Raw genomic sequence first — 116,770 nt, forward strand, 5'->3', positions numbered from 1 at the left:
AGCCACTGGCTGCTGCTTCACTCAAGGGTGGGGGAAGGGCTTTCAGATCCAGGGCTGGAAATGTAGTCTCTGTCCATGTTTTCTCTATTTCTTTGTACCTCACTGACCTGGGCCTTGAAATGTCCTCCCCTGTCCTCTGGGTCTTCAAACAGTGCGGGTATGTCTCACTGCTGTGAGAGATTTTAAAATCTATTTCCCTGGTGGGAGAGATTCTGTGCCTTTCCCACAGAGACTGAGTGAGGGGGAGGGGAGAGGATGGGTGGTCTGGGACAGAGGAGTCCTACCTCATATTTCTTCTCCTTTTTTCAATTTGGCATTTGCAGTGTCCTTCTCCAGTCTATGGCCCCCAGAGTTTCAAACAATTCAGAGTTGTCCTGTTTTTTTTCCATTGAATCTCTGGAGAGGAGTTTCCAGTAGCTGCTTACATTGCCATGTTAATGATGTCCAAGATGATAAATTTTATGTTAAGCCATTTATTTAACTAAAACTGGAGATTATCTAGTAGTCTAAATAACTCTTCTTATATATGAGGAAACTGAGGTTCCAGAAAAGCTAGATTGCACTAGATTTCTCATTGCTTTCTGCAGTAGTAGGGCACACACAAAATACAGGTGATCAGATTGTCTCTAGGGTCAAATGGAATTCCTATTTACTTTGGGAAAGTATTTGGTATCCAGTGTGGATTAACACCTTCCTAAACTTATCCGTATTTTCAGGGTTCAGCATTTTAATTTCAGGAAGCTTTAGAATTTGATGGTATTGGGCCAGGACGGAGCTGGATATTTTCCAGGTGGAATAACTGGTCATCTGCATTATAGCATTTTATCCTAACTTAAAATAACTCCTAGGTTGAATAGCTTCAAATAATATCAGAAATTCCTATTGACAAATACCAAGGAAAGTAGAGGGTGTTCAGGGCAGTGACTCAATTATCTGAGGATTTCACTGAGACTTGTGTTATTGAGGTCAGATTAATCTGGATTCAAGTCCTGAGCTCCATCTCTTATAGCTTTGTGATTTTAGGTAAGTTTGTCTAAGCTCTCTGAGGTATAGTTATCTCATCTACAAAGTTGGGATAATGGTATCTACCATGTGGAGTTGTCCAAGGGAGTAAATCTATCACCTATCCTGGGAGAAGAGGCTGTCAATAGTTGTTGCCCTTCCCCACAGTAAAGTCCCTGTTAGCAGTTTCCTCACTAGCCCAGCCACCATTGAAGATGTACCAAGGGACAATTTTAACCCTTTTCCTTGGCCTGATTCCCCACTTTCTAATCTTCATTTCCAATGAAAAGAATAGATTTTTGGCAAGTGAGAATGGCAGCATGGGGGTAGGGATGGGGAAGATTGCTTCTGAAGGCAAAAGTGGGAATATTCTCAAGGGGAGTAAAGAGGCCAATGCATCCTAGCAGTCCCATAGCAGGGCCTAGTCTGATGGCAAAGTTGCAGAGGAAGGCTTTGTGTTGTGTACAGAGAGGCTGTGTTTCCTGCCACAATCATGATTTCCATTTTCTATGAAAGAGCCTTCTGCAATCAAGGAATCTCCTGATTTAGGACCATGGAATATCATGACAATTAGCAATTAGAAGTCTTTCCCTATCTACCTCAAGATGATATAAACTTCTTTGATTTGGGTGTGATCCTCAGAAGCAGCCCAAATAATGGCCAAGACTGGTTGTGCTGGTTGGATGTATTATGTCCCCCAGAATGCCATTATCTTTGATGTAGTCTTGTGTGGGGAGGAAATGTATTGGTGTTGACTGGGTTGGAGACTTTTGATTGGATGTTTCCGTGGAGATGTGACCACTCAACTATGGGCAAGATCTTTCACTGGATAATTTCCATGGAAGTGTGGCCCTGCCCGTTCAGCATGGGCCTTGATTAGTTTACTGGGGCACTATATAAGCTCAGACAGAAGGAGTGAGCTTGCTACAGCCAAGAGGGACACTTTGAAGAATGCACAGAAGCTGAGGGAGTAGCTGCAGATGAGAGACAGTTTGAAGATGGCCATTGAAAGCAGACTCTTGCTCTGAAGAAGCTAAGAGAGGACAAACACCCCAAGAGCAACTAAGAGTGACATTTTTGAGGAACTGCAGCCTAGAGAGGAATGTCCTGGGGGAAAGCCATTTTGAAACCAGAACTTTGGAGCAGACGCCAGCCACGTGACTTTCCAGCTAACAGAGGTTTTCTGGACACCATTGGCCATCCTCCAGTGAAGGTAACCGATTGCTGATGTGTTACCTTGGACACTTTACAGCCTTAAGACTGTAACTTTGCAACCAAATAAACCCCCTTTATAAAAGCTGATCCATTCCTGGTGTTTTGCATTCTGGAAGCATTAGCAAACTGGAACAATGGCTTTCCTACTAAACTGTTGAGAAGTGGGCCCCAAGTTTAGTCAAATAACATTTAAATTCTTTCAGATGTAATAGTCACAGCCTCTATGAGTTATAATTGTCTGAAGCTGGTAAATTGGAGCAAACCTTTTTTTTTTTTAATGTAGAGGACAGTAATATACCACATCACTGTAACAGAATGAAGGGGAAAACCCACATGATCATCTCAATTGATACAGAAAAGACATTTGACAAATTCCAGCACTGCTTCTTTTGTTTGTTTATTTGTTTGCTTTGTTTTTTTTAAAATACATTTTATTACAAAATTAAAAAAACAAAATGTAACATCCTAAAAAACTCTAAATTTACTATTATACTAATTCCTAGGAGTTTGCTGTGCTATCATTCAAAGTCAAGAAATTAAAGAAACCATTAAATAGAAATATTCATCAGAAGCTTTGAAATCTATGATGCAGAAAAGGCATTTGACAAAATTCAACATCCTTTCCTGATGAAAACACTTCAAAGGATAGGAATAGAAGGGAACTTTTTCAATATGATAAAGGCAATATATGAAAAACCCACAGCTAACATCACACTCAATGGGGAGAGACTGAAAGCTTTTCCTCTAAGATCAGGAACAAGACAGGGATGCCCACTATCACCATTGCTATTCAACATTGTGCTGGAAGTTCTAGCTAGAGCAATTAGGCAAGAAAAGAAATAAAAGGCATCCAAATTGGAGAGGAAGAAGTAAAACTTTCACTATTTGCAGATGACATGATTCTATATGTAGGAAATCCAGAAAAATCTACAGCAAAGCTACTAGAACTAGTCAATGAATACAGCAAAGTAGCAGGCTACAAGATCAACACGCAAAAATCTGTAGTGTTCCTATACACAAGTAATGTGCAACAAGAGGAGGAAATCAAGAAAAAAATCCCATTTACAATAGCAAGCAAAAGAATCAAGTATTTAGGAATAAACTTAACCAAGGACACAGAAGACCTTTACATAAAAAACTATAAGAAACTGCTAAAAGAAATTGAACAAGACCTGAAAAAATGGAAGAACATACCATGTTCATGGATTGGAAGACTGAATATAGTTAAGATGGCAATTTTACCTAAACTGATTTACAGATTCAATGCAATACCAATTCAAATCCCAACAACTTACTTTACAGAAATAGAAAAACCAATAACTAAATTTATTTGGAAGGGTAAGGTGCCCCGAATAGCCAAAAATGTCTTGAGAAAGAGGAATGAAGTGGGAGGTCTCACACTACCTGACTTTGAAGCATATTACAAAGCTACAGTGCTCAAAACATCATGGTACTGGCATAAGGACAGATATACCGATCAATGGAATCGAATTGAGTGTTCAGAAGTAGACCCTTACATCTATGGACAACTGATCTTTGATAAGGCAGTGAAGCCGAAGCAACTGGGAAAGAGCAGCCTGTTCAATAAATGGTGTTTGGAGAACTGGATATCCATTTCTAAAAGAATGAAAGAGGATGTCCATCTCACACCTTATACGAAAATTAACTCAAAGTGGATCAAAGACCTAAACATTAGCACCAAGACCATAAAACTCTTAGAAGAAAATGTAGGGCAATATCTTAAAGATCTTGTGAAAGGAGGTGGTTTCTTAGACCTCACACCCAAGGCACAAGCAACCAAAGAACAAATAGACAAATGGGATCTCCTCAAAATTAAACACTTTTGTACATCAGAGGACTTTGTCAGAAAAGTAAAAAGGCAACTGACACAATGGGAGAGGATATTTGGAAACCACATATCAGATAAGGGTTTAATATCCCAAATATATAAAGGAATCCTGCATCTCAATAACAGAAAGACAAACAATCCAATTTAAAAATGGGCAAAAGACATGAACAGACATTTTTCTGAAGAGGAAATACAAATGGCTCAAAAGCATATGAAAAAATGCTCAACTTCACTGGCTATTAAGGACATGCAAATCAAAACCACAATGAGATATCATCTCACATTTACCAGAGTGGCCATTATCCAAAAAACAGAAAATGACAAGTGCTGGAGAGGATGTGGAGAAAGAGGCACACTTATTCATTGTTGGTGGGAATGTAGAATGGTGCAACCACTCTGGAAGACAGTACGGAGGTTCCTCAGGAAGCTAAATATAGATTTGCCATATGACCCAGCTATTCCATTGCTGGGTATATACTCAGAGGAACTGAAACTTAAGACACAAACAGACATTTGTAAACCAATGTTTATTGCAGCATTATTCACGATTGCCAAGAGATGGAAACAGCCCAAATGTCCATCAAAGGACGAGTGGATAAACAAACTGTGGTATATACACATGATGGAATATTATGCAGCTGTAAGACAGAACAAAGACATGGATCATGTAATAATGTGGATGAACCTTGAGGACATTATGTTGAGTGAAGTTAGCCAGAAACAAAAGGACAGATTCTGTATGGTCTCACTAATATGAACAGACATTAATGAACAAACTTTGGGAGTTAAAAGCTGACAACACAGGTGACCAGGAGATAGAAAGAGGGCAGAGATCAGCCATTTGATGCTGAAGGACTACAGAATGTTTAGGATTGATTGCATAGATCCAGAAATAGATAGCATAATACTGTGTGATGGTAGCACGGTATTGGAAGTACACTGAACAAAGATGTCTGTGAGTAAAACTGAAAGAGGGGGGATAGGAGAATGTATGACACCAGAGGTAAAGATAGATGATAAAGACTGGGACTGTATAACATGGCAAAAACTGGAGTGGCCAATGACTCCATTTTATATTAAAATGTTTTTGCATGTGGGAAAGCAAATGAATGTCAACCATGTAGAAATTTGAAAAAGGGATGGTATTCAGGAAAAAACATAATCAAAGCAAACTGAAGTCTATGGTCAACAGTAACATTGTAATATACCTCCATTAAATGTAACAAAGGCAATATGCCAATGCTAAATGTATATGAGAGGGGGATATAGGGGAGTGATATGGGATTCTTGGTAGTGGTGTTATTTGCTGTCCTTAGTAGTATATTGTATTGTATGACAGGTTATTTTTCTTTTTATCATTTTTTCTTATTGCTAAAAAAAAAACAATTTTTCTTGTAGTAATCAGTATGTTCAAGTGCTGATTGTGGTGATAAATGTACAACTTTATGATGATACTGTGAACAACTGATTGTACACTGTGGATAAATGAATGGTATGTGAACATAACTCTATAAAATTGTAGGAAAAAATATATATAGGAGTAAAAGTGTTGGAGAAAACATGGTGAGAGGGATGATGCCTCACCAATATGGACTAACTACAATGTGTAAACTCAGAATTGAATCTTAGAACATAGCCTAACGTGGACACAATAATTGTAATAGTCCCTAGATTGTAAGCTCTTACAGCAGTTAACTCTATCCCTGAATTGTAAGGCCTATCTCTAAACTTTGAGATGCTGATCCCCTAGCGTATAACCTGATTGGTCTCTGGAACAATGCATATCTCTGAGACACCTGAAAATCAGAGCTAGAGCTCGGCAGATATGAATGTCAGTATTAGTGCATACAGACACTGTCAAAAAAAAAAAAAAAAAAGGTGAAAAAGAGCCCAGACTTCAATTAGTGATATGAATGAAGCAGGTCTGGTTAAGACCAGGGCAAGCCAGGCCAAAGGGTAAAGGTTGAAACTGATTGTGTTTTAAAACTTCAACTTTCATATGAGACCAAGGGAATAGATATCTATTTGGTACAGGATCTAAATTTTCTAAACGGTACAACTCTACAGTCGATTTGTTCAAACACCACAATTGCATGGAACTTTGAATAGGAAGTGAGATACGGTAGGTTAGCATAGGCTGGAGTGAAATAGTGACACATCCTAGAGTAATTTGGGCAGATAATAAAAAATATATTTACAGCCTCCCCCTCCCCAGCCCCGAGGATCTGGGGGAAGGTGCGGATGTGTTGGACATCCTCACCTGGACTGGTGTTGATGTTGTCACAAACATTGGGACTGGCGGTTTGATGTGCTGAGCCCTCGAGCATGGGACTTGCCCTTATGAAGCTCATTACCACAAAGGAGAGTCTAAACTTGTATGTAATGGTGCCTAAGAGTCTCCCCCTGAGTACCTCTTTGTTGCTCAGATGTGGCCTTCTCTCTCTCTAACTGAGCCATCTCGACAGGTGAACTCGCTGCCCTCCCCCCTACGTGGGACCCAACATCCAGGAGTGTAAATCTCCCTGGCAACGCAGAGTATGACTCCCGGGGATGAATGTGGACCCAGCATCGTGGGACTGAGAGTATCTTCTTGACCAAAAGGGGGATGCAAAATGAGACGAAATAGTTTCAGTGGCTGAGAGATTTCAAATGGAATTAAGAGGTCACTCTGGTGGACATTCTTATGCACTATACAGATAACACCTCTTAGGCTTTAATGTATTGGAATAGCTAGAAGTAAATACCTGAAACTATCAAACTCCAATCCAGCAGTCTGGACTCCTGAAGAAAATTATATAATAATGTAGATTACAAGGGGTGACAGTGTGATTGTGAAGACCTTGTGGATCACACCCCCTTTATCTAGTGTATGGATGAGTGGAGGAATGGGGATAAAAACTAAAGGACAAATGGGGTGGGATGGGGGGATGATTTGGGTGTTCTTTTTTCACTTTTATTTTTTATTCTTGTTCTGGTTCTTTCTGATGTAAGGAAAATGTTCAGAGATAGATTGTGGTGATGAACGCATAACTATGTTATACTGTGGACAGTGGATTGTATATCATGGATGATTGTATGGTGTGTGAATGTATTTCAATAAAACTGAATTTAATTAAAAAAAATCTAACTGTATATAGTAGCCCCTCAAAAAGCTACAACCTGCAATTTTAAAAATGTATTTTTTCTACAAAGAATTTTATCAGCAATCTGTACAGTTTTTATACTGAAGCTAATATCGAGTTGCACTTCAATTCACATTCTTGGCAAAACAATTGCCTGAGCACACACCATGCACACTCCACACACATCATTACAGGATAGCCATTTATTCCTCATCTTCATCTTCTTCTTCCTCCTCCTCTGCCTCTTCATCTCCTGGTTAATTCTTCTTCTTCAAGCCTGTTGCCTACCAGGGCCCTTCTTTCCAGCTTCACTTTTGCCCTTGGCACAGCATGCAGCAATATCCTTCTCATATTTCTCCTTAAGCTTAGTTGCTTTATGTTCATGTGGTTGTTTACCTTTGGCTGACAGTTCATACCACATTTCACCTTTTTTTTTTACCCTCAATATCACTGATGGACAGGCCTGGGTGTTCACTTTTTTTTATTCAATTTTATTGAGACTGTTCACATACCACACAATCATCCAAAGTGCCCAATCAATTGCCCACAGTACCATCACAAAGCTGTGCATCCATCACAATTATTTTTTTCAATTTTTAGAACATTTTTATTACTCCAGAAAAGAAATAAAAAGAAAAAAGAAAACTCAAATTCTCCCATACCCCTAACACCCACCCCATTATTGATTCATAGTATTGGTATAGTACATTTGTGATTGTTGATGAAAGAATCTTAAAATACTACTAACTGTAGTACCTAGGTTGCAATAGGTATATTTTTTTCCATATATACCCCTAAATTATTAAATTCTAGTTATAGGGTCATACATTTATTCTGGTTCATGAAGGAGATTTCTAATATTTGTACAGTTAATCATGGACATTGTCCACAAGATTCACTGTTTCATAATTCTCATCTTTTAACATCCAACTTTCCGTGACATACGTGACTCGGAGCTTACCCTTTCCACCACATTCACACACAATAACGTGCTACCCTCACTTTTGTCCATTTCCAAACACCGAAGTTCAACCTAGTTAAACATTCTGCTCATAATAAGCACCCATTACCCATTCTTTAGCCTCATTCTATATTCTGGTAACCTGTATTTCATGTCTATGAGTTTACATATTATAATTCATTCATATAATGACATCCTGCAATATTTGTCATTTTGTGTCTGACTTATTTCATTCAATACAGCACCCTCAAGGTTTGTTCATCAACCCATTTTTTTAAAGATGATTTTGTTCACACATCATACATTCCATACTAAGTAAACAATTGATGGTTCCCTGTATAATCAATTATATATACATTCACCACTATCACCACTATCTATATAAGGACATCTCCATTTCTTCCACAACAGTAGGAAGAGTCAAAGAAGGCAGAGAGACAAAAGAAGAAGAAGAAAAAAAATGATAGCTCAAAAGCAACAAAAGGAAAGATAGAATTCAACTAAACTACAATAAAAGAGTCAGACAATATCACCAATGCCAAGAGTCCCATACCCCTCCCTTGTATCTCCCTCTTATAGGCATTTAGCTTTGGTATATTCCCTTTGTTACATTAAAGTAAGTATAATACAATGTTTCTGTTATTTTTTTCCCCAATACCACCCCATTTTTAACAACTTGCAAGGTTGACATTCATTTGTTCTCCCTCATGTAAAAACATATTTGTACCTTTTATCACAATCGTTGAGCACCCTAGGTTTCACTGAGTTATACAGTCCCTGTCTTCATCTTTCCTCTTTCCTTCTGGTGTCCCACATGTTCCTAACCTTCCTCTTTCAACCATATTCACAGTCATCTTTGTTTAGTGTACTTACATTATTGTGCTACCAACACCCAAAATTGTGTGCCAAACCTCTCAGTGCTGTCTTTTCCTATCTGTCTGTTGTGCTTCCTTTAGTATTTCCTGTAGAGCAGGCATCTTGCTCACAAACTCTCATTGTCTGTCTGTCAGAGAATATTCTAAACTCTACCTCATATTTGAAGGACAGTTTTGCTGGACATAGGATTCTTGGTTAGTGGTTTTTCTCTTTCAGTATCTTAAATGTATCATTCCACTTCCTTCTTGCCTCCCTGATTTCTACCGAGAAATCCACAAAGTCTTATCAAGCTTCCTTCATATGTGATGGATCACTTTTCTCTTGTTGCTTTCAGGATTCTGTCTTTGATGATTGATAATCTGATTATTAAGTGTCTTGGTGTAGGTCTATTCAGATCTATTCTGTTTGGAGTATGCTGTGCTTCTTGGATCTGTAATTTTATGTCTTTCATAAGAGATGGGAAATTTTCATTGATTATTTCCTTTATTATTGCTTCTGCCCCTTTTCCCTTCTCTTCTCCTTCTTGAACACCCATGACACATGCATTCATGCACTTCATGTTGTCATTCAATTCTGAGATTTGCTCATATTTTTCCATCCTTTTCCCTATCCGTTCTTTTGTGCGTAGGATTTCAGGTGTCTTATTCTCCAGTTACTGAATGTTTTCTTCTGCCTCTTGAAATCTGCTGTTGTATGTCTCCACTGTGTTTTTCATCTTTTGTATTGTGCCTTTCATTTCCATAGATTCTGCCAGTTGTTTTTTCAAACTTTTGATTTCTACCTTATGTTTGCCCAGTGTTTTCTTTATATCCTTCATCTCTTTTGCCATATCTTCCCTGAACTTGTTGACTTAGTTTTTGAATTGATTTATCATATCTATTTGAAAATCTTTAACTGATTATTTCATTAAAGTGAAACAACATCTCAACTGTATCTCAATTGCGGTGTTAAGTTTGTTCCTTTAACTGGGCATTATCTTTTTTTTCCTAGTGTAATTTGTAGTTTTCTGTTGTCTATGTGTCTGGTTTCCTTGGTTACTCTAATCAGATTTTCCCAGACCAGAATGGGTTTAGGTCACAGAATGGGGCTTTATTCAGTGTAAAGTTTCCCTGAGTGTGTGAGACTGACTTTCCTGTGAGGCCTCTAGCCACTTTGCTTTTCCTAACCTTCCCAGCAGGTGGCACCTGTTAGCCTGTCGCTCCTAACTGATGTAAAGATGTGTGGCCCCTTTAATTCTCAGCTTAGTTTTTTTCTGTTTTGACTGTTTTCCCCCAGTCCCTGGGGTCTGAGTTCTGAAGGGAGGGCAGGCACTAGAGCTGGGCCCCACTGCCTTCCTCTTAGGGAAGATAAACTGCTTAGGGAGTTATCTTCTGCATTTGAATTACTCCTTTGTCTCTCTGACTCTGTTAACTCCACCTGTCCGGGTCAGAGTGCTGTGAAATGAAAATGGCTGGGGCTTTCTCCACTGAGCCACACAGGTTGAGAGAGAGAAAAAAGGAAAGAAAGCCCCTTTTCAGAGCCAGTCCACAGACCCCCAATTTTGCCCATTGGTCAGAGAGAACACCCAGTCTTCTGGGTTCCCTTTCCTGGGGCACAGGCATTTTCTGGCTCTGTAAGGTCAGTTGTCTCTAAAAGCCTCTGTATTTTTTTTAATTAACTTTTTTTTCCATCAGCCCCACCTCCTCTCCACTGGGAGTGACCTCAGGGTACTTTGTTGCTTGTTAGGGGTTTGTCTATGTTTGTAGCTTGTATTCAGCAGTCCACATTTGTTAATTAAAACCCCAGTTGGAGCTTGGTTGCATTATATCTGGGAATTCTACTTTCTCCCACAGTGAGGTCTTGCGGCTCAGCCTGCCATAGGGTGAGGGGGCTCCCAGCAAAGTTCCACAGTTTTTACTTACAGTTTTTATGATGCAATCTCAGTCATTCCACCCAATCCAGATTGGTGTACAATGTGTGGACAGTCACAGTTGTTCCCCAGCATTTTTTCCAGATTATTTACTAGTTGTTCCTGGTTGTTCATTAGTTGCTCCAGGGGACTAACTAAATTCCACACATCTCTATGCCACCATATTGCCCCTCCCTAAAACTGGGTGTTCACTTTTTTTTTTAAGTTCAGTTTTATTGAGATATATTCACATACCATACAATCATCCATGGTATACAATCAACTGTTCACAGTACGATCATATAGTTATGCATTCATCACCACAATCTATTTCTGAACATTTTCCTTACATCAGAAAGAATCAAAACAAGAACAAAAAACAAAAGCAAAAAAAGAACTGGGTGTTCACTTTTGATCTTTGGGTGGTGTTCAGAGCAAAACAGGAAGAAGGCAGATGGTGGCCTTCTAGGGGCATTGGGATCTTTTTTCTTTCCTTTTTTTATCACATTTGGGGGGAACATAAATTTTTCATCTCCCTGTCATGATGAGCTTGTTCACTTTTGGCCATATCCTCAAATTGGGACTTTTTCTTGGCCAACACTGTCTTCAATCTCTCAGAACATTTCTTGGAGAATTTGGTGAAGCTGACAGAAGAATCTGGGTGCTCTTTCTTGTGCCCTTCCAAGCAGGACTGCATGAAGAAGGCATACAAGAACATTTTGCCTTTCAGCTTGTTGGGGTCTCCTTTACCCATGGTGACAGGATGGCACCTACCTGGCGTGAACCATGGAACTTTGCCTCAGACTCTCAGAGAGTGGACAGATGTCACTAAGAAGTGTCCTTCCAAGGGCTCCAGAGTGAACTCCAGTACTGTTTCCTGATAAAAACACCAAAGAAACTAGGAATAGAAGGAAACTTTCTGATCATGATAAAAGGTATATATAAAAATACCATAGCTAACATCATACTTAATGGTGAAGGACTGAAAGTTTTCCTTCTAAGATCAGAAACAAGACAAAGATGCCTACTGTTGCCACTGTTATTCAACAATGTACTGGGTATTCTGGCCAGAGCAATTAGGCAAAAAAAGAATTAAAGGCACCCACATTGTAAGAAAAGAAGTAAAACTTTCCCTATTTACAGATGACATGATCCTATATATAGGAAATCCTGAAAAAGCCACAACAAAGCTGCTACAGCAAATAAATGAATTCAGCTAAGTGGTGGAGTACAAGGCCAACACCCCAAATCAGTAGTGCTTCTATAGACAAGCAATGAACAATCTGAAGAGGAAATCAAGAAAAAATTCCTTTCACAATAGCAACTAAAAGAATCAAATATCTAGGAATAAATCTAACAAAGAATATAAAGGACTTATATACAGAAAACTACAAAACATTGCTAAAGGAATTAAAAAAAACAACCTAAAGAAGTAGGACAATTTGTGTTCATGGATTGGAAGACTAAAAATATGGTTAAGACATCAATTCTATCCAAAATGCTTTACAGATTCAGACAATCCCAATCAAAATTCCAGCAACATTCTTTGCTGAAATGGAAAATCCTATCATCAAATGTATATGGAAGGTGAGGGGTCCTGAATAGCCAAAATCATCTTGAAAAAGAAGAATGAAGTTGGAAGATTCACACTTCCCAGTCTTAAAACTTAACATAAAGCTACAGTAATCAAAATCGCATGGTACTGGCATAAGAACAGACACATAAACAAATGGAATTGAACTGAAAGCTCAGAAATCAACCCTTGCATTTATGGCCAACTGATTTTGGACAAGGGGGCAAAAACCACTTAACTGGGAAAGAACAACCTCTTCAACCAATGGTGCAGGGAAAACTGGATCTCTATTTGCAAAAGAATGAAGGCGGATCCCCTACCTCACATCATATACAAAAATTAACTCAAAATGGATCCAAGACCTAAATGTAAGAACCAGAACTATCAAACTCCTAGAAGAAAACATAGGGAAGCATCTTCAGGACCTGGTTTCTTAGACTTTACATGCAAAGAACAAGGAACAGAAGAAAAAAATAGATAAATGGGATGGGACTTCATCAAATATTAAAACTTTTGTCCCTCAAAGAATTCATCATGGAAGTAAAATGACAATCTACACACACAATGGGGGGGGGGCGAATATTTGGAAACCACATATCTGATAAGGGTTTAGTATCTAGAATTTATAAAGAACTCCTACAACTCAACAGCAAAAAGACTAACAACATAATTTTTAAAATGGGCAAAACACTTGAACAGACATCCCTCCAAAGAAGATTTAGAAATTGGCAAAAAGTACATGTAAAGATGCTCAACATCATTAGCCATCAAATCAAATCAAATTCACAATGAGATATCATTTCACACCAACTAGAATGGCTACTCTTTAAAAAAAAGAATGAGAAAATTACAAATGCTGGAGAGGATGTAGAGAAATCAGAGCACTCACTCATTGCTGGTGAGAACGTAAAATGGTGCAGCCACTGTGGAAGACACTTTGGAGGTTCCTCAGAAAGTTAAGTATAGAACTACCATATGACACAGCAATTCCACTTCTAGGTATATCTCCCATAGAATTGAAAGCAGGGATTCAAAGATATCTTCACATTAATGTTCATAATGACATTATTCACAATTGCCAAAGATGGAAGCAACCAAAGGATCCGTCAACTGATGAATGGATAAATAAAATGTAACATACACAAACATGGAATATTACCCAGTGGCAAAAAAGAATGAAGTCCTGATACATGCAACAACTTGGAAGAACCTTGAAGACGTCATGTTGAGTGAAATAAACCAGACACAAAAGGACAAATATTGAGTGATCTCACTGAAATGAAATTAGAATAAGCAAATTGAGAGTCAGAATCTAGAATATAGGTTACTAGGTGTGCCAGGTTGAATGTATTATGTCCCCCAGAAAAAGCCATTATCTTTGATGTAACCTTGTGCAGGCAGACATACCAGTGTTGATTAGTGTTGGAGATGTGCACTACCCAACAGTGGGTGATGACTCTGGATAGTTTCCATGGAGGTGTGGCCCCGCCCATTCAGCATGGGCCTTGTTTGGTTTACTGGAGCACTATATAAGCTCACACAGAAGGAGCATGCTTGCTACTGTCCCCAAGAGGGACACTTTGAAGAATGCACAGGAGCTGAGAGAGGAATTGCAGTTTACAGAGACATTTTGGAGACAGCTGTTGAAAGCAGACTTTTGCTCTGGAGGAGCTAAGAGAGGACAAACGCCCCAAGAGCAACTGAGAGTGACATTTTGGAGAGAAGCTGAAGCCTAGAGAGGAACGTCCTGGGAGAAAGCCATTTTGAAACCAGAACTTTGGAGCAGACGCCAGCCAAGTGCCTTCCCAGCTAACAGAGGTTTTCTGGACACCATTGGCCATCCTCCAGTGAAGCTACCCAATTGCTGATGTGTTACCTTGGACACTTCATGGCCTTAAGACTGTAACTGTGTAACCAAATAAACTCCCTTTTATAAAAGCCAATCTGTCTCTGGTGTATTGTATTCTGGCACGTTAGCAAACTAGAACACCAGGGTATGGGGTGGGGGTAGGGAATAGAGAGTTAATGCTTAACATGTATATAGTTCCTATTTGGAATGATGAATATGTTTCAGTAATGGATGATGGTGATGGTAGCACAACATTGTGAATGTAATTAATGGCCTGATACATATTGGGAAAATTTAGGTTGTGTATATGGTACTAGAATAAAAATTTTTTTAAAAATTCATGGAAGTGTACTACACAGTGTACCCTAAGTTAAACCAGGGACTATAGTCAATAATACAATTATAAAAATATGCTTTCATCAATTGAAACAAATGTACCACACCAATGCAAAGTGTTAATAATAGGGTAGTACATGGCACCCTGAATTTTATGCATGATTGTTATGGGCCCTTCAGATTGATGTGGTGATGCCATGTTCTCCTTGGTTGATATTATGCCCTCCCAGATGAGGGATGGACATTCTTTATGCTCATTTTCTTTTATAAAATTGACTTCTTGCTGGTGAGTTTGTATGGGATGCAGGGGTCTGGTTACCACTGAAAGAGATTACATTCCAGGAATGCAATGATTATAGCCTGAAGAGTTCAAGACAAGGCATGGTTGGAAGGTGAGTTGGTTTCTGTTTATGCTATAAAATTTTAAATGATAAATTTAACATCACCAGAAAACAAATTATCATTCACATTTCACTGAATATTGAGGGTAAGACTTGAATTTGTGGTTCTCATCAAAGAAGTACAGTAATAGTCTTTGAGTCATTGGAAGTCAGTATTCATGGGCATCTTATCAGATGATGCAATGTCAAGAGTAATGAAGAAACCATCATTAAATAAATGTAGAAGGCTCTCTAGCTAAGCCAACTTGAAAGGTGAAATCACTGCCCTGCCCCCCTACGTGGGATCAGACACCCAGGGGAGTGAATCTCCCTGGCAACGTGGAATACGACTCCCGGGGAGGAATGTAGACCTGGCATCGTGGGACGGAGAACATCTTCTTGACCAAAAGGGCGATGTGAAAGGAAATGAAATAAGCTTCAGTAGCAGAGAGATTCCAAAAGGAGCCGAGAGGTCACTCTGGTGGGCACTCTTATGCACAATTTAGACAACCCTTTTTGGTTCTAAAGAATTGGGGTAGCTGGTGGTAGATACCTGAAACTATCAAACTACAACCCAGAACCCATGAATCTCGAAGACAATTGTATAAAAATGTAGCTTATGAGGGGTGACAATGGGATTGGGAAAACCATAAGGACCACACTCCCCTTTGTCTAGTTTATGGATGGATGAGTAGAAAAATAGGGGAAGGAAACAAACAAACAAACAGACAAAGGTACCCAGTGTTCTTTTTTACTTCAATTGCTCTTTTTTACTTTAATTATTATTCTTGTTATTTTTGTGTGTGTGCTAATGAAGGTGTCAGGGATTGATTTAGGTGATGAATGTACAACTATGTAATGGTACTGTGAACAATCGAATGTACGATTTGTTTTGTATGACTGCATGGTATGTGAATATATCTCAATAAAATGAAGATTAAAAAAAAAAAAGAAAAAAGAAAGAAATCTAATGGAGTTTGTCCTGTAGGTTTTAGGAACTGTTTTGGTCCTGTTAACCCTGTTTTCCTTACCGTTTCTCTTTATGGCAATGGGAATGTTTATACTATGAATGTCCCTCCCTTATATATTGGAAGCACATAACTTGTTCTAAGTTCACAGATCCACAGCTAAAGGAAAATTATGCCTTAGGACTGACCACGCCTATAATTGATTTTGATGGCATCTTGTACTTAACTATTGTTACTGAAATGATTTAAGTTTCTGTGATATTGTTGTGGGATGAATGTATTTTGTATATGGAAAGATAATGTCATTTTGGGGTCCAGGGGTGGAATGTGCCAGTTTGAATGCATTATGTCCCCCCAAATGCCATTATCTTTGATGTAATCTTGTGTGGGTGGACCTATCAGTGTTAATTAGATTGCAATTCTTTGAGTGTTTCCATGGAGATGTGCCCCACCCAACTGTGGGTGATGACTGATTGGATAATTTCCATGGAGGTGTTGGCCCCACCCATTCAGGGTGGGACTAAATTAATCACTGGAGCCATATAAATGAGCTGACAAACAGAAGGAACTCAGTGCAGCTGTGAGTGACATTTTGAAGAGGAGCTACAGCCAAGAGGGACACTTTGAAGAAAGCACAGGAGCTGCAGATGAGAGACAGTTTGAAGATGGCCGTTGGAAGCAGACTCTTGCTCCAGAGAAGCTGAGAGAGGACAGATATCCCACGTGCAACTAAGAGTGACATTTTTGAGGAACTGCAGCCTAGAGAGGAGCATCCTGGGAGAAAGCCATTATGAAACCAGAACTTTGGAGCAGATGCCAGCACGTGCCTTCCCAGCTAACAGAGGTTTTCCAGACACCATTGGCCATCCTCCAGTGAAAGTACCTGATTGCTGATGTGCTACCTTGGACACTTTATGGCCTTAAGACTGTAACTGTGTAACCAAATAAACCCTTTTTGTAAAAGTCAAAAAAAAAAAATAAATGTAGAAGGGAATTTCAGAGACTAGAAGATTCATATTATTTCAATATATGAATTTTGACAGATTCCAAAGAGCCGTGGCATTATGAGAAATAACACTGCCACCCTTTCTTGTGGTGAAGAATGAGAAATTATCTGGAAATGGTGTATTTGATAATAAAAAATACCAAGAAATGGTTCCTGGACCAGAACAGGAAAAGATTGTGCCTGGATACCAAAAAGGATATTTATGTGCACTTATTGGACAATAAAATGAAAAATTGTTCCTATTATTCTAAAATTTCATCAATAAATCAATTTCCTCAGATGGAACTATGAATTTTATAATACATTTTAAATCAAATTGTTTATATAGTCAAGGACCCCACAAAAAATATTTGATCAGGCCCTGCACACCCTAGGGGTAGCCCCAGAATGGGGATTTTGAGGGGAGTTAGAATACTTAGGGAGAATTACAAGATGGAGATTGTCATAGTAAAATATTTAGAAACTCAGCTAGAATTCATAAGGAAGAGGCTGTATAGTATGCAACAAAAATGGACAGAGAGCTCAGTATGCTTCCAGGTATTTCTCTGAGTTTCATGCAAAAAAGGTTAAACCAAAACAATGAAAAAAAGGAGGTTTTCTTCTTCGCACTTAAATTAACACTGGGATTTATTTTTTAGAATTTTTTTTTTTTTTGGTAATATATGTTTAGTAGAATATTTTTTAGTTGCCTACATATTTTTTTAGTATGTGTACATGTGTCAATTGCCCAACAGAATAGAACTAAAACAAAATATGTTCAAGGACCTTTAAACTAAAGAACAAGGTGATGAGATTTCACAGTTGCAAACCTCTGTGTAAATATTTGGCTACCAAGTCAGATAAATAAAATAGTTTCATCATTTAAACCTTTGCCATTGGGAAAAGTAAACATGGGTGGGGGGGGAATTATGAGGAAAGAATACTTCTTTTTCTTTCCTATGCCAAGTAAATAAGACAAATTTTTCATTTTCCCCACAAAGAGCAAATCCAGAACAATATCAAAATCCCCTATCAGAGTAAAAATCATTACAAATACTTTTGGGAAGACAATTTAACAATATTTTTTTCAAAATTTTAATGACCTTATCTTTTGGCCTAGCATTTCTATATTTAGTGATTTATAAGGTATTTGCACAAATCTGGAAACATATGTAAAAGCACATTTATTGTAATTCTAACAGACACCTCAAATTAACATGTCAAAATCAAACTCTTGATTTTTCCCCCTCTGACCCCAAGCATTGCCCTTTCAAAACCTACTTATTCTTCATATTTTCCCAATTCAGTAAATGGCAACTTCATTGTTTTAATTGCTTTGGATAAAGCACAGGACTCATCCTTGACTTCTCTCCATATCCCACCTTTGATCCATCAGCAAGCCCTGTTCTTTCTACTTAAAAATATACATAAGATCCAAATATTTATCGCTACCTCTAACATAGCCATTCTATTGGGTCACTATCATCTCTCTCCACTCTGCAGAATAGCTTCTAAACTGGACTTTGTTTCCTTGCTTCCCACTCTACTATAATTCTCTACAGAATAAAGAAGAGTCTTTCCAAAAATAAAAATCAGGTGGGTCATAACCCACTTCAAAATCCTCTGAAGGCTTCCTCTCACACTCAGAGAAAAATGAACACTTCTTACCGTGGCCTAGGAAGTCTTCAAATATCTGTCCTACTCCTCTTACCTGTCACCCACAGCGTCACCAGCTTCTCCGTGCCGGCCTCACTGACACTCGTTCCCTTTCGCAGGGAAAGTGGTTCCTCCTTCAGTGAGTGGACTTGCACTTTCCTTTCTCTCTCCTCTTCTTTTCCTAGATCTTGACATGGACCACTCTTGCTTCCTACATATTTTCACCCCAAAATGTTGCTTCTCAGAGATTTTCCATGACTCTACTATTTTAAATATTCTCTCTCAATGATTTTTTTAACTCTGTTTATTGTTTGTCTCACCTACTAGAATTTGGGCTCCGTTAAAACAAGGAGTTTGCCTCATTCACTGATGTTTCCACAATGTCTAGAAACTTGGTTACCACTCAATAATTATTCGTTAGATAAATAAATAAATGAATTTAGAAAAATTGAAAAGGACCCAAATGTCTATCAAAAGGGAGTGGTTAAAAGGAAGATATGTTTATTTGGTGCAAAATCTATATTTTCTTTGGCACACCAGATAATTTAATACGTAAGTTCAGTTTACTCAAACACTCTAATTACATGGAACTTTGAAGAGGGAGTGAGATCTAGCTGGTTGTACAGGTTATCATGAAACCCCAATACATGCCAAAGTAATTTGGGCAGAGAATAAAGATGCATTTACAAAGCCCCTCTGAGGGACTGGGGGAAAATGCTGAAATATTAAACTTCCTTACCTGCAGAATTACTGCTTTCTCACAAGCATTGGGGACTACAAATTAAGGCCAAGCTCTCAATTTTGGAGCTTGCCCTTATGAAGCTTGTTACGGCAAAGGAGAGGCTAAACCTACTTATAATTACGCCTAAGAGTCACCCCCAGAGAACCTCTTTTGTCACTCAGATGTGGTCTCTCTCTCTAAGCAAACTGAAAAGGTAAACTCACTGCCGCCCCCTCTACATGGGACAGGACACCCAGGAGTGTAAACCTCCCAGGAAATTGGGACATGACTCCCAGGGATGAATCTGTACCCAGCATTGTGGGATTGAGGAAGCTTTCTTGACCAAAGGGGGAAGAGAAATTAAAGAAAATAAAGTTTCAGTGGCTTAGAGATTTCAAATAGAGTCGAGAGGTTATTTTGAAGGTTATTCTCATGCCTTGTATAGTTATTACTTTTTACTTTTTGGTGTATTGGAATAGCTAGAAGAAAATACTTGAAACTGTTGAACTGCAACCCAGTAGCCTTGATTTTTGAAGATGACTGTATAACTTACATGGTGTGATTGTACAATTGTGAAAACCTTGTGGCTCAGACTCCCTTTATCCAGTGTTTGGATAGGTGAGTAGAAAAATGGGGACAAAAATTAAATGAATAGATTATTGCAGCCATGATTGCCCGGCCGAGACTGGAGCTGAACAGTCATTGTCAGAATGTGGGGCAAAGACCGAATTGAGATTTTTCCATCGCGAATGGCACAGACCATCATGAAGGCTCGATTAAAGGGAGCACAGACAGGTCGAAACCTCCTGAAGAAAAAATCTGATGCCTTGACTCTTCGATTTCGACAGATCCTAAAGAAGATAATAGAGACTAAAATGTTGATGGGTGAAGTGATGAGAGAAGCTGCCTTTTCACTTGCTGAGGCCAAGTTCACAGCTGTGGACTTCAGCACCACAGTTATCCGAAACGTGAATAAAGCCCAAGTGAAGATTCGTGCAAAGAAAGATAATGTAGCAGGAGTTACGTTGCCAGTGTTTGAACACTACCATGAAGGAACTGACAGTTATGAACTGACCGGTTTAGCCAGAGGTGGGGAACAGCTGGCTAAGTTAAAGAGAAATTATATGAAAGCAGTGGAACTACTGGTGGAACTGGCTTCGCTGCAGACTTCCTTTGTTACTTTGGATGAAGCTATTAAGATAACCAACAGGTGTGTAAACACCATTGAACATGTCATCATTCCTCAGATTGAACGTACCCTTGCTTACATCATCACACAGCTGGATGAGAGAGAGCGAGAAGAGTTCTACAGGTTAAAGAAAATACAGAAGAAAAAGATTCTCAAGGAAAAATCTGAGAGGACTTGGAACAGCGGAGAACAGTTGGGGAGGTGATGGAGCCAGCTAATCTTCTGGCTGAAGAGAAGGATGAGGATCTTCTTTTTGAATAGTCCTTCCTGCTCGGGTCCTTTCAGAAGCCCTAATACTGGCTCCATTTTAATTCACGGTGTATAAGTGTGGTATGTGTGGCTATGTATTTTTTGGCTTAAGAGTTTCACTAGTGGTAAAATTTCCCTGGGCATCAGTTTATTGGATTACTTTTGCAGAATCACATTTCAGTAAATATTTATCACAGATACAAGATTTGTAGAACCTGCCCAGAACTCATAGAATTTGCTAAGCAGTAGTGTCACCCTGCTTCATTTACATACATGTTACAGGTGGTCTGCTTAACAAGCATATTAAGAAATAATCCTTAGGAAACCTCAGTGGTCTCAGGCCAACAACTGCATATGTACCCTTTGTGGCTACTCACTTGCAAACCTTGATGCTGTTGGCTGATATGCAGCAGTCATCTGTTTTTACCGTGGTACTTCTCTCCTCAGGCTTTATGAATACCTTCACTTATTCTTCCTTGCATGACAGGTCTCTATCCTCATCTGTCATGAGAATTCTGCCAATTTAATGTGACTGTAGTACAAACAGTATAATGATGGATTTAAAAATAAGCAGTTCTTTTTAGTTATTAATTTACTACTAAGAATAAGTCTTGTTCTTATGCTCAGATCAGCACATCGTGCTGTCATCGTTTTCTCAGCAGAAATGTAGGAAATTGTGGGTAACCTCCTGTTTTTTTTCTATGAGTTTTACTAGTAGGCTTACTCTGAAATGATTTATTGCATTTTAGGGTATTAATATGGTTGCCAATGAGTTAAGGGAGTCATAATACTTATTTCTTTCCTAATCTACGAAAAATACTAATTCCAGTTTTGGAGTATATGACAAGGTAACTTTTTATTGTTTTACAAGCAGTAGAAATGTGCTTTCTTTCACAGATGAAAAGTCATTTGTGCGGCCACATAAAGAGGTTACTTTGAGCTTTTTATTACTGTTTGATTTGACATGAGCCATCTGTGATTACTCAGGCTTTCTTGCAGCCAGTTCCAGGCATTTTTGACATTATGGGTGATAGGACAGGTTTTTAGTTAGTGAAATTGTGACACCAGCCTTATTATATCATAATCAATTGATATCATAGACTTTTTAAAGCATTAAATGATTTACATTTAACACCTGCTACAAAATAATGAAGCTTAGTTTTTTATTTAAATGCAATTCCACTGAGATACATTCACACACCATACAATCATCCAATGTGCACAATCAACTCTCCACTGCACCACCACATAGCTGTACACCCATCACCAGTCAACCTATCGAACAGCCTCATCACTCCGAGAAATAAAGCTAAAAATAAGACCCAAAATAAAAATAAAAATAAAGAACACCCAAAACATCCCACACTCCTTCCCCACCCCTACCTCCACTCTTCATCCATGCCCCCATCCCCCTTTTCTCTACTTATCTAGCTACACACCGGACAAAGGGAATGTGAGCCACAAGGTCCCCACAACCACACAGCCACACCACACAAGCTACATAGTCATACAATCATCCCCAAGAATCAAGGCCATGAGATCTCAGTTCAATAGCTCTAGGTATTTCCTTCTAGCTATTCTAATACACCTGAAAAATAAAAAGGGATATGTCTTTAATGCATAAGAATGACCTCCAGAATGACCTCTTTTTTTTTTTTTTAATCTTCATTTTATTGAGATACATTCACATACCAGTCATACAAATCGTACATTCAATTGTTCACCACACCATTACATGGTTGTACATTCATCGCCTGGGTCGGTCCCTGGCACCTTCATTGGCATGCACACAAGGATGACAAGAGTAATGGTTAAGGTGAAAAAGAGTAATTGAAGTAAAAAAAAAAAAATTAAATGAATAATAGGCAGGATGGAAGGGATAGGATATTTTGGGTTTTCTTCTTTACTTGTATTTTTATTCTTGTTTTAATTTTTTTAATTTTTATTTTAGAGTAATGAAAGTGTTCAAAAATTGATTGTGGTGATGAATGGTACTATGAACAACTGATTGCACATCATGGATAATTGTAGGGTGTGTGAATATATCTTAATAAATTGAATTTTAAAAAAAAGGTTGTGGTTAAAGATATTATAATAGAGATATAAAATTCAGTATTTTGTACCCACAAAAAGGAAGAGGTCAAACTTTATACACTGAAACCAAAGTATGTTCATGATAAGTTGCTTGTATGTGTATTTTAAAAGACCAGAAGATTACTCACAAACACAGTGACATCCGGGGAATGGAATTGTGGGGAGTAGGCTTACATTTTCCATTTTACATATTTCTGTTTTGAATTTCTATAGCCAGACATTTAAAAGAATACATTTTAAGATTACACTCAAAAAAATTCTTAATTTTAAGGCAAGAAATTAAAGGAATATCATGTAGGAAAATTATTGCCAAGTAACTAGAAAGAGATCTTAACACACTAGTACCCTGCTCAGGGCCACACAAAGAAATGGCTGTCAGTTTCAGCTGAGAAGATATAGAAATCGTCAAAAAGCACAATAAAAGATGCTTACCATCATTAGCCATCAAACCAAATCAAAATCACAATGAGATATCATTTCACATGCACTAAAATGGCTACTTTTTAAAAAATGAACCAGAAAATTACAAGTGCTGGAGAGGTTGTGGAGAAACCAGAGCACTCATTCATCACTGGTGAGAACGTAAAATGGTGCAGTCACTATGGAAGACACTTTGGAGGTTCCTCAGAAAGTTAAGTATAGAATTACCATATGACACAACAATTCCACCTCTAAGTATATCCCCAAAAGGATTGAAAGCAGGGTTTCAAAGATATCTTCACACCAATGTTCATAATGACATTATTCACAATTGCCAAAGATGGAAGCAACCCAAGGGTCTAACTGATGGATAAATAAAATGTCGTATATACAGACATGGAGTATTACTCAATGGCAAAAAAGAATGAAGTCCTGATACATGCAACAACATGGAAGAACCTTGAAGCCAGACACAAAAGGACAAATATTGAGTGATCTCACTGATATGAAATTAGAATAAGCAAACTGATACAGTCAGAATCTAGAATATAGGTTACCAGAGGATGGGGTAAGGGAATAGAATAGAGAGTTAATGCTTAAAATGTATATAGTTCCTATTTGGAATGATGGATATGTTTTAGTAATGGATAATGGTGATGGTAGCACAACACTGTAAATGTAATTAACAGTCTGAAATATATAACTGAATGTGGTTAAAAGGGAAAATTTTAAGCTGTGTACATGGTAATAGAATAAACACTTTTTAAAAAATTCATGGAACTGCACAGTGTACCCTAAGTTAAACAAAGAACTATAGTCAATAGTACAATTATAAAAATATGCTTTCATCTCAATTGAACAAATGTACCACACCAATGCAAGGTGTTAATAATAGGTATATAGGAACCCTGCATTTTATGCATTATTTTCTGTAAACCCATAACTTCTCTAATAAAAAAATGCAGAGAATAAATTCAGAGCCCATTCAGTATCTATTCACCTATTCAGCATAGTTCTTCTGGGTTCCTGCTACTGATGCCATGTTCACAGCTATTTAAAGTCCTTCTAACAAATTACTCCAGTTTTTCTGGCAATCTGTGCCTGGCACGTCGTTAACATTCAATAAATGGGACTGATTCATTATTCTGTAAATATAATATCCAAAGGTGTAGTGCTTATTTATCGTAATGATTAATGTTTATTTTGAGATGGGAAAAGTCACCAGTATACTTTGAGCCTGAGTGATCTTTTTTTCATGCATGTCTTTATTACTCTTTTACACACACACTGGATAAAAGGGGTATAAATCACAAAGTTTTTACAATCACACGGTCACAAGATGAAAGCTATATAGTTATAAAATCATTAGCAAAGACCAAGGCTACTTCTGGATTACAGTCCAGCAATTTGAGGTATTTCCTTCCGGCTATTCTAATACACTACAAATTAAAAAGAAATATCTATATAATTAGTCAGTAGTCATAATCATTTGTTAAATCCTAATTTCTCTCAACAATTTCAGGTATTTCATTTTGGCTATTCTAATACACTATAAACTAAAAAGGAATATCTATATAATGAGTCAGCAGTCATTTGTTAAATCCTAACTTCTCAGTTACAATCTTCCCTCTCATTTGACCATTCCCTCAATCTTCAGGTATATCTGGGCAATGACCATTCTAAGTTCTTCATGCTAAAAAGGGGTGTCGACATTATGGGGTAGAGGAATGAAACTGGTTGATGTTCTTCGTCAGGGCTTATCTGGCATAGGAGCCATCGGGAGGCTTTAAGTTTCTGAAAAAATAATCTTAATAGGTAGAACTTTTATAGAGCTTCAGATAGAGCCCAGGGTATTCTTTAGGATTTTCAGGAATACTGTTGCTTGGGGCTTGGCATACTGTGGCTATTTCCAATATCTGGCCTTCAGAATGACTGCCTGACTCTACTTGAAATCGCTTAGCCACTGAAACTTTGTTTCATTTCTTTTCCCTGTTTTGGTCAAGAAGGCATTGTCATTCCCATGATGCCAGGGTCAGACTCATTCCTGGGAGAATGTCTCACGTAGGAGGGTGGGTAAGAGTTTATTTGAAGTTTGAGCCTGAATGATCTTAATGGAATCTCACTGAAGGGTTTCTCCTAGTCTATTTAGCTGTCAGGTGGCTGGCAAGCTGGGACAGGTATAACTTAATCAAAAGAATAAACAGTTGAGTCTATTTCAAAGTGTGTTTGACATTGATTGTAATAGACTTTCCATCTTGCAGTGTCATTTCTCTGGTAAGAGAATAGATGTTGAGGGAAATGAACACCGTGGAAATTCAAATGGGATACATACCTGAACAACTCTAGATTGTTACTAAGGTGTAGCTGATTTCTGGAGAGGAATCCAAGTTATATTATTCAAATAAAATGATATTTTGAAAGGTAGGCATTTTTGATTCAGATATGTATTTACATCAACTAACTGCAGAATGTGGTCGAACAGTCATTGCATTTTGATTATCTGTGTTAGAAGAATGTAGTTGATGGGAAACAGAAATTTATTGCAGGAATGATACCCTCTGAGAAATTTTCTTATATTGTATAGAATCTATGGTATAATATTCCTTAAACAGATTATCATAGTATCCATATTAAGTGGAAAATGATAAGTATTTAACTCATTGAATGAGTTAATATAAATCAACTCTTTAGGACCGTGCCTGACACATGTTGAATAAATATTAGTTTCTAATTAGAATCTGGTCAGAATCTTTAACCCTGAAGTTTCCTAACCTAAATGTATCTCATTTCAAGGGTTGGTGATTCTGCCTTATACTTTTTTTGCATAAGAATTTTCTGATATAAAGACCAAAGTTCTTCATTTTGTGTGTATGTGTCTGGCATACTCTTGAAAATATTTTTCTTTAATAGAAACCTAACAAACCTACTTATTTTCAATTGGCAGGTCTAATCTTTTGGTTCTGTCTCAACGTATTTCATACCCCAAAACATCCAAGCACTTTTAAAAAAAAGATCCTTGATTATATTAGATTGATTTAATTTGAAGATTAAACCATGCACTGTTCAAGTTAAAAAGATGGAAACCAAAGTTTTACGTTTGACCCATTTATTATTGTTGCCATTTATGGGTACGCTTTTTTCCCCAAATCTCAGTGATGCTTTTATATGTGCAAGGCAGGTCCATCTCTAGTTTCCTTGTGCTGAAAGGTTTGACATTGGAATATGAGGTATCTCTTAGGAAACAGAGTGGTGATATGCAGGATGAAATGTTCAACAGCTATTTCTTACATCACATGGAATTATTGTGAAATGCCTCTAGATACAATCCTTCATTTTAATCAGAGAGCCTGAAGTTTCTGATTATGTAGAATAGAAAAGAAAATAGAGGAATTACATAAAAATTAAGTGTAATTAAAAATTTTTAAAATCTCAAAAAATAAACATTTACATTACAAATTTCGCAAGGTCTTCAGATAAGCCACGAAATCTTTGGAATGACTATAAAATAATTTTTGTTGCTTTCATTTTTTCATAAGGTTCACTCCTAAGGTACTTCTTCTCTCTTTGTATTACATGAAATCAGCTTTAAGCTAAAGGATAAGTGTTGATAAATGAAGACTACCAGAGCCTCAAAAGATGATACTGAAGAAAAAAATGGATAATTAGGAAAAGCAAAAGTCCAAATGTATTAAAATTCTGATTAATATGAGATGGAATCAACTCAAACCTGGTGCTAGTTAGTTTTCAAGAAAATCAGGCACTTAATGTTCTTTAGTTTTATATCCAATAACTGCATCAAACTTAATATTGACTTTTCTTTTTAAAATTGCCAGGAAACGCTCAGGAAGTATCCTAAAAAAAAATACATGAAAACAATTAGAAAATTAATATGAAGTGCATTTGGAAAATATCTTCTTTTAAAATCTTATATTTAATTTATCACATATCATGTCCACGCTCATCTTAAACAAGATCAAGAATTTTAACTCCATGAGTCACTCCTACATTCTTTCCCATTGAATTCCTCCCATTTTCAAAGGAGGTTTAACCTTTCGAATAGGAGTGACCTGAAATATTTAGTTTTGAAATAAATATATTCCTATATTTTTCAAAAGATCTAAGAGTGGAGGTGTACAGAACGGAATAGGTGAGATGCTAAAGGCTTTAAAAAGAACCCAGACACTGAAAAGGAAGTGAGAACAGGAATTGATTTTTTACTTTATAATCCAGAATCTTATTAAAATGTTCCAGTAAAAGATTGGGAAAATAGGACTGCTAAATGAAAATGCAGACAAGCACTTGGTCTTAAGAATAATGTGGAACAAATTTTTAACTTTTGAGTTTAAGTTCCTTACATATAAATCGAAAAATTAACACCTACCCCACAGTGTTCTTGGGAGAAATCAATGTGTTAATATAAAATGCACTGAATAGTGATGGTCATGTAGTATATCTAATCTTTTTTTTCAACCTTACACTTAAGAATATTTAAGAACTTGTCACATTCCAATGGGTCTGAGAGAAACTAAACAGAATACAGAAGTCATTTTAACTATACAGAGATATGTCTAGATAACATTAAAATAGAGTTTGGACACTGAGCACCAAACACTCATAGTCAGAGGAAAATCAAGGCAATGATAATAATAGTAGCAATCATAATGATAATAATGGTAATAAATAGTAATATATAGCATTTATTGAGTATTCATGGTGTACTAAGAACTTTAAATGTATTAATTTATTTGTTCCTCACAGCCCTATAAAGTCCTATTGTTGTCTCCATGTTACAGAGGAAGAAACTGAGCTACAAAGAGGTTAAATAACTCATCCATATTATTGTGCTGTTTGTGTTGTTAGCAAACCACACATAGCTTCATTTGACTCCACAGCATAAACTTTGAATCTCTCTGTTAAAGGTCTAGAAAACAATTTAATTTATTCAATCAACAACATTTTGGTACCTCCTATATGTCAGCCATTCTTCAAGAGGATACAGTAAGGAAAAACAGGCAAAATTGCTTTCCTCATAGGGTTACATTCTAATGAATTGTTATCATTGAGTACTTACTGTATCATCTGTCAAATACAAGGCAAACACTTCACAGATTTTAACTGTTTATTCACCAAGGAGATCCTTTATTTTTAGGAGACCCTGATCTTTCAAAGCACATTCAACCTTAGTTTCTAGCAGAAGGGATTACAAACATGACACGTGTCACTTATGCTTTTGATTGAATTTGTTTCAGTGTCTAGCACAGTAATTCTCAAAGTATGATCTTGGACCAACTGCCGAGATCAATGGTGTGTAAAAAAAAAAAATCTCTGGGTCCCAACTCAAGTATCCTACATTAAAATATCAAATGATGCCAAGACAACTATCTAAAGATAGTTCATCCATTTTGAGTTGTTTTTTTTATATGATGTGAAGTAGAGATCCAACTACATTTTTTTGCATGTGGAAATTCTGTTGTCCTGGCATCATTTGTTGAACAGACTATTCAGCGCCCTTGTTGAAAATCAACAATGTATGGGTTTATTTCTGGATTCTCAATTCTATTCCATTGGTCTGTAACCTGTAGATATTTTAATGTAGGATGTAAATGAAAGGTTACTAGGGATTGGGGGGAAAAGGGAATAGGGAGATATTGCTTAATGGGTATAGAGTTTCAGTTTGGAGTAATGAAGTTTAAGAAATTGAGAGAAGTGATGGTTGTACATCATTGTAGATGTACTTAATGCCGCTGAATTGTACACTTAAAAATGGTTAAAATGAATAATTAAAAAGAATCTATACATTTCCAAATATTTAAACTCAACCTAGTTAGAAATTCTGCACACATAAAGCATCTGCTCCCCATTCTCTTCCCTCATTCTATCTCCTTGTAACCTATATTCTAGATTCTATGTCTATGAGTTTACTTATAGTTAGTTCATATTAGTGGCATCAGACAATATTTGTCTTTCTGTGTCTGACTTATTTCGCTCAACATAATGTCTTCAAGGTTCATCCATGTTGTCAGATGCTTCAGCACTTCATTCCTTTTTACTGCTGAATGATACTCCATCACATGTATAAATATGGTATATACATATTATGCATAGAGGTGGTGGTAGCACATTATGGTGAGTATAATTAACAGCACTGAATTATGTGTGTGGTTGTGGTTGAAAGGGGAAGTTTAGAATCTTGTATGTCACTAAAAGGAAAGCTAGAGGATCAAACATGGGACTGTATAACACAGGGAACCCTGTGGTGGACGATGACTGTAATTAATAGTACAAATATAAAAATATTCTTTCATGAACTAGAACAAATGTACCTCACTGTTACAAGGAGTTAATAATTGAGTGATATATGGGGAAAATGCATCTATTGCAAACTACGGACTACAGTTAACAGCAATATTTTAATATTCTTTTATCAACAGTAACAAATGTACCACACCGATGCTAGGGATCAGTAATTGGGGGGTGGGGTGGGATATGGAATATGGATTGTTTTGGGGTTTGTTTGTCTGTTTTTGAGTAATGAAAAAGTTCTAAAATTGATTGTGGTGATGAATGTACAACTATCTGATGATACTGTCAGCCACTGCTTGTATACTTTCGATGGATTGTATGGTATGTGGATAAATCTCAATAAACTGCTTAAAAAATATGTATAGGGGAAATTCAGGAATCTATTTTTTAACAACCCAAGTGATCCCCTGCCAGCTAGAGAAGCTTGACTCTGGGGACAGCCAGCAAGAAGCTTTCTCTCCCAGTTGACCTAAGTTTCCCCTCCCTCATTATACGACCAGCCTCACAGCCATACAACTTTCCCAGGTGAGTAATAAGAAGTATATTATGTTAAGGTATTCTTTAAACTTGTGGTTTTCCATCTTGGCTGTGCACACGAATCGCCTGGAGAGCTGTTAAATCTTGCAAAGTCCAGGTTGCAGTTTAGACCAATTAAATCAGAATCTTGGAGTATGGGTCTCAGGCATCAGTATTTTTTAAACCTCTCGTATGAATTTCAATGTGCATTAAAGTTGAGAGCTACTTATTTAAAGAAATGCTTCTCAAAGTTTTGTATGCCCATAAATCATCTAGTGGTCTTACTAAAAGATTCAGATCTGGTGTGGGACCCGAGATTCTGTATTTTTAACAGCTCCCAGGTGATACTGATGCTGGTCCATAAACCATATTTGAAGTAGTAAGACTAAAGGATCACTAAAATGATAAAGATAATTTAGCAATTCCTATGCTTCAGTATGATTTTGCACAAAATAAAAGGTCAATTATTATTTGGTGTATATTTAAATTAAAACCTAATTGTGGAGTCCGAGTCTGCTGTCTGAGCCTTGGTCCCCCATGGAGGGGGCCTAGCTAGCCACTGCTAGGTGCTAAGTCTCAGGTCACCAACCAGCTTATAAATTTTCAGTGGAAACTGGGTATCGCTGTGAGCTCTGACAACTGAAGATCTCTTAATTTTTTTAAGTTGCAGTAATGGTAAAAGTGGCAGATCATTCAGGCCAAGTAAAGAACAAGTCCTTTGAAATGACAATTCCGCAGTTTCAGAGTTTCTACAGACAGTTCAAGGAAATCACGGCAATTATTGAAACTGTGTGAAAATTGATCACTTTGTTGTTAAATTGCTAAAATCATTCTAAAATTGTGGACTTCACTTTTTGCAGCAAAACTGAGTAAGGAGCAAATGATACTTCTTGAGTGAATTTTGCACTTTTGTTTTTCCATTAAAAAAAATAATAAATCAGATAAACAGAAATTACTGGTAATTAATAATACCATTTGTGAATATGCTAAAAATTATATTGGATTAATAGTTTAAAAACTTACTGGTAATGGAACTCATTTGATAAACAAAATCATATATAAAGTCCAATACATAAAGTATACACAACTGAGAAAAGTAGTATTTGATTTGGATAACTTTGTTTTACAAATTCACTTTTATAACATTCATTTATTTTTAAAAGCAATCAGAAGGAGGAGTGAGGCTGCTTTTTTTTTTCAGACTTTTGGAGTCAGATTACGTTTCACCATTGCTGTCTTATATTACCCTAATATTCAAGTGGTTTCTATTATTAATATTTGTAGAAAGTTCAAATATGTACACAGATGCAAGATAAATTTTATTCCAAGTTCTACATACAACTGGTTTAGCCTGGTAATACAGGTTACTGTGTTAGGCGATCTCCACTGAATTTAAATTTATAAACCAGTTGTTAAAATATTCTGTAAAGCCACAGCAATCAACACTGTATGGCAGTGGCTTAGGAATAAACAAATAGATCACTGGGATAGAATAAGTGGCCTAGAAATAGGTTGTGATATTTGGGACAAGGATGGTATTTCAGTTGGGTGGGAAAATTTAAATTTAAGTTAAATTAAATAAATGATACTAGCAATCAAAATATATTCAAAAGTAAATTCTAGATGGATTAATGACTTAAACATAAAAACAAAATAATGTCAGAAGTTTTAAAAGAATATTTATGTAATCTAAGGCTTGGGAAGATCCTTTAAACCCAGACAGCAACCCCATAAACTATAATACAAAACATCACTATATTGAAAAATAAAAGAAAAATTATATGCGGGGAAAAATGGACCATAAACAAAGACAAATACTAGATTGATGTATGTGCCGGTTTGAATCTATTGTGTACCCCAGAAGGAGCCATGTTCTTTTGATCCAATCTTGTGGGTGCAGACCTATTGTGGGTGGGTACTTTTGATTTGATTATTTCTGTGGAGAAGTGACCCCGCCCATTCAGGGTGGGTCTTGATTAGTTTAGTGGTGTCCTTTATGAGGATAAAAGGCAGAGACATTTTGAAGAGAGCTCAAAGATGCTTAGAAAAGGCCCAGAGCCGACAAAGACCCAGATGTTTGCAGATGGTAAGCTAAGAGACGAAGCCCAGAGTTTGCCCTGGAGAAGATAAATGAGGAGAAAGCTGCTGGAATCAGAAGCTGAAAGCAACACAACTCAGGAGCAAAGGACCAGCGGGCCCTAGCCGTGTGCCTTCCCAGCTAACAGGTGTTCCAGACGCCACTGGCCTTTTCCTCAGATGCCTTCATTTGGACATTTTATGGCCTTAGAACGGTAAATTTGTGGACTAATAAACCCCCATTGTAAAAATAAAAAAAAAAAAAAAAAGCAAAAAAAAAACACCTAATTGTAGTAGTCCCCTCTAAGGTTGTTGCCTTATATCCCATTATATAAAAATGCTTAAAAATACTTTTCTTCATATTCATTCATTTATAAAACAAGAATTCCAGAAATACATAAATTTCTTTCTTTTTAAAAAAAACACTTAAACACGTATAGAAACGATTCAGTTCATCTACCCAGCAGTTATACCAATCTTGCTTCAATGGTTAACATGTGGTTTAAAAATGGTCAGTTCCGGAAACCTATTATTTTTATTAACTTAGTACCATTTAATCAGTTGCACTTTATCAACTACTTGATTTTAAATCTGAGTAAAACTAAAACCTAAACAAAACAAAACAAAACAAACATGTCCTAACAAATCTTAACCGCTAATGCTGACAAACATAACTGTGGCTTACCTTTCCATTAATGTGAAAAAGCTTAAAGAAGATGGAACAAAAAGCATTTTCTGCCCAGTCAAGATTCCAACCATGAGTTTGTTTACTACTTCCTCAGGTTCCAGGGTGCGTCCCAAACTGAAATCAGAGGCAATCTTCAGAAACAAAACATTTCTCTGAGGCTTCAGCCCTAGTTTAGTGCTAAATATTTAAGTTAAATTACCAGAAGTTAAGCTATATATTTATATTATTATAATACTAATATATTTATAATATATAATATTAATAATACATTAACAAATATAATATTAAATTATATATTTAAGTTAAATTATCATAACATAACTGACTTTAGTATCTAGCTCATCTCAGGTGCTCAATAAACGATAACTGTTTTACCATTATTATTACCATTAATTAACTAATAATAATTGCTAATTGCTTATTATGCACTACACTGTACTAAGCATTCTACACATTCTACAAATTCTTCAACATTCTGTTGAAGTTAGACAACAACCCCATCAAGGAGATACTCTATTCTCTATTTTACAAATAAGAATTATAGATACAAAAATATTTTAGCTAGATTGTGACTGAAAAATTCACTTTTAAACCTTCAGAAATCTTGGGAAAGAAGTCAGATACCATTGTACGTGTTTTATTCTACACTAAAACACTTTAGTGAACAACTTTTAATGTGTTAGAATAATTAAAACATCATAGATATATGCCCAGCTCTAGGTCCTACATCTCCATATAAAACCCTTATATTTATTAGGTCTTGATTTAATTTTCAGCTTTGTTACTCAGTTCCACCTTACATCTTTACTCTGCAATCACTCAGATATAAGTGCTGCTAACTAGCAAGTGGTCCCTTAGTTACCTGGATGAAAGGAAGTACAATTAGAAAGGAGTTGCATTAAAATTTGTCTTGATTTCTTTTCTCTTTTTAAATAAATTTTTACAGTGGTAGCATATACAACAAAATTTGCCATTTTAACTATTTTTTTTTTAATTCAGTTTTATTGAAATATATTCACAAACCATACAGTCATCCATGGTATACAATCAACTGTTCACAGTATGATCATATAGTTATGCGTTCATCACCACAATCTATTTCTGAACATTTTCCTTACATCAGAAAGAATCAGAATAAGAATAAAAAATAAAAGTGAAAAGAGAATACCCAAACCATCCCCCCATCCCACCCTATTTGTCATTTAGTTTTTACTCCCATTTTTCTACTGATTTTTTTTCAATTTTTTAACTTTGTTTATCAAAAAATTAAAAACAAACAGGCAAACAACAACCAAAAAAACCCCACAACATTTCAAACAAAGCAATGGATTAAGGAAAACAAATAACCTAAAATAACTATTTTGCTTCCAATATGTTCCTACCATACCCCAAGAAAATTAATAAACCATGTCCAAACAGAGGAGTAAGAAAAACAATAATCTAAAATAACTACATTGCTTCCAACATGTTCCTACCATACCCCAAGAAAATTAACAACCCCTAAGAAAACAAAGGAATAAGAGAAAAAAAAAAACCTAAAATAACTCTATTGCTTCCAACATGATCTTACTATATCCAAGAAAGTTTACAAACCATAATCATTCCTGAGCATTCCCATAACATCGAGATTACCCTCCATAGTTTATCTGTTCTTATTAGATTATCATTCCCCCTCCACTAATTGGTATCTCTAGGTCCCCTACATTCTACAGTATAAAACATTGTACATTTTTCACAGAATTCACATTAGTGGTAACATACAATATCTCTCTTTTTGTGCCTGGCTTATTTTGCTCAGCATTATGTCTTTTTTTTTTTTTTTTTTAATCTTCATTTTATTGAGATATATTCATATACCATGCAGCCATACAAAACAAATCGTACTTTCGATTGTTCACAGTACCATTACATAGCTGTACACCCATCACCCAAATCAATCCCTGACACCTTCATTAGCACACACACAAGAATAACAAGAATAATAATTAGAGTGAAAAAGAGCAATTGAAGTAAAAAAGAACACTGGGTACCTTTGTCTGTTTGTTTCCTTCCCCCATTTTTCTACCCATCCATCCACAAACTAGACAAAGTGGAGTGTGGTCCCCACGGCCTTCCCAATCCCCCTGCCACCCCTCACAAGCCACATTCTTATACAACTGTCTTCGAGATTCATGGGTTCTGGGCTGTAGCCCGATAGCTTCAGGCATCCACCACCAGCTAACCCAATTCTTTAGAACCCAAAAAGGGCTGCCCAAAGTGTGCGTAAGAGTGCCCACCAGAGTGACCCCTCGGCCCCCCCCGGACTCTCTCCGCCACCGAAGCTCACCCCACCTCCCCCCACATCCCCCTCCCGGCCAAGAAGATGCATTTTAACTATTTTTGTATGTACGATTCAGTGGCATTAATTACATTCACAATGTTGGGCTACCATCACCACCATTCATTACCAAAAGCTTTTCATCATCCTAAACATGGAAGAAAAAAGACATGTAACTTGTAATTAAATACAGTCATTAAATTTGTCAATGTCACCAAATTGTTTGGGTGGTTAACATCTGGAGAGGCAGATTTTAAATGTGTATGACTAATCAGAGAAGTGAGACAAAAAAACTGGATGAGGTTTGTGCAGGTTTGGAAATATTATGTCCCCCAGAAAAGCCATGTTCTTTAATGCAATTTTGTGGGGGCAGAATTATCAGTCTGTTGATTAGGGTGGAACCTCTGACTGGGTTATTTCCATGGAGGTGTGGACACCGCCCATTCAGGTTCACCTGACTACTTAATAGAGCTCAGGAGCCAACACAGGCACTGATGCTGACACTTAGAGATGCTGGAAGATGTGGAAAGAAGGACGTTTGGACATGCTAAGCTAAGAGATGAAGCCCAAAATTTGCCCCGGAGAAGCTAAGAGAGGATCCCCAGACACTTAGAGAGAAACATCCTGGGAGAAAGGAAGGACACACAGGAGCTGAGAGAGAGGAACCCAGAGACATTTTGGAGAAAGCCATTTTGAAACACAGTCTGGGAACAAAGGACCAGCAGATGCCAGGCATGTACCTTCCCAGCTGACAGAGATGTTCTGGATGCCATCAGCCATTCTTCAACGAAGGTATCCTCTTGCTGATGCCTTAGTTCAGACACTTTTATGGTCTTAGAACTGTAAATTTGTAACCTAAAAAATCCCCTTTATAAAAGCCAATCCATTTCTGGTATTTTACATTAATGGCAGCATTAGCGAACCGGAACAAGGTTCCTTAGAAATAAAGTAGCATATGCTTAAAAGTGAGCATGATAATTGGATTTATGAAGGAGAGCATAGCTTAAAAATATGTATCAGCATACATCTGTCATTATTAGACTAGTATGTTCACACCAGAAGCCTGAAGCAAGACTATGACAAATGACAAGCTCAGACATGGGACAGTAGAAGAAATAAAATAATGAAAGTGATGGCTGTTGAGCCAATGGAGGCAAATGTCAAAAGTAATGGAAGCCTGACGATGACTAACTGATCCCTTAGCATGTGGATTAGGCAGTTGTGGGTGCTGAGGAGGATCCAGAAACTGAAGGATGCTTGCACCTCTGAAAAGCATTCAGAGAAATTCATTTTGCAGCACATTGCTAACAGATTCCAATATTCCCAAGTTCCACAAAAGCTCATAAAACACTGGTGTAAATACTATAGCACACTCCCTCGCTCACATTGTGGCCTTGCTAACCTATTAAGAAGTGTTGCACCCACTGAACTTTTCTTAGTTCTCTTGATCTTTTTACCTCACTGGATGAGTAGAAGCCAGCTTCAGCACTCCTCTAGTAATGTGATGGTTAAGTGGGGAAATGTACCTATATACATTTCATATGGTTATACCATACACATGTTACTAACTTATTTTCTTCACATGGTACCATGCATGATAAAAAAGTTTGGTAATGGATGGAGGTGATGGTAAAACAACAAGGTGAATATAATTAATGCCACTGAAATGTACATATAAAAATGGTTAAAATGGGAAATTTTATGTGATATATGTTACCACAATAAAAATTAAAACAAACAAGCAAAAAGAATGAAAATGTAACAGATAATTACAATTAAAGAAATAAAAAGAAAAATTTTGTCCTAAGTAATGAATATTGTTTTTTCTAAGATTTTATGTACAAAATTCTATTCACTGTTGGTATGGAAGTAGAATGCTGCAGCCCATCTGGAGGGCAGTGTGGTGTTTCCAAAGAAGACAAAATATAGGGTTGCCATATGATCCTGCAACCTCGTGATCAGGTATATATTGGAAGACCTGAAAACAGGGACATGAATGGACATTTGCACATTGGTATTTATGGCAGCAGTATTCACAACTTGCAACGGATGGAGGTGGCCTAAGGGCACATCAACTGGTGAACCGAAGGGGGAAACTGTGGTGTATGCATAAAATGGAATATTGAGTGGCTGCAAGGAGGAATGAAGTTTTGAGGTTTGCAACTAGGTGAATAAACCTTGAGGTCAGTACATTGAGTGAAATAAGCCAGAGACAAAAAGACTAATATTATAATGCCTCACTATATGAACTAAATATAATGTGCAAACTCTGAGAATTGAATTCAAGAGCATTTCCTTATCAGGGAAAGCTTACTGTAAAGGTTTCTAAATTGTAAGCTCTTACAGCAGTCACGTCTATTCCTGAGTTGCTACTGGTCATTCCTAAATTCCGAGATGCTGAGCTATTTGTGTACAACCTGGTTGTTTCCTGGAACTTTGGGTATCTGTGTGACACCTGAGACTCAGAGCTAAAGTTCTGCAGCTAAGAAAGTTAGTATTACCCCATGCAGTAACTGTTAAAGAAACTGAAAAAGAGATCAGACTTCAATTAAAGATATTAATGAAGCTGATCTGATTAGGACTAAAGCAAATAAGACTAAAGGGTAAAGGATGATGTTGAGGGTGTTTTAAAACTTCAACTTCTGTGTGAGACCAAAGGAAGAGATGCTTATTTGGTGCAAAATTTCTATCTTCAGTAACTATCTAATTTAACTTGTATGATCAGTTTATTTGAACACCGTAACTACACTGAACCTTGAATAGGGAATAAGATCTTTTTTTTTTAAATTAAATTCAGTTTTATTTAGATATATTCACATACCATATAATCATCCATGGTGTATACAATTAACTGTTCACAGTACCATCATAAAGTTATGCATTCATCATCCCAATGTATTTTTGAACATTTTCCTTGCACCAGAGAGAATCAGAACCAGAATAAAAAATAAAAGAACACCCAAATCATCCCCCCATCCCACCCTATTTTTCATTTAGTTTTTGTCCCCAGTTTTCTACTCATCCATCCATACACTGGATAAACGGAGTGTGATCCACAAGGTTTGGGATGAGATCTTTTGGTTTGTGTTTAGTGTGATGCCCTGATACACTACAGAGTAATTTGGGCAGAGAATAAAAAAGTATTTGCAAATCCCCCTTGAGGAACTAGGGAAAAATGTGGAAATATTAAACTTTCCCACCTGGGGAATTCTTGACATTCTTGCATGCACTGGGGACTACCAATTTAGAAGGCCAAGCCCTCAACCTTGGGGCTTGCCCTTATGAAATGTATTCCTGAAACAGAGAAGTGAAGCCTACTTATGATTTTGTTTAAGAGTCACCCCCAGAGAACCTCTTTTGTTCCTCAGATGTGGCCTCTTTAAGCCAACTGTGCAGGTAAACTCACTGCCATCCCCAGTGTGTGAAACTTGACTCCCAGAGGTGTAAATCTCCCTGGCAATGTGGGACATGACTCCGGGGATGAACCTGGCCCTGGCACTGTGGGATGAGAAAGCCTTCTTGGACCAAAAGGGGAAAGAAATGAAACAAAATAGGTTTCAGTGGCTGAGGGATTTCAAATAGTTGAGAGGTCATTCTGGAGGTTATTCTTATGCATTATATAGCCATCTCTTTGTAGTTTTTAGTGTATTGGAATAGCTAGAAGGAAATACCTGAACTGCTGAATTGTAATCCAGTAGGCTTTGTTTCTTCAAGATGACTGTATAACTATATAGCTGTTAAGGTGGACTGTGTAATTGTGAAAACCTTGCAACTGACACTCCCTTTATCCAGTGCATGGACAGATGAGTAAGAAAACAAAGACAAAAATAAATAAATAATAGAGGGGATAAGAGGTATGGAATGTTTTGGATGTTCTTATTTATTATTATTCTTTTTTTTTCTTATTTTTATTTTTTTGGAGTAATGAAAATGTTCAAAAATTGATTGTGGTGATGAATGCACAGCTATATGATGATACTGTGAACCACTGATTGTACGTACACTTGGGATGAGTATCTGGTATGTGAATATATCTCAATAAAATTGCATTAAAAAAAACTGTAAGAGTAATTGAACTTCAAATACACGTGTTGTCACCACACACAAAAAATAACACAGAGGTTATCATATTGGAAAAGATTAAAAGTGTGCTGATATCCAAAGCTGGCAAAGGTGAGGAGAATGGTCACTATATGCACTGTTGGTGGAGGATAAATTGGGACAATCCTTCCTTCAGCAGGGCAATCTGATAAATCTACCAAAAGTAAACATATTCTTAGCCTTTGATCCAGCAATTCCATTTCAAAGAGACAACCACAACAAAATTGTTGGAAAAGTATGCAAGGATTATGCATATACACACCTATACACATATATAAACACACTCACATACATGTATACATACACACACACACACACACACACACACAAAGGATACACACTGATTACAAAAATGGAAGGCTGGAGACTTAAATGTCCACCAATAGAGAAGACACAGACTGGGATGCCAACATTGAAAACGTAGCTCCTTATGTATCAACAGGGAAAGCTGATGACAGCCTATTATGATGTTTTTTTTTTAAAAAGGCAGTTTACAGAATAGTATAATATGCTTCCATGTATGGGAAAAAGAAACGTATTATATTATGGAAGTTTAGCTTGCTAAACTGGGAAGCTATAACTGGAAATCTGTATTTTTTTTTTTTAAGTGGTTATTTCCAGAAGAGTAGCATTTATTAAGGGGTTTTTCCTCTATATTATTCTATTTTGTTTACAATCATCACACATCAGAAAAAAAGATATTTCCAATTAAATATTTAATATACATTTTAAAAATGATTACTCTTAGGAAAAAAATTCTGATAAAAAGTTTATGTTAAAAAATAAAGCTAGACAAAGGACAACTGGAGTCAGAGAAATGTGGGCAGGAATTTCAATCCTGCCACTTTGTGGCTTTTTGACTAACTTCTCCAAGTTTTAGTTTCTTTGTCAACAAAATGTCATCTTGCAGAGTTGTTATAAGGATTAGAGCAGGGTTAGACAAATTATGGCCTAACCCCCACTGGATTAGCGATTAGAGGTAATTTATATAAAGTACCTAGTAGGGTACCTGGTATTTAACAGGCCTTCAATAAATGCTTTTAACAAAAATTATATCTTGATACACACATTTATTTAGCAAAACTCTTAGCTGTCAAAAAGTTAATCAGGACACCTCATTATATTTAATTCTAATACATTCAGTTTATGCTGCATTATAATCTTTACAGCAAGCCAGTTAGTTTGCAGTGTGTTAGATGTGTAAATATATGAACCAATAAACTACATTTTAGATGTGCTTTAACAGAGAATTTAAGTTCCAACATTAACATGAGACAAACTATTTTTTTTTCTAACATTAACATGAGTTTGGTCATTCAGAGGTTGGTTCAGATTCTTCTTTTAGACACCTTGTCCTCCATTTAAAAAGAAAAAAGCTTGGTCTGAATGTCAATTCTGCTACTTACAGGCAAGTTACTTGCTCTCTCTAAGCCTCAGATAACTCTCATCTGCTTAAGAGGACTAACAATATCTCCCTCAACTACTGTAGTGAGATTTAAGAAAAGAACAGATTTTATTTAGTGTCCAATACAAATAACAGGACAATGAGGACAAGCAATCTCCTTCTCTAATTAGAAGTACTAGATTAAAACCAACGTTACCTTTTGGGTTCTCTACTGCCAGCTTAGCCTCAAAGGGTTTCATGTGGAGGACCAAGTCCCCAGGCCCTCTCTTAGCCGAGTAACTATTTGTGTGCCCGGGCTCGAATGATGTCAGCTTCTATTTATGCTTTCCCCACCAATATGCTTCACAATTATTTTTAAATTGTATTCATAGAGTTTTGCCACAAGAGGGCACCCTTCCCTTTTAGTTTATGTTCACTTAATAAAAATCAGAAAATACACTAAAAATGAAATCAGATGTCAAGGGGGGAAATGAGTACTGTCCCAAAGGCAAAACTGGCCAGTTTTCCTTCAATATACATTTTCAAGATTTAGATACTAAAACCACATATTTGAGCCAAATTTTTCAATCAAACTTTCAGTAATTAAAAACAGACTATTTTTAAAAAATTATAATTGAATTTTTAACTTCACCCCCAGTGCGCAGCTGTATGAGGACAGGTCTTAAACCTATTACTGAAGGCCTTATAGAGAAAAGCACAGAGAGGGAGCAGCAGGAAGCTGAAGGTCAGCAGAACCCAGAAGAGAAGGGAGAAGCCAGGAGAGGCCACTATGTGCATTGCCATGGGACAGAAAAGCCAAGGACCAAAGACCCCTGGGGCCAGCCCCAGAACATCACAGTCTGCTGGGAGAAAGCACGGCCTTACTGATGCCTTGATTTTTCACTTCTAGGAGGAGCCTCAAAACTGTGAGCCAATAAATTCCCATTGTTTAAGCCAACTCACCGCATGGTATTTGCTTTAGCAATGAGGAAACTACAACACTAAATAATCAATACAATTTCTGATGCAAATCTGCATTTATTGACAGGAAAATATGGCTGTTCTCGTTTGCTAATGCTGCCGGAACGCAAAACACCAGAGACGGACTGGCTTTTGTAAAGGGGGTTTATTTGGTTACACAGTTACAGTCCTAAGGCCATAAAGCATCCAAGGTAACACATCAGCAATCGGGTACCTTCACTGAAGGATGGCCAGTGGCGTCTGGAAAACCTCTGTTAGCTGGGAAGGCATGTGGCTGGCGTCTGCTCCAAAGTTCTGGTTTCAAAACGGCTTTCTCCCAGGATGTTACTCTCTAGGCAGCAGTTCCTCAAAAATGTCACTCTTAGTTGCACTTGGGGTATTTGTCCTTTCTTAGTTTCTCCAGAGCAAGAGTCTGCTTTCAATGGCCGTCTTCAAACTGTCTCTCATCTGCAGCTCCTGTGCTTTCTTCCAAGTGTCCCTCTTGGCTGTAGCACCTCTTCAAAACCTCACTCACAGCTGCACTGAGTTCCCTCTGCCTGTCAGCTCAATGGCTCTACTGATCAAGACCCACCCTGAATGGGTGGGGCCACGCCTCCATGGAAAAATCTCATCGGAGTTATCACCTACAGTTGGGTGGGGCGCATTTCCACACAAACAACTTAATCCAAACGTTCCAACTTAATCCCCACTGTACGTCTGCCCAACAAGATTGCATAAAAGAATATGGCTTTTCCTGGGGGACATAATACATTCAAACCAGCACAATGGTCATGACATAATGCTGGGGAAGCAAGCAGTTAACAGTTATATATTTTTTTATTTTTTTAATTTTTTTTAATATTCATTTTATTGAGATATATTCACATACCACGCAGTCATACAAAACAAATCTTACATTCGACTGTTCACAGTACCATTACATAGTTGTACATTCATCACCTAAATCAATCCCTGACACCTTCATTACCACACACACAAAAATAACAAGAATAATTAAAGTGAAAAAGAGCAATTAAAGTAAAAAAGAACACTGGGTGCCTTTGTCTGTCTGTTTGTTTGTTTCCTTCCCCTATTTTTCTACTCATCCATCCATAAACTAGACAAAGGGGAGTGTGATCCTTATGGCTTTCCCAATCCCATTGTCACTCCTCATAAGCTACATTTTTATACAATTGTCTTCAAGATTCATGGGTTCTGGGTTGTAGTTTGATAGTTTCAGGTATCTACCGCCAGCTACCCGAATTCATTAGAACCTGAAAATGGTTGTCTATATTATGTGTAAGAGTGCCCACCAGAGTGACCTCTGGGCTCTTTTTGGACTCTCTCTGCCACTGAAGCTTATTTCATTTCCTTTCACATCCCCCTTTTGGTCAAGAAGATGTTCTCCATCCCACGGTGCCAGGTCTACATTCCTCCCCGGGAGTCATATTCCACATTGCCAGGGAGATTCACTCTCCTGGGTGTCTGATCTGTGGGAAGCTTTTTGATGACTGACTGGATCTCTTTGCTTGTGATTGGTTGGTTGAGGTCTTCTGCTTCTTCTCTGGTCAGTCTAGCTTGTTCATATGTTTCCAGGAAATTGTCCATTTCCTCTACATTATCCAGTTTGTTTCCATACAGTTGTTCATAATATCCTCTTATAATTTTTTAAATTTCTTTGGGATCTGCAGTAATGTCACCTTTCTCATTCATTATTTTGTTTATATGAGTTTTCTCTCTTTTTGATTTTGTCAGTCTAGCTAGGGGCTTGTCAATCTTGTCGATCTTCTCAAAGAACCAACTTTTGGTGTTATTTATCCTCTATTGTTTTTTTGTTCTCTATGTCATTTATTTCTGCTTTAATCCTTGTTATTTCTTTTCTACTGGGTTTAGGATTGGTTTGCTGTTCATTTTCTAGCTTCTTCAGTTGATCCATTAGTTCTTTGATTTTGGCTCTTTCTTCCTTTTTAAAATATGCATTTAGTGCCATAAATTTCCCCTTCAGTACTGCTTTTGCTGCATCCCATAGGTTTTGATATGCTGTGTTCTCATTTTCATTCATCTCTATATATTTAGCAATTTCTCTTGCTATTTCTTCTTTAACCCACTGATTGTTTAGGAGTGTGTTGTTTAACCTACAGGTATTTGTGAATTTTCTATGTCTCTGATGGTTATTGACTTCTAATTGTATTCCATTGTGATCAGAGATTTGTGCTTTGAATAATTTCAATCTTTTTAAATTTATTGAGCCTTGTTTTATGTCCCAGAATATGATCTATTCTGGAGAAAGTTCTGTGAGCACTAGAAAAGAATGTGTATCCTGGTGATTTGGGATGTAATGTTCTATATATGTCTGTTAAATCCAGTTCATTTATCAGATTGTTTAAGTTTTCAATTTCCTTATTGGTCTTCTGTCTGGTTGATGTATCTATAGGAGAGAGTGATGTGTTGAAGTCTCCCACAATCATTGTGGAAACATCTATTGCTTCCTTTAGTTTTGCCAGTGATTCTCTCATGTATTTTGTGGCACCATGATTGGGTATATAAACATTTGATTGTTATTTCTTCTTGTTGAATTGATCCTTTTATTAGTATGTAGTGACCTTCTTTGTCTCTCATAACATCCCTGCATTTAAAGTCTATTTTATCTGAGGTTAATATTGCTACACCTGCTTTCTTTTGGCTGTAGCTTGCATGAAATATTTTTTTCCATCCTTTCACTTTCCGTTTCTTTGTGTCCCTGTGTCTAAGATGAGTCTCTTGTATGCAACATATTGATGGTTCATTTTTTTTGATCCATTCTGCGAATCTATATCTTTTAATTGGGGAGTTTAATCCATTTACATTCAACGTTGTAACTGTGAAGGCATTTCTTGAATCAACCATCATACCCTTTGGTTTATGTTTGTCATATATATTTCCCACTCCCTCTATTAATATCCTTTAATGTACCCATACAGAATCTCTTTAGTACTGAACCTTTCTCCATGTCTCTCTCTCCTTTCTTTGTTTCTCTGTCTGTAGGGCTCCCTTTAGTATCTCCAGCAGGGCAGGTCTCTTGTTAGCAAATTCTCTCAGCATTTGTTTGTCTGTGAAAAATTTAAGCTCTCCCTCAAATTTGAAGGAGAGCTTTGCTGGATAAAGTATTCCTGATTGGAAACTTTTCTCACTCAGAATTTTAAATATGTCGTGCCACTGCCTTCTTGCTCTTGCCTCCATGGTGGCCGCTGAGTAGTCACTACTTAGTCTTATGCTGTTTCCTTTGTATGTGGTGAATTGCTTTTCTCTTGCTGCTTTCAGAACTTGCTCCTTCTCTTCAGTATTTCACAGTCTGATCAGAATATGTCTCTGAGTGGGTTTATTTGGATTTATTCTATTTGGAGTTCGCTGGGCATTTATGATTTGTGTATTTATGGTGTTTATAAGATTTCGGGAGTTTTCCCTAACAATTTCTTTGAATACTCTTCCTAGACCTTTACCCTTTTCTTCCCCTTCTGGAACACCAATGAGTCTCATATTTGGATGCTTTATATTATCTATCATATCCCTGAGGTCCATTTCGATTTTTTCCATTTTTTCCCCATTCTTTCTTTTGTGCTTTCATTTTCCATTCTGTCATCTTCCAGGTCACTGATTCGTTGTTCAACTTTCTTTAGTCTTGTACTATGAGTATCCAGAATCTTTTTAATTTGGTCAACAGTTTCTTTAATTTCCATAAGATCATCTATTTTTTCATTTAATCTTGTAATGTGTTCTTTATGCTCTTCTAGGGTCTTCTTCATGTCCTTTATATCCCATGCCATGGTCTCGTTGTTCATCTTTAGTTCTTTGATTAGTTGCTCTGGGTACTGTGTATCCTCTGATCTTTTGATTTGGGTGCTTGGGCTTGTGTCATCCATATTGTCTGGTTTTTTCATATACTTTAAAATTTTCTGTTGTTTTTGGCCTCTTGCCATTTGCTTAACTTAATAGGGTTCTTTTAGGATTTGTAAACCAATTGAAATCCTTATCTCTAATTCGTCAGATCTACAGCTTCGTGGAGTACACTTGAACTAACCAGCAGGTGTCGTCCACGAGCCATCTGCTCCCCTCAAGCCAGTTCTCTCCCGCTTTGCCTTTGTGGTGAGTGGGGGAGTGAGTCTTGTGGGGTCCAATTGGTGTACCAAGCTTGCATGTGTAGTTGGTGTTGCCCGCCTTGTATATGGGGCATGTGTCTGGGCAGTCAGGGAGGGTGGGCGGCTCTAACAATCAAATCTCCCTGGTGATCCTGGAGTTTTAAAGCTGCTGCAATAGTCTAATCCTTCAGTTCAGTCCTGCCACAGTTTGTCTCTGCCACTGACCCACAAGTCCTTGGTATTGGCGTATGGCCCCTGAGACCTGCAAGTGGGTCCATATTCCAGGCCGTGCACCCCCTGGTCCTCTGCTGAGGGATGACTGTGCTATGTCACAAGTGCGTGCCATCCCCCCAGGGCGGTTCTGGGCTGCAGGGCTGTGTAGGGAGGCTCCCAGTCTGCTGAAATGATGGCTGAATGGGGCTTGTTAATTCACACTGCTCCACCTTCCCAACTCTGGGACAAGCAGCTTAGGGTGCAGGGAAGGCTAATGTCCATGTCCAATTTTGTGGTGTGTGCGTGTTACTGGAAGCACTTCCATCACACTCAGTTGGCTGGGGCAGCTCTGGGCTATGGGGCCGGTGGCAGGCAGGATGATGGCTGTGAGTGGACACCCACTGTTTTCTTGGGAAGTTGTGGTGTTTAGTGAATTTTCTCAGCTACTGGATTATTGCCTTTTGTCTCAGAGCTCTCTTAGTTCTGCTCTTGTCTTGACCTGCCCAATTTGCAAGTCTTTGAGACTTCCTGTATTGGGCTTCCCATAGTAATTGTTTTAGAAAAAGAAAAAATGATTAAAAAAAAAAAAAAGGGCCCTCCTCACAGATCTAATGGGTTATTGAAATGCTAAGAGACAAAGCAATTAGGGCCATTAAGGAAGGCCTGGGGGGGCAGAGAGATCAGTTTTCTGAGGGATTTGCATATGAGCCTCAGGGCCTGAGCTCTGCCCTTCCCCTTTCTATGTTCACCAGAACTCCAAAAATCCTCCGCTTTTCTTTTCGGGTTTTTCTTGCTGTTTTCTGCTATACCTATTTCCCCTCTGCTGGGCTGGCTGCTCTCAGATTCTCTGGTGTCTGGTCTCAGTCTATCTATGGTTGGAGTTTGGATCAGTAGAATGAGTTTCCGAGAAGAGCCACCGCTGCAGTTCTCCCTCCTCGTTCCCAGCGCTGATGGCCCCTCCTCCCATGGGACTGAGCCTGGCAGGGAGGGGCGCGGGTCCCCCGGCCGCAAAAACTTACAGATTTTGCCGATCCCAGCAGTTCCACGTGTTCATGAGTGTTGTATGAACTATGCCCAAAGTCAAATTCCTCTGTGGTTTCCAGTCCACGCAGTTCTTGCCTTTCTACCTACTTCCCTGGAGGAGTAACTAAAACATACACCTCACCAATCCACCATCTTGCCCCACCCTCTGCCCAGTTATATTATATACCAGTAATGTAAAATTTAAACATTTATCTAGGCACAGAGAGATGTCTAGAACATTCTGCAAAATGTTAAGGGTAATTTCCACTGGATTGAGGGTTTTAAGGAAATTTTTTTAAAAAACAAACTTTCCTATTTGTATTTTTCTGTAATTTTAGAATTTTAAAAAATAAGTATGACACCATGGATGATTGTATGGTATGTGAATATATCTCAGTAAAACTAAATTAAAAAAAAATAAGTATTCATCATGTTTACAAAGACATTAAAGTTATTCCCAAAGAGAGGAAACATTAAAAATCAATCTCAGAAGTATCTTCTTGACCAAAAGGGGGATGCAAAAATGAGATGAAATAGTTTCAGTGGCTAAGAGATTTCAAATGGAGTCGACAGGTCACTCTGGTGGACATTCTTATGCACTATATAGATAACAGCTCTTAGGCTTTAATGTATTGGAATAGCTAGAAGTAAATACCTGAAACTACCAAACTCCAACCCAGCAGTCTGGACTCCTGAAGACAATTATATAATAATGTAGATTACAAGGGTTGACAGTGTGATTGTGAAGACCTTGTGGATCACACCCCCTTTATCTAGTGTATGGATGAGTAGAAAAATGGGGATAAAAACTAAAGGACAAATGGGGTGGGATGGGGGGATGATTTGGGTGTTCTTTTTTCACTTTTATTTTTTATTCTTGTTCTGTTTTTTTCTGATGTAAGGAAAATGTTCAGAGATAGATTGTGGTGATGAACGCATAACTATGTTATCATACTGTGGACAGTAGATTGTATACCATGGATGATCGTATGGTGTGTGAATGTATTTTAATAAAACTGAATTTAATAAAAAAAAAAATCAATCTCAGAGCTGAAAGTTTTTAATTTTATTTTTTAACCAAGGAAAGGGTGTAGACTGGTACTTGTTTTGGGGGATAATCTCTAGATTACCAAATGGAAGTATTTCTTAAATAGTGGTTCTGGGTTACCTCTACTGAAATCACCTATAATGCTTGTTAAACATTGAGTTCCTGGCCCCCTTCCCCACCATTACCCTACCACAACTAAAGTCTACTAAATCAGAATCTTGGAGATGTGGGCAGGCAGGCTGGGAATCTAAATGGTTTGCAAACACTCCTGGAAAAATATATGTATCCTTAAGTCTGACAAGCACTGCTTACAGAAAGGAAAAAGGAAGGGTTAGTATGTTCACCTGTGTTGTTCATATTTATATTCATTTTCTCTCCCTCCCTCCCTCTCTCTCTGTCTTCATCTCTCTCCACCTGTTTTCCCACAATCTAACAGAGCCTGAAATTGAGATGAGTTAGGGGCATTGAACACCAGGAATTTTAGGGATTAAAGTATTTAGGAAAACCCAAAGACAGGCTTATATTCATAACCACCACCAATTCTTTTGTTTCAAATTCTGTCTCAACTTACTTGGTACTTGGATTTTTGATGAAACCGGTGTTTATGAAATTAGGACAGAGGCAGGTTGTTTTAACTCCAGTAATTCCTAAGGCAGCCAGTTCTTCAGTCAAAGATTTATGAAATCCAACAGCAGCAAACTTACTTGAACTGAAAATACACAAAGAGAGATCATAAAATAATTCAAGAATGTCAATGTATCTATTTAATTTAGATGCCTGTTTTCTTTAATTAAGGTGAGGTCATCTGACCAGCACATTGGGCATCATCTGAATCTCAAGCCCCAGCCCTGATGTAATAAATCAGAATTTGCATTTTACAAGATCCTCAGGTCTTGAGGATATGTGTGTAGATACATTAAAGTCTAAGAAGCACTGAAACAGAACAACTAATTTATCATGGCAGCATAATTTATCAGAAAGAAAGCTTAGTATGTTAAGTGTCTCATGAGGAAAACTGGTGGGGTATTTATTTTTGTTGTCATTTCCATAAAATTTAATGACAATATAGGCTGATCACCATTTATTACAAATTGTGGATGGAATCCACTGGAAAATTCTTCTGGATAAGTCCTATTCTTCCTTTAAATCTCAGCTTGACTTCCTCAAAGAGGTCCTTCCTGATCGAGACTGAATTATTTCCCTATTATACAAAAGTCTCCACTTTTCCATTATAGCATGTCTTAGATTTGTAACTAAATATTTACTTGCATGAATTTTTATCTAGTATATGGTTCTCATACATTTACTATAAGCTACATGGTTGTCTTGGTCACCAATGAATCCTCAAGGCCTGTAACAGTGCTTGGCTCTTAGCAGGTGCTCAATCAATATTTGCTAAATGAATGAGTCACAATATAAAGCAATTTTTATTGTCATATTTCCTTCATTTGGAAAGAGAAGGGAAATTAATCATATTCAAAGAGACATTCCTTTTCCAGATAGGTTGTTTTTTAATACTTTCTTTAAGTCTGTATGAATCAGCAATTATACAGAGTAGCCATTAATTCTTGCCAATTAGCCTGTGATTTGAAAAACAGAAAGCTGTGGAAAGTTCTTGCTCTCTTTTTTTTAAAAGTTTAAACATACATGAAAAGCTTAAAAGAAAAGAATAATAGCTCCAATTATAAAATTTAAATCTTCTGTACATTGAAAAACAGCACAAATAAAAATAATCAAATCTAAAATTGAGTGCCTGCTATCTGACATTGTCCTCAGATATTTAGACATGTTATTTCATTTAATACTCACAAAAACCTATGATATACTCTAAATGTTATTACCTCCCAACAAAGTTAAGAGGCAAATGAAAAACTAGCAAAGGACTTGAAACATTTGAGACAAGTATGAGGATTAGTATATGGCAACTTTTAAAAATAAATAAGGCAAATACTCCAACTGATAAATACCTAAATGATATCAGTAAAAAATCGAGAAAATAAAAAATACCAATGGGTACAGATATTATGTTTTATTTCAGGAGTAATTAATGTAAATACAAAGTAAAACAAGATAGCATTCGTGTCTAGCTGTAAAGGTAAGAATCTGAGAAAAACTAACACCCTCTTTACAGAAGGCAATTTGGCAAAAGGTATCAAATTCTTTTAAAATGTGCCATGCCGAGATCCTGTAATTTAAGTGTTATCCTAAGGAAATAATCAATCATGGTTGCAAAGATTTATGTTCAAGGTTAACTCTAGGGTGTAGTTGATGGAAGCAAACAGCTGGAAACAATTACCAACTTCAAATATGACAGATACTGTTCTTGCCTTCCAGCATTTACATCCCCTTCTGATAATATGACTCTGATTTTGCCTGGTGGCACCACTCCTCCCTCCAAATCCCCATACAGTGATTGGATCCAAGTAGGTCCAGTCTCTAGAACTAGCATGCTTGAAGGCATTCCTGGAAAGCATCTGGTTTTTTCTTTCTGGTCAGGCTTGGAGTTGAAAGGCTGTAACTCTGGAACAGCTGCCAGCTATCTTGCTACTAAAGGGGAAGAGCCCGCATGAGATTTTAACTAAGGGATGAACTGTAACTCCCAAAAAGATATGTTGAAGTCTTAACCTCCAGTACCTTACTTGGAAAAAGGATAACTGCAAACAGAATTAGTTAAATTAAAATAAGATGACAGTGAAGTAGGGTGGCCCCTAATCCAGTAGGGCAGGATTGTAAGGAGGGGTGAGGAGACACAGACAGATACAGGGAAGACGGCCATGCGATGCCGGAGGCAGAGACTGAGTTACGCCACAAGCCAAGGAATGCCAAGCACTGCTGGCCACTGCCAGAAGCCAGGAGAAAGGAACAAACGGTTTCTTTCCAACAGACTTTAGGTGGAGCATGGACCTTCCAGCTCCTTGATCTGCAGATTTCTAGCCTCCAAAACTGTGAGACAATAAATTCCTGTTGTTTTAAGCCATCCAGTTTTTGGCACTTCTCTATGGCAGCTGTAGGAAACTAAGACAATTATACAGTCAAAAAATTTCACTTTTTTAGGTTTTATATTCCTTGAAATTGAAAGAGTCCCTACAAATAATCTGTCCAACAAAAAAGGATAAATGGAATAAGTAGAGCATATATGTAGAATGGCATACCATGCAAGAATTGAAAATGTATGCACACACATATTTATTAACATGCAATGGATGACTACATATTTGTATTTAAAATGTCCCAAAAATTATAATGAAATTTTACAGTGGTTGTTTCTGCATGGATTATCAGTAAAGTTTCTTTCTTTCTTTTATTAAACTGTATTTCTAATTTTAATTAAGTGAACATAAACTCCAAAAAGATATTAAAACTCGGAATTAACAATCTCAAGTTTGTTAAAAGAAATTTATATTTTTGAACTTTAGGGTGAATTTTTATATTTACACATGATATGAAAGCTAAAAGTGAATGGATATTTCCCCCACACTTTGTAAAATTATATCAAATTTCTTTTTCTTATTAATTGTCTGAATTAGTATACCTATTCAAAATTATTTTTAAGTAAAATTTCATTGCAAGGTAATCATTAGAACTCTATTTTGCCAAGTCTTTCCAAATTGACAACTTTCATGCAAATATATTTGCTGTTTAGTTTAGCTAGACATACTAGCCAGAGTTCCACAGCTCCTAAATTCAAAATACTTTTAGACAACAAAGTATCTAGCAAACAGAAGAAAACATTTAAGAATAGAATCAAAAGATCCACTTCCCGGGAGGCGGGGCAAGATGGCGGACTGGTGAGCTGTATGTTTTAGTTACTCCTCCAGTAAAGTAGGTAGAAAGCCAGGAACTGCGTGGACTGGACAACACAGAGCAATCTGACTTTGGGCATACTTCATACAACACTCATGAAAACATCAAACTGCTGAGATCAGCGAAATCTGTAAGTTTTTGTGGCCAGGGGACCCGCACCCCTCCCTGCCAGGCTGTCCCGTGGGAGGAGGGGCTGTCAGCTCCGGGAAGGAGAAGGGAGAACTGCAGTGGCAGCCCTTATCGGAAACTCATTCTACTGATCCAAACTCCAACCATAGATAGACTGAGACCAGACACCAGAGAATCTGAGAGCAGCCAGCCCAGCAGAGAGGAAACAGGCATAGAAAAAAACAACACAAAAAACTCCAAAATAAAAGCGAAGGATTTTTGGAGTTCTGGTGAACAAAGGGGAAGGGCAGAGCTCAGGCCCTGAGGCTCATATGCAAATCCCGAAGAAAAGCTGATCTCTCTGCCCTGCGGACCTTTCCTTAATGGCCCTAATTGCTTTGTCTCTTAGCATTTCAATAACCCATTAGATCTGTGAGGAGGGCCCTTTTTTTTTTTTTTTTTTTTTAATCCTTTTTTCTTTTTCTAAAACAATTACTCTAAGAAGCCCAATACAGAAAGCTTCAAAGACTTACAATTTGGGCAGGTCAAGACAAGAGCAGAACTAAGAGAGCTCTGAGACAAAAGGCAATAATCCAGTGGCTGAGAAAATTCACTAAACACCACAACTTCCCAAGAAAAGGGGGGTGTCTGCTCACAGCCATCATCCTGGTGGACAGGAAACACTCCTGCCCATCGCCAGCCCCATAGCCCAGAGCTGCCCCAGACAACCCAGTGTGACGGAAGTGCTTCAAATAACAGGCACACCCCAGAAAACTGGGCGTGGACATTAGCCTTCCCTGCAACCTCAGCTGATTGTCCCAGAATTCCGAAGGTAGAGCAGTGTGAATTAACAAAGCCCCATTCAGCCATCATTTCAGCAGACTGGGAGCCTCTCTACACAGCCCAGCAGCCCAGAACTGCCCTGGGGGGACGGTACTCACCTGTGACATAGCACAGTCATCCCTCAACAGAGGACCAGGGGTTGCACAGCCTGGAAGAGGGGCCCACTTGCAAGTCTCAAGAGCCATACGCCAATACCAAGGACTTGTGGGTCAGTGGCAGAGACAAACTGTGGCAGGACTGAACTGAAGGATTAGACTATTGCAGCAGTTTTAAAACTCCAGGATCACCAGGGAGATTTGATTGTTAGAGCCACCCCCCTTCCCTGACTGCCCAGAAACACGCCCCATATACAGGGCAGGCAACACCAACTACACACGCAAGCTTGGTACACCAATTGGACCCCATAAGACTCACTCCCCCACTCACCACAAAGGCTAAGCAGGGGAGAACTGGCTTGTGGAGAACAGGTGGCTCGTGGACGCCACCTGCTGGTTAGTTAGTTAAAGTGTACTCCACGAAGCTGTAGATCTGATAAATTAGAGATAACTACTTCAATTTGTCTACAAATCCTAAAAGAACCCTATCAAGTTCAGCAAATGCCAAGAGGCCAAAAACAACAGAAAATTATAAAGCATATGAAAAAACCAGACGATATGGACAACCCAAGCCCAACCACCCAAATCAAAAGATCTGAAGAGACACAGCACCTAGAGCAGCTACTCAAAGAACTAAAGATGAACAATGAGACCATAGTACGGGATACAAAGGATATCAAGAAGACCCTAGAAGAGCATAAAGAAGACATTGCAAGACTAAATAAAAAAATAGATGATCTTATGGAAATTAAAGAAACTGTTGACCAAATTAAAAAGATTCTGGACACTCATAGTACAAGACTAGAGGAAGTTGAACAACAAATCAGTGACCTGGAAGATGACAGAATGGAAAATGAAAGCATAAAAGAAAGAATGGGGAAAAAAATTGAAAAAATTGAAACGGACCTCAGGGATATGATAGATAATATAAAACGTCCAAATATAAGACTCATTGGTGTTCCAGAAGGGAAAGAAAAGGGTAAAGGTCTAGGAAGAGTATTCAAAGAAATTGTTGGGGAAAACTTCCCAAATCTTGTAAACAACATAAATACACAAATCATAAATGCTCAGCGAACTCCAAATAGAATAAATCCAAATAAACCCACTCCGAGACATAGTCTGATCACACTGTCAAACACGGAAGAGAAGGAGCAAGTTCTGAAAGCAGCAAGAGAAAAGCAATTCACCACATACAAAGGAAACAGCATAAGACTAAGTAGTGACTACTCAGCAGCCACCATGGAGGCGAGAAAGCAGTGGCACGATATATTTAAAATTCTGAGTGAGAAAAATTTCCAACCAAGAATACTTTATCCAGCAAAGCTCTCCTTCAAATTTGAGGGAGAGCTTAAATTTTTCACAGACAAACAAATGCTGAGAGAATTTGCTAACAAGAGACCTGCCCTACTGGAGATACTCAAGGGAGCCCTACAGACAGAGAAACAAAGACAGGACAGAGAGACTTGGAGAAAGGTTCAATACTAAAGAGATTCGGTATGGGTACAATAAAGGATATTAATAGACAGAGGGGAAAAATATGACAAACATAAACCAAAGGATAAGATGGCTGATTCAAGAAATGCCTTCACGGTTATAACGTTGAATGTAAATGGATTAAACTCCCCAATTAAAAGATATAGATTCGCAGAATGGATCAAAAAAAAATGAACCATCAATATGTTGCATACAAGAGACTCATCTTAGACACAGGGACACAAAGAAACTGAAAGTGAAAGGATGGAAAAAATATTTCATGCAAGCTACAGCCAAAAGAAAGCAGGTGTAGCAATATTAATCTCAGATAAAATAGACTTTAAATGCAGGGTTGTTTTGAGAGACAAAGAAGGCCACTATATACTAATAAAAGGGGCAATTCAACAAGAAGAAATAACAATTGTAAATGTCTATGCACCCAATCAATGTGCCACAAAATACATGAGAGAAACTCTGGCAAAACTAAAGGAAGCAATTGATGTTTCCACAATAATTGTGGGAGACTTCAACACATCACTCTCTCCTATAGATAGATCAACCAGACAGAAGACCAATAAGGAAACTGAAAACCTAAACAATCCGATAAATGAATCAGATTTAACAGACATATACAGTACATTACATCCCAAATCACCAGGATACACATACTTTTCTAGTGCTCACGGAACTTTCTCCAGAATGGATCATATGCTGGGACATAAAACAAGCCTCAATAAATTTAAAAGATCCACTTTCCTCCACCATGAATCCAGTTCTTTTATCTTGCATTTTTACACTAATCATTAAGACTGTTTAAATAAACTAAAAAAAAACAAAATATTTTTGTCCTGTAAGACGGGAGTTCAGAGTTGTAATCAGAATCTTTTGCTATGGCTGCAGCAGCTCAAGGTACGGACAGATGAGGGGTGGATTACAGGAAAAGAAGCAAGTAATTCTAGGTTACCTCTCATTTCATTCAAACAATGAGGAGCCAGAGCGTTGCCCATTGGGGGAAAGCATTCTAGAAGCTAAAATGAGAGGCGGCCCCTAAGATCAGAGACAAGAAAAGGCTGCCTACTTCCACCACTGCTATGCAACATTTTACTGGAACTTCTAGCCAGAGCAAGAAAAAGAAATAAAAGGCATCCAAATTAAAAAGGAAGAAATAAAACTTTCCCTATTTGCAGATGACATGATCCAATACAGAAAATCCTGAAAAATCCACAGCAAAGCTACTAGAACTAATAAACAAATTCAGCAAAGTGGCATGGTACCAGATCAACAACAGAGAAATTCATAGTGTCTCTATATTCTAGTAATTAACACTCTGAAGAGGAAATCAAGAAAAAAAGTTCCGTTTACTATAGCAACTCAAAGAATCAAATATCTAGGAATAAATTTAACCAAGGATGTGAAGAATCATATATATATATATATATTTATATATATATATAAAACCACAAAATATTGCTAAGAGAAATCAGAGATCTAAATAAACGGAAAGACATTCTGTGTTCACGGAATGGAAGAATAAACATTGTTAATATGTCAGTACTACCCAAAGTCTTACCATGCAATCCCAATCAAAATTCCAACAGCCTTCTCCACAGAAAATGAAGACCCAATCATCAATTCATATGGGAGAGCAAGGGTCCTTGAATAGCCAAAATCAGCTTGAAAAAGAACAAAGTTGGAGGACTCACACTTCCCAATTTCAAAACTTATACTACTACTATAGTAATCAAAACATATGATACTGGCACAAGGGCAGACAGACTGTGGTGGACTGAATTAGGTACTTCCTCAAAAGACATGCTCTTAAACTGAATCCAAATTCCTGTGGGGTGGAATTTATTTGTAAATAGGACCTTTTGAAAATGTTATTTTTAGTTGTGGTGTGGCTCAACTGAATCAGGATGAGTCTTAATCCATGTTACCAGAGATCTCATAAAGTGGAGAAGAAACAAAGTCAGAAGTCAGAGAAGGCCACAAGGAGGAGCCAGAGTCCAGAAGTCAGCAGAAACCAGAGGTGCAGAACTGAGGAGAGACTGATGGCTATGTGACGGGAGGCAGAGTTGCAAATAGAGAAACCCCCAATTGTGGCAAGCCAGCACCAGAATGCCACAGACTCCTGGAAGGCAGTAGAGTCTTGCTGATACCTTGATTTTGGATTTCTAGCCTCCAAAACTGTGAGACAATAACTGCTTGTTGTTTAAGCCAATCCATCGTGTGGTATATCTTCAAGAAAATGAGAGGACAACCAACAGAATGGGAGAAAACAGCTGGACACCATTTATCTGATAAAGTTTTAATATGGAGAATATACAAAGAACTCATAACTCAACAGCAAAAAGACACACAACCCAATTTAAGAATGGATGAAGGACTTGAATAGACATTTCTTCAAAGAAGACATACAAATGGCCAAAAAGGATATGAAGAGATGCTCACTCAAAATCATGTGATACCACCTCACACCAACTGGAATGGCTATTAAAATAACAACAAATGGAAAATAACAAGTGTTGGCAAGGATGCAGAGAAATAAGACCCCTTGTACATTGTTTGTTGGAATGTAAAATGGTGCAGCTGCTGTGGAAAACAGTTTGGCAGTTTCTCAGAAAGGTAAGTATAGAATTAGGATATGACTCAGCATTTTCACTTCCAGGTATATACCCTAAAGAATTGAAAGCAGGAAATCAAACAGATACTACTAAACCAATGTTCATAGCAATATTACTCACAATCGTCAAAAGTTGAAAACAACCTAAGTGTCCATCCACAGATGAATGGGTAAACAAAATGTGGTATATACATACAACGGAATATTATTCAGCTGAAAAAGGAATAAAATTCTGATAGATGCCACAACATGGATTTTGAAAACACTATGCTAGGAAAGAGAAGCCAATTATAATTAATACCACATGAAAGTAGTTAATATGGGAAATTTTATGCTGTACGTTATCACAATAAAAATTTAAAATAAAAGAAAAATCACACCTAAAACACAAAAATAAAATAACATAAAATAAAATAAAATGAGAGGTGGTACCTCACCAGAGATAGGGTGGGATATGTTTTTGTGTGAATATAGAGAAGTGGTATTGGAATATAATATCCACAGGCACGCTCATGTTATTGAACACAGGCAAGATCTCAGATTCTATGCTACTTGTATTACATTACATGATTTAAGCCTTACAACATCCTGGTGCATTAGATACTATTATTATTCCAACTTATGGATGATGAAACTCAAGCACAGAGAAAGTGAGTAACTTGCCCAATGTCACACAGCTAGTAAGTTATTGAATCAAGATTCATAACATTGTTATTCATTATAACTCTACCCTGGAAACAACACAAATAAAATAAACAGAATAGATAAATAAGTTGCTGTTTAGTCACATGATGCAATACTATACAGCCACGAAAATGATCAAATTACAGCTACCAATTAAACATGGGTAAATCTAACAAATATAGTGTGAATCCACGAATATAAAGATAAAAAAAAATAGGCAAAATTAATCTATGATATTACAAATCAACCTTTGGGGATGAAAAAAGGGGTAGTGATTAGAAAGAGTCCCAGGAGGAGCTGCTGGGGTCCTGTAATATTCTATCTTTTGACCTGCATGATGGCTAAAGGGATGTGTCCATTTTGCAGTCACTCATTGAGCTGTGCACTTATGATATATGTAATTTTATAAATGTATGTTATACTTCAATTAAAAAAAGTTAAAAAAAAAAAACAGTACCTCAGTTTAATCTGTCTAATTGTTAACAGCAGCAACTGATAAACTTTGCTTCCTGTGTCTCTGCAAAATTTCTACCATTGATCAGATACTGAGCAAAAATCAAAGAGCAACTGAATTGAAAACAACTGTAGTCAATTAAAAATCATAGATTCTAAACAGGAATTCTGCAAAGGCAAGCAAACCATAGATCTCTACCAAGGTTGGAAGTACACAGACACTGGTGTGGCTGCAGCCTTGCCTATTAGTCCAAATGGCACCTTTGTGTGAATTAGAATAAAACACCCTTCTTCTCAAGCTACTTGACTGCCATCAGCTGGAAAACTCATTCAAATCTAAAAGAGGCTGAATGTGAATGGTGTAGTGCACAACCTGCACAATTGCGTATGGCATTCCTGCTTCGATAATATTCAATGAGAATCCTATGCTTCCTCCAAAAGCATCATCATTAGTTCCCAGAAATAAATTTGTTCTCACACAAACCCAGTTAAGTTCCTTCATCCTCTCCTGGTGTTTACTGTCAAACACTTCGTAGAGCAGAATTAAATCAGAAGCAAAAAGAGCTGTTGTAATTACTACAGCAATGGGCGGGAGGAAGCGTGACAGTATTCCACAGCCCTATTGAATTCTTTGATGCACTAAGAGATTAGAGCCTGGTAGGGGAGTAAAAGGCCATGTTGTTGTTCAGCCGTGCACCTGCAACTATCCTTCATCAAGGAAGTGGGAGAAATGTCAAAATAATATTAGCCGTTGATGGCTGGGGGCCAATTTCCTTACTTAAACCAGCTCTGAAGAAGACAATATACCTTCTGGAATCCACATTACTGTTCTGTGACTGCTTTGTTATTTTATTTTTGAAAATTCAATCCAAGTCTTTAGTTTCAAACCTTTTAATTAGAAAACAAATAATGTTCAAATAAGAAAAAAGAAAAGAAAATATAGATGAACAACAACAAAAAAAAAAACAAAATAAAAATCACTTGACTTTCTATTATCTAAGTATAACCATTCTCTAGATGTGGTCAGGGTAAAACAGTCTGGTACATATCCTTGTGAACTTTTAAAATGCAAGTTATATGTATACACATTATATAAAAACAAATTACCCATCTGTGTCTACATCTGTATTTTTATACACATATCTGGAGGTCCATATACAACTATATCCATATTGTTTCTAGAATTTAGGTACTTATTTCCAAAAGAATGCAATGACAGAAAACAAATTTGAGCATTATGTATGTGTGAATATGTATTTGCACAATTGTAATTCAAGATTTTTAAAGTTATCACTTGTTAAAACATAGGAACAGCCAAGAATTACTAGAGCGTGTGTAACCAGCAGGATCCCCTCCCTGGTCATGACATTGGCCATGGTGGCCCCACTGACCAATTCGTTACAGTCCCAGGGGAGCACAATATACTGTGCCTGCTTGCTACAGTAAGTTTTCAGTTATTACAGTGGTATGGTTTTTTACAATTCCATTTTCTGAGTGCTTTGTGTTTAGAATCCCAGATTATACTAATTATGTCTCTTTCTCTCTTTTCACACTCTCTCTTTTGTATTCATATAATTTCATCCATTACTTAATTAAAAATTATTAATATTAATTTTTGTTCATGGTAAAAAAAAAAAGACAATTTCCTTGTTTTATAATTCCTTGGTGCTAAAAAGGATGAGAAATGCTTTAAATATTTTTTAAATACTTGTAATTGGATAATTTTCCTACAGCTACTTCTAGAACTGGTTACTAGTTGAAACCTAGAGGATATTAACAGCTGATAATGCTGTTGTACAAGAGATTCTGTAGAACTCTTTGTGCCTATTTCAGCAACTTCAAATCTATTTTCTTTAAAGGTAGTCCTCATTAGACAGGACAAAAAAAGTGGACAAAAATTAAGCATTGGACCCAATTAAGGAAATGTGTTCACATACCAGTAAGCCAGCAGGAAGGGGACCGCAATATGCCCAGCTGCTGAAGCCACAGTGACAATATGGCCATGATTATTCCTCATCATTGCTGGAAGAAATGCCTTTGTAGTCTAGAAATAGTTTTTATTAAAAGAGAAAAAAATAGTTTATTTGTGATTGGCAGACCCTTTGGGAATATTTTGAAACAAAGGTAGAATTTAATAACATTGTTCTTGGTATAAATGAAAAAAATCTAGGTTAACTGACAAACGTGGAAAATATAAAGCAATTAGATAGGATGCTCAGATGAGAAAGACTGAGAGAAACAAAACAGAAAACCTTGAGAACCCATCTCATTTCAACTGCTAACTTCTGGTGTCCCAAGTCCTCCATCTGTTGTCATCGATGTCTTATCATCTCGTGTTATTGAATCTGGATAATAATACAGTTATCAAAACAATTTACATTTAATGTAAAATTGTTAGACAATTGTTTATATCATCAAAATTTTGAAGGGACCAGCAATCTTCCAGTGATCACTGAGTGATTAATGCAATAAATACTTATTGAGCACCTATTATGTGCTGGGGATGCGGAAACAGATCAGACAAGGTTAGTACTCTCAAATACCCACAGTTTAATAGAGGCAGAGAGATAAGCAAACACGGAAGTCAAAAAAGTACAAAGACAGATGTCAATAACTTAGGAATATAAACATTAAAGAAGGCTGAGGGAGGAAGAAGATGGTGGCATAGAGAGGAGTGGAAGCTAGTTAGTCCCCCTGGAACAACTAATAAACAACCAGGAACAACTAGTAAATAATCTGGAATAACTGCGGGGGGACAAAAGTGACTGTCCACACATCAGACACCAACCTGGATTGGGAGGAATGCCCGAGATCACAGCATAAAATCTGTAAGTAAAAACTGCGGACCTGAGCCAAGAGCCCCTCCCCCACGGCCACCCAAACTGCAAAGCCTTGCTTTGATAGAGAGCAACACTCTCTGAACAAGTGAATATACCTCAGCCCAGCTCCAACTTGGGTTTTAATTAACAAGTGTTGACTGCTCAATACAAGCTACGAATCCCCAACAAGCAGACAGAGGCATTTGGTGACGACTGACCTTGGAGAGCTGGAGGACCTCTCTGGGAGGGAGGGTGAGCCCAGAGGACCAGGTGCTATCTCTGGCCGATGGGTGAAATTGAGAGTGGCCGCAGACTGGCCCTGAAGGTGGGGCTTTTTGTCCCCTTTTCGGCTCAGTGGAGAAAGCCTCAGACATTTTCAGTTCGCAGCTCTCTGACCCAGAGAAGGATGGAGATAGCAGAGTCAGAGTGACTATTCAAATAAAAATGGTATCTTCTGAGGGGGTGTGGTGTATCTTCCCTAAGAGGGAAAGGGTGTATCAATCTTCTAAGACACACCCTCAGGGAAACCTGATACTGAATATTGCTCCCTTCTGAGATCTGAGCCAGTTCTGGTCTGGGAAAACCTGATTGGGGTAACCAAGGAAAACAGATACCTAGACAACAGAAAACTACAAACTACACTAAGAAAAATGAAAGTATGGCCCAGTAAAAGGAAAAAACTTACACTTCAACTGAGATACAGGAATTGAAACAACTAATGCTAAATCAATTCAAGAAGTTTAGAAAAGATACAGCAAAAGAAAATGGAAACACTAGGCGTACATAAGGTAGAAATCGGAAGTCTGAGAAAACAATTGGCAGAATCTATGGAAATGAAAGGCACAACACAAGAGATGAAAGACACAATGGAAACATACAACAGCAGATCTCAAGAGGCGGAAGAAAACACTCAGGAACTGGAGAACAAGACACCTGAAAGCCTACACACAAAAGAACAGATAGAGAAAAGAATGGAAAAATATAAGCAAATAAGCAAAGTCTCCAGTTATTGAATGACAAGAAGAAATGCAGGAATGTACGTGTCATGGGTGTCCCAGAAGGAGAAGAGAAGGGAAAAGGGGCAGAAGGAATATTAGAGGAAATAATCAATGAAAATTTCCCATCTCTTATGAAAGACATAAAATCACAGATGTAAGAAGCACAGCATACCCCAAACAGAATAGATCTGAATAGGACTATGCCAAGACACTTAATAATCAGATTACCAAACGTCAAAGATAAAGAGAGAATCCTGAAAGCAGCAAGAGAAAAGCGATCCATTACATACAAAGGAAGCTTGATAAGATTATGAGCAGACTTCTCAATAGAAACCAGGGAGGCAAGAAGGAAGTGGTGTGATATATTTAAAATACTAAAAAAGAAAAACTATGAACCAAACTGTCCTTCAAATATGAGGGAGAGCTTAAAATATTTTCTAACAAACAAACAATGACAGAGTTTGTGAACAAGATACCTGAGCTGCGGGAAATACTAAAGGGAGCACTACAGACAGAAAGGAAAACAGTACTGAGAGGTTTGGAACACAATTTTGGGAGATAGTAGCACAGCAATGTAAGTACACTGAACAAAGATGACTGTGAGCATGGTTGAAAGAGTAAGGTTAGGAGCATGTGAGACACCAGAAGGAAAGAGGAAAGATAAAGACTGGGACTGTATAACTCAGTGAAACCTAGGGTACTCAACTAATTGTGATAGAAGTTACAAATATGTTTTTACATGAGGGAGAACAAATAAATGTCAACATTGCAAGGTGTTAAAAATAGGATGGGATTGGAGGGAAAATACAATCAATGCAAACTGGAGACTATAATTAACAGAAACATTGTATTATCCTTCCTTTAATGTAACAAAGGCAATATACCAAAGTTAAATGCATATGGGGGGTATAGGGGAGGGTTAAGGGACTCTTGGCATTGGTGATGTTGTCTGACTTTTTGGTTTAATGTCATCTTTCCTTTTGTCACTTCCTAGCTCTCATTTTTTTTTCTCTCTTTTTTTCTTTTGTCTCTCTACCTTCTTTGACTCTTCCTCCTTCTTTGTGGAAGAAATGGAGATGTCCTTATATGGATGTTGGTGATGGTGGTGAACACATAAATATGTGACTATACAGAGAACGATCGATTATTTACTTAGGACAGAATGTATAGTGTGTGAACAAAACCATCTTTAAAAAAACGGGTTGATGAAGAAACCCTGAGGGCACTATACTGAGTAAAATAAGACACATAAAGACAAATATTGTAGGGTCTCACTGTTACGAACTAGTTATAATATGTAAACTCATAGACATGAAATATACATTACCAGGATATAGAACAGGGCTAAAGAATGGGGAGCGGTTGCTTATTATGAGCAGAATGTTCAACTAGGGTGAACGTAAACATTTGGAAGTGGACAGAGGTGATGCTAGCATGTTGTGAGAATAACTAACAGTGCTCGATGGTGTGTGAATGTGGTGGAAAGGGTAAGCTCAGAATCACGTTATGTCACCAGAAGGAAATTTGGAGGTTAAAACATGGGAATGTATAAAACAGTGAATCTTGTGGTGGACAGTGTCCATGATTAACTGTACAAATATGAGAAATCTCTCTCATGAACTAGAGCAAATGTACGACACTATAAGTAGAAGTTAATAACAGAGGGGCATATAGGAAAAAATATATACCTATTGCAAACTATACGCTACAGTCAGTAGTATTTTAACATTTTTTCATCAACAGTAACAAATGTACTATACCAATATTATGAATCAATAATGGAGGGGGTGTGGTTAAGGGTATGGGAAGATTTGAGTTTCCCTTTTTTGTCTTTATTTCTTTTCTGGAGTAATGAAAATGTTCTAAAAATTGAAAAAAAAATAATTGTGGTGATGAATGCAGAGCTGCATGATGGTACCATGGGGAACTGATTGTACACTTTGGATCTTTGGATAATTGTATGGTTTGTGAACAATCTCAATTAAAAAACAAACAAACAAAAATACTGCATTGCCACCAGCCTCAATATTCCTATGAGATTAGTCATCCCAAACACAAATCCAAGAAAAATTTGAGAGATCTTTTAGGAACTTGTCATTTGGACAATATTCTGACTCTTCAAAAACACACACACACTTTTTAATGTGAAGTTCATAACAAAGTTTGCAATTTTGGGACCAAAAAATAATATGAGGCCTCAGTCTCATAAGAATCTGAAAGCAAAATGGGTTCACCTTTTATATTCTCACAGAAGATGACTTGGAATGTCCCTATTCTCTTCCTTTATCTCTGAATGGGATCACAAAGATGTGTGACCCATTTCAGAACTAACACGCACACACAGCTGAAGTTTATTATTCTTTTTTAGGGAGGAGGAAGAATAAATGATATAAATAAAAGATATTATAAAATCTTTTTATTTTATCTTTATAAATTTATAAGTTTTATATATATTGATATATATCTTTATATTTAGCTTTAGCTTTATAAATTTTAATTTATCTTTATAAAAGATATATGAAATGGTACAAATAAAAGAATAAATTGATGGGATTTGGTCATAGCATGGAAAACGATCTCTGCATATAATGTTATTAACTGGTACCTGGAGAAAACTTTAATATTGATTTGAAACTTTTTTATATCTGCTGCAAGAGCCACTTTAAACTTAATCTTCAGGTTATTCAAAAGAATGCTTTTGTAAAAGAAATCATACTTACCCAGAAATGGGCAAGTACATTTACTTCAAAAGTCTTTTCAATCTGAGGATCTTGTGTAGCAAACAAATCCGATGTGTAAACTACGCCAGCATTATTTACTAAAATACTAACATCTCCAATTTCTGCCTTCACCTTTAAAAATAAAGTAAGAAAAACAAATATATCATTAAAAGGTATGAGATTTGTATGCACTTGTCTAGTATATGTGGAAAAAAAAGTAATTTTGTAATATATGTGTCTATACGAAAAAACTTTTAAATTTTTTTAGCTACTTAACAGCTCTGCCTATAAGTCTACTTTTAGGTAGAAATTTTCTCTTGAGATTTCGTCTCTTGACTTTACTCTAGTGATTGTAGTCCACAAGGCATTTGGCTAAGGGATGGAAACATAGCCAGTGACAAATAGCAGCATTTGTCTTTAAAATACTACTCTAAAAGGTAAGCCAAAAAAAAAGTCAAAAAATTAATTGACCAGTTCAGGGACTATTATGGGGAACTGTGTAAATTTGATTACACCATTAGGTTGGCCACATCTTTTATTTCTTTATTTCTATTTCTTTATTTTCACGGTCACTCCAATCTCTTGCTCACCAGTCTTCCTCCATCAGGTGGCAGCAGGCTTAGGGGTGAAGAGAGAGCTCTCTAGTTAACCCGGAGTCCCGGCTCTGCCGCTCACTATCTGTTGGACCTTGAACTAGTTACTTAACCTTTCAAAATTTTAGTCCCTTCTCTGTAAAACAGAAATAATAATGCAGCTTCCTTATGAGTGGTGGGAACAAATGAGATAATGGGTGTAAAGGGACTAATATCTGGTATGCATAGTCAACTGCTATTATCATTATTATCGCTGATTATTACCTATCCATTTATACATGTCTGCAAGTATCATGTTTAAAGATTCATTTCTTAATCTTCTGAGGTGCCTATGAGGAAATAAAAATATGAAGCAAATAAGATAAAAAAATACATATTATGTTTTTCTAATATATATGTGTGGTATGTGGCTTTTTCCCTGTGATAATTAAATCTAGTTTGGCATTATTTCAGAAGGAAGAATATTTGAGAAATTAAAATGCTAAAGTGGGAGGGCTTACGTTGAGTTTTTAAAGCCAGATTTTAGAGGTCATTGTAACTATCATAGATAAAATGACTTTAGTTGAGAAAACAGAACCAAAACAAGGCTAACTGCTAATAGCAGTGGAGGGCTTCCACCGAATTATAAAGACTAGTTGTACTCTATAGGGAAGAACTGCAGGTAATAAAATTTTTTTTCAAAATAATTTTTATATCATTTGAACTCTCACATAATCAGTAGCAGTACCTTCAAATAAGAAAGCTCAAAGGATCTTGATCTTAAGCTTTACTTTTGATGAGACTCAAAGACCACAGTTCCAAGGCTAGGAATGCAAGAATATCTTTTAACACATTTTTTATGGTTCTTTGAGTAACTAAGCAACTTGGGTGGCTGGACCTAAAGTTATAATGCGTTTTGCTATACCTTGTTTTCCAAATAAAAGCTAACTGCTTTTAATAGAGGTATTTAGAGAAAGTGCTATGGTGTATTGGGGGTTGAGGGAAGAGGGATGTGGTAAATAGCCTATGAGAGGCTCTCACTGTGCTAGGCATTTTACATCATTTATCTCATTTAATTCTCATAACAATTCTGTGAGGTAGCAACCTTAGTATGCCACCTTGCAGATGAGAAAATTGAAGCACAGAATGGTTAAGATTCTTGTCCAAGGTCAAAAGAGCTAGCAAATGATGGAGCTGAGACTCTTCCAGATCTGTCTTCTCTCAGAGCCCAAATTATGCCACCTCAAGCAGAAAGGAAGTCAGGAGACAAAAGTCCATCAACACCCCAGCAGGACATCAGTGTGCCTACAGAAGGCTCGTCAGCCAGAATTGAATTTTATCAGATTATATTTAAATTAGTAAGAGTGACAAGCTAAGTTAGTTGGCTCCTGATCAACACAATTTGCGTCTATGGCCACATGTCTAGCACAATATGAAAATTGTTGTTCAGAACAATGACCCTTAAATTACCAAGAAAAGCAGGACATTTTTATGCAGTTGGATGGATACAGCTGTTGTAATGCCTCTGAATTAATATCACTTTATAAATTTCTGTTTTATTACCAAAGAATTTGCTCAGACATTCTCTACCCTTCATCCTTGAGCTCTCCATCATCACCTAGGGTCTTGCCAGGATGTGAATGCCTGGTCTGCACATTTCTTAATAATGCGAGAAAGCTGGAAGTTTGTTTAGGTGGCATAAAAATGTCTTGATACCAAAACAGTCCCATTAAACTACCTACTTCAAAATATCTGATAATCATGTTTCCATGTATATACTCTATTTAAGGAGACTAGAAAGCATATAGTCTATTTTAGAATAATTTCAATAAAACACTGTAGTTAAAATATATGTAGTAGGTTAAAATAATAAAATTATCTTGTCCAGAACAACCTATTCCCAGATTAGTCTGCAAACAAATGTTTTCCCTTTAGGTAACTAAGGATTCTCCCAACAATGACTATTAACAAAGTTATACACATAATATTGGTAGTTCTATTATAATACTGTTAATTAATATCTACAAAAGTGATTACTGTATGCCAGGTACTATTCTAAGTATTACACATCATTCACTCATTTAATCCCCATAACAACCCTATGGGGAAGGTACTGCTGCAATCCCCATTTTATACTTGAAGAAACTAGGCACTGAGAGGTTAAGTAACTTGCCCAAGGTCATATAGCTAGCATACATGGAAGGGCAGCATTTGAATCTGCACAGTCCAGCTCTAGAACCCAGGTTCTTAAACACTATGCAATGTACTCATCTCTATGAAGGATTCTCATTGCTCATTTAGGTCAACAGTTATTGTTAAATGGAGATATTTCTTGCCTGTAGGTCTTGCTCTTACTTTAGCCCTGCCTGGAAAGCCATTTCACACCCTTGGCCTGGGTAACTTCTACTTATTCTTTTGATTTAGCTCAGGCTTCATGAACAATAGAGGCATCAGTTTGAAATTAAAGATTATAATCTAAAAATAAAAGTTAAAAATGACTCCACTGTGTGATTGTGAAAAACTTGTGGCTCACATTCCCTTTATCCAGTGTATGGACAGATGAGTAGAAAAATGGGGACAAAAAGTAAATGAATAATGGGGGGTGGGTATAGGATGTTTGGGCATTCTTTTTTACTTTTTTTTTAATTCTTCTTCCTATTTTTATTTTTTGGAGTAATAAAAATGTTCAACAATCAATAATGGTGATGAATGGACAACTATATAATAATACTGTGAACAACTAATTGTACACTTTGGATAATTGTATGGTATGTGAATATATCTCAATAAAATTGCATAAAAATGTAAAAAAAAAAATGGCCCCAAATCTAAAATTCCCTAAACAAAGAGATTCTCAAGACTGGTTGATTCAGAATCTTTAAACCGTACTGAATTAGAGTATCCAGGGATGAGAATCCAGGAATGTGTATTTTAAGGAATCTGCCAAGGAAATTCTGATGATTCCCCAGCAGTTTCCTTTCTACATTGAAATATTTAGTTAACTGGTACATCCAAGTTTGCATTCAGGGTGAAACTCCATTTTATATACAGCATATCTCAGTTGTATACAGAAAAGGCAAACAATACTTTAAAGATATAGATCTATCTACTATAAAAGTTCAATAAAGAATGTGTTTATCCTAACTTTCTAACTTAATTCTATCCTATCAGTGATGCTGCAAATGTCATCATCCAAGGATTATCTGCATCAGAATCAGTTGGGGTGGGGAGCTGGGGGGTGGAGAACAGTGATGCAAAACATGCAGATTTCTCAGCCTCACTAATGACCTTCTGAAAAAAAACCTCTAGGGGTGGGGCCCAAGAATGTATATTTTTAACAAACGCTGGGAGATTCCAAAACACACTCAAGTCTGGGAACCACAGTCCCAGGTTGTAGTTCTGGGCCTGCCACCGGCTAACTGCAGGACCTTAGGAAAATCATAGAATTTCTCAGTTACCTCTATCTGCCACATGCTCTAACATGATATAAAATATCCCTCCCAGCTCTAACATGATATAATTCTACCCAAATGTAAATTTTCACCTTCTTCGCAGAGCTGTAAATATCTTCTCGGTTACTACAGTCCACCACAAAGGAATGAACCGTGGCACCCAGTCTCCTGCATTCTGCTGCTGTATCCTCAATTCCATGCTAGGAAAAGCAAGAAAGAGGGTGAGAGATAAAATAAATGATATTAGCATATTATATCAGGCAGCTGAAAAGAGTAGTCATGTTCTTCGAACTTGGATTCTTGAATTTGGATTTAACAGTCACATAATTTTGAAAAGAGTACTCTACTCTCAGTACTGTGACTAACTTCTTGTATTTGGTACTGATTTTAAAGCAAGCATTTTTTTAGAAGACAAAAATCTTAAAATACTAGTTTTATTTTGATGAATTTCACCTACTTTGTGCATATTATATGGATTCTTTACTAGGCTTTAAAAAATAAAGTCAAGTCTTTTTTTTTCCATATCAGTAAAAAGTACTGATCATCACAGATGAGTGGAAAAATGGGGACAAAAATTAGATGAAGAATAGGGTGGGATGGAGGGGATAGAAAGATTTAGGTGTTCTTTTTTGCTTTTATTTTTATTTTGGAGTAAGGAAAAGGTTCAAAAATTGATTCTGGTAATGAACACACAAATGTATGATGGTGCTGTGAATAAGTGATTGTACACTGTGGATGACTGTAGGGTGTGTGAATATATCTCAACAAAATCATATCAAAAAAGGAAACGAACAATGCGGGGGGGGGATGGGATGCTTTGGATGTTCTTTTTTATTTTAACTTTAGTTTTATTTTTTGGAGTAATGAAAATGTTCAAAGATTGACTGCGGTGATAAATGCACAACTATATGACCATACTGTGAACAACTGATTGTATACTTTGAATGATTGCATGTTATGTGAATATATCTCAATAAAATTGCATTTAAAAAAAAACTACTGACCATCAATTTATTGGATGCAAAATAAGTAAGTAATGAGTTAATTACAGATCATTTGTTCATTCAGTCCTTCAACATTTTAAAGTGTGTGTTATAATCACTATGTTTAGAAGAAACTTATGCACGCAAATACAACCTCCAGGAGCTCACAATTTAGGAGAAACATAAAATAAGTAAAATATCTAGATTAGACGATATGAAATTGTTATTGTCATATGTAATAAACGATTGACTATAGTTCAACTTAATGTATTGTAGCAAGTATAATGATAGAGCTACATACAAGGAGAAACAGGAACACAGAAGAGGGGCAAGCAGTACTACTCTAGAGTACAGTACAGTAGAGTAGAACAACCAGATAAAGAAGTGGTGACATTTATATGAAATATCTAGAAGCAAATATATAGAGACAGAAAGTAGATTAGAGGTTACCAAAAGCTAGAAGGTAGAGGAAATGGGGAGTTAATGCTTATATGGTAAAGAGTTTCTGTTTGGGGTGATGCAAAAGTTTTGGTAATGGAAAGTAGAGATGGTGGCACAATATTGTGAATATAATTAATATCACTGAAATTGCACACATGAAAGTAGTTAAAATGGGATAGTCTGTATATATATTACCATGATAAAAAAAATAAATAAAAAGAGGTGGTGAAAGGGCAGGCCAGGATAGGAGAATGGTCCTTGGAAAGTACTAGTGGATCTTTGTTGCTGGATCACAAGTTCAAGGCAAGCAAGAGTCCACATTAAAGGCATTATGTGACATTAAGAAGTTTTGCCCAAAAAGTTAACTGGTGGGGGGCACTCATTGAGTTATACAGTCACATTTGTGTACTATATAGATTATTCTGGCTAACGTATGCAGGGCAGATTTTAGGGGACAATACTGGAGAAATAGCAAGAAATTAGAAGACGGTTACAGTGATACAGGTATGAGATAAATGCTTGAATTATGGCACTAATACAAAGACTACAGAGGAGAGAATAATTTTTTAAAATTATATTTAGGTGGCAAAATCAGCAGGACTTGGTGATTGGTTGAAGAAGGAGGGGAAGGAGCCACATCTGACATTCTTGTTTTTAGCTTGGATAGCTGGCAAGAAGGTGGTGCAACATCTGAGACAGAGATTACAGGAAAAGAACAGATTTGGGAAAAGGGATGATGAGGCAACTGGGGACATTGGTTTTGAATTGCCTTGAATTAAGAATCATACCACAGAGTTGTTTTTGTTTTTTGTTTTTATTTTTGCTTATTTGCATTTGATTAATTTTGTAGCTTTCTTATTTTATGAGAATATCTCAAAAGATATCTTGGATTGAGCTCTGCAGGCCCAGAAATTATCATCAGCTAATGCAGTAGTAGACAGGCCCTGGGAGAATTTAATACATTTACCCACAGGTAACATAGAGAATCAGAGTACCAGTGTATAAATTTGCTAGTAAATGGCAATGTTGCAAAAAAACAAATTTGGGCACCTATGGAAGGAATTAGCACTTTGTGTAGTGAGCTTTGTTACGGAAGTAAAAGGAAATGGGTGCTTTTCCTTTACTGAAATCTCCCACAAAAACTGCAGTAAATCTAGTGAGGATTCCCCAAGGTTTATCAAAACGTCTCAGATAAACTGTATGTAGGTCTTAATAGGCTGCTTTTAACATGCCTCTTTAAAAGTATATCATGTTAATTCTTTGAGTCTTCTCTTTATTAAATTCAGTCCCTTATTTGGAATGAGTTTTACAATTTAAATCCATTTTCCATTTATTCTTTTTCCAGAAATTTGTTTATTATTTGCTGGCTTTCTAAAACTACTAATGGACTGAGTGGGTGGAGACAAAGAGGTTTCTTTCATATTTGCTGTCTCACTTTTACTCTACTTTGTTGGACTGTCTCACATGGGTCAAGGTCTGCTTTCGACACCTTCTGAACAGTGCAATAAATTTCAGTTCTCATTTTCTCCAGCAATAACTTCAGACAGCTCCTATGTTCATTTGGTAAGAAATAAAACATAAGCAGACCTTTGGGGGGGGGGGATGGATTCATCCTTTGAAATTATTCTTAGCACAGTGGAACTGCTCGTAATTTTTTAGGATTTCCCTTGGTAACTTTTTTCCTAATGTGTAGGATTCAGCTCTTAAATTTTAATCCTGGGCTCTCCTTTAGTCTTTATTATACTTTGCCCTCTAACAGCACAACAAAACCTTTTCACCAATGATCTAGATTACTAAAAATTTAAATGTTTTTCTGATTCCTCCCATTAGTTTTCTTATTCATTAATTCACGTTATCATTCAATAAACAGTCTTTGAGCACATACTATGTACTTAGCACTTACTGATTTATCTTCCACAACTAATCTAAACAGGCACTGGGGTGGGGGTGGGAAGACGGGGGGGTCGGGGAGAATGGTCAGTGCTGGGTTAATAGTCTTGCTACTCAAGAAACAGGAATTGACAGTTTAGCTATATAAAGCATTATCTATATAATGCTATATAAAGCATCCCAATTCATGGAATGCTTTCAATTTTAAAGAATAAAGCAGAAGCCACCACTAGTACCTCACTAAATTTATGTTCCTCTTTTTGTAGACTTAACGACATGAAGATGCCAGTCCCTGAGATCTTAAGATTGATACATTTGGACATTGCTATCCTCACTGGTTGGGTTTATCTGAGAAACTGTCTCTGGGGACAATTTGTCTTTGTGCCCCTGGTGAAAACAATTTGATCTGGCCCCTGCCTACCATTCCAGCTGGATCGCATGACAATCTCAAACTTCCTCATTCATTCTCCACACATCCACCAGTCCAAAAGCTTTACATCTCTAGTTTCTTCTACCTGGACTGCTCAAAACTCCCACTGCGCTTTCCTTTCCCCAGTCCCAGCCAGGTTTAGTGGCTCTCAGTCTTTTAGATTTTAAAATCTGTAAAATTTTAAGAAAAATAGAGTGAACTGTGTATATAAACTAGGACTGTCAACTTTAAATTTTTCCAAACTAAAAACTAACAAAGCAACTCTCATGTACGTTTATGGTAATTTCATTTAAAGAGTAGGAAGGACATAATCTCAAAAGAAAAGATGGAATATTTAAATTAAACCAATTTAATCTAACAAAAACTCACTACATTGTCCTTAATTTTCTGACTGCTTCAACACTCTGGTCCGACAAGCCATTGTCATCTCTTATCTGTATCATCAGTAGCCTCCTAACTGCTCTCCCTGCTTCTGCCCTTGCTCCCCTTCAATGTTTTCTCAACATAGCAGTCTGAGAATCCTCAATATAAATTCGCTTAAAACCCTCTCCTGGCCCCTCCCTGAACTCTAGATCATTGACTAGAGTGTAATGGACCATGTTTCAGTCTGTCAAGTGCTTTCCAGAAATCCTTTGTACCATCTGTAAAATAAAAAGTATCTGGGTCCTTCTCTTTACCCTAAGCCAGTATCTGTCCTGGGTAAAGAAATTACATTGAAGTTCTTTTCTTCTTTTCCTTTTTTTATTGTTTTTACCTAAAGATGATTTTTAAAAACTACTCTTGACAATCGGTATGGTAAAGTGATATTGCTTTCTGTTGACATAATCTTTTAAACCCACTTATATCAGTTACCGCAAGTAGGATTTTTTATTAGGTACAAGCTTCTTACTCTTTTAATATACTAGCTAAAACGATTACTTTTTCCATATGATTAAGACAGACGGATCATGAAATCAGGTTCAGGAGCCGATTACGAATTGCTTTCAGTACAAAAGTGCGGGTAAATTTACAGTGTCTAATTACGGATAGGAAGTAACTGGGAATCTTACATTCTCTAGGTCCGTTCATCATCCGACCATAGACACATTGATTAATCCATATCGCTCCTCCCCACATCTGTAAAACAGTAGTAGTAATTTTTTCTACCTATTTTACCGAGACTCTGTAAGAGATCGTTGCCTAAAGGTACTACAGTAAAACATAAAAAGCACTATTACCTTATTTATATCCCAAAGAACCAGTCTGCTTTTAAGTTTGGCAAATTCAAAGGCAGTGAGTCTCCCAATTCCATGTCCAGCTCCAGTAATCAGAACGATTTCTCCGGCGACTGATTTCCTCCTCTTAGGAATTAAAAGCTTCAGGAAAGACTCTAAGAGGAAGAGGATCAGAAAGGGCAGAAGAAGGAGAACGTCTAGAAAGAATTTCATCCTTTTTGTTGCTGCGAGCTCTTGGCAGGTTATAACAATCAACCTAAATTGCTGTTGGAGGAGCTGTTAGGCTACAAAAAGCACAGTGAGTAAAGACGAGAGCATAGAAGGGCTCCCCTATCAAAAGAAACCAGCACTCGGAAACCGTTCCTTCCGCGGGGCTGGGCTGCGCTTTGTTAGGTCTTTTGCAATTGGCTGGGGGATAAGAGCGGAGCGATCGCTCGCTTGCTCATATCTGGGAGGGACAAAGTCCCAATGAGAACAAAGCTTCCTAGTTCTTTTTTCGCTCAGCCCTAGCATTACGGCCAAGATGGTCTTTTACCCATTTTCTTTCTGTCTTGTGAGCCGTTAGTTACCCGCTTTCTTCCTAGATTTGATAAATTCCTGTCCCTTACAAGGATAGGAGACAAGTTTCCCGGAGTCTAGAGGGTTTTTTGAGTCATGGTTGCTTATCGCTAGATAAGGGATGCAAATGTCGTTTTCTGTCTTAAAGGATCCTGAGGGGCAGGCCACTTTTCCTGCTCCCTGTTGAGAAAAAACGCTACATCAAATTTTATTTTGAATTAGCTGTCCGCTAGAGGACAGAGGGGTTTTGTACTTTCAAGGAGAGCTAGAATCAAACCACAGAAAAAGTCTGATCGTATTAAAGAGGATTGCTTCCAGAAGGAAGAGAAGTATAGTTGGATAGCTATTTTGTCCTCAGCTAAAGAAACCTATTAGAATTTGTGGAAAAAGAAAAAGAAAAAAGCATGTTTTACACTTTTAGTAATTGTGTCTTTATCCTCGCGAACTCTTAACCCTCTTAATCATCCTGCCTCTAGGGTGAATAATAGAAAAAAAATCACTTTCTCTAAAGATTACCTATATAGTTTTTGGTCTAGTGGCCTATTTATGTGGATATTCGATGTATGTTAACTGGCGATATTTGCTAAAAAACAAAAACAAACAAACAAAAACCCTTACAGATTGGTTCCTGAAAGAAAAGACGTAACTCAGGGCTTGAATGGGATAAGAGTTTAATAACTGTCTGTTACAACAATTATTTCAATTCAGTTCTTAACAGTATTTGAATTTGGGCTTTCTGCAAGACACGCTAGTGCTTTGGAAGCAATAATTGTCATGTGGGTAATTAATGGTCAACTTTTATAATTAAGAGCCTAAGGGAGCACAAAAAATTGAAGTTCACAAATCATTCGATTTCTTTCCTCCTTCTTAAGTAACCCTACATTGTGATGGGGACAAAGAGATAGTGACAGACCCATAAAAGTAGAATTCCATGTGGAGTTCTTTTTTTTTTTCCAACCATTTTTTTTTATTGTAGAATGTAACATATATACATAAGAGTGATAACTTTCCAAGTGCAAAAAAATATGAAACGCTTCACGAATTTGTATGTCATCCTTGTGCCGGGGCCATGCTAATCTTCTCTCTGTATCATTCCAATTTTAGTATATGTGCTGCCAAAGCAAGCACTGTGGAATTCTTTTTAATCCTGAATATCATCAGCAACTTTTTCTTATAGTCCCCAAATCCAAGTGTACAATAGCACAAAGACCTATAGAGTTTCCCAAGTTTTATCCCACATATATTATCACATTTAATTTTCAAAAGCCTTCTAGGAAGTAGAGAAGAAAAATATTTATATCCCTATTTTATAAATGAATAAATCAGATTTACTTTCTAAAGATTCTGCAGCAAACAAAAGCATAACTGGGGCTAGACATATAGTCAGGGCTTTGTTAAACTTTTTGCCTGACACCAGCAGGAAGAAATTGCATTTTACATGGCAATCTAGTACGTGTGTGTGTGTTTGCTTTCATATATGTTAATTTCATATATATTGAGGCTCTAGCTCTGCTATTACTAGTCCATTCTATTAAAAAATTGTAATGATAGTTTTTTAATGCAATTTTATTGATATATATTCATATAGCATACAATCATCCAAAGTGCACAATCAGTTGTTCACAGTATCATCATGATTTTGTACTCATCACCATAATCAATTTTTTGAATATTTTCATTACTCTAAAAAATAAAACTAAGAATAAAAATAAAAATAAAAGTAAAAGAGAACATCCAAAACACCTCATACAGCATCCCCCAACACACATACCGCATCTTTCTATGGGAACATTAAACTTCCCCACCTGTGGAATTCCACAGAAGAAAGGCCGGTAGCACTTAAAGGTGGCAGTCCAGGCAAACCCAACACTGGACTCAATTGTGGGCATGAGTTACTGCTGAGGCCCCTAGGATGCTGTGTTAAAAACTGTAGGAAGGTGTAATGTATGGACCAAACCAACATGAACCGTAAGCAGATAGCTGCCCTGCACGACAGCAGGTGCCGGCCTGTCTACAAGGGAATGAGGACCAAAAGTATGTATATAACAATGGAAGTCACTGAAGCCTAACGGAGTTTACCCAGGAGTTTCAATAATAGTTAATAGATCACCGGTGTCTCCGCTGAGGGGTAGGCTCCCCCGCTCCCCGCCCCGTGTGGACGTGCTGGTGTAACTAAGATAAGGAATTAGCCCTTCCTTGAGATGCGCAGCAAAGCATTTCTACTCCTGGACAAATTGCCATAAATACTGGCCTGAGTCCCAGGTAAAGTTGGAGGTCTCACCCAGGAAGGGATGTTCTGCCTGGGACCATGTGCAAACCAGAACTCTGATAGGCTGAAGACATGGGACCCCCTAGCCGGTAGTATCAGATGTGGAGGCTTTCCCTGGTTTGGTGAGTTTTTCTTTTTCTTTCCTTTATCTGCTGAACAGACAACTTTGTTTGCTGGGCAGACCGCTTTACTTTCAACTATTGTGTCATTAATGATAAATGTTTGTAACCCTGATTTGATGAGTTTTTTCTTTTTCTTCCCTTTGTCTGCTGGACAGACTGCTTTACTTTCAACTATCATATCATTAATAATAAATGTTTTTAGTCTTGCAATTCAATAAATTCTCTTCTGTAAAGTTAGACTATATCAGTTTGTGTCTCTCATGATTCAACTCACACAACAGGTGCCATGGGCAAAAAGAAAGATGTTTATGGGGAACAATAAAGGGTAATTTCTGCTGATATACAAGTTAACTTTCCATTAGTGGACCTAAGAGTTCCCGGAGAAGGGGTGCAGCGAGGGGGTTTTAGGTATCACACTTTTCCCCCCTGCGATTGCAGGGAGTCTTCTGGAGTTAAATTCACAGTTAGCTTAGGCACAGTAGGTGTCCACAAAGTCATACACATGGTACCTTGAGGTATGGGGGATTCCTGGATTAGTTATATATATCTTAAATCTTAGGTGATCCCAATACCCCATGGGCTTAGGAATCCCAACCAATGCAGCTGCATTGGCCAGGACCATGGCCAATCGACCTTATTTTCTCCAATTTCTAATCCTTGTGGCACAGGCAAGAGCAAATTATTTTCATTACCTCATTGTGGTTGTAACACTGCTGGTCCTTTTCTGTAAATTCTCAGTGCTTGCGTGGATCCCACAGTTACCAACTCAATGGGAATGGGAGCAGCTGCTCAACATCATGAATTGAGGCTGGTGAGGGCTGGATATACCTATGGGTCCACTGCTGCAGGGATTATTTGTTATCTTTTAGCTGTGCTATCAAAATCCCATTCATTCTTTCAATTAGCCCCACTGCTGTGGGGTTGTATGGAAAATGAAATGTCCAAAAGACATGTTCAGTAGCCCAGGCTTTGGAGTCCCTCTAACACTGTCCACATGTGTGGGGTCCACAAAGAAAGCACTTAATTTCTCTAGGCTACGTATTGCAACCCATGGTTGGCTTTTCCTACTGGGAAGGCAGGTAACAGCCCAGTAGCCATGTCTGTGGCTGTAAAGGCATATTTTGCATCCTCAGATAAGGGAAGGGGCCCAGTGAAGTCTACTTGCCATCTAGTGACTGGGATCTGCTTATGGCCAATGTGACCAAGTTGGTGAGGAAGCATTCTTGGTTGTTGCAGTGAACAGGAGGGCAGGCATCCACAACACCTGTCAGCTGTTGCCCCAGGATAGGCAATGGTAATTGCTGTGCCAGCCTCCTCTGGTTTCCTCAGTGTCCTTGTCTACCCATTCAGCAGCCTCATGCAATGTTGGCTCCAGGATTTGAACTTTTGCTAAAGCATCTGCTTCAATATTGCCAGGTAGCCAATACAAATAGTTAGTACATCTCCTGGTTCGTGAACAATGACCATCCATACAGCCATTAATTCAAGCCATTGGCTGCTTTGCATAGTCCCAGTTTCCCACCATATGGTATCCATCATGGCTATTGCCACCCAGGTGGTTGGCAGCCTATGTGCTGATCCATCAGTATACTAGGCAGACCCAGGTATACTGCTACATCTGTCAAAGGTGGGCACAGAAACAGCCACCTTGGGAGGATCAGTAGGGAGGGGCAAGCATTGTTCTTCCATATAAGAAACTGGTCCTAGAATATCATGCATTTCTGCACCTAAGGGGCTGTTGTTAAAGACACTGCACCACAGCAGAAAAGCTTTCCATTTTGTTAGAGTGCTCAGCTGAGCACTCTCAGAATGTGGTATATTTGCTATGTCTTTTAACCACCCCTGTTGGAGATGTCAGTGCGCAATGACAAAAGGCATTTTGGGGTTAGTTCTTCAGCTTGCAGCAGGACATTATAGGCAGCACACAGTTGTTTTTCTAAGGGACTGTAAACAGTTTGACTCCTTTCCAGAGCTGAGACCAAAAACCAATGGGAACTTGCTTTGCCTCTTTCCTTTGGCACAAACCCTATCCAAAGTCACTATTGGTATTAACCACATCTAATTTGCAAGGCATATCTGGGTCACCTGCCTGCCATAAAGCCTGAGCCTGTGCAATAGCCCATTTAGCTTTTTCAAAAGCACAATGCTATGGAGCATCCCATTCCCATGTTTTTCCTTTCCTAACTAGGACATGCAAAGGTTTTAGAATCTGCACTAAATGGGGTATAAATGGTCTCTAATAACCCCCCAAATAAGGAAATTCATGAGCTGTTTAGGGGTATATGGAGTGGGGTAATTTTGCACTTTATCAAAAACAGCAGAAGGAATAGTATTAGCAGTGGTTTCCAATTCTGCAAGAGAGTTACCTGTCAACATAAAGTCATTAATATAATGAAGGAAAGTGACCTCTGCCAGTAGTTTCTACGTTTTAAAATCTCTAGCTACCAAACCATGGCAAATAGTGGGACCATGAAAATATCCTTGTGGGCACACAGCAAATGTCCACTGTTGTCTTTCCCACATGAAGGTGAATGCTGGCTGGCTGGAGAGTGCTAAGGAGATACTAAAAAAAACTGTTAGCAAGATCTAGCACAAAATGAAACTAGCCTAATTGCGTACTTATATCCCGTTAACAAAGTGTTTATATTTGATACAGCTGTAAACAAAGGGGGAGTTGCTTTGTTAAGCTCTCTATAATCAATAGTCATTTGCCAGGTTCCATCAATTTTTCTTACTGGCCAGACTGGACTACTATACAGGCTGTAAGTGGGGACTATAACGCCCATGCTCTCTAATTTCTTGACGGTAGCAGTAATTTCTTGCTGTCCCCTTGGCAACTTATATAGATGCAGTGCTACTGTGCATCTGCGGGAGGGTACCTTTACCGGTGATCACTCAGCATGTCCTCTTTGGACAGTTTGGACCACTTGGCACTGGAGATGGAATTCACCTACAGTTGTCTGCACAGTGATAGTCTGCAAAACATCAGCTCTTAATATATATTCTGGAAGAGGAGATATGTACACTGTTTACTTTTGAGGTGGTAACTGGCCAATCTGCATTAGTAATTGTTATTGTGTTGCTTTAATACTTTGGCCTTTACACCAGCAATGACTAACATAGACCCTCTGGGCCGTGGTCATTTTCTGTATATTGGGCTGCATTTTGCTTCAGTATTCACTAGTGCTAAAACTTTATGTTCATTAGTGGGGGACCAGAAATACTTAACTCAATATGTGGCCTCCGATCCCCAGTGTCCCCATATATAGCCTTTATTTGGGGATCTTGACCTGTTCCCTGTGCAAGGGGAAAAGGAACTTGCCATGCTTCCTTGGCAGGGGGAATGGGGGGCTCTTTATACTGTAACTGCCGAGTTTTTAGGCCAGAGGTAGTTTCTCCCCCTGGTCATCTGGTTTTAAATTTGGTGTATCTCTGCCCTTTTGGTAACTTACTGCATAACCTTACTAGCACAGAGTTCAGCTATCTATCAATATCTTCAATTTTAGTGCCAGCAGCTATTAGGTCAGCCCACATCTGTGTGTGCGACACACGGTTTGGATCATCTTGTCTTTTGGGGGCATGGCTTGTAGCTCTGACTCCAGCCCCATTTTGCCTTAGGCATTCAAATTCTCCTAGCATTCTGCTACTACTTGGGCAGCCCTGGAGATGGGTTGCTCCACCAATGTGCTAAGAATGGGCACCAGTGTCCCATACCATTGATTCAGGACACTTTGTAAGACTGTGTTTTTTTAATGCCTGTGGTGAAAGTTTCATTATCTGGTCCCACAAAGTTAGCAGCATAAAGTGCATGTTTCATTCCCAGCTCCTTTAGTACATCTTGTAATTCATCAAATGTGCTCCAATGGGAGGGTGACCTGGGGCATGTCCCCCACATTGGGCCAAGTCTCTTTACACTGACTCACTAGCCAATTTAATAGTGAACTGGACTCAGTTTGGGTGGCTAAGGAATATACACATTGGCAGATGGAAGGGTGAATGGTAACAGAAGCCAATTTGTTTATTTCATGTCCTGACAGCAGTATTCCCTCTGCACCAGTGTCCCACAGGGACAGCAGGCAATTTGGTAAAATGTCTTTAGGTTTTTGTCTGTTGATTCCTATTTCCTGTAACTCAGTGGCAGTATAATCCCACATTGTAATCATCAGCTTTTGATAAGGAGGTGCTGCTAGGGCAGCAGCAGCTGCAGCACCATCCCCCCACCTGCCTGGGGATCAGGGTGTTGTGTTTGCTCTGTTTTGATCTTTTGTTGGACTGGAGGATGAACATATTTACTTTCCTCATTTTCAGATTCCCAGTCAGTTGGGGGCTCATCCTTATCTGAAGAAAATCAATGGGGCCCTACACTTTTGGATCCCAGTCCGGAGAAGTCACAATTCACCTGACTTGTCTTTTGGGCATTGTTCCACTTTTCTAATGCTCCCCATTAGGCAAAATACCAGAAATGGATTGGCTTTTATAAAGGGGGTTTATTTGGTCACAAAGTTACTGTCTGAAGGCCACAAAAGTGTCCAAGCTATGGCATCAACAATATACCTTCATCGAAGGAAGGCCAATGATGTCCAGAAAACCTCTGTAAGCTGGGAAGGCACGTGTCTGGCATCTGCTGATTCCAGGTTGAGTTTCAGCTCCTCTCTCAGTTCCTGTGGATTCTTCAAAATGTTGCTCTTGGGGCGTTTGTCCTCTCTTACCTTCTCCAGAGCAGAAGTCTGCTTTCAATGGCTGTCTTCAAACTGTCTAAGTCGCTCTCCAAGATGTCACTCACAGCTGCTCCAGCATCTGGACTGTGTGGCTCTTTTTAAAGTACTCCAGTGATCCAATTAAGATCCACCCTGAATGGGTGGGGCAATACCTCCACGGAAAGTATCCAATGAAAGGTCTTACCCACCAATGATTGAGTCACATCTCCATGGAAACACTGAACCAATAGGTTCGAACATAATCAACATTAATACATCTGCTCCCACAAGACTGCATCAAAGAATATGACTTTTGGCAGTACATAATATATCCAAACTATCATAGCATCTTGTGCCCTCTCACTGTAGCATACCAGCATGCTAATGTCTCTAAACTTTTATATACATGCCACAGCCTCTCATTTAATGCATCCTTCAAATCTGCTTGGGCTATCTGCATGTTTCTTTCTAACTTAAATTCCCCTTTTAGGCAGTGAACCTCAGCTTTGACTGCCAGAGCCTCTTCTATGGCTGAGTGCACAGCTCCTAATAGAGGCCATGCAACAGCTGCAGCAACCTGACAGCTCTCCCTCTTCTTACAAAATCCTAACCATTCTGTGGCCTGTTGCAGGAGAACCAGCAATTCAGCCAGGGAGTTCTGGGTGTCGCCATACTCCCTTGGCAGTCCCCACTCACCCAGGAAGGCTGCCACCCCTCCCTCCCCATGCAGACATTTTGGGCCATCCTGGGATTCCCCCTGGAGAGTCTCCTTTCCCAGGATCCATGCCCAATATAGTCGGCAGTTCCTTGGTTTCTGGCTGGCATGACAAATGTTCCAAGCCAGATTAGCCCCAAGACCAAAGAACATGCCTGGCGTGAAGTTACCCATGGGTTTAATTAGGGACTTACAAAATAGGAGACAATTTTTCCTGATAGCAGCAGGTCAGGAAAATGAAGTCAGCGTTCCACCATTCCACACACAGAGAGAGGAGTGCCAAGGCTGAGGGGGATGGGGCAGAGCAGAAGTCATATAAAGGTTTGTGACAACAGTTTATGGTGAGATTTGGAAATTTGGTTACAACAGGATCTCACGAGATTTGATTACAACAATGTCTCATGAGATCTGGTTACTAACAGTGATTAGGGGAGGGAAGTTTTAATGCTTACTCCCCTAGGTGGGGGAGAGGCCTGTTGCCTGGTCATGTAGGCAATTGCATGTATCTCATAATGGAGGAGGGAGTGGGGCCCTGGGCCCTGGGTTCTCACATTCCCTTAGCATCTATTTCCTCACTTGGAAAATTGCGATGCTAGGATTACTAACACTACAGGATTCCTGTGAATTTCAAATGAGTTATTATAAAGCCCACCGCTTTATCAACTATTCAACTCTACTTAAACTATAATTAACATTAATATAATTATAAGTTGAATGATATTGTGAATGATGATTAGCTACTAGTTTGTCACAGTCATAAAGCCTGTGATTTCATATATTTGAGGTGTTAAAAATACCTTTCATTGAGAGAGTTTAATGTTTTATACATGGACCATCTTAATTTTATGCTGCCTTTCCATGTTGAAGTAGCATTTAAGAAAAAGTTAAGGATAAGGGGCCCTTCCATGATAACTATAAAGGTGTCTTGAGTACTTACAATGGACAGGCATTATGCTAAATGCTTCACCTACATTTTATTTTATCTTTGCAATAACCTCAAGCAGTAGATTCAATGAGATCCCTATTATGTGAATGAAGAAACAAAGGTTTAAGAATAAATAAATCAAATCGCTCACGGTCATAGGATAAATAGTAGAGCTGAACTTAAACCTAGGTCCATCATCCTATGCTAGCTTGCCTTTTTTTAGGGCAAAAAAGACAAGCTAAACTTGTTCTAAATCACTGCATAAATTTAAAAACAAAAACAAAAAACAACCCTTAGTATCCAATCACAGCATTTGTAACACCTTTCTCTCTCATGGCATTAGTAGGTAATAGAAGCTAATTAACAAGTAACAGAATGTAGCTAATTAGCAGGTAAGAGAATTTAGCAATTAAAACAATGCATGTGGCAGGAGCCAAGCCTTTTATTTGTTGTGGGTTATCTGGTTAATTACTTGACCTTCCCCTTGAGGTCTCAGTTACCTAATGTGTAAAATGGGTATAATAGTCCGGTTGCTATGAGGAGTAAATGAGATATATAAAAACTATAAAGTATGGCATCTTGCACACAAATGTACTTAATGAATGATAGCTGTTACTGTATTTTAACTAGTAACAGATTCACATTTTCAAGGCTGTCTCTGCGGTATCCTAGCAGGTTCAGAATGAAAGGCAAACACACCTAGCAGTTACACAAGCCAGTTTTCCCATCATCCTGGGATAGAAGCCTTTACAGTTGGCTCTGAAGTCTGCATTTTAGAGCTGGAGGTACTTGGAGGTTAGCTTGTCTAACCTTTTTTTTTTTTTTTTTAAGTAATTCATATTTAAAGTGTATTAGGGTTGTCCAGGGAAACAACTGACAGGAAGAATGTGTGTGTGTGTGTGTATAAAATGTAAATATTATGAGATTTAACACAGAAAGTGGCTCCCATGACTGTGGGGATTGGTAAATCCAAATTCCCTAAGGCAGGTTGCAAGCTGGGAACTCTGATGAAGGTTTCAATGAGTTCCCCAGGAGAAGCTGACTGGCTGAAGTAGAGATAGAAATTCTTTCTGACTGCTGAAATCATCTGTTCTCCTTTTAAGGCCTTCAACTGGATGTGATTTCTCCCATTGATGAAGGCATTCTCGTTTGTAGCTGTAATCAGTCATAGATGCAATAAACTGATGAATGATTTAAATCCACAAAATATCCTCACAGTAACAATCAGACCAATGCTTGCTTAACCAAACAATTCAACACCATAACCTAGCCAAATTGGCACATGAACTTAACCATGACATAAAGTAATCAATATACCTGGTTTAAAAATGACTCAGCAAAGTTGGCAATAAAAAGGCACCATCTTCAGCCTTCTTCTTCCATCTGAGTCCAACTCCTCAGATCAACCACTTCCAACCCTTTTAACTGTTTCTTGCAGAATTGTCTTCCACACCTCTAACAAAGGCATACAGTGCCATTTCTTAATTTATCAATTGTAGACATTATTAATTGTAGGAGACTGCAACAGTTGACGAGTAGCTCACCATTCCACCCCTAACTCCCTTCTCTCCAACCTGCAATATAATTATGTCGCTATTTCAACTACTCCTCTTTTGCTTATATTTGAAACTTCAGGGAACACACTTACACATTTTATGTCTTGTTTTAGCAGTTATAGGCCATATCTTTTTTTTCTTTTTCTCCCTTTTTTTTTTAATTGAGATAGTTCAGATACCATACAACTATCCAAAGATCCAAAGTGTACAATCAATTACCCATGGCACCACCATACAGCTGTGCATCCATCAACACAAGTATTTTTTTTTTCAATTTTTAGGACATTTTTCAATACTCCAGAAAAGAAACAAAGACAAAAAAAAGGAAACTCACATCCTCCCATACCCCTAACCACGCCCCCCCTCCATTACTGATTCATAGTTTTGGTATAGTACATTTGTTACTGTTGATGAAAGAATGTTAAAAAATACTACTAACTGTAGTATATAGTTTGCAATAGGCATATATTTTTTCCCCTATATGCCTCTCTATTATTAACTTCTAGTTATAGTGACATACATTTGTTCTAGCTTGTGAGAGAGATTTCTAATATTTGTATAGTTAATCACGGACATTGTCCACCACAAGAGTCACTGTTTTATCCAGTCCCATCTTTTAACCTCCAACTTTCCTTCTGGTGACATGCGTGACTCTGAGCTTACCCTTTCCGCCACCTTCGCATACCTTTCAGCACCGTTAGTTATTCTCATTACACGATACCATCACCCCTGTCCATTTCCAAATATTTAAGTTTACCCTAGTTGAACATTCTGCTCATAATAAGCAACCGCTCCCTATTCTTGAGCCTCATTCTATATCCTGATAACTTATATTTCATGTCTATGAGTTTACATATTATAATTAGTTCATATCAGTGAGACCCTGCAATATTTGCCCTTATGTGGCTGTATTATTTCTTATAGTGCCCTCAAGATTTCATCAACCCATTTCTTTTAAGATGGTTTTGTTCAAACACTATACATTACATCCTAAGTAAACAATCATTGGTTCCCCATATAGTCACATATTTATGTATTGAGCACCACTGCCACTCTCTATATAAGGACATTTCTTCCACAAAGATGGAGGAAGAGTCAAAGAAGGCAGAGAGGCAAAAGAAAAAGGCAAGAGAAAGAGAGAAAAACAAACAAAAACCTGACAGCTAGAAGGTGACAAAAAGAAAGATAGCATTAACCTAAAGTAGAATAGAGTCAGACAACATCACCAATGCCTGGAGTCCAATACCCTTTCCCTATTCCCAACCCCCCATATGCATTTAGCTTTGATATATTGCTTTTGTTACATTAAAGGAAGCATAATACAATGCTTCTGTTAATTACAGTCTCTAGTTTGCATTGATTGTATTTTCCCCCCAATCCCACTCTATTTTTAACCCCTTGCAATTTTGACATTCATTTGTTCTACCTCATGTAAAAATGTATTTGTACCTTTTATTACAGTCATTGAGCATCCTAGGTTTCCCTGAGTTACACAGTCCCAGTCTTTATCATTCGTCTTTTGTTCTGGTGTCCCACATGATCCCAGCCTTCCTCTTTCAACCATATTCACAGTCATCTTTGTTCAGTGTACTTATATTGCTGTGCTACTATCTCCCAAAATTGTTTTCCAAACCTCTCACTCCTGTCTTTTCCTTTCTGTCTGCAGTGCTTCCTTTAGTGTTTCCTGTAGAGCACGTTTCTCGTTCACAAACTTGGCTACTGTCTGTCAGAGAATATTTTAAGTTTTCCCTCATATCTGAAGGATAGTTTTGCTGGATATAGGATTCTTGGTTGGTGGTTTTTCTCTTTCAGTACCTTAAATACATCACCCCACTTCCTTTTTGCCTCCATGGTTTCTACTGAGAAATCCACACAGTCTTCTCAAGCATCCTTTGTATGTGATGGATCACTTTTCTCTTGCTGTTTTCAGGATTCTCTCTTTATTGTTGATGTTTGATAATCTGATCATTAAGTGTCTTGGCATAGGCCTATTCAGGTCTATTCTGTCTAGGGTATGCTGCGCTTCTTGGATCTGTAATTTTATGTCTTTCACAAGAGATGGGAAATTTTCATTGATTATTTCCTCTATTATTGCTTCTGCCCCTTTTCCCTCTTCTTCTCTTTCTGGGACACCAATGACATGTAAATTCTTGCTTTTCGTTTTGTCTTTAAGTTCCCGGAGACGTTGCTCGTACTTTTCCATTCTTTTCTCTATCTGTTCTTTTGTGTGTAGTCTTTCAGGTGCCTTGTTCTCCAGTTTCTGAGTGTTTTCTTCTGCCTCTTGAGATCTGCTGTTGTGTTTCCAGTGTGTCTTTCATCTCTTGTGTTGTGCCTTTCATGTCCATAGATTCCGCCAGTTGGTTTTTTGAATTTTCAATTTCTACCTTATGTACGTCCTGTGTTTTCATTATATGGTTCATCTCTTTTGCTATATCTTCCCTAAACTTTTTGAATTCACTTATTATTAGTTGTTTCAATTCCTGCATCACAGTTGAAGTGCAAGTCTGTTCCCCTGACTGGGCCATAACCTCATTCTTCTTGGTGTAGGTTGTAGTTTTCTGTTGTCTAGGCATGGTTTCCTTGGTTACCCCAATCAGGCCTCCCCAGACCAGAATGGGCTAAGGTCCCAGAAGGAAGAAATATTCAGTATCCAGTTTTCCTGAGGGTGTGTCTTAGAGAATTGGCCTCCGGTCACTGTGCTTTTCTGCCCAGCAGGTGGTGCCTGTTAGCCTATAATTCTTGACTGGTGTAAGTTCTGAATGAAAGGCAGGTAGTAGAGCTGGGCCCCACATCTTTCCTCTTAGAGAAGATAGACGTCCTGGGGGGGGGGGTCATTAGCATTTCAGTGGTCTCTCTCTGCCTGTGCTATACCCTTGTCTGGTTCACAGAACTGGGAACTGAAAATGGCTGCAGCTTTCTCCACTGAGTGGAAAAAGGAACAGAGCTAGTCTGAGGTGACCCTCCGGCTCTCCAAGGTCAGTTGTCACCCAAAGCCTCTGTCTACTTGTTGGGGATTCAAACCTTGTAGTGAGCAGTTCACACTCGCTAATTAAAACCCCAGTAGGAGCTCAGCTGATCTATATTCGCTTGCTTGGAGAAAGCTTCTCTCTGGCACCATGAGGCTTTGTAGCTTGGGCTGTGGGGGAGGGGGTCTCCCAATTTGGATCTGCAGTTTTTACTTACAGATTTTATGCTGTGATCTCGGGCATTCCTCCCAATTCAGGTTGGTGTATGATGAGTGGACAGTCATGTTTGTCCCTTTGCAGTTATTCCGGATTATTTACTAGTTGTTTCTGTTTTTTTTTCAGTTGTTCCAGAGGGACTACTTAGCTTCCACTCCTCTCTATGCCGCCATCTTAGATCCTCTCTAGGCCATATCTTTTGGCTTCCTGTTTTGTTAAAAGGAGGGAATTAGTGCCTTATTCTTTTTCTCAGTTTTCCATTGGTAACTCTCAACTTCTACTATTTGTACATTTACTTTAACATCATCAGGGCTGGTAACTAGTATGTATTTATATGTTGGTCTGTTGGCTGATTCTGAAAGCTGAAAGTCAACAAACAGTCTATACATTCATGTGACAATAGTAGCCTTTTTCAGCATGATGCTGCCCAACTGGAGTGCCAGGGACAAACTCCATCAGTAGAAATTGGTGTCATCTCTAAACTATTTAATCATGGACTTTTTGGAAGTCTGAGGCAGCACAGTGTTACAAGAATCTCTGAAGTTAGATTTAAATTCCAGCTCTGTCACTTTCTAGTTGTGTGAATTTCCACACAACTCAGTTTCCTTTGATATAAAATAAGGTTAATGATACCTTCCACATAGAGTTGTCAAGAGGATAAAAAGAGTTAGCATTTATAAAGTACTTAGAACAATGCCTGATACATAGTATAAAAAAAATTAAAAAAAAATCTCTTAGGAAAAATAAAGAAACAGTAGAAATATGTATATTTTTAAAAGCACTATCATAGACCAATTATGTCTGCTATCATTCCACTGCAGGTACATAAAGTGTATTCAATATTGTTGTCTTAAGAGGATATGATTGATTATTCAAGGACAATAATGCTTTGGTTTCTCTCTCTGAGTAATATAAAAAGCCACCTTTAACACTATGGCTTTGGCCTAAGTAATCCTCTGCCTCAAACTTCCTTGAAGAGTTCTATACATTCTATAGAATAATAGGACAGATTATCTTCTCTTTCCATTCCTGCCTCTCCATCAGCAACAGCCAAGGACAGTTCTGTAGACAATGTGGTTATGGTGATACACAGGTTTGACAAAGAGTAGGTATAAGGACTCATAGCTTGTGGTGAATGTGAAATGGCCACCAGCCCCCTTTCCAGTTGCTGAGTGTGCTGTCAGTAGCCTTCAGACGCCAGTTCATTCAGGGATTGCTTCGGCTGCAGAGGACTGCCACACCTAAGGTAATTGTAAAAGCAATCCCTTACATATAGAGCAAAGGTATACAGAGACAGAGAGAAGAGATAATTTATTATCTCATCCAAGGTAAAGAAAATACGAAACTCTAAAATGCACTAAAGCAATGAATAGCTTTATAAGCTCATGTAAGAGGAAAATCTGGAGATTAGCAATGCTGCATTAAGTTATTTTGATAAGGTTACTCTGTACCATTGCCCCTTTTTTCCTTGATAAGGTTACTCTGTACATTTTTCAGCTGTTAAAAGATTCTGACTTAAGGGACTACACTCTAATATTCCCAGGTTCTCTATTTCTAATTGAACAGAAGACATAATTAAGCTCTCCATAGTGTAATTTTCTCTAATAATCTATTTTACACTACAATTTTCTCATTTTGCAGGCTGTGGCACAAAGCAAATGTCCTTATTATAAACTGCACTGCAACATAAAGAATGTACAAACCCTCCCACTTGAAAGTAGGTGAAAATCCAGCTAGAAATAATCTTAGATTATGAAATTCATTAATTTAATTCATTAATTGAAAAACAAAGAATTTTGTACAATTTCTTAGTTTAATTTTTAATTACTTTCTGATTTAAGCATAAAAATTATAACTTTATAAAAAATGGAAATGGTCCTCTTCAAAGTAAGAGTCAAAGAAAATGCCATCATTTACTGTGGAAAGACTGAAAGGAATTCTTCCTCTTCTGTATTCCTCCAAGAAACTCCTTTAGTGTCTTTATTCCTCCTACTGAAATACTTTTAAGGGATTATTATCAATTTCATTTAATCCAATTCAACAAATGGGATTAAACATTCCATGTGCAAGGCACTGTGAGGGAGATTAAGTAGAAAAAAAAAACAGATTTTCAGAAACCTATCTCAAAGAGAAAGGAAAGACCAATAAATTATTTGGGGAAAAAATATTTGAGTAGAAACTAAAAAAAAATGCTATGGGAGTATTGAGGAAAGAGATTAATTCCAATGGCTAGTGTTAGAAACGGCTTTTGGGAAGACTGGATTTGAGTTGTGCCCAAGGATAAGTAGGACTCTAAAAGGCAGATAGATATTGGGAAAGCACATTTCAATCCTTCCTCTAAATCCAATTAGGAGAAAAAATAATAATAATTATATTGATCCATGTAAGCAGAGTTTTCATTTTCAAATAGTGCACTCTCTTTTGTTTAAAATCATTAAAATCTTTAAAATCCATGCAATATTATTAAGATTATTTGCTTCATCTACAAATAAGCAGACTAAAGAAACCCCTGCCCAACTGGGAAATAAAATGTCTTGATGTTCCAATCTGGTGGTTTTTAAACTGTGGGTCATCAGCCATTGGTAAGTCAAGAAATCAATTTTGTTGTGAAATCAACTTAGAAGGTCACAAAGAGCATTTTAAAATTATATATTTATAGAATATTTACAGAAAACTTTGATAGTGTATTGCTCTGGGTAAGTATTTTCGTGAAACTTATTTCAGTTTTATATAGGTGTGTGTGTGTGTGTGTGTGTGTGTGTGTGTGTGTATGCACACATCTACTTGTACTGGGTACTTGAGAGGCAACAGAGCAAAGTATTAAGAGTATAGACTCTGGAGTCAGATTGCCTGGGGTTGAACCCTGGCTCAACTATTTACTATCTGTGACCTTGGGCAAGTTACATAACTATTTGGTTTCTGTTTACTCAACTGAAATGGAGGACAATTACAGTATACTAAAAACAATTGCCTAATTATTTATTAGGGTTATTATGGAGAGTAAATGAGATAAATTTTATTAAAAGCTCAGAATAGTGCTTGGTAAGTGGTAAGCTATGAATGTACGACTAAAAGCCTCAGGCAAAAGAATTTGACAGCCATTGTTCTAATAAAATCTGAATTAATCCAAATACTTTAGAAATTGAGAGGGACCACTTGATCACTTGTCAACAGTGTATGATATATCATTGATGTTTTAGGTTCTCTTTGAGGGGGGTAATATGTATCAATATATGAGAGAAGTATATATTAAATAAATGAGAGAAGAAGGACTCTCCTGAAAGAAGGATGTCAACTAACATCTAACAAGCCCCTATTATGAGCTAGGTAATTTATCTTCAAAACAGTCCCATAGGGTACAATTTATAATTCCCAGTTTATACAGGAGGGACAGTTTCAGGGAGGGTAGGTCACCTGCCAAAGGTGATATTGATAGCTAGTTTTGGAGCTAGGTTCAGATCCTTGCCTTTTTTTTTTTTTTTAGTAACAGCTTTATTGAGATATAATTTACACACATATCATAAAATTCACCCACATAAAGTGTACAATTCAATGGTTTTTTAGTATAGTCACAAAGGTCTGTAACCATCACCACTATGTAATTCCAGAATATTTTCATCACCTCAAAAAGAAACCTGTTCCCAGTCCCAGGCAACCATGAATTTACTCTTTGTCTCTATGGATTTGCCCTTTCTGGACATTTTATGTAAAAGGAGTCATGCAATATATGATCTTTTGTAACTGAATTCTTTTTTGTAGCATAATGTTTTCAGGGTTTACCCATGTTGTAGCATGTATCAGTACTTCATTTCTTTTTATTGCTGAATAATAATCCATTGTATGGATATACTACATTTTATTTCTTCATTTATCAATTGATGGATTATTTGGGCTGTTCCCAGTTTTTAGCTGCTATGAGTAATGCTGCTGTGGATATTCATGAAAGGGTTTTTATGTGGACATGTTTTCAATTCTTTTGGAAATAACCTAGGAGTGGAATTGCCAGGTCATACTCTATGTTGAGCCTATTGAAGAACTGCCAGATTGTTTTTTAAGCAGCTACATCATTTTACATCCCCCCAGCAGTATATGAAGGTTCCAATTTCTCCATATTTTCACCAACACTTGCTATTGTCAGTCTTTTTTATTATAGTCATCCTAGTGGGTGTGAAGTGGTATCTCATAGTTTTCATTTGCTTTTCCCTGGTGGCTAACAAAACTGAGCATCTTTTTAAAAGCTTATTGGCCATTTGTATATCTTCTTTGGAGAAATGTCTATTTAGATGATCTGCCCATTTTATTTTTATTTTTTTTTTTAATCAACTCCCCTCTCCCCCCTTTTTAAATTTAGAAGTGTGAGTTTAAACAGGTAATACTTTTTGTTGTAAAACCATGTATAAGAATTATCTTTCTTTTTGCACTGTCCTACGTTATGAAAAGAGTGTAAGGCTTCTGAACATCATTGTATTGCCAAGACCTTACCAACATGTTCTTTTTGTTTTTTTTCAGTGTCCATGGATAAAGTTTTTTTTTAATAATTCAATTTTATTGAGATATAGTCACATACCATACAGTTGTACAAAACGTACAATCAATTGTTCACAGTACCACCATATAGTTGTACGTCCATCACCAAAATTAATTTTTGAACATTTTCATTATCACACAAAAGTAATAAGAATAAAAATTAAAGTGAAAAAGAACAATTCAAGTAAAAAAAAGATCACTGGGTGCTTTTTTTTTTTTTTGCCCCCATTTTTCTACTCATCCATCCATACACTGGACAAAGGGGAGTGTGATCCACTTGCCTTTCACAATCACATTGTCACCCCTCATAAGCTACATTTTTATACAATTGTCTTCAAGATTCAAGGGTTCTAGGTTGTAGTTTGACAGTTTCAGGTATTTACTGCTAGCTATTCCAATTCATTAGAACCTAAAAAGGGTTGTTTATATTGTGTGTAAGAGTGCCCACCAGAGTGACCTCTCGGCTCCTTTTGGAATCTCTCAGCCACTGAAACTTATTTCATTTCACATCCCCCTTTTGGTCAAGAAGATGTTGTCCATTACATGATACTGGGTCCGGATTCCTCCCTGGGAGTCATATTCCATGTTGTCATGGGTATTTATACCCCTGGGTGTCAGATCCCATGTAGGGGGGAGGGCAGTGATTTCATCTACCAAGTTGGCTTAGCTAGAGAGAGAGGGCCACATCTGAGCAACAAAGAGGCATTCAGGAAGAGACACTTAGGCACAATTATAAGCAGGCCTAGCCTTTCCTTTGCAGCAACAGTCTTCCCAAAGGCAAGTCCCATGATTGAGGGCTCAGCCCATCAAACCACCAGTCTTCTATGTCTGTGAGCACATCAGCAACCATGGAGGTGGAGAAGCCCAACAACCCATTCATTCTCCCCCAGCAATGTTCACATTAGTGGTAGCATATAATACTTCTCTTTTTGTGCCTGGCTTATTTCACTCAGCAGTATATCTCCAAGGTTCATCCAACTTGTCATATGTTTCACAACATCGTTCTTTCTTACTGCTGCGTAGTATTCCATTGTGTGTATATTCCACATTTTATTTATCCATTCATCTGTTGAAGGACATTTGGGTTGTTTCCATCTCTTGGCAATTGTGAATATTGCTGCTATGAACACTGGCGTGCAGATATATGTTCATGTCACTGCTTTCAGATCTTCCGGGTATATACCAAGAAGTGCAATTGCTGGATTGAAGAGTAACTCTATATCTAGTTTTCTAAGGAACTGCCAGACATCTTCCAGAGTGCATCTGTCCATTTTAAAAATAGGTTATTTGTCTTTTATTATTTGATTATGTGTTCTTTATATATTCTCAATTCAAGTCCCTTATCAGATACATGATTTGAATTTTTTTCTCCCATTCTGTGGGTTGCTTTTCATTTTCTTAATGGTATCCTTTACAGTGCAAGAGTTTTAATTTCAATGATGTCCAATTTATCTATTAATAATTATCTATTCTTTTGGTAATTGTTCTGGTTTTTTTAAAATAATATCTAAGAAATTGTTGCCTAATCCAAGATCTTGAAGATTTATGCTGATGTTTTCTTCTGAATTTTATAGTTTTGGTTTTTAAATTTAGGTTGTGCATGCATTTTGGGTTAATTTTTGTATATGGCGTTAAGCTATGGGTCCAAATTCATTCTTTTGCTTGTGGCTATCCATTTGTCTTAGCACCGTTTTTTGAAAAGACTATTCTTTCCCTCACTGAATTGTATTGGCCCCTTTGACAGAAACCAATTGATCATAAATGTATAGGTTTACTTCTGGACCCTCAAGTTGAGTTGATTGGTCTATATGTCTGTCTTTAATTGGATTTTTAGTAAATTTTGAAATCATGAAGTGTGGGTCCTTCAAATTTGTTCCTCCTTTTTAAGATGTCTTGGCTATTCTGGGTCCCTTTGATTTCCATATAAATTTTAGCATCAATTTGTAAACATCTCCAAAAAAAAAAAGGCAACTGGGATTTTGATAGGATTTGAATCTGTAGATCAATTTGGGAAGTACTGCCATCTTAATATTAAGCCTTCTGATACATGAAAATAGGATGTATTTTCATTAATATAGGTCTTTAAGTTCTCTCAAGAATGTTTTGTAATTTTCAGAGCATGTCTTTTACTTTTCTTAAGTTGATGCCTAGTATTTTATTCTTTTTGACACTATTGTAAATGGAATTATTTTCTCAATTTAATTTTCAGATTATTCTTGCTAGTGTATAGAAATATAATTGATTTTTGTACATTGCTCTTATATTCTACAACCTTATTGAACTCATTTATTTGTTCTAATAGATTTTTTTGAATTTGTTAGGACTTTACAATTATACAAGATAATGCCATTTGAAAATGGAAATAGTTTTACTTCTTCCTTTTCAATCTGGATGCCTTCTATTTCTTTTTCTTGCCTCATTGCCCTGGCTAGAACCTCCAGTACAATGCTGAATAGAAGTGCTGAGAGCAGACATCCTTGTTTTGTTACTCATCTTAGGGGGAAAGCTTTCAGTCTTTCAACATTATGTGTGATGTTAGCTATGGGTTTGTTCATACATGCCTTTTAAAGGGGCAAGAAAGTTCCTAGTTGTTGAGTGTGTTAATCATCAAAGCATGTTGAATTTTGTTGAATGTTTTCTCTGCATCTATTGAATGATCATGTGGGCTTTGTCCTTTATTCCATTCATATGTTGTATTGTATTAATTGATTTTCAGATGCTAAACCAACCTTGCATTCCTGGAATAAACTGTACTTGGTTGTGGTGTATAATCCTTTTTCTACATTGCAGATTTAGTTTGCTAGTATTTTGTTGAGTATTTTGTGTTTATAATCATAAAAGATATTGGTCTATAGTTTTCTTGTGATTCTTTGGTTTTAGGATCAGGATAAACTGGCCTCATAGAATGAGTTAAGAAGAGTTCTCTCTTCTATTTTTTGGAAGAGTTTGTGATGTGTTGGTATTAACTTTTCTTTAAATGTTTTGTATAATTCAACAGTAAAGCCATCTGAGTCTGGGCCTTTTTTGGTGCATTTTTTTTTTTTTATTACTAATTCAATTTTTCCACTTGTTATAAGTCTATTTAGATTTTCTGTTTCTTCTTCAGTTAGTTTTGATTATGTCTTTTTGGAAGTTTATCCATTTCATTTACAAAACCATGTCTTTAAAAAAAGAACAACAGAAACATTTATTACTTCTCTCAGTTGTTGTGGATCAGAAATTTGGAAGCATCTTTCTTGGCTTGGAGGTTCCTGGCTAGGAGTCTTTCAATCAGAGTTTCTCACAAAGATGCATTCAAGATGTTGGTCAGGGTTTAATATCATGTGAAGGCATTTTGCCCTCTCTTAGCTGCAGCTCTTCTTCAAAATGTCACTCTCAGTTGCTCTGAAGTCTTTCTGTCTGTGAACTCCTTTATACAACTCCAGTAATCCAATTAACACCCACCCTAAATGGGCAGGGTAACACCTCCATGGAAATTATCCAATCAAACGTTTTACTCACAGTTGACTGAGTCACATCTCCAAGGAAACACTCAATCAGAAGGTTCCAACCTAATCATCACTAATATGACTGCCCCCACAAGATTTTATCAAAGAAAATGGCATTTTGGGGGCCATAATACATCCAAACTGGTACACATGGTATATGTTTAAATAACTTTCCAAAAAGCTTATAACTTATGACATGATTTCAATAAAAAATTGAATGTGATGAAGAAGAATTTTATGTTATTTACTAGAACAGCACTGTTCTCAGAGCTGTAATGATAATAAGATTATCAAATAAATGATAGTACATATTCTCAAATATCATTCTAAAAGGTCAGTGTTGAGAGGTGGAAAGTAAATAGGTCTAGGTAGAAAATGAACATATTCAAGTTCATGGTACTGGATTTCCTATAGTCTAAAAAAATGCATTGCTAGTTGATCTGTTGTTCTTGTACCAACCAGAGACAAAAATAGTGTTACTTACGCATTGAGATCAAGTGAGTTATAAATTCTATCCACTTGAATTAAAGACTATGAAGAAAATACCACTCCAATTTATTTTTCTTTTATATTTTTGCATAAACTCTAAAATTTTTAATATACCAAATAAAACCACAACTCCAACAAAGCAACAACATATAAGCTATAAGTGAGAATGAAAAGACAAACAAGGTCATCTAGTTTAATAAACTGCTACTTTATCAAAAGGTTAATTCCATTATATACATATATAATAAACTTATTTTTGTTCCTTGGTATAGGAGGCCTCAAGTAAGAGAGAGTAGAGCAGCAGAGTCAGCTTGATACAGTGCAATATCTTTCAAATATTTTGTTTGGATTACTGAAAGAAAAATATTTTACACTTTGAGACAATATATACACATCTGCAAGTGCAAAGGCCCTGAGGCAGGATGTTTAAGTCAAGCCCATGCAGCCATTCGAGTCAAACTGGTCTTGTTTCCTGGCCCTGTACTTAAAAGCCATTTGGTATAGGATAACAAACTATATTTAGGCTCTTCCTAAAACTCATAGCCATTTTGATTTATAAATTTTTTAAAAACCTCATGCTTTCCTTTGATATTATTTGAAATGCTGAACAAAAACTAATTACAATAAAATAATGTTGAAATGTAGGTTTGCATATAAATGTTAATAAAAATTAAGCATATTGATGTTTAACATACTTTTGTTCAAATTACACATTCTCTTGGAGATCCTGGTTATCCCTCTTAAGGAAGGCTTCTGTTTCACATTCTGGTCTGTTTTAACTCTCACTTGAGAATCACTTTTCCAAGCCCACACTGGGTCTTCTAAGTTTCCTCATTTGTGCCATGAGCAACATAACCTTAATGTATACAATACATTCCCTGCAGGAGAGACTGCTTTGAAAGAAGCATATGATTTCTGTCAAGTTTGTTTAAAATAAAACTCTTTATCTTATAATCACACATAATGCTGAGGGTTCTACATGATCATACTCTTGGTCTTCAACTCTTTCTTTAAAACTTTTTGGGTAGCATGAATGATTAATGATTAAATATCTTAAATGATATTTAAATGTATTTCTTAATAACGGGGCAGTGTGTAACATTTGAGTATGATCTTGGAGAATAACCTAAAATTTATTCCCTGGATTCTATAGTTAATTTCAGTTAACCTGGAATAGTTAACCTAATTCAGGACCCCTGTATTTTAAAGGTCATGAGACTTTATTGATTGAATCAAAGGAAAGAGGATCAGATAGAGACAAAAGTTAATTAATTCTGAAGAATAATTTAGCCTCAGAAGTCGGAAGTTTTTGAAAACTGTCATCTACAAATTTGATGACTACTAAGAAAACACCCTATTCTAAATTTGTTCTCTGAGAAAAGTATACCAGTGAATTCATGAAAGGGATTATAAAGTTGTTAAACCAGAATTGGACTAGGTATATAGAGGTAAAGTCTCTTTCCACTTCATAAATGAGACTAGAATTTTAACATGGATATCTTATCTAAGAACTTCTCTGTCTAGAATGTTTGAACTATACAATTTCTAATCCAGGATTTGAAAGAGATTGGTGTATGCACTCTGCACCACAATTTAATGTTGCATTCATCTAATTTGTTTACTGTTTTCTATTATTCATTGATTGAGAGTGGACTTTGTACTGGGAGAAAGAAGTTCAATATTTTCCCTATATTCTCCTCCTTTGTTTTTTTATAACTTCTTTTTCTCCTTAAATGCTACAGTGGATATTCATTGTAACTTGATTATTTCATATGCAAATATTCCCTACTTGGGGGATTAGGGGGGAAATAAAAGGGCATTTGGGGTTATTTGCCCCCTTTTTGTAACCCTAGGAATTAGAGTAGATTTGCTTAATCCAATTCCTCTTTCCTACTATTGAGCAGTTTACCTCATCTAAGCCGAACCATTCAAAACTATTCAGTTTTTGCCATCTTTATTGTCTGCAGCCTTCTAAACCTCAAAAGGATATATTATCTTGGTTTTCCCTGGAGCTTTATAAAGGTTCCAGAATTCCTTGTCTTGTGATCAGTCCCCTGTTACTTATAAGTCTGTTTACTATGCCTTAACTATCTACCTTCCTGCAATAACCTTTGAGAGTTCATTGCTCTTTCATAAACTTTGGAAGCAGAAGCTAAGTCCTCTGAGAACTGCCAAATCTATGGCTATTCTGCAAAGGTGAAAAGTGTTATGCATTGGAGACCAATGTGTAGAGAAGAGACCAGAACAAGGCAAAGATATGAAAGATTGACCTCTCTTCTACTTAATTCTCTTCATCACCCACTCCTATGGTTGTATTCATGACCTTGATATCCCCAGTTACTGCACTACATCCAAATTGCAGCATGGAGTCTCTCAGCCTCTCACCACAACTCAGCCTTCCAGCTCACCCAGTGGAGTGATTCTACTAAAACAACTGTTTGACTGGTGTCCTGCAATTCACTGACTCTACCTCTTCCAACCACCAATTAACTGGCTCATTTTCACCCTCCTCTCCTTACTCAGTTTAGACCCCATGGCCCTTCTTTATAATCACTCTCTTTCTGCTCATGCCCTCCATTGGACTCACTTGGCAAAGATTCAGCCCTAGTTAAACCCCACTATCTTCTACTTTTTGCCTTCACTAAGCAAGTGAGCATTCCTGAAGAAAAACACTCAGTGCTGGCTGATTTCCCATATGCAAATCTCCAATGGGTGTTAAATAGCTCCTGGAAGGAAATTTCCTATTACATTTGCTTTCCCACCCTCCAAAATGGCTAGAAGACACATTGTTCCTTTTCCTCAAATAGTCTATACATTTCCCACCCTCACTCTAAGCTGATGACCTTGTCTCCATGGACAAAAATAGAAGCAATCAGAAGGATCATCCTCATTGTCCAGCCACCAAATGGATCAAAGTCTCTGCACCTGACCCCAAACTCCCCATTTCCTTTTCTGTTTCTATGGATGAAATGTTCCTCCTTCCTACCTGTTCCAACCTAGCTTAGCCCTGAGATGGAAGAATACACCAAACATGGAGTTAGACATGAGTTTGATAGGATTTACTTACCAGACTAACTTCCGTCTTTCCTGGCTGGCTGCTGTCATGGAACAATATCTCCTGTAAGCAACTCCTAGTAAACTCATGTCTAACTCCATGCTTGGTGTGTTCTTCAGTTTTGGGGCTAAACTAGGTTGGATCAATTGGCAAGCACAGCCAGGAGGTCTGAAAAGCCACTGGCCATAGCGGGCATGAATTCTAGGAAAGGACAATCCATTGGGGGGAATCTCAAATTGGCCTATATTGTCCATGTGGCAGGGGGGTGGCTGCCCTCCTGGATGAATGGGGACTGCCATGAGAGTATGGGGGTGCCCTGAAAACTCCAGCAGGGTTGCTAAGTGTTTTGTAACATATAGCAAGACAACTAGATTTGAGTGAGAAGAAAAGGGACTGCCAGATAGCGGCAGCCATGGCATGGCCCCTGTTATGAGCCTTGCAGATGGCTGCCAAGGCAGAACAAGCAATGAAAGCTACTGCATACCATTTAGAAGACAAAGTACAAGTAAAAAGAGATATGCACCTTGCCCAGGCAGAAATGAAGGGCTCTTTGACTGACTGATGGCCTGCTCCAAGCGGATGATCAGTTAGAGACTCTGGCATGCAGATATGCCCAAGTTAAAGGCCATAAGTTGCCTTGGGCTCAAGTTTGGAGAATTTTAGATACTCTGGGATAGGACCCCAAAGCGATAGGACTCCTCCTTGGAATAGGAAAGGGAGGAAGAATGGGAACTTTTTGGGTGAATTCAAAAATTGGAAAGATTTTAGTTATGAGCCTATGAGAAAAAAAGTTTATTTCTGTAACACAATATGATTTAAAATCAGTAGAGAAATGGCTCTATAGCAAGAACACTGTATTATAATTAGAATTGTTCTGTAAAAGGGTAGAAATGGGATGAAATGATGTATACTCAATCCTGTATTTGCCCCTCTCAAAAGTATTTCTGTGTTTGTTTCTTGTGACTAACTTTCTATCTGTGACTTGTCTACCTGTTCAATGTATTGTCTTTCTGCCTGTTCAATGTATATTCTTATATCTATAGGTGGTAATAACAAATCAACAAAAATTCTTAAAGAGCTCTATTTGAATTGCTTAAAACTAAATAACTGTGTATATATATTAGTACTACTGGGGTCCCAAAAGGGGGGAAAAAGTCTTTTTGCAGCAGGGTTCCAAGCCTTAGTTCTGTAATTACTGTAAACAAACCTGGACATTAAAAGGAAACTGCCCCCAGAAATTTTCCTAAAGCAGCAGAAGGCTGCCAGATGGCTGCCTCTGGAAAAGGCAAAGACCTTTCTAAATTGTCTGGATCACAGCTTTACGTGAAATAGATCTAATAATTGGAAATAATTAAAAGAAGGGCACAGAAACTCCCAAATCCCACTACCCTGATTTAAAACTTTTAATTCCAAGTTCAACAAGATAAGCCTCTTTCTTTCTATCTCACCTATTCCTGCCCCCAAGGTCTAAGCACTTAAGGCAGCTATGAGGGAAGGACTGGGCACAGAAAAATGGGGGGTCTAGTTAAAAATTCTTTTTTTTTAACTAGACCTGGAAATTAAAAATGGTAGGCATAGAAAAAAAAATGCTGTGGAATAGGCCATATTTGTTAAAATTATTTTTTTAATACAGTATATATTTCCCCTATACCAGAACACATGTTAGAAATTGATCTTCTACAGAATGCCACGTTGCAGACCAGTATAGGGGAATTCTGCCTCCAGTGTAGAGTGATCAAAGTGGTCTTAAAGGGGCAGGCAAAATGGTCCCCTGTAAAAGTACCCTCGCCTCAGAGGGTCATGGCTACAAAACAATATAAACTTTCAGGAGAGCACTAAAAAAAAAAAAAAAAATCTCAGCCACTATCATAGATTTGCAGCAGGCAGGGCTAATAAAACCTAACCACAGCCCTTTAATGCCATGGCTTATCACAACAAATTAGTACCCAATTGTGTCAATATCATTTTGTATTGGATCTTGCTAATGCTTTCTTTAGTATCTCCCTAGGAAAATCAAGACAGCCTACATTGCCTTCTCCAGGGGAGGCCAACAATGGACTTTTACTGTGCATCCCCAGGGCTGTGTATATAGCCCAACCATTTGCCATGGTCTCATAGCAAAGGATTTGGCTAAGTGGAAAAGTTTTGCAAGTGTAACTCTATTTCACTACATTACTGGTGTCACATTAACCAGTAACTCTAAGGTGCAGTGTTTCACCATGCCACAAATGCCAAAGAAACTAATGGCTTTCTTGGGGTTGTTGGAGTATTGGAAACCTTTGTTCCTTACTTAGCCCAGACCTTTGTATGTCCTGATTAGAAAAGGCTAGCCCTGGGAATGGAACACCTCCCAATAGGCTGCATTTAAAAAGGCAAAAAGGGCAACAGCACAAGCACAAGTCCTGGGAGCCATAGATCCAGACCTGCCCTGTGAATTGGATGTAACCAGCACTAATATAGGCTTTGGGTGGAGTCTGTGGCAAAGGCAGCATTCTAAATGAATTCCCCTTGGCTTTTTTTGGTCACAGTTAAGGGAAAGGGGCAGAACTGAGATACAGCCCCCTAAAAAAGCAATTGTGTGCTGCACATATGCCTTATTGCAAGTGGAGGGACTGACATAAAGATGCCCCATCACCTTGAAAATGGCCATCCTTATTCAGGAGTGGATAACTGACACAGCTTCTAAGCCATGCTCTGGCAGCGCCTAACTGAGCACTCTAACCAAATGGAAAGCCTACCTGTTACAGCACAGCATTTTCAATACCAGCCCTCTGAATGCAGAAATGCAAGAGATTCTCAAACCAGTGTCCTATATAAAGCATTCAACAGCTAAAGTCGTTGCACCTGAGACAGCTGTTGAAATGACAAAAATGGTGGAAATAAATCTGGGATACCTGCCAACAACAAAAGGTAACTGTTGGCAGCAGCTAGTGGACATCACTAAAGGGTGCCCTTAAAGCTCCCTGCGTCGACCACATAGGCTACCACACCAGATGGAACGCATGGACTACACTGGTCAACTTCTGTTCTCAAGGTTAGCTTTTATTGTTGTGGACAGGGCTACAGAACTTTTGTTAGCTTTCCCAGTGGGGAAGGCAAACCAGCAGGTCACCATCAGCTGTATGGAAAGGGTGTGCATGCTGTATGTCATACCTACATAAATAGACAGTGATCAGGGGACCCCATTCACTGAACAAATTACCCAATTATGGGCTATGGACTATAACATCTCTACAACAAACAGGGCCTAACCTGCCTAAACACCACACTGAGAGCTGCAGCCCCAACTCCTGTTTAAATGTTAAACAGCGGGACCAATGCAAGCCTTGAGAATCCAAGTTAAAGGGCCAGCCACTTTACAGCCTAAGTAGGGAAAGAGTAATAATTTGTTGTTGCTTGTGCCTCAGACCACACAAAATGGAGAAAACAAGGTCAATTGGCCTTGGTGCTGGCCTATGTAGCTGTGCTGGTTAGCAATCCTAAATCCTTGGGGAATAGGAGTTACCCAAAATATTGTAATAAGAACTAAATGCCTGCTAAAATCTTTATCACCAATCCAGGGCCTCCTATTCCCACAGGAACCTTATGCATAACTATGTGGATCCTTCTTATGCCCAGATTAACAGTTAATGTAATAGTAGAAAATGCTCAAGATTTGCAAAAGGAGAATGCCTGGTATTTAAAACCTCCCCATAATGTTCCTCTGCCTGGTAACTTGTTGTCAACTACTGGAACTCCAGCATATATATTGGTTGATCAGCAGGAATTACCCCTCATTGTTCCCCATAAATATCTTTCTTTTTGCCTAGCAAATATCTTCCTACAGTGGGCTTCAGCAGTAACTCACGCCCACAATCGAATTCAATATTGGGTTTGCATGGATTTGCCATCTTCAGGCACTACCAGCCTTCTTTGAACTGACCCCTGCAAATTGAAGTGTGTGGAATACCCTGCTGGGCTGGCAGAACTCAGCAATTATCAGTAGACCCCTTGTCTAAAGGGTTTAATTCCCTTTCTTCACCATGGTGACATCTGTTTGTGAAGTTGTTATCTCTGTGGGTGGGGGGGACTTTTAGTGTTCTGCTAAAAGACATGGTTGCAATGTCTGTCCTATGGTCAATGTAGTCTGCTACATGGGGGTGGACTGTGGAGACCCAGGACCTGGGTCCCATCCCCTCCATAGTGATGTCACGTAGCTGCCTACTTGATAAGGACAGAGGTTAAAAGTCATCAGACCTCCTAGGAGAGGAAAAAATGTAAACAAAGCATTGAAACTCCCCTCTCCTGAGAATGGTTGATAACAAATCTCCACATCCTTGTGTCACAAGATCCTGGTGAAACTCTGTTCTCACACCCGCCTTGTCCTAACTGTTATAAACCACACCCTGGCACCTCCTGCTTTTTCAGAGTGCTAACTTCCATCTTTCCTGGCTGGCTGCTGCCATGGAACAAATCATCTCCTGTAAGTAGTCCTATTAAACTCATGTCTAATTCCATGCTTGGTGTGTTCTTCTGTCTTGGGGCTAAGCTGGGTTGGAACACTATCTCAAGGCACCTCCTACACTTGGGCACAGAGTTCCATCCCCTGCCCCTCCTGCTCTCTGAAAAGCTTCACTTTTGCAGTTATTCCCTCTTTCTCCTGTTGCAGCTGATTTTTAAACAAGTAGTCCCCTGCCCTAGACAGAAAGTCTTCCTCAGAGCCCTAGGAGACACTCTTACTGAATCACTTTCTAGCACTTTGTTGAATCATTCTCATCAACATACAAATCCACTCATCGCCTATCTTAAACAACAACAAACCTCACCTTAACCATAGCCCTCTCCACCTATGACTATTTCTCAGCCCTCCTTCACAGTAACCAGAGAGATATTTTAAAAATGAAAAGCAGATCATGTCAGTCTTATATTTAAATAATTCCAGGCTTTTTATTGCATTTCGAATAAAATCACAACCCCTTGCCCTCTGTTACAAATTTCAACAAGATGTGATCTTTGCTAGAATTGAATGCTTCTCTTATCAGGACAACTATGTCTTCCACAGAAACAGAACACAAACCCAATTCCTTTGAGATTTATGAGCAAGAGACAAAAATGATATGTCTTTGGGAGATATGTATAAGAAGAGGCAGGGAACAAACCAAGGAGGATTTCTTAATCCTATAGAATTTGGAAGATCATTTGAAACTTTTTCCTTGAATGTATTAAATGCTATTTTTAGTAAATAAGAGTTAATGCAGCCTTCAGTGGCATAATATCTTGATTTTCCGTGGTAAGGCACTTGGTATTTACTGGAGCTGAGTTATATGCCACAAACTGATCTTCAAATAGGAAGTAGTTCCCTGCCATGGAAGGTGAAGTTCTGCTCTAGAGCCCTAGGTGTATTCTCTATGACTTTTCCTGTTGGGCCTGCCAAAGTCTCCACACAGCCTATTCATCCAACATGGGGTATTCTACCCCTAACTGATCTTTGGTGTCATACAGACCAAGAAGGAGGCTAGATTGCAGCACAGTTTGAACTTGATGTAGAGGTCTCTGTTGTGGATGTAGGGCCTCACTCAAAACAGGCATCAGCCATTTTGGGGGCTGCTATTTGCTTTGCCACCAGACCCTTCCTTGTTTGAGCTGGGAACAGAATACGTGAGCTGGAGGGGCTGTGGTACCTTGGCCCAGGGGTGGCAGAGAGGTTATTTGGACAATTTAACCCAAAACATGGATATCAGACCAAATCATACAATTTATATCAACAATATGTATGACAAAATTAAGACAGAAGAATTGAAGAGATCTCTATATGCCCTGTTTTCTCAGTTTTGGCCATATAGTAGATATTGCAGCTTTAAAGACTACGAAGATAAGGGGCAGGCCTTCATTTTATATTTAAGGAACTGGGACCATCCAAGAATGCCTTGAGACAGTTACAAGGAGTTCCATTTTATGGTAAACCAATGTGAAACCAGTATGCAAAAAACAGATTCTGATATAATATCTAAAATGCATGGCACATTTCCTGAGAAAGAAAAAGAAAAAAGCCAAAACTGTGGAACAGACTGCAGCAACTACCAAAAAAAAAAAAAAAAAAAAAAAAAGTCCTGGCAGGGGAACACCAAATTCAACTAATACCCAAAGAAATAGAACACCAAATCCTCAGATTCCTGATTACCCTCCAAACTACATTTTATTCCTTAGTAACTTACCAGAAGAGACTAAGAGATGATATTATACATGCTGTTTAATCAGTTCCCTGGTTTCAAGGAAATCCATTTGGTACCTGGAAGACATGAGACTGCTCTTGTTGAATTTGAAAATGATGGGCAGGCTGAAGCTGCCAGGGATGCTTTACAAGGATTTAAGATCACACCATAGCATACCACAAAGATTACCTACACCAAGAAATAACATTTGGAACAGTCTTCTTTAAAGGACTTGTTTTTTATAGTGTTTGTTTTGATAACATTTGGTCAGACCATTTTTAATAGTTGGGAATACAGGCACAGTGAAAGCAAAATTTTTGTGAAAGACTTAGAAAATGATTTGGTCTTTCTTTAGCCTTAGTGAGCTATGAAATACAAAGGCCTTAATTCTGTACACTAAACTTTCATTTGTCTTTTAAACAAAACAAAACTAGCATCATTCTGAGTTATTAAAAAATGCAATGAAGGGCACCCTCCCCGATCAAGATGGTAGAATGAGAAGCTTCAGGGCTCTGTCCTGCAACAGAAGCTTTGAACAGCTAGCAAAAACGGGCAGAAACATCTTACTCAAAGTTCCAGAAAACAGTTAAAGGCTTGGATAAACAGGACAAGCATCAAATCAAGAAAAAGAAGTCTCATGGTACCCTGGCTGGCCCCTCCCCTATCCTCTTATCAGCTTGACATAGAGTTCTTGGACCTAGTTCAGGAGGGAGCAGAGTAAACCTGGTGCATAGACTGGGAGCATGTATACCTGGCACAATCTGACTGGTGGCAGATTGAGGGACTCAACCAGGATATTTGTCAGTAGCACACCTTCCCAGAACTTGCCTTGCACGTAGAAGGCAGCTAACAGAACTGTCCTATAGAACACTGTTCTAGTTTGCTAATGCTGCAGAATGCAAAACACCAGAGATGGATAGGCTTTTATAAAACGGGGGTTTATTTCGCTACACAGTTACAGTCTTAAGGCCACAAAACGTCCAAGGTAACACATCAGCAATCGGGTACCTTCACCGGAGGATGGCCAATGGCGTCCGGAAAACCTCTGCTAGCTAGGAAGGCAGCTGACGTCTGCTCCAAAACTCTGGCCTCAAAACGGCTTTCTCCCAGGACGTTCCTCTCTAGCAAGCTTGCTCCTCTTCAAAACATCACTCCCAGCTGCACTCCCATTCCTCCCCCCGAGTCAGCTCATTTATATAGCTCCACTGATCAAGGCCCACCCTGAATGGGCGGGGCCACGCCTCCATGGGAACATCTCATCAGAATCATCTCCTGCAGCTGGATGGGGCACATTCCAAGCAAATCCAACCATCACCAAAACGCCTGCCCCACAAAACTACATTTGGGGGACATAATACATTCAAACCGGCACAAACACTGTGGGAGAGTTGTCAAGTCTTGGCTGCCTGGGGCAAAGTATTGCTAGCTGCAAGACATACAGTGCAGTGCTACGATGAAACTGTTCCCTAGGGAAGAGGAGACATTTGTATCTGTGTAAATGGGGGCTAGGGAATGCATGTCTAAGACAAGTCACACACACAGAAAGGATCTAGGATGCCCTTATGTTTAGCCTGTAGCTATTTGCTAAACTCATTTTACGGATAAACCCTGAAGGAGAGCACTTGCAAGGTAAATCTGCAAAGACTGGGAAAGGTATGTTTTTTTATTTTTTGTTTTTTAGCTCTTGGCATTCAAGGAAAACTCTGTCATAACACTAGCTGGATGCAAACTTAAGGAATGGACACTTCAGAGTCTAAATTCCAGCAATAACACATTAAAATGCCAAAAAATGTTTAGGTTTCAAGAAAAGATTACAAAACATACAAAGAAACAGGAAGCAATGGCCTAGGTAAAGGAGATTAAAACATTAGAAACCATCAATGATGAGGAGCAGACTTGAGACATACCAGATAAAGACTTTAAAAAACTGTCCTAAGTATGTTCAAAGGGCTAAAGGAAAATATGACAAAGAACTAAAGGAAATCAGGAGAACAATATATGAATACCACAAGAATATCAACAGAGAGATGGAAATCATGAAAAGGAACCAAACAGAGCTGAAGATCACAGTCAAGAAATTAAAAATTCCCTAGGTGAATTCAACAGCAGATTGGAGCTGGCAGAAGAAAGAATCAGTGAACTTGAAGATAAGACAACTGAAACCATCCAATCTAAGTAGCAGAAAAAAGAAAGAATGAAGAAAATTGAACAGAGCCTGACAGACCTGTAGGACACCATCATGTGTGCCAATACATGTATCATGGGAGTTCCAGAAAGAGCAGAAGGAGGGAAAGGAGCAGAAAGAATATTCAAAGACACAATGGCTGAAAACTTCCCAAACTTAATGAATGACATGAATATACACATCCAATATTCTCAATGAACTCCAAACAGGATAAACCCAAACAGATCCACACTGTGGCAAATTATAATCAAAATGTTGAATGCCAAAGATAGAGAATTCTGAAAGCTGCATGTCTGATAGCTACCAGAGAGAAGCAAAGTGTCATGTACAAAGGAATCTCAAGAAGATTAAATGCTGACTTCTCATCAGAAACAGTGGAAGCAAGAAGGCAGTGGGTGAACATATTTGAAGTGCTGGAAGAAAAAACTGCCAACCAAGAATTCTATATCTGGTAGAACAATCTTTCAGAAATGAGGGAGAGATTATGACATTCTCATATAAACAAAACCTGAAGGAGGACATCACCACTAGATTGGATCTACAAGAGATGCTAAAGACAGTTCAGCAGTTTGAAAGGAAAGGATAATAGAAAATAGATTGGAGCTGCCTGAAGAAATAAAGACTTCCAGTAAGGGTAACTACATGGGTAAATATAAATGCCAGTAATGTAGTAGTTTTTGGTTGTAACTCTGCTTTTTACTTCCTAGAGGATCTAAAAAGTAAATGCATAAAATATAATAATAAATCAGTGGTTTTGGACTCATAACGTATAAATGTGTAATTTGTGACAAGAACTACCTACAGGTGACAGGATGGGGGTACAGGAACATAATGCATATACTATTGAAGTTAAGTTGGCATCAAAGAAAATGAGATTGTTACAGATTTAGGATGTTAAGTTTAAGCCCCATGGTAACTACAAAGAAAATATATTTGCTATTCCCACATTCTTCAGAGTTCATTTTACTTTTTACTAGTCATTCCCTCACTACTCCAATTCCCTGTTGTAACTAATAATTCTTTATATTAAACTTCCACTGTTCAAATTCTGTGTGGTTTTCTCCCCTGACTGTACCCAAACTTATACACTCTCAAGAGTTACCTCCTCACCTGTTTCTCTGGTTCCTTAGAGTACAAAAGAGCAGAGCCTTCTAATTTTTTGGGTATGCTACTTATTCCTGGAGTAGGGACAATATTTTTCCATTCTTGCTGTGCTGCAACCTGACCATACATACTGGTCTGGAGGTAATGAGATGAGGCAGGGGGTACTTCTTGTGGAGGACAACCATATCTTATAAGGCACTTGCCTCAGGTTGGGTCTTTAGTGAAAGGAAGTTTCTTTCTTTATAAAGGGCGAAGGAATAAAATGCATCTACTTGTCTGGAGAATTTATGGGAATTTGGATGTTCAAGGTTATTAAACTTATTCATTTATTCAAGTATCCCCATCTCAGCTTTAGGTCCTACTCTTTTCCTATCAGAGCCCTAAATATGACTTAGGAGACCTGTTGAGGCTGTGCATTCAGTCTTCTTGAAGCTCTTCTACTCTTACAATTAAAAACTGGGCCTAACTTTTAGTACAGTCTGCCCTATGGATGCAAGACATAAGGCTCTCTTTAAACACTGCCATGGAAGTGTTCTGAATTTTAGATCATGTCTTGAGTAAATAATTGATTTATGTATTCCTGTAATTTTCTTTTTCAAGGCATCTAAAGCCTTTAAAAGCAGACCAACTCTACTCCTTATGAATACCATTACATACATACTGTTAAAAGAGTCATTGCTACCTGCATGACTTTACCTTATACCTGTACCCCATTCATGACTAGTGAGGTCTCAGTAATTCTATTACTTCTGCATTCCAGGAGTTATCATCACTCTGCTTAACCACTAATGATGAGGTCCTTATTGTTATCTGATTGGTGCATGCTCTAGTTCCAGAACCCCATCCTAAATGTCTCAATCCAAGGCCACTTCTCATACCAACTGTTTTAGACTGGATTCTGTCAGGAAAGCAGAGTCTGAGACAAGGACTTGAATGTGGGAAGTTTGTGAAGTGATCCCAGGGAATGAATGGAAGAAGACTGTGAAGTTGTGAAACAGGGAGAGAATAAAAATCAATATATTGGTGAAGTATTGAACCGGTCATTGCTGTGGGCAATTGAGACTCATGATTTTGATGAATCATGCAGAATTAATATTTTTTCACCTGAAAGATGGAAGGAGAAAGCATGTGTCTATACAGGTACTTAATTCCTGTTCAACTTGTTCAACTGGTTGCCCTATGGAGTGTTAACTACCTTGTACTTCCAAGTAGTGCAAGCAAGACAGCCAGAGTGGGTTCTAGCAGTTGTGTGTTGCAGCCTTGGCATCAGAGAAGCCCCAGGGCACATAGTGAAGTATATTATGCTAATGAGTTGAGGGGCTACAAATTTACACCTGGGTGAAATTGATTGTGGCAGCAACAGGCTGGAGTAAAAGATGGGCTGATTGGCTGATTTTAGAATTGCTATAGTCTGCTGTTTAGTTGAATGGGAGTGTCTGTAGTGTTAATTCCTTTGCTTCTTCTCCCATTGTATTTTGTAGGAATTGGGCAGAGGAGCCAAATAAGTGTTTATTTAGTTCATAGGTCTTGATATTGAGAGAAACTGCATTCAAGCAGTTGTACTCAAGTAATCATACTTGAGGAACTGCACTCCAAGATCTTCATCTGCAAGTGGATCTGATTTAGATGACAAGGTCCTGAACTTCGAGTTGATGCCATAATGAGTTGAGACTTAGGAATCTTGGGAAAGAAGATGAGTGTGTTTTACTTGTGGTAGGGATGTGAATTTTCATGACCAGAGGGTAGACAGTGGCAGATTGTAGTTTTCAAAAATGGCTCAATATCTCCTATCTCACAGGCTCCTCTTACAATGTGGATTAGATACTCTTCAAATAAAGAAAGGAGGATCTGTGTTCCCTCCCCTTGAATCTGGGCAGGCTTGTGACTAATGTGGAAGTGAAGCTATGGGACTCCTAAGGCTGGGTTATAAAAGGTGGTTCTCTTGGGAATCTTGCTGTTAGGATATAACCACATGCCATGAGGGAGCTCATGCAGCCTGTGGAGAGGCCCAAACACAGAGGGACTGAGGCCCCTGGCTGAGCTCCCAGCTGACAGGCAGCACCAACTTGCCAACCATGTGAATAAGCCATCTTAAAAGTGGATCCTACAGCCACCCCAGCTAAAGCCATATGGAACCATGATGAGCTATTCCCATTAGTCCTGCCCAAATTACAGATTTTGTGAGCAAAATAAATGATTGTTGCTGTTTTGAACCACTAAATTTTGGGGTGGTTTATTATGTAGCAATAGATGTGTTACAGAATATAGACTGATACCCCTCTGGAGTTCCATTTGGCAATATGTGTCAGAATTACAGATTCACATACTCTTTTACCAGCCTGTTTTGAAGAATTGATTCTATGTGTGCATTTCTACACATGCAAAATAATATACATACAGCATAATTCATTGCAGCATGATTTGTAACAGGAAAAAAGTGGAAGTAGCCAAAATGTCTATCAGTTGACTAGTTAAATAAATTGTGGTATATCCACACGATGTGCCATGCAGCTGTAAAAAAATGAGGAAGATATCTATGAACTGATGTGGAGGAATTTCCAGGATAAATTAAGTGAAAAAAAAGCCAAGGGCAAAGTATGCTACTTTTGTGTAAGAAAGAAGGGGAACTAAATATATATACATGTGTATATCTGCTCATTTGCGCAAAAAGGGACACCTGAGGGATAAACCTGAGACTAATGAGATTGGCTACATACAGGACATGGAATGGGATGAAAAAGAGAGGGAATGAGAGGCAACAGGGGATGAAACTTTTCTAAATATACCTTTTAGTATAGTCCTGACTTTGGAACCATATTAATGTTTCACATACTCATTATAATAAATTAATATTAAAAGGATGGAATGGGGAAGTGTGAAAATTGAATACAAACAGAAACAAACCAAACTGTATTCCAAATGACTAACATAACCACAGCAAAGGAGGAACCAAAGAAGAAAAAAAAAAGAATTTGCCCCGTAACTTTTGAACATAGTTGGACTCTGTGCCCTCAGGCTAAAGACAAAAGAACTCTAAATACTCAACTCTAAATTCCTAGACTCCCTTTGTGCAGAGGCATGCGTTAGCAACACTGAAACCACTTTTTTTTACATTCTAAGACTGAGCAAATAAATGCATCGTGGTTAGCCAAGGGAATTACAAATATGGAAATATGCCATTCTGGATTAGACTAAAGTCTAATGGTATCTGTGTGGACTCATGGGTTTTAATATATATAGCTGGATATAGAAACGGATTTGGAGGTGTAGGTGTCTGTGTTCACATATACACAGCTCATTATATATGTGTATTTGCATATACATTCCTAATTATATATATATATATATATATATATATATATATATATATATATATATATATGATTTCCCAGAGAGGGTGTAGAAGCAATTAACACTCTGGTAGCAATGAACTCACCTAGTGCCCAGATCCAGATCTTTGTTTCTAAATACCATTAAAAAGAGCCAGGGATCCTAGGAGAAATGGCTGATTCCAGGCACGGGGGAGGGAAAGCACAAGATGAACCTGGAATATCTCTGTTCCAAAAAGGGAGTGCTAAAGAGTGATAGGGACATGTCAAAAGAACACAAGAGCTTAAAGGGGCACCCACTGGCCAAATCTAGGACAATTTGAGGATTAAAATAAATAGTGACAGTAAAGGATTATAACCTATTGAGTAAAGTAAGAATCTATAAATCTATACTTGAATTAATGAAAAGGGAAACAGCTGAATCACAGTGGAATGCCAACTACTACATGTACAAAGAATGATGTCGTAAGAAAAACATCATCTGGCAACTAACATAATTATAATATGCTCAGGCAAGAATCATCAGTGGATGCTAAAACTAGTGGATGAAAGTTTCAGGAGGAACAAGGTAGCTACGGTCTCCAAGACTCTCCCTACAAGATACCTATTAATTAGAGGATAAAATATAATTTTCCACTGGAATTTACTAATAGATACCAACTTAACCAAATTATCAGAATTACTGCTGTAATGGGACTAGTCAACAGTGTGTGTATCCTGTTACGATTCATAAGAACTCAGCAACACTTCTGTGCTATTCCTGTGCATCTCTTGAGTCTAGTCACGAGAAAACAGACAAACCCAAACTGAGGTTTACTTTAAAAAATAGCTGGTACTTTTCAAAAATATCAATGTTATGAAATACAAAGGCTCAGGAACTGTTCCAGAGTAGAAGAGAATAAAGATAAAAGGTAACTGAATGCAGTGCATGATTGTCAGTTTTCTTTTATTATAAAAGACATCATTGGGAGAATTGGTGAAATCACTACTGTATCAGTGTTAATGTCCTGATATTTATAATTGTACTATGGTTATGTAATAGATTTCTTTGTTTGGAGAAATAAACAACAAAATATTTAGGGGTAAAGGGGCACTATATCTGCAACTTACTCAAACAGTCCAGAAAATATCATATATATACATACATATATGATGCAAATATGTATAAATTGTATTTGTATTTGTCTATGTCTCTGTGTGTTTGTATGTGTGTATATATACAGAGAGAGAGAACTTGAGAAGGAAAGAAAGGGGGGAAAGGGGAATATCTTTTACTATTCTCGTGAACTTTCCTCTAAGTCTTAAACTATGTAAAAAATTTTTAAAGTTTAAAAACAATAATGAGGACATGCTCTATATCTGAAAATTTCAGATATGGGAAGATCTCCAGGATTTAGAGTTAGGTTAAAAAAGCAGTGTATACAAACATTGGGGACTGACGGCTTGATATGCTGAGTCCTCTATCTTGGGGCTTGCCCCTATGAAGCTTGTTACTGCAAAGGAGAGGCTAACCCTGCTTACAATTGTGCCTAAGAGTCTCCCCCTGAGTGCCTCTTCGTAGCTCAGATGGTGGCCCTCTCTCTCTAATTAAGCCACCTTGGCAGGTGATCTCACTGCCCTCCCCCCTATGTGAGACCTGACCCCCAGGGGTGTAAATCTCCCTGGCAATGCAGGATATGACTCCCGGATGAATCTGGACCCAGCATCATGGGATTAAGAACATCTTCTTGACCAAAAGGGGTATGCAAAATAAAACAAAATAAAACTTCAGTGGCTGAGAGATTTCAAATGGAGTCAAGAGGTCACTCTGGTGACCATTCTTACACTATATAATAAATAACACTTTTTAGGTTTTAATGTATTGGAATAGCTAGAAGTAACTACCTGAAACTACCAGACTCCAACCCAGTAGACTTGACTCTTGAAGACGACTGTGGAACAATGTAGATTACAAGGGGTGAGAGTGTGATTTTGAAAACCTGCGGATCACACTCTCTTTATCCAGTGTATGGATGGATGAGTAGAAAAATGGGGACAAAAACTAAATGAAAAAATAGGGTGGGATGGAGGGGATGATTTGGGTTCTTTTTTACTTTTATTTTTTTTTTCTTATTCTGATTCTTTCTGGTGTAAGGAAAATGTTCAAAAACAGACTGAGGTGATGAATGCACAACTATATGATTGTACTGTGAACAGCTGATTATACATCATGGATGATTGTATGGTATGTGAATATATCTCCAGAAAACTGAATTTAAAAAAAAAACAATGTATATAGGAAGCTAAGTATAGGGTTGCCATATGATCCTGCAATCCCATTACCAGGTATATACTCAGAAGAACTGAAAGCAGGGGCACGGATAGAGATTTGCACACTGATGTTTTTGGCAGCATTATTCATGACTGCCAATGGATGGAGACAGCCCAAGTTCCACTGCATGAGGAGTTGAAGGGAGAACTGTGGTGTATAAATACGGTGGAGTATTGTGTGGCTGCAGAAGGGAATGACGTCATGAGGCATGCACGAGGTGAATGATCTGAGGACATTATGTTGAGTGAAATAAGCTAGAAACAAAAAAACAAATATTGTATGGTCTCACTAATATGAACTAACTATAATGAGCAAACTCTGAGAATTAAATTTGAGAGCATATGTAGGCAGAGTTCAGGCAATCGGTGATTAAGGAGTACAGAATGTTCAATGACATTCATTGTAAAGGTTCAGAAGTGGATAGCACAATACTGTGTGATGGTAGCACAACACTGTAAGTGTAATTAACAAAGTGAAGTGTAAGTATGGTTCAAAGTGGAAGGCTAGGGTCGTGTCTGTCACCAGAAGGAAAGTTAGAGGATTAAAACTGGGACTGTATAACTTAATGAAACCCAGAATGGAGAATGATGGTGGTTAATTGTATAAACATAGGGGAGTTCTTACATGAACTAGGACAAATATATGTCACTATTACAAAGTGATAATAATAGACTTATATGGGAAAAAATAAATTAATGTAAACTAAGGTATATAGTTAATGGTAACATTGTAATATTCTTTCATTAATTCTAACAAAGACACTATACCAAAGCTAAATGTGAATAATAGGGGGATATTATAAAGGGCATGGGATTTTTTTCTTGGGAAGAAATGAGAATGTTCTCATATTGACTGTAGTGGTAAATGCATATGTGATTATAAAAAGAGCCATTGATTGTACACTTAGGATGGATTGTATGGTATGTGAATAAAACTTTTTTTTTTTAAAAGTTGGGCTGGGAGAATGTGAGGTGAGGCACAATGGATGTCTGATACAGTGAGTAAGGAAGCAAGTATTGTAAAACGAAGTTCTAGAGGTAGGCAGGAGCCAGACTATGTAAAGCCTTATAAGCTATGGTAAAACATTCAAATTTTACTTTAAGTACAATAGGAAACCACTGAAAAGGTTTTAAATAATGGAATAATGTAATCTGATTTAGGTTTCTGAAAGACCTTTCTATCAGCATCTTGGAAATGGATTGCTTGGGGGTAGAAGAGAAACTATAGAGAACTATTAGAAAGCTATTACAATAGTTTAGGCAAAAGATGATGGTGGATTGACATGAGATGATGGTAGTGGATGGAGGAAAAGTGTTTGGGTGGAAGATATTTTGGATTTAACCCAGATAGGAATTACTGATGACTTGAATGTGGAGATTATAGAAAGGGAGGACTGAAGTATGGGTTTTTGACTTAAGAAACAGGTATTGCATTCAATATAGAAGAGGCCATACCCAAACTGTTAAAAAATGAAAAGCACATGTGTGTGCACATTATATCTACTCTGATTGAATACATGGAAGGTGGAAAGGTAGGGATGGGGACTCATAATTATGATGGTAAGTCCAGATAGCTAGAGTACTTTTCCTGGCACCACTATTATTTTAATGCAGTAGTTTTGGTTTAATGTAAACCCACATTTATCAGTTTTTTTTTTTTTAGCTCTAAGTATTGATGGGAGATTATTTATGGAACCTTAAAGAACACATCAAAGGAAACAAATGACTGACTTTAGATGTGGAAACTATCCCATTGTTTTGCTTTTTAAGTAACTGTTAAAATAAGATAATATTGCCTCTTTCACTTAACAACACTAAGAGAACATCAATGAAAGCTTTGAAAAATACTTATTTTCAACTGCAAAAGCACATTCCTTGATATCTTTCATGTAACACATAGTAACACTTGCAAAGATTGCCCTTGAATAACTTTTTCTTGCCTAATTGAAAATCTGAGATAGAGTCAACAAAACCTTCTATTTGTAAATGCTCTGTTAGAGGATAGTTTGTTAGACTTTCTGAATGTCCTTGATCATGATCCCAGTCCCAACTTGGAATACTGATTGCACTGACAAAATGCATGGATTTTTGCACAGCAGAATAAGAGTTTAATTTTTGGTTTCTGCCTTGCTGGTATAGGCTATATTACAAATTTATTAAAATTTATAATAATGAACTATGACCTGTGAAGACAGATGTTACATGACCTATTGCACAGGGTGTGAGTTTGGAAGACTCTTAGGGGAATATCTGCAGGGGCCCCACTGTGCCAGTTTGAGTGTATTATGTCCCCCAAACGCCATTATCTTTGATGTAATCTTGTGTGGGCAGACGTTATCAGTGTTGATTAGATTGTAATTCTTTGAGTGTTTCTGTGGAGATGCACCCC

The 116,770-nt window shown here is 37.8% G+C and overlaps 2 protein-coding genes, 1 non-coding gene and 2 pseudogenes across 3 annotated transcripts; 3 read left to right on the forward strand and 2 right to left on the reverse strand.

The window, feature by feature from the left end:
* Positions 1 to 20,091: 20,091 nt before the first annotated feature.
* On the forward strand, positions 20,092 to 20,915 carry LOC119528711 (V-type proton ATPase subunit D-like). The gene has a single exon (XM_037828995.1). The coding sequence runs from the start codon at positions 20,092 to 20,094 to the stop codon at positions 20,773 to 20,775; it is 684 nt and encodes a 227-aa protein (XP_037684923.1). The 3' UTR covers positions 20,776 to 20,915.
* A 5,507-nt stretch (positions 20,916 to 26,422) lies between these two features.
* HSD17B11 (hydroxysteroid 17-beta dehydrogenase 11) lies at positions 26,423 to 74,053 on the reverse strand. Its single transcript, XM_037830223.1, has 7 exons — positions 73,683 to 74,053; positions 68,814 to 68,921; positions 64,698 to 64,829; positions 60,098 to 60,204; positions 48,649 to 48,786; positions 32,914 to 33,030; positions 26,423 to 27,185 (listed from the first exon to the last, which is right to left on the reverse strand). Exons 1-7 carry the CDS (start codon positions 73,890 to 73,892, stop codon positions 27,095 to 27,097), a joined length of 903 nt encoding a protein of 300 aa, XP_037686151.1. The 5' UTR covers positions 73,893 to 74,053; the 3' UTR covers positions 26,423 to 27,094.
* Positions 28,305 to 30,947, forward strand: LOC119529058 (annotated as a pseudogene).
* Positions 74,054 to 75,256: 1,203 nt separating the features above from the next.
* LOC119530763 lies at positions 75,257 to 75,365 on the reverse strand. The gene has a single exon (XR_005216143.1). It is a non-coding gene; the product is annotated as a U6 spliceosomal RNA (small nuclear RNA).
* A 29,606-nt stretch (positions 75,366 to 104,971) lies between these two features.
* Positions 104,972 to 105,658, forward strand: LOC119528712 (annotated as a pseudogene).
* Positions 105,659 to 116,770: the final 11,112 nt, after the last annotated feature.

This window comes from Choloepus didactylus, chromosome 3 (assembly GCF_015220235.1).
Source record: "Choloepus didactylus isolate mChoDid1 chromosome 3, mChoDid1.pri, whole genome shotgun sequence".
NCBI classification, from domain to species: Eukaryota; Metazoa; Chordata; class Mammalia; order Pilosa; family Megalonychidae; genus Choloepus; species Choloepus didactylus.

What these genes read in the sequence shown, in the direction of transcription:
- HSD17B11 (XM_037830223.1), bottom strand. Translation starts at nt 73,892, where the DNA reads ATGAAATTCTTTCTAGACGTTCTCCTTCTTCTGCCCTTTCTGATCCTC. An exon ending in TTCTTTGGGATATAAATAAG is followed by an intron (nt 68,922 to 73,682) that starts GTAATAGTGCTT and finishes TGCTTTTCCTAG; the next exon opens with CATGGAATTGAGGATACAGC. An exon ending in CCCTTCCTGCTGGCTTACTG is followed by an intron (nt 48,787 to 60,097) that starts GTATGTGAACAC and finishes GTGTATTTTCAG; the next exon opens with TTCAAGTAAGTTTGCTGCTG.
- LOC119528711 (XM_037828995.1), top strand. Translation starts at nt 20,092, where the DNA reads ATGTGGGGCAAAGACCGAATTGAGATTTTTCCATCGCGAATGGCACAG.